Source organism: Armigeres subalbatus, unplaced genomic scaffold (assembly GCF_024139115.2).
Source record: "Armigeres subalbatus isolate Guangzhou_Male unplaced genomic scaffold, GZ_Asu_2 Contig120, whole genome shotgun sequence".
Lineage (NCBI taxonomy): Eukaryota > Metazoa > Arthropoda > Insecta > Diptera > Culicidae > Armigeres > Armigeres subalbatus.
Window position 1 is genome coordinate 89,896 of NW_026941957.1, and position 111,866 is coordinate 201,761.

Below are 111,866 nucleotides of genomic sequence, written 5' to 3' on the forward strand. Positions count from 1 at the left end.
AATCAAATTGAATTCAGTGGCTGTATAAAACTTATTAAACAGATTTAAAAAATCTGAATAAGCGCCATTAAAGCGAATGGTTTAATAAAGATTGAGAAAAAAATGTGTAACATGCTGTAAAGTAGTTGTGCAGGCACGTCAAAAACAGCTGAATAGATTCGCCAGATTTGCTGGTAAAAGCATTGAATAGAAGTTCTTGATCATAAGTATAGCACACATATTCAGCTTGAAGCCGTATAGACGAGTTGAAATAACATTTACATTGACAATAAATGTTAGTTGGGCTTACTTACTTTACTTATGGATCCTGTTCACCTCTGGTGGATCCCACAAGGGATGCCAGAGGGAGTGTTAGGTCGAATGACTCGAGTAGTATGTGTCAGCGCGAACTGAATGAAAGAGGTGAGCAGTCTCACATGGTACGATAAAGGTGGGCATACAAGTTAGTCCCACATGGCATGAGAAGGGTGGGCACACAAGTCAGACCCATAGGAGCGTTAGCGTGTGTGCAAGCATGGAGTGCATGAGCATGAATCAAGGGTTTGGGTGGGCATACAAGTTGGACCCACATGGCATGAGAAGGGTGGGCACACAAGTTAGACCCACACGGCATGACAGAGGTGCAACAGAGTATGTAGGGTGTGTTTGAGGGTGCGATAGAGCGAGCACCCAAGTCAGTCTCGCATGGGACGGGTGCCTGTGTGAGCGAGAATGAGCGAGTACGTTTAGTACTGCCATCCCCCAGAAGTAGTACTGGGAGGTAGTTCCTGGGGGAAACGATGGTGGAGCCCAAGGGAGTTTAGTCGGTATTACCGGTATGGTCGAGTCCGACACTCCAGTACACTTCCGTGTGGTAGTTTGGCAACTACAATGCACGTGGACTGGGTTAGTGTGTAAATGCATTCTCCCTTGTAAAAAAAAAAACACCGGTGGTGCAAAGGGCCGACTTGAAAGATCTCCATCCTGTGCGTTGCCCGGCTATCGCTTTAACCTGTTGCCAGGTTAGATTTCGGTCGACTTCTTTTATTTCTTTATAGAGGCTTCGCTGCCATGAGCCTCTGGGTCTGCCTCTGCTGCGATGTCCCGCTGGGTTCTAGTCTAATGTTTGTTTACAGATTTCGTTTCCGTTCTTACGTAGAGTGTGGCCGACCCAGCCCCACTTCCGATCCCGAATTTCTGTTGCTATCGGCCTCTGGTGACAATGACGATGGAGCTCGTTGTTTGAGATCCAGTTGTGTGGCCACCAGGCCCGAATTATATACCGCAGGCATCTGTTAATGAACACCTGCAGCCGTTGAGTGTTCTCCACTGATACACACCATGTTTCGCTAGCGTATAACAGCACAGATTTCACGTTAGAGTTGAAAATTTGTATTTTGGTGCGTTCACTTATCTGCCTGTTTTTCCAGATATTTCTTAAACTAGCAAAGGCCGCCCTTGCTTTCTTGATTCGTGCGTCTATGTCGATCTTGGTACCGCCGTCTGACGCCATTTGGCTACCAAGATATTGGAAGCTTTCAACATTCTCCACTGGTTGCCCGGCTACTGTGAAACTAGAAGGAGTCACCGTGTTTAGATCCAACGATTTGGTTTTGTTGACGTTGATGACTAAACCTGCCGAGGAGGAGCGCTCGGCAAGGTCGTTGAGCTTACTCTGCATATCAGAGCGTCGTTGCGCGAGGAGTGCAACGTCATCAGCCAATTCGAAGTCGTTTAAGTGCTCCATGGTTATAGGCTGCCATAACAGCCCGCGGTTTGGTTCACGGTCAATCGCATCTACCAGAATCTCATCGATTACGATGAGGAACAGTAACGGTGATAGAATACATCCTTGCCTCACACCAGCTACGACCCGAATAGGGTCTGACGGCACTCCATTGTGCAGCACTCTACACGAAAAAGCCTCGTACTGTGCTTCGATGAGTCCGATGATTTTCTCAGGAACCCCCTTGCGTCTCAGAGCGCCCCACATATTCTCGTGATTGAGACGGTCGAAAGCTTTTCCTAGTCAATGAATACCAAGTAAAGGGACTCTTGGAATTCGTTGACCTGCTCCAGAATGATGCGGAGCGTGACAATATGGTCCACACAGGATCTTCCGGCACGGAATCCGGCTTGCTGCCGCCGGAGAGTCGCATCGATCTTCTTCTGAATCCGGGCTAGGATAATTTTGCACAGAACTTTGAGAACGGTACACAGCAACATAATGCCTCGCCAGTTATCGCATACAGTCAGGTCACCCTTTTTGGGCACCTTCACTAAGATACCTTGCATCCAGTCGACCGGGAAAGTTGCGGTGTCCCAGATATTTCGAAATAAACGATGCAGTAGTTGAGCGGATGTCATGGGGTCAGCTTTGAGCATCTCGGCTGATATGCGGTCGACCCCTGGGGCTTTATTCGATTTCATGCTTTGGATGGCTGTTTGAATCTCTAGCAGTGATGGAGCTTCGGTATTGACGCGTGTTATACGTCGGATCCTAGGCAGATCATGCCGAGGTGGTGATGGCCTGGCTGGCACTTGAAAAAGTTGTTCGAAGTGCTCGCACCAGCGTTTCAGCTGGTCAGTTGGGTCGGTCAATAACTGATCATTCTCGTCCTTCACAGGCATCGTTGCATTCATCTTCGCCCCGCTTAAGCGTCGTGAGGTATCGTAGAGGAGGCGAATGTCCCCGGTTGCGGTGGCTCTCTCTCCTTCGTCGGCCAGAGAGTCTGCCCAAGCTCGCTTGTCCCGTCGACATGAGCGTTTTGCTTCCTTCTCAAGAGCCGCGTATCGTTGACGGGCTAAGACTTTGGCTCCTCTGGTTTTCGATCGATCTATCGCGGCTTTGGCTTCTCTTCGCTCCTCTATCTTCCTCCAGGTCTCATCGGTGATCCATTGTTTTCTCTGGGTGCGCAGTTCGCCCAGATTGTTCTCGCTGGTGGCGATGAAGGCATTCTTGATGGCGGTCCATTGGTCTTCCACGCAACCACCTTCCGGAATATCTGCAGCACGCGTATCCAGTTCTTCAACGAAGGACCGTTTCACCGTGGCATCTTCCAGTCGGCGTGTGTCGTCCAACTCTTTTCTCCTGCCGACGAATCCGCGCAATGCGCAGGTGTATTTCGCCGATGAGGAGGTGATGATCATACGCGATATCGGCACTACGTTTATTCCGTCTTCAAGAAGGCTCCGTTTCCATTTTCGGCTGATGCAGATGTGGTCGATTTGATTTTCTGTAAAGCCGTCACGGGAGACCCACGTGACCTTGTGAACCGGTCGATGAGAGAAGAGCGATCCCCCGATCACCATGTCGTTATTAACACAAAATTCTGCGACCATCTCTCTGTTTTCGCTCATTTCTCCGAGACCATGGCGTCCCATAATGCGCTCATGGTTCGAGTTGTCGGATCCGATCTTCGCATTGAAGCCCAAACAGATCTTGATATCACCCTTCGGAATTCTATCTACGACGGCATTGAGTTGACTGTAGAAGTTCGCTTTGTCTTGCAGATCGGCAGCATCGGTTGGCGCATAACATTGGATTATAGTAAGGTTTCGGAGCCGTGTTCTAAATCTGGCAACGATTATCCTTTCACTTATAGGTTCCCACTTCATTAGCGCAGAGTGTGCCTGAGCGCTTAGTAGGAAGCCAACTCCGCGATGCCGGGGAGCGTGTTCACCTCGTAAACCAGAGTATAGCAGAACTTGTCCCGACGGCATACTGTGTTCTCCAAAGTTTGGCCAACGGACTTCACTCAGTCCCAGGATCTCATGCTTCATGCGGCGTGCCTCATTGGCAAGTTGTGCCAATTTACCCTGCTGGGCTAGGGTTAAAACGTTCCATGTTCCTATTCGTGTCCATTGATGTTTCGGGGACAGTAGGTTGTTGGTCCAAGGTTCCCTATCCACCGGGATGGGGCTGCCATCTTAGGTATAGCTTCCGGGGAATAGCATTTCATACTCAGCCGCTGGATGCCAGAACAGACGCTGTTGGAGCCGCACCTCCTTGGTGGAAAGGCGCTCGATCAGTCGAGTCAAATTTGTTTAAAGTCCCACCCAACACCAGGACTAGGCTAGTGCGGTTTGAGCGGCACACGGCCGCTTTGATAGGGTCTGGTTGGGGACACATGCAGCTTTTCATAGAAGTTCAACAGAGCCCACTGTCGAACCCCACCACATCGTAGGCAGACCCCACAGGACGCACCCTCTCACTCTAGCTGAGGTCAGAAGGACAACAGTGCCCAGGCTGCACTACCAGCTAAGTACGCAACCCTTAGCTGGCGGTCAATTGTCATCGGAAGACCCGTGGGAGCGTGAGTATTGGAACTTGTGAGGACCAGAGCTATGTTAGGCGCCCCTTCCCGGATGTCAACTCACCATTTCGCAGCCCGGCGTAGACCACTGCAATTGGAAACTCGGTTCGTGGAACTGCAAATCTCTCAACTTCATCGGGAGCACACGCATACTCGCAGATGTGCTCAAGGACTGTGGATTCGGCATCGTAGCGCTGCAGGAGGTTTGTTGGAAGGGATCAATGGTGCGAAACGGTTAGAGGTAATCATACCATCTACCAGAGCTGCGGCAACACACACGAGCTGGGAACAGCTTTCATCTTGGCATTATCACTAAAATAAAAGTGCAATACAAATAGACAAAACACAATACATAAACTAGATTACTTCTACTCGCGAAAGTAAAACAAATTGTTTATTCGATGAAACTTTTCTTAAAATCTATCTCAATACCTCTCAACCTCGTCCGACGGTTCTCAATGCTCGATTGGCTTACAATGGCCGCTTTCGCATATCTCTCATTAAAGGATCCCTACTGGAGACTATAGTCCTGGTAAAAAACTTCGCTTATATTGCGCTTTTTGCACTTTATAAGAGTTCTGCGAGATTTTTTTTCTCACAGTCATCTTTTTCTCACACTCAATACACTCAAAAAAGTTTGATTTTCCGTGTATAATATTTGTGTGTGAGTGCTCAATCTGAAAACAAATAGACGTCAAATCATGGCGGGAATCGATTTAGTGTACACGCTTACATATGACTAACGAGTAATGGGTTATAAATGGGTAAATTTCAGTAACAAAAATCGATCAACCCGAAATGAGAGTGGGTGTGAGAAAAAGAAGCGGGCAAATCACAATCTACACATAACTCTTCAAATTGGTGAAATCGGCAATAAGTCTTGGTGAAAGATCTCTGTGAATTGTCAATCTAAACGTTATCATGCACTATGGTCAATGGGAAAACGAAAATTTCCGTGTAGGTCTATTTCAAAATTGGGTGAAAAGAACTAACTTTTGAGCACTTTGTTTCTTCCGTGTACACCTCTCAAAAAAGATAACGGCCTATTTCGTAACACGTCTCTGCAAGAAAATTCCAACAACTAGCGGCACCGATCAAGATTCGCACATCAGACGTCCATCTTGGATGGCGGCTTGGAAACAGTGATGGCAAATATTTTCCAGTGAAATTATTTAGGTCGTATTAAAAATATTAAATTGAAATTTATCAACTCCTAATAGTTTTGCCATTTTTTACATCATTTTCTTATTAATTAAACTCGTAAACAAATAATAGTTGATCTGCAAAGTAGTTGAGATAATTATTCTTTTTAGTAAGGGCTATAAGAATATTAGAGTAGGAACTTATTATGCCTATGAAAAGGTAACGCTTCCATCGCTTTTCACCGTTTCGAGCTGTCGATTTTTTGCCAAACGTCCGCTCTTGGCAACGCTGGCTCGCGTGCATTAAAAAGTACAGCGACTCGATCGGGCTCGGCGAAACGGAAATTGGTCGTGTTTTTCGCGTATAATCAGCCTCAAACTGGTGGAAAACTGTAGAATCGTTCGTTACGCGTTCGATGAAAGTGAAAAGTGCCCATTCAAAGCGGAATTTGTAGGTGAAAAGTGTGCGGGAAAGTTTTCGCGATCACAACTTCGACGACGACGAAGAAGAGGAGCTGCTGCTGGACATCTTTCTCTTTTGTTGGTTGGGATTTGCTGCTTTCGGGTGAGACGGTGGAGTGGGTGAAGTAAAGCGGTGGAGGAAGAGTGTGGCAACGGAGAAGGCATCAAAAGCAACGCACTGTGTTGGCCAGCGAGTGTATAAAGTGGAAACGGGACGAACGGCCACCGGGAGTAAGTGAGACGGCAACACGCGGCGGCAGCGGCATTACACGGAGGAAAGTAGCAAAGGGAAGGCGAAAAGTTGTGTAGAGCGTTTTAGCGGAGAAAAATGGAAGCGGAATCAAACCTGGCGGAGGTCGCTGTCTCCAATAATGGTGAGTACCGATAGGAAGAGCTTCAGTACTTGGGTGCATTTGATTGAGTTTTTTATTTGGGCTGCAAACTCGGATGTAAATCTTTTCGAAAGTCCAGTTTGGATAAGGATGAAATCGGGTTGTGGGTGAAGTGGGGGTCAACAGGTAATATTTTTTCAGCAAACACCTTTTCTACATCGGTGAGCATTTTTCTTGTTCTTCGATGTAGCAGAGCAAGAGTCAGCTTCTGCAGAAATCATGACAGATGAGTTTGTGTGCGGTTTGGCATTCTCTACTCATCTTGGCGACTTGGGATGTTCTTTTCTATGAAATAAGTTTTGTATTATAATGCAAATATTAAGTGAACACAATTTTTTGACACTACATACATGAGAGTGTAAACTGGAATCAGTTTGTAGTCGGTTTTTTATGCGTGAATTTTGGGTCGTTTTTTACGTGATGTTTTATGTTAATTTTGTAACTAAGTCTTGGCATGTTTTTGTCTACGCGGCACCGCAAAAATCTTTGACTCGGTAAATTTACATTTAGGGTTTGTAAAATTTGTTCTAGTGATATTTAAATCGGAACAAATGCAAGATTCTTATTTTGGTAAAATAATAAAATCATCAGATTTTTTTAATCAAGGGTTCAGTACCATACACGACCCCATATAAGTTGGACAAAGTACCGTTCCGGATGGTTTATACTCGGAAATTTACCAATCAACTGATTGATAATTTCCTATCTAAATGCTGCTGTTTTTAACTCCAATGTTGATGATCATTTATAGGAAATTGTTGCCTACCTCACGGCTTAAGAACCAAAGATTTCCGCTAGTTTTGCCAATTTTAATTTTTAATAGTTAGACATTATTTATCAATAGTTTCAAATAATCATAATAATGCTGGATAGGTTTTGAATCGATTGCTATTAAAATCTAAAATATCCATCGTAGAATGTAAGTTCTACTAACTTTCAAAATCTTAGATAATTTCGTAACGCTTTTTAGAATACTAAATAGGGTAAAAAGCCCAATAATGGACTCTTCCAGCAATATCTCCCCTTTTTGATACATAATGGCCATCTGGCATAAAGGCCATTTAACATGATTTGTATAAGGTATTTTATGAGACGTTTCGCGGCGGCCCGATTATTTACATTCAATGTTTTGTTTTGGTATGATTCTGCGTGAACATTCCGTTAGGCCCAAACACAAAATAAATTTCTAACGTTTCACTTTTAATTCATGTTTTCTTCAGCATTTTATGCTTAGAATGCTAGTGTATGAATTGCCCTGTCCATGGATAAGGGGCTTGACGTTGATATTTCAAGTGTCTTAAAAAGATTTTTATTTTATTTTTATTTTTGTTGTTTAATAGAGTGCTTTTTTCAAACAAATGTTAAGTTCAACACTAAATTAAAAAATTAGGATATTTTTCCATTTTTTATATCTCTTTCACAAGAATATCGTTATTTTAATGGTAATGGTTTGAAAATAAGCTCCGTAGAGAAACTTTTATCACATCTTACTTAAATAAGGTCAACAGTTATACCAAACACTTGAGGTACCATGCCTCCAAGTTAACTAATGGTTAGTGTCGCACGATCTAACAACAACTGCCTATTGGTAAATTTGGAGGTGCCAGCAGGGCTCAGTAGGGGTCTAACTAACATAACTCTAATACTAACAAGACCCTGAAACAAACGCTTATCCAAATAGCATACATCTATTTATACTTATAGTAGTAGCTAACAATAATTCATTTTGTACCCGTATAGCTGAAGTAGAATTTTAGTAGTGAAAAGTAGAATTTGTAGATTTACTAATTTGGCATTGGAGATAGTGAATGTATCTATTATATCTTCTCGATAATCTTTTTATTTTAGTCTCTCTAGCTGCATGGATCAACGCAAAAAAAAACTGTTTCTCTCTTCCTTCTATTAGGTTAGTTAGAAAAATTAGCGGATATATAGGGGACATGACTTAGTGTTTCGTTTCTCGTATTAAGACAAATTCGCTGACCTTTACCTTATAATAAAATAAATGACCGATAGTAAAATAAATGACTGAAATTTAAAGATATCAAATAAAAAATAAAAAACGAAAATAAATACATGACCATCGGTGGACAGAAAGACAAGAGACAGAGTTCTGTTTAGAATAGTTAAATGCGACCATTGCACTCACGAGAGAGAGAATAACTAGTACCACTATTAATGCTGCAAGACTAATAACTTGACCACTTACGGAAATGAGGATAGACCATATGATACGTTGAATATTGTATACCCTGAATCTGAATAACTGAATTTTAGACCTCATTTTTTTAATAAATAATAAAGGTTTGAATATTAGAAAAGGGAATAGAACTTGACCAAAAAAAGCAATTACGGAACAACTGGACAGAAATTTTGTATAATGATCACTATTAGACTACTGAAACTTTAACATATGACATAACTGTGACTGATAGGATACAATTAACTCGACGACGTATTGACAAACATCCGATGCTCAACCGTGTTAAAGTAAGGGAAGCTCTTCAATGTGTCCATTTATTACAATAGTACTTAAATTAATCTATTTTGAAACTACCCTACCAGAATGATATCATTACATCTTTATTCGAAATTGTTACTTGGGAATGGCAACAGTACCACCCGTTGTCAACATAGACTACTATTAGGTATTGAATGTCGGCTCCAAGTAACTAATAATTAAATTTACATGTTAACTACTTATTCAGAAAACATCTATGTACATGTTGAGCTTCCATTATTTGTTCGGTTTATAATTGACAGACTGTAGATAGAAAGAATAATGTATCGGTATGATCACAATACAAACCCAGGCCGCAGTGACCTAGTGAGCAACATAGCTTGAGTCGTCTGCTAGTATTGTGTATCACATGGAGAGCCCAGCCGAGATACCAGTCTATTAAGACTACACCGGGCAAACTTCCAAAAAAAAAAAAAAAAAAAAGAATGCTAGTGTATGAATTAACCAGCAACACGTATTGGAAATCGTATGAAAAGCTTGGTTCTCAAGCTCTAGAAACCGAAAAGTAGAATAGATAGAATTGATGACCCAGACCCATTGAAATGTTCAGCGCGAAATAACCAAACAAACGGGCTCCCACTAATTGTCAAAGTAGATAAACACGAGAAAAACAGCTGTTTTGATCTGTCTCATAAAATGCCTTATACGGTATCAAATTGAAGGCCGTTTGGCCCTGTCCATGGATAAGGGGCTTGACGTTGATATTTCAAGTGTCTTAAAAAGATTTTTATTTTATTTTTATTTTTGTTGTTTAATAGAGTGCTTTTTTCAAACAAAGGTTAAGTTCAAAACTAAATTTAAAAAAATAGGATATTTTTCCATTTTTTATATCTCTTTCACAAGAATATCGTTATTTAAATGGTAATGGTTTGAAAATAAGCTCCGTAGAGAAACTTTTATCACATCTTACTTAAATAAGGTCAACAGTTATACCAAACACTTGAGGTACCATGCCTCCAAGTTAACTAATGGTTAGTGTCGCACGATCTAACAACAACTGCCTATTGGTAAATTTGGAGGTGCCGGCAGGGCTCAGTAGGGGTCTAACTAACATAACTCTAATACTAACAAGACCCTGAAACAAACGCTTATCCAAATAGCATCCATCTATTTATACTTGTAGTAGTAGCTAACAATAATTCATGTTGTACCCGTATAGCTGAAGTAGAATTTTAGTAGTGAAAAGTAGAATTTGTAGATTTACTAATTTGGCATTGGAGATAGTGAATGTATCTATTATATCTTCTCGATAATCTTTTTATTTTAGTCTCTCTAGCTGCATGGATCAACGCAAAAAAAACTGTTTCTCTCTTCCTTCTATTAGGTTAGTTAGAAAAATTAGCGGATATATAGGGGACATGACATAGTGTTTCTCGTATTAAGACAAATTCGCTGACCTTTACCTTATAATAAAATAAATGACCGATAGTAAAATTAATGACTGAAATTTAATGATATCAAATAAATAGCAGAGACAGAGTTCTGTTTAGAATAGTTAATTGAGACCATTGCACTCACAAGATAGAGAATAACTAGTACCACTATTATTGCTACAAGACTAATAACTTGACCACTTACGGAAATGAGGATAGACCATATGATGCGTTGAATATTGTATACCCTGAATCTGAATAACTGAATTTTAGACCTCATTATTTTAATAAATAATAAAGGTTTGAATATTAGAAAGGGAATAGAACTTGACCAAAAAAACAATTACGGAACAACTGGACAGAAATTTTTGTATAATGATCACTATTAGACTACTGAAACTTTAACATATGACATTGCTGTGACTGATAGGATACAATTAACTCGACGACGTATTGACAAACATCCGATACTCAACCATTTATTACAATAGTACTTAAATTAATCTATTTTGAAACTACCCTACCAGAATGATATCATTACATCTTTATTCGAAATTGTTACTTGGAAATGGCAACAGTACCACCGTTGTCAACATAGACTGCTGTTAGGTATTGGATGTCGGCTCCAAGTAACTAATAATTAAATTTACATGTTAACTACTTAATCAGAAAACATCTATGTACATGTTGAGCTTCCATTATTTGTTCGGTTTATAATTGACAGACTGTAGATAGAAAGAATAATGTATCAGTATGATCACAATACAAACCCAGGCCGCAGTGACCTAGTGAGCAACATAGCTTGAGTCGTCTGCTAGTATTGGGTATCACATGGAGAGCCCAGCCGAGATACCAGTCTATTAAGACTACAGCTGGTCAACTTTCGAAAAAAAAAAAAAAAAAAATTGAAGGCCGTTTGGCACAATTATGACCTTTTGGCATTAATAGTATGCGGTGTCAAATTGAGGGCTGTTTAACATAAGGGCCATTTGGCATCATATAAGTTGATCAATTAATAGCCATTTGGCACAATTCACATCATATTTGAATTGCTGTATTACGGTAAAGCGCCCATAATAAAGATTGTACAACAATTTGCGGCATTGGTGTACTACATCGCAATCAGTATAATTGCGCAGTATTCCATTCATTTGTATCATTTGGCGGTACCGTGACCTGCCCTAATTCCGCGCATCGCCTAATACCGTGGTTTTCATAAAAAATCAGAACCTGGTTATCATGGACATCGTTTTATTTGGTGAAATGTTCAAACATATTATGTTTGAACATTTCACCAAATGTGATGTCCATGATAGCCAGGTTATGATTTTTTATGAAAACCACGGTATTAGGCGATGCGCGGAATTAGGGCAGGTCACGGTATATAGGAGAACGTTTCGCCACTTCATCTCATAGCTCCTATTTCCATCCCATCAAAAACGAAGAAATGGAAAGGAATTTAGTTTGTTTCTTATTTTTGTGATTTTTTTCAGCAGTGAGCACGCATGTTGATGAAAAGCAGCGACGAATTTGATGCTATATTTCTTTGTTTAGCGATGAGATGGATATGATACAGTGATATTGAGATCGGAACATTTCCCCTACCATTCCGCAGTTAGTATTGTAGGCTGCTGACAATGTGATACACCGCTCGCCTGTTGTAATGTTTCCAAAAGCGCATTTGCACAAAATTCCACGCGGCGTTCCATATTCGAAAGAAACAAACGCACCTTAGCAAACGCCGCAATGTTATCTCCCCATAAGAATCGACTATACTGGTAGTAAAAAAGGCGGTGCGTCGTTTCCATGGGGACAGCCGCGTGTAATTTTTGGCAATTGCGTGAATACGCGGTTAACCGTTTTGCGGCCAATACCCGAGCAAATGCGAGTATTCAAAGAAGGCAAAATTTGGCCTTATACCGGGCAAATGCAAGCAATAAAAGAAAGGAAAATAATACATTTTTGCCTTATATCAGACTCTACTGCAAAACCGTACATAGAGCAATATTGTGAATATATCCTGCTGAAAACGTATTTCTTCCAATTCACTTTATCATCTTTTCGTTTTCGTTCATTTCATTTAGGGTAAGACGGTATAATGCGCCCCACCTGGCCAAAACGCCCCCCTTTGATTTCTAGAAAACTATAACTGATTAAGGGTCAAAACCAGTTGGTACCTATAAGTATTTGTAAACCCATCATACTATGTGAATGTGGAAGTATTTTTGTATTACACAATGAAAATAATAGCAAAATACAAAAAGTTACAGTTTGATGTAACTTTTCATGTTTGTTTGCTCAACATTCTGGAGCGACTCTGGCATACTGTCCGCAAAACTTGCACTGGAACACTCAAATGGGCAACAAAATTACTTTTCTCAGTGATTAATATGATATAAAATTGCTTCCATCTTCAAAAATGTAACGATTTTCGAAAACATGTTTCACTGGCCAAAACGCCCCAGTGTAGGCAGGACGATATGCCCTTACCAACTGGACACAAGCGCAGCGAGCCTACAGTAGTTGCTTCCAAATTGTATGGAAAATATTGAAATGTAATTCACACCTACTTGAACGGACCTATGTTGGTTTTTTAATGTCAAACGCATAAGGATTTGTAGCCTTTTTATTATGGGATTGATAAAATACCAATGAAGGGCTATTAAACGTCTTTGGTTGAGGTGGGGCGTATTGCCCAGGCACTTTTTAAAATTCATTTTTTCACGACTTTTCAAAAAAGCTTTATTACGTGTTATCTGTAATATTTTTATATGACTACTCACGGGCAATGCATTTGCGACTTCCTGGACTACCAAACAGATAACACTGAACCAACAATTTGACGCCACAATGCACGGTTCGAGGCCGCATCTCTCCATCCTCGGATACGCCCCACGCTCGCCAAGTCGTTTTGCACCTGGTCTGCCCATCTCGCTCGCTGCGCCCCACGCCGTCTCGTACCTGCCGGATCGGAAGCGAACACCATCTTTGCAGGGTTGCTGTCCGGCATTCTTGCAACATGTCCTGCCCATCGTACCCTTCCGGCTTTAGCTACCTTCTGGATACTGGGTTCGCCGTAGAGTTGGGCGAGCTCATGGTTCATTCTTCGCCGCCACACACCGTCTTCTTGCACACCGCCAAAGATGGTCCTAAGCACCCGTCTCTCGAATACTCCGAGTGCTTGCAAGTCCTCCTCGAGCATTGTCCATGTTTCATGTCCGTAGAGGACAACCGGTCTTATAAGCGTCTTGTACATGACACATTTGGTGCGGTGGCGAATCTTTTTCGACCGCAGTTTCTTCTGGAGCCCGACTTCCACAGATGATGCGCCTTCGTATTTCACGACTTCGTTTTCACTACCTATAATTTGCCCTTCTTTGAAACGCGAGCAATGGATTTTCGAACCGACTATTTGTTGATAGCAAAGCTTTTATTATTTTTCATGTAATTTATTCTTTTTTATTGCATGTGCAGTTCTTTGACTTTCAGCTTTTTATTTAATCATCAACCTTGATGCAAAATGTCTTGTTTTCAAGATTAGATTAACGACTTTGAATTTGATATTGCAAATGAATTATGCCAAACGGCCTCCAATTTGACATCGCATACAAATTATGCCAAGTGGCCTTTATGCCAAACGGCCTTCAATTTGACATCGCATATAAATTATGCCAAACGGCTGTCAATTTAACACCGCATACAAATTATGCCAATCGGCCCTTGTAGTAGCTGGAATTAGCCTTCCAATGTTTGTTTACAAAATAAGTTACGCCCAAATCGCGAATTGACCTTCCAAAACAGTTGCTACGTTCAATTTGGGTTGACAAGCCAGGCTTATTGTACCTATGCATTCCGCGCGCACAATTAGGAACTGTGAAACTGAAAGCCGATTTTCATCATATTAAAGCAACAAATGATCTGCTTTTGCACTTCGCTTCAAAAAAATGAGTCCAAATCTTTTTTTTTTTTTTGCTCAAATTCGAGAAAAAATTGTTTATGTGCGTTTTAGTGCTGCTGCTAATGGAGGCCATTTTTTTTTGACATTTTCAATTTTACCGATTTTGTTTTTCTTCATATTGTCGTTATCAACGCTAATTTATTGCTTCATTATGTGCCCACGACAACAATAAATTCCCAACTTTTTGATGAAATGTAAGTAAATATAATAATAAGAGCAAAGAAAATTTTAAAAAATGTTTTAGTGTCAAAGTGCGCAGAATTACAAGCCGCGCAGAATAAGGTACGCTCACGGTATAGAGCCATTGAAGAAGAAGTTCAGACTACGACTGGAGATGTCTCTACAGTACAGCTCGTCTCCTTTCAGCTCGGTTCATGGCTGCACGTCATCAATCACGAAGTCTACGATGGATCCGCAAATCATCTTCCACCTGGTTCCACCTTGCTCGCTACGAATTAAACCTTTTTGTGCCCGTCGCATAGCTATCGAGACCCCTTTTCAGCTGGTTATCGTCCGACATTCCGGATACGTGCCGGCCCACCGTATTAGTCGGATTTTCGTGGTGTGAACGAAGGATGATTCTTCCAGCAGCTGATACAACTCGTGATTCATTCGCCTCCTCCGGTCAAATAAACGTTTCGTAGATAGTACGGAGACGAACCGTTTTCAATCGGAGCGTCTTGTGGGGACCAGTATTTTGCGCTCAATAATGGCGGTCTAGTGAGTTCCAAAGTACTTTTTGTCATTTAAGATGTAGAAAATATTTACATATTTTGATTAATGGTCGGCATATAGTCTAAGTCACTAGCCCTTTAACCAGCGGCATGATGACAGTCAGCCGCGAACAGAAGAAGAAGAAGAAGAAGATCAATGTAGACTTTGATCTTTAAAAAATATTGGCACTCATCATAATTCCTAAAAACAAACGTCTAACATTTTTAATGAGAATTTATTATTTTCTTATTTCATCTGTTCCGTTCTTCTGAATATTTCAATTGTTTTCTAGGTGAAAACCTCGGTAAAAACCCACGTCATATCAACCTTGTTGCAGTGGACTGTATAAAAGCTTTTGATCGGTGCTCGTGAGTGTATAGAAATAGAGTAGGGGGCAACCCGGGGCAAGATGGTCACCTTAAGCGTTTTGGACAATTACATGGTTGAAAAACAACTAAATCAAACGTTTATCGTACGCAAGATGTAATATAGATTGCCTTCAACAAAACTACATCGATATTGATATGAATTATATGATGAAAGTGCCCTTCCCTCGGATATGTGATCTTACGCCATTAGCACTGATATGGCAACCAAAGACATATCCTGTCGTGGTGGTATCACATGTTGACAATTTTTGTTTGGTGCCGCGTTACATATCTGGCATTGACGCACTAATTTACGGCATTTGCATGGGATCCAACGGATCTCGTGTATTGGAGCCTTGAATGGTAGTGCAGTCAGGCAGAGGCTTTTTTCATCAGTGATAATGATGTGAGTTCTCTTCTTTTCGGCAATACCCTGTCCATGGATAAGGGGCTTGACGTTGATATTTCAAGTGTCTGTATTTTATTTTAATTTTTGTTGTTTATTAGAGTTATATAGAGTGCTTTTTTCAAACAAAGGTTAAGTTCAACACTAAATTAAAAAATTAAGATATTTTTCCATTTTTTATATCTCCTTCACAAGAATATCGTTATTTTAATGGTAATGATTTGAAAATAAGCTCCGTAGAGAAACTTTTATCACATCTTACTTAAATAAGGTCAACAGTTATACCAAACACTTGAGGTACCATGCCTCCAAGTTAACTAATGGTTAGTGTCGCACGATCTAACAACAACTGCCTATTGGTAAATTTGGAGGTGCCGGCAGGGCTCAGTAGGGGTCTAACTAACATAACTCTAATACTAACAAGACCCTGAAACAAACGCTTATCCAAATAGCATACATCTATTTATACTTGTAGTAGTAGCTAACAATAATTCATTTTGGACCCGTATACTGCCGTCATACGTATGTTTGTCCCATGTTTGCTGGGATTCCCTAAATACATGGGACAGTTATGCGTATAACGGCAGTATAGCTGAAGTAGAATTTTAGTAGTGAAAAGTAGAATTTGTAGATTTACTAATTTGGCATTGGAGATAGTGAATGTATCTATTATATCTTCTCGATAATCTTTTTATTTTAGTCTCTCTAGCTGCATGGATCAACGCAAAAAAACTGTTTCTCTCTTCCTTCTATTAGGTAAATTAGCGGATATATAGGGGACATGACTTAGTGTTTCTCGTATTAAGACAAATTCGCTGACCTTTACCTTATAATAAAATAAATGACCGATAGTAAAATAAATGACTGAAATTTAATGATATCAAATAAATAATAAAAAACGAAAATAAATACATGACCATCGGTGGACAGAAAGACAAGAGACAGAGTTCTGTTTAGAATAGTTAATTGAGACCATTGCACTCACAAGATAGAGAATAACTAGTACCACTATTATTGCTACAAGACTAATAACTTGACCACTTACGGAAATGAGGATAGACCATATGATGCGTTCATCCACTATTATATTGAATATTGTATACCCTGAATCTGAGGGAATAGGGAATAGAACTTGACCAAAAAAAGCAATTACGGAACAACTGGACAGAAATTTTGTATAATGATCACTATTAGACTACTGAAACTTTAACATATGACATTACTGTGACTGATAGGATACAATTAACTCGACGACGTATTGACAAACATCCGATACTCAACCGTGTTAAAATAAGGGAAGCTCTTCAATGTGTCCATTTATTACAATAGTACTTAAATTAATCTATTTTGAAACTACCCTACCAGAATGATATCATTACATCTTTATTCGAAATTGTTACTTGGAAATGGCAACAGTACCACCCGTTGTCAACATAGACTGCTGTTAGGTATTGGATGTCGGCTCCAAGTAACTAATAATTAAATTTACATGTTAACTACTTATTCAGAAAACATCTATGTACATGTTGAGCTTCCATTATTTGTTCGGTTTATAATTGACAGACTGTAGATAGAAAGAATAATGTATCGGTATGATCACAATACAAACCCAGGCCGCAGTGACCTAGTGAGCAACATAGCTTGAGTCGTCTGCTAGTATTGTGTATCACATGGAGAGCCCAGCCGAGATACCAGTCTATTAAGACTACAACTGGTCAACTCTCGAAAAAAAAAAAAAAAAAAAAAAAAAGAGTTCTCTTCTTTTCGGCAATACTTTTCTGGGTCCTTCCAGAAACCACGTGGTCATTTATGAGGGGAGGGGGGGTGGAAAATGACCACGATGAGCCGCATGGGGGGAGGGGGGTGATGCTCTTTTTTTACATGAAAAGCTTTTGGTGAATAACAATAGCGGTGTAAAAAATACAAATCATTAAATCATTAAACGCAAAGCGCATCTTAGGGCCGATGCCCACGTAGCGTCTTTTGAACTCAGCGTTAAAAAGGTGTGCATCGAGAAAAACCGGTAACGCAGCGTCGGTCGCAACGGCGATTTATATCTGCGTTATTTGACCATCTTAGCCTTAGATCCTATTTCCATAAAAAATTAACAAAAAAAAACAGGTTGCGATTCAGTCTCAATTTCCACTCACCGATGTTTGATGTTTGTTTTTAACTTTTAGCTGCTTTTTAAATGGGCTGTACTGTCGTGAATCGCATATCTGTCCCATCTTTGCTGGGTTTCCTATTCATATGGGACAAATATGCGATTCACGACAGTGTAGCCCAATTAGTGAACGGTTGCTGTAATTATTTATCTTTTTCAAACGACTGTTCTCGTATTAATGCAGTAATGTGTAATTGGGAAAAGCCCACTTGAACCAGTGTCATTTTGCTGAGTTCGAGAAAAAAAAACCAAGACAAATTAGCTTAGAAAATTAGGTAAAATCTAAAACTTGATTCAAAACTACTCATATAACAACATCAAATAGGAAGCCAGTGACATTCAAAGAGACTGGCTGCTAAACTCAAACTAAGCACATCATGCGATCTATCGTTGCCTTGACCAACCATGTCAATGAGTTTATCCGGAAATCCATATAGTACTATCACTGGGTTCGATTCCCGGTCCGATCTAGGAAATTTTCGGGTTGGAAATTGGGCATGAAAGTATCACCGTGTTAACCCCATGAAATACAAATACAAAAATTACAATATGGCTTAGAAACCTCATAGCACAAAACAGATAAGTATCATAGAACAAACTGAAAATTTCAAAGTATAGGCTCTTTGTACATCAACAATAGTGCAGGGCTGGTAGCGAGTCACTTTTTAGTGACTTGGTCACTATTTTGAGCCTAGTCACTAAAAAGTCACTATTTGCATCCAAAAGTCACTAAAGTCACTATTTTTCGTAAAATGGTCACTAAAGTCACTATTTTCGCCGTTTGTAAAAAAAGTTCAAAATAAAAATCATTTGTACCTACCATTATCATCAATTAAATCAAATGTAAATCTGTTAGCAAAATATATAAAGTTTGAGAAATTACACCAAAAAAGCTTCAAGTGAATTGTGGAAATCGCCAGGTTGCTTGCAATTCATGTAAACTATAATCTTCTTCTCCATGAATAAAGATTGTTAAAATACGAAGTGTTGAGAACAAAAGTCCTGGAACCAGGGTTTTTAATTAAAAAACGACTGTGCGTAAATACCCTAAGGTGACTGAAATTCAGGATCCAATAATAGTCTCGTAAACGAAAATTGAAAAGCAAGATATGTCAGAAGTAATTGTGCACTGAGGAAACTGGACGTACGAATTTCAATCAAACGCTTTATGGAAGTTTGCAACAAGAAATCAAAAGACTGTCTTATGAAAGATGATTTAAATTAAAAAAAAGCAATGTGCGGCAGCGTGGGATCGTCGGGATCGAGAGGCCTGTGCAGACCACATAGCGAAGTTTGTACAATATAAAGCGCAGGATTGTTACGACTACGCAGAATTCGCAGTTTTTTTCAATTTCTTTTAAAAAATCCTAGAAATTTCCACAAGGTTTTCCACAGAAATTCAACTTCTGTTGAAATTTCTGAAAAAAAATCTTCAGAATGGATGGAACACCATGGATCACATTTTACGAAACTTAAACAACGTTGTAAGATTCTGAATTATTTCTCTCTGGATATAAATCCAAATAATTTTCATATTTTTATATGAATTCAACTAATTTGTATACAGAAGTTTTGTTCGAAAAACAAATTAACATTATTTTATTACCTAATTTTTACGTAAGTAAGCTTATGAACAACAATTACAACAAAGCTGCAACCATCATTTTCTCTATGAAACGTTGGTTATAGAAATAATTTTGACTGCTTCATTCTTGTTTGCTTAGTTAGAACGTTGGTGAACAGGACCATCCAGAATAGATGTGATACTAATGGATATTTTCTTTGTTCTTTTTCAATGTGGTAAAATCATGTAGAAAATCAGTCATATTATATGAAACGTACTGAAAGAGAACACGTTCTGTAAATTGTGGTAACAAAAATGATATTTCGCGCATAGTTGGCGCGAATTGAATTTCATGTCGCGGGGAATTGTCGCGTATTTGATTTTAGTTGGCGCGGATTTTGCGCCGGTCGAAACTTAGGTATGGTAAAATTCATGTTATATCTGAGTTCTGGTTAAATTTTTAGTCAAATAGGTTCACGCGCAACCGAGACCAGAAGCTCAAAAAATGACAAATGGGCACTGTATGCATTTTAATTTCTTATTATTAAAAATGTTATTAATAATTATTAAAAATTGTATTTAAAAAATGTCTTCATAATTTTGAATTCTTAAAGTTTTTTGAAACAATTTGTGCTGATAAAGACTAATAAACTTTGTGATTCCAAATAATTCTTTGTCTAGTAATGAATTAGATCATTTTATTGCTTTTTTATCGAAGAACCGCTAATTTTGCAACGTGCCAACACAAATGTTCACACGTCTAACTGCATAGAAATTAGCGAAAGCACAATCAAATGAGTTTGTTTATTGTCTTTATTAAGCAGATTTTCAGCCCTAGGCTGGCTCGTCTCCAGAGACAATCAAATACATCGTTCTTGCACTCTTTCACACTTTTTTGCAGCTCATCCAATTATCCATAAATGGTCAAACTGGTGGGAATATATTCTAGTGAGACAATATTTTTAAACGGTAGTAAAAGACTGCGCAAAATTTGCTATACATAGGGGAGCAGACGGCTTTGGCAGGTTTTGTTCTATTATTGGCAGGGGGGTTTTTGTCGACCGAATTTTATAAAATTTGGACACAATATTCTTTGATATGCAAATAACGTTTGGGCCAAATTTGAGCATAATCAGTCATAAAAAACCCCCTGCCAATAATAGAACAAAACCTGCCAAAGCCGTCATTACCCCTATATCATTCTGCCGTTTTCATACACAAGCTGCAGTTCCACGGAAAAATCTTCAAAATCGTTGTTGAAATTTTAAACTTGGTTTAGTATGCTCCCGCGACGCTGGGTAAATACCATTAAGTGGTGTGTCACGGAATAAGGTTTACCATGGTCATATTGCTAGCCTCTAGTTAACCCAATAGATACCTTCCTAAATATCCAACTTTGTGATACTATGAGGGTGTTGCCAAGTCGGTTGCCTCTTGCTAAGCTCCATCCTCTCCCTAGTTACGGTGAAGATGGGCACGGCCAGCAGTAGTAATGCTCATGCTTTTGTAATTTTTGTCTTTTCTTGATTTCTGATAGCATTCTAGATAAGCATTTCAAAAGAAAAACATGATATCACTAGTTTACAATGTACTACGAGTTACACAGTTACAATGCAAATGCAACTCAGCTCACTACCTAGTTAATACTTCATACAAAAGTCACTATTTGGTCACTTTTTCTGCATCTGGAAGTCACTATTTGGTCACTTTTTTCGTCATCGTTGGTCACTAAGTCACTATTTTAAACGGCATTTATCGCTACCAGCCCTGATAGTGCTGTCCAATGAGCTGCTAGTTCTCGTCCTGCTTGTTCTTTTTTGTCAACAAATGGGCATGAGCAGGACAGGGAGAAACTTCGAGCTACTTCAAGCTCTCATTGGACAGCACTAATAATAGACGAACGGCGATCCCGTATATCCAAGGTGGAAGACATGAGCTCCTGCTCTGTCTTATGCTCGTTGTTTAATAAAGCTTGCCTTCCACCGCTATGTTCGCTTTCAAAATCATGGAAGGATCACATTCCACGTCAAAGATGCCTATATGTTATGTGCTCGTAATTTAGAACTGTGAAAGTGCTTAGAGAACACTAAGCTGCGAGGCGGTAATGTCCCAGTGGACGATGTATTCCCAATAAGAAGACATCTCCAATGATCCACCTTATTTTCAATAAATATTTGTGTGAAAAGTTTTCTGAAATATTCTGGCAGAAAAAATGGGAATTTGAAAATCAATTGTGTCACATAGAACCGTTTTTTCAGATACCTAATTAGGAAATAGAGACTGTGTTTAAGACGCCTTTTCTTACAAATGTTACAAATGTTGATAGCATCAACTTGGTACTACCAGTGATTATATTCCATTTGTTAGAATTTCCTGCTTAACACTGATACTTGTCGGAGCATAAATAACTTTTTTGTTTTTCATTTTCAACAGGTGCAACTTCCGGAGAACCACAAGATCCAACTGTTCTGAAAGAGAAATTGGCGGACGAATTGAAATCGGCCGCTTCTCTCAAAGGAGGCGGAGATGGGCCAGCATTGGATGTTCCGCTGGAAAAGGATGATCTGTTGGAACGATTGGAGAAGATTGAAACCGATTCTAGCGAAGCAGTAAATAAACCAGCCGGTGGCGGAACTGCCGCATCAGTAAACGATGCCGACATGGAAAACGATGACCTCATCCAGAGGTTGGAGGCCATAGAAAAAGGCGAGGAAGAAGCTGCCAGTGATGCCACTGTCGAACAGAAGAAGCAAGAAGCAGCTGCCGGTGCAACTGAGGCTTCTGGTACAAATCACCAAAATGGCTTGGATAAAGATAATGAGGAGCAATTGCTGCAGGACGACGACTCGCGAGAAAAAGAGGGTGAAACAATGGAGGTGGATTCCGTTGACGACAAGAAAGATGAAGTTTCTTCGACGGCACCTACATCGAATGGTGCTTCGAGCTTAGAGCAAACAGAATCCCCTACAAGCTCGATAAAGCGTCGTCACTCGCAGGATGAAGAATCACAGACCACCGAACCATCTTCAAAGAAGGTTCATGTTGACGAGGAAGTTGATTCTGCTAAACAGTTGGATGCCAACGAAGAGAAATCGGACGAAAAGGCTGTTGAACCATCAGCAACGGAAACAAAAGAAGAAGTAGTCAAAGATGCAGTCGACAAGGTGGAAGAATCTACTAAACCTGAGGAAGTGGTTGAAGAGTCGACTGCGGTTCAAAAAGAAACAAAACAACCAGAAATTGTCGAGTCTGTAGATGACATAGAAAAAGAATCGGAACAAACAGTCACCGATGATACCACTTTACCTGATGAAAAGCATTTGGAGGAAAAGAGTTCACCCGAAGTAAAGTCGAACGAAAAGGAAGATGTAGTAAAGGCAGCAGAAGTTTCGAAAAGTGGCAAAGACACCGAGCCAGACACAAAAGAAGTAGAGAATACTACAGCTGCTGAGAAAAAGGAAAGTGGTGAATCTTCTGCCACACCACTGGCAGAGTGTTCCGAGGCAACGGTCGAATCAGAGAAACCCTTGGAACCGGAAACTAAATCCGATGCAGACAAGAAACAGGAAGAAACTAACGCTAAGGAAATAGTAGAAAGCGTGTCAGAGGAAAAATCTGCTGAGTCAAAGCTGAGTGGTGGATCGGTTACGGCGGTTGTCGGCGAAGAGCAGGAAAAAAATGAAGATGCCAAGTAAGTTTCCAGCAATCATCGGTTAATGCCTAGGCTAGAATAAAGCCTGTTCACGTTATATCTCGGACACCCATCTTCTAACGCAAATTTTGAAAAAATCACAAACCACTGACACGATCCATTTTCATAACAGATGAATCTCTACACTTTGTGTGATGCTTTCAGCATGCTTCAGCTCTCATCCAAATTGATGAAATGGCGACAATTTACTTGGACATTATCTAAGTGTCCGAAATTTAACGTGGACAGGCCTTAAATACTATTCTTATTTTTTCTAAACCCATATCCTAATATAGTTGTAGTATTATCTGATCTATGACTGATTCCGGATCGGACGTTGTTGCTATCCTTCTTTCTATTCTACTGGAAAATCAATTTTATTGTCGTTTGTTCCATTCCATTTGTTCCAACAATTTTATTGTTGCTGAGATTCTCTCTAACAGGTTCCTAGTTTCAGTTTGAAAAATAACTGGGAAAGATATTTTGATTACCATGAAATATTCTGCCTTGGTTGGAACACTATTCCTATTTGTAAGAATTCGAGGCCTAAAAATTAGCATTCATATCATCGGTTTTACTAACTTATTTAACTTATTTAAATCTATTTTCCCACAGGGAAACAGTTGTTAAGTTAGCAGAAGAACCTACTACATCGGATCCGGTAACGGAAAATCCTAAATCATCTGAGGAATCACAATCAGTTCCAGAATCATTGACTGAACAGCCAACAAAAGAAGCTGAATCCAAAGGTGAAACCGATCCTGATACTGAGCCGAACACCGAATCACCACTAGAAGAACAACCGACAAGTTCTTCTCCAGCTGTTGTCGAAGAAAGATCCGATGAAGCCATAAGTTCATCATCTGAACAAAAAGAAGAACAGGTAGTTCCGTCTTCTACTGAAGTTGATTCAGCGGTTCCCGAACAAATCGCCCAAAAACCTAGCGAAATTGAGACTGTCACAAGTTCAGACGAAAAACCTCCAGCAGAGCCCACTATATCGCAGGCCGTTGATTCAACACCGGAGGTTGATGCTACCTCCGCTGAAGCGAGCAAACCTGCCGAAGACGATGAACCAATGGAAGTTGATAGTGAACCTGTTGTCGGAGAATCATCACAAGTTGATGCTTCAGAGCCACCATGCACCAAGAAAGAAGCATATGAATGCACCGACAAAGTGAAAAGAATCTCCTGAGGCCAAACCACAAGAGCCAACAGTAGAACTAGCTTCCGAGTCAACTTCTGCCCCAGTTCCAGAAAAAGAATCAAGTCAGAAACTTCCCGAACAGGAAGTTGAAAAAATGGACGTTGATTCTGCTGCTCCTAGTCAGAGTAAAGCCGATCTGGATGTCACAGAAAGTCTGAACACCACCAGCGAAGAGTTAATCGAATCCTTGGCTAAGGATGACACATCCACGGCCGCCGACAGTCAGAGCGACACCGCAGCCACTGTATCTGAGCACAATAAGAACATGGATGCAGGTGAAGCTACTGCCGAAGACTCTAAAGTGGATGCATCCAAAACATTGGACGACAGTATTGAATGTTCTTTGCCGACTTCCAGTTCGGACAAAATGGCAGATCGGTTAAAGCAGCGACTAGATCTCATTTCTAATGGAAGTAGTACGCCTAATGCAGCAGTCAGCTCCAGCAATGTTTACAACTCGACTCCCATTCAAAAACAGTTTGAAATCAGCTCGGAAAATGTCAGCAAAATTTCTCGACACTCGGACAGCCATCAGACTGAAGAGGACCACAGCGCTATTACAGTGGGTGATCAATCCATTGCAGACGAGAAAGAAGCAGCTGTTGCCTCGACTTCAGGAGTTTCAAAACCTCCAGCGGTAATCACAAAGCAATCGACCGATACAAGTGACGATACAAGCGTTACTGTAAAAGATGAAAGCAGCTCCAAAACGGAATCATCGGAAGTCGATTCTTGTACAGGTAAGATGCTAATAACCAAAAAATGTGACTTTTTTTTTCAATATATAACGTGTTTTTGTGTTTGTTTCAGCTTCTTCTGCTCTCAACACTGCTGATGAGATCAACATGTATGCAGCTAATGCGCGAAAGTTCAACGGAATTTCTTCTACTTCCGGTTCCGAGCTGGAAGAAAAAGCCACTGTCACGCAAACCAACGTCTCCACAACGGATACCCCCTCCACGGTGGTCCACAAATTAGATCTTACAACTGCCGTAACATCGGAGGAGACATTGTATGAAGTTAGTGTTTGGTTTGATGGTTCAGAATTGCAATTTCTATCCGTTGAAAAGTTGGACAACAAATCTCCGGCATCGATTGTCACCGCGGGTTCCACTCAAGACCTCACCGGAATTGATTCCTCTAAACAGTCCTCCAATGGCAGCGTCGGTAGCCTAGGACCTTTCTCGCTTCCTCCGGCACGCCCGACTACAGATTCTGCCATGTCGCATTCAACCGCCACCGAGTCATCCTCCGGAAACAGTCAAATAAAAACGTCGCTACCGAAAATGAAACACACTGTGCGAGGTGCGAAGGCGTTGGCAACTCTAATGATCGATGAGTTCACCAAGATCAAGAGGGCACTTAGCAAGGAAGATGATGTTTCCGATGCCGAACCTGCGACGCCGATGAAAACGCCTAGGGGACGACCGCCTGCTTCTGCTAAAAAAGCCACCACTGCAACACCTGCTTCCGCAAGAGGTCAAAAGCGATCACGCACTGATTCAGAAACCACAGAGGAAGAACCACCGAAATCTAAACAACCCGCAAAACAAGCAAAGAAGGGGGCAAAAACAGAAGCTGAAGTACCCGAAACAGCTGAACCACCTGTCAAAAAAGAAGACGAACAATGCTGTCTTGCTCGATGGTCCGATCGAAAGTACTACGCGGTAAGGTTGCCGGATTCAAGGGAGACAACAAGTACATGATTATTTTCGAGGATGGCGCTTCCAAGGCTCTATCGAAGGATGTTATAGTCTTTGGCGAAAAGGACACCTTGCCAATAGTGGGCCATCCAGTCCATGCCCTCACTGGGGACGATACTTACGAAACGGGCATTGTCCAGGAATTCAAGCGAAATGATTCAAACGAAGTGGTCTACAGTGTGAAGGTGGAGAGCGATGTAGTCGAGGTAACGGCCTGATTTATATCTAACAGAGGAGCAGGCCAGAATCATCAACAAGGCATGTAAAGCGGCCGAGAGCGCCGCCGACGAGAAGAACACCTCAATGCAGTCTCCTCAGACCACTGGCAGGCGGGGCGCCAACACACCAGTCATGCAAACACCGGAGGAAGCGACCGCGACAAGCGCCGAAAAAGGGTCCAGGTCGTCGCGCAGACGGGGCGCGGACAAACCACAGACACCTGTCACACCGGAGGCTGGCTACTCGGGCGGTGTTGGCAAAAAAGGAGGACGCCGGGGTCGAAGGTAAGTTAATTGGTGGAAGGAAGCGTATTGCTTCAAGCGTTCTCTGGAAATGCTTAAATACTGTAGAAACATCATTGTCATTGGCATTTATTTGTTTAATGATCCTGGTCTTTTTAGTACCTAGATATCAATTCATGAGGTATAACGAACCTATGGCGCTCAAATGTGCTTACAACTTTGTCGAACAAAGAAATATGTAATCTGAGGCGTTTAGAGCAATGTACTGCCGTGAATCGCATATTTGTCCCATATGAATAGGAAACCCAGCAAAGATGGGACAGATATGCGATTCACGGCAGTGTAGTTGTCCACAAAAATGTAGGACTGCTCAAGCGTCATCAGTACCTAACCTACATAAAAAAAATTATAAGTGAATTGGGCTTCTAGGAAAAGTTTTGATCAAATTAGTCAAATGACACGCACATGACGTTTTACAACATTTGTAGGGAAAATGTGATGTCCTACAAAAGGCTGAAACGCAGCACCTGAATATTCCTAAGACTGTAATGTATCAAAAAGCTGTAATGTAACGAAAGGCTGAAATGATTCACCAGATGGAGTGGTCAAATGAATATAGAATAAAAAAAATTGTTTTAGTAAGAATTTGTAACCAAGAACCTATATATATATATATATATATATATATATATATATATATATATATATATATATATATATATATATATATATATATATATATATATATATATATATATATATATATATATATATATATATATATATATTGATGAAACAGAGCTTTGTTTTCGGTAATTTAGCAGAAATGGGTCGATGGCAGCATCTTTCTTCGAAATAGATGGTAAAAATGAAATCCTACAATGATGCATGTCTCTTTATTAGAGAAATCGACCATGAAAGGCTTCAGACCGCATCGTGCTTTCGTGCTGTGCGGTTCTTTCTCTCTTTGCGGAAGGAAGTTTTTAATACTACCCGAAGCTATTTTAATTTCAACGGTGCTTCTTAGCGCTATTTGTACCCACTGATCCCGTTACGATCTTTGCAAGGACCCGTGCCTTCGTTTTACGTTGGACCCGTTTGCGGAAGTAAAATTCCGGCAAGCGGTGGTAATCCTGCAGGGACACCGTTCTAGGAAAAAACCTCTTAGAAGGTCACGTCTCCACGCTCAGCCATGAGCATTAATAAAAACAAGAGGAAGGTGGAGTCTCTGAATTCTCCACTTCCTTCAAAGAAACAAGGTTTCAAGACCGTCCTGCCAAAGCGCGGAAAACATAGAAGGAAGCTGGAGAATTCAGATATTCCTTCTAACTCTAATATCGGAAATAATTCTTCTCCAATCGAACTGAGCAATCAGTTCGATTTGATTGATGATGAAATTGAGCAAATCGAATATACCTCTAGCCCAGGTGATTCGATTCATGCGAAAAAGCAAAGGATTCCGCCAATTGTGGTATCTGTTGCCGAGTTTTCTGGCTTCCGGAATGAGATTTTGAGTAACCTTCAGGGGATCAAGGTTTCATTTCAGATTGCTAGGAAGGGTGACTGCCGCGTTTTGCCGGGATCCTTTGACGATCGCAAACGTCTTCTTCACTATTTAACTGAGAAGCGCCATAAATTCTTCACATACGACGACAAAACTGAGCGATTGTTCAAAGTCGTCTTGAAAGGTCTCCGTGATGATAAATCACTGGATGAGATTAAAATTGAAATTTCTCAATTACTTGGATTTTCACCAGTCCAAGTAATTAAGATGAAAAAGAAATCCCATTCTGGAACTTCCCAGAGGGCATTTAAGAATTTTATTTAGTTCATTTTAACAAAAGTGAACTAAATAATATGAAAGTTTGGAAAAGGCCTGTATTATGTCTCATGTCCGTGTTACATGGGAACATTTCCGCAGGCCTGGGGAAACTTCCAAAACCCTACCCAGTGCCGTAAGTGCCAAAAGTGGGGTCATGGAACCAAACATTGTCACATGGATGCTAAATGCATGATTTGTGGTGGAACCTCTCACGCCAAGGACGCATGTCCTGTGAGAGAAGATTCAATAAATTTAAGTGCGCAAACTGTGGGGCAATCATAAATCCAATTTCTGGGAATGCCCTTCACGCAAAAGTTTTGAATTCCCGTGCAAAATTGATGACGGGAAATTCCAATGGGATCCCAGATGCGACGGGTAGAAATTTTTCAAACGCTAAAATTTCGAAACCGGTTACCGGTCGAGCAATTCGTACCCACCACAATTCACAAACAAATTTTGCCGCTCGTCAACGGGTAGCAAGCACTTCAGTAAATTCCAATTTTTCCAATGTACCTACGTATGCAAACATCGCTGCTGGTAGACAAAATTTCTCTTCTCAAAATGAGGTTTATACCCATGTCCCAACGGAAAATAATGGTCATGTTGCCGATTCAGGTAGCATGACTGCTTCCGATTTTGATTTTTAACTGAACAATTGCATCACATGATTGATGCAATGTTCAAAGCAAATACCATTCCTGAAGCTGTTCAGGTTGGTATAAAGTACACACAAAAAATTGTTATCGGACTCTGTTTCAATGGATCCAAATAATTGTGTGAAAGTTCTAAATTGGAATGCCCGCTCTCTAAAGGGTAAGGAAGATGAATTATTCAACTTCCTTTCAGTTCATAATGTGCATATTGCCATTATAACTGAAACGTATTTAAAACCAGGACTCTCCATTAAAAGAGATCCAAACTATTTTATCTACAGAAATGATCGTCTTGACAGCGCCTGTCATTAATAGACGTATCAAACATAAATTATTTTCTTCGTTTGAAACCAAAGTTTTTGAAACCTTGGGAGTTTCTGTTGAAACAAATTTTGGACAATTTTCCTTCATTGCAGCCTACTTGCCTTTTCAATGCATTGGGCAGCAAAAGAATTTGTTGAAAGCTGATCTTCAAATTCTGACTCGCAACAAATCAAAATTCTTCGTAATTGGTGACTTCAATGCCAAACACCGTTCATGGAATAATGCTCAAAGCAATTCCAATGGTAAAATTTTATTTGAAGATTGTTCTGCGGGATATTATACTATTCAATATCCCAATGGACCAACTTGTTTTTCTTCCAGTCGAAATCCTTCTACAATTGATTTAGTTTTAACGGATTCAAGTCAGCTGTGTGGCCGATTGGTAACTCATGCTGACTTTGACTCTGATCACCTTCCTGTGACATTTGAAATCTCACAAGAAGCCATTTATAATCCAATCAGCTCTACTTTTAATTATCATAGAGCTGATTGGGATTTATATAAAACGTATATCGATAGGAATTTTGATGTTGATATTCCTCTCGATACCAAGTGATATTGATAATGCTCTCGTATCTTTGACAAATTTAATTGTCGAAGCCAGAGGCACTGCAATTCCGAAATGTGAAGTTAAATTCAACTCCATTATTATTGACGACGATCTTCAGCTACTGATCCGTCTTAAAAATGTGAGAAGAAGGCAATACCAAAGAACTCGCGATCCCGCGTTGAAAGTTATTTGGCGAGATTTGCAAAATGAAATTAAAAAACGTTTCGCTATTCTGAGAAATACCAACTTTGAGAATAATGTCTCGAAGTTGGATCCCAGTTCGAAACCCTTTTGGAAATTAACAAAAATTCTTAAAAAACCTCAAAATAAAATAAAAATAAAAAATAAAATTTTATTAACAAATGGCGAAAAGGCTCAAAAACTTGCTCAGCAGTTCGAGAGTGCCCATAATTTTAGTCTAGGTCTCACTAGTCCAATTGAGGATCAGGTTACACGGAGCTTCGAAGACATTCTCAATCAAGAGAATGTTTTCGACCCTTCGTTGGGAACTAATTTGGATGAAGTGAGATCTATTACTAGAAAATTTAAAAATATGAAAGCCCTGGGTGATGATGGTATTTTCTACATACTTATCAAAAAACTTCCTGAGAGCTCTTTATCCTTTTTAGTTAATTTATTTAACAAATGTTTTCAATTAGCATACTTCCCAGATAAATGGAAAAACGCCAAAGTTGTTCCTATTTTGAAGCCGGACAAAAATCCAGCTGAGGCTTCTAGTTATCGCCCAATCAGTTTGCTTTCTTCAATAAGCAAACTGTTTGAAAAGATTATTTTAAATAGAATGATGGTTCATGACAATTCTATTTTTGCTGATGAGCAATTTGGTTTTCGCCATGGGCATTCAACCACTCATCAGTTATTAAGAGTAACGAACTTAATTCGGCTCAACAAATCTGAAGGATATTCGACTGGAGTTGCTCTTCTTGATATAGAGAAAGCATTTGACAGTGTTTGGCATGAAGGTTTGATTGTAAAATTGATGAATTTTAATTTTCCTCTGTACATCATTAAACTGATCCAAAATTATTTATCAGATCGCTCACTGCAGGTAGACTATCAGAATTTTAAATCTGATAGATTACCTGTAAGGGCTGGTGTCCCCCAAGGCAGCATACTGGGGCCCATATTGTATTATATTACTTCTGACTTACCTGATTTACCACCAGGGTGTCAAAAATCCTTGTTCGCAGATGACACAGGTCTCTCAGCCAAAGGGCGAAGCCTTCGTGTCATTTGTAGTAGATTGCAAAAAAGTTTAGATATTTTCTCCACTTATTTGCAAAAATGGAAAATTTCCCCGAATGCTTCCAAAAACTCAGCTTATTATTTTCCCACATAAGCCGAGAGCTTCTTATTTGAAACCTTCTAGCAGACATATTGTCACTATGAATGGGGTTCCAATTAATTGGTCTAGCGAAGCTAAATATTTAGGACTTCTGCTAGATCAAAATTAACTTTAAAAATCACATTGAAGGCCTTCAAGCCAAATGTAACAAATATATTAAGTGTCTATATCCACTTATAAACAGAAAATCAAAACTGTGTCTTAAGAACAAACTTTGATTTACAAACAAATTACCTGCCATGTTGTATGCTGTGCCAATATGGACTAGTTGCTGCAATACCAGAAAGAAGGCACTTCAAAGGATTCAAAATAAAATTCTGAAAATGATTCTGAAGTTGCCTCCGTGGTATAGTACCAATGAACTTCATAGAATTTCTAATATTGAGACATTACAACAAATGTCCAACAAAATAATTTCCAATTTTAGACAAAAATCGTTGCAATCTTCTATTGCAACGATTAACTCCTTGTACCCTTAGTATAAAATAGGTTAAGTTTAGTTTAAGTTGAAAACATTGTAATTCCTACATGGTTCAATTCAACCAGAGGAAAAATTCTAACTGCCAGAGGCAATTGAAATGTATTAATAGTAACTAAAAAGTAACATAGCAAATAAGGATGATAGTGTTAAGAAAACACGGAACACCTAGTCTAAGAGATGAATGCATGTATTGGATAATTAGCAAATAAAATCAGTAAAAAAAAAAAAAAAAAAAAAAAAAGATCATGAAAGGCTTCTTACCGTAGTCGAACGATTTTGAAGAAAAAAAATAATGGCCATCCCAAAGACAAATGAGGAAGTAGAAGCAAGCTTACAGCAAAATATGACTGAAGAAATTTTAAAGAAACAGAGAAAAAAAAGTCGGGCAGAATTGCAATATTGAATGACAACAATATCTTCTTCTTCTTCAATGGCTCTACATTCTAACTGGAACTTGGCCAGCTGTTCAATCAAAGAATCGAGAATCAAACTCGCCATCTCCGGATTGGCAATCCTACGCCTTTGCTCGCAATGCTACCGGAGACAACAATATATGTGAGCCTAATTCTGCCAAGTAGTGTTGTAAAATTTCATCTGCATATCATTTGACTAATTTGTTCTCAACTTTTTTTGCAGCCAAATTAAGTTCATAATTTTTGTTGTACTCTTAACGCTTGAGTAGCCCTATATTTTTGTCCAAAGGTACTACATTGGCTAGAGAGGCTAGAGAATGACATAATGTCACTTGAATGACATTTTGCCTCCCACGCAGAGTCTTGTCAGAGTTGTAGGCTCATTTAAGCGCTATAAATTTGTCATACTTCATGAAGGATATCTTGGTCCTGAAAAAAGTTCTGGGAAAATTATACAAACGAATGCCAATCACATTTTACACCACTGCTGCCAATAAACGAGGAAGTGGCACAAAAGCCTCGGCAAGCCCTATTTTATATGGCCTCAAAAATATAATAGCCTAAATTTCGATGAGATCTACTACGCATAAGCGTCCCATGTCGATTTTGATTTTATTTCAGATATAAGCTTAAAATTGCCTCCTGTTTATGAATAACTAATCGAATAATAAGCTTCGTACAAGAAATTTGAATTTCTAACGATTTTTCAGCTTCTCGAGTTTTCAGCCGTTTGCTTGATTTTCATATTTTCTTCCTTATTGTTTGAAGTCCTTGAAGTCCTGGAAAATGTGATGGAGAAATGATATCATTTTTTTTTTTAAATTACGAGTTGACTTAATACCTGGCATTAATGTGAAATAATCCCATAAATGATAAGTTTTGTTATTCCCCGTTTCCTCGAAACGCTTTGGGCCCCCATGTCCGATTCCACCGCGCGCAGCCAGCATGTTCGTCGCCTTCCAATCCGGTTCTCTTTTGAATATTGTTTTTGCTATTCTTTCTTCAACATTCATACTAAGTGAACAGTCACTGAAGTCTGCCGTATTTTATATGATTCAATATATTTTTTCTTCATACAATTGATACAGCTCGTGATTCATGCCTCTGCGCCACAGACCATTTTCTAGTTTTCCACCCAGTATTGTACGTAACACTTTTCGTTCAAAAACTTCAAAAGCTTTCCCGTCGTGTCTATAAAGGGCCACTGGGTCACTCTCATTGTGATTCCACAGTTTAATACATATCAAATTTTGTTTCCGTCATTGTCAAATATCACAAGCAAGATCTTCAACAACTTAAAACATCCTCATCAAGCTCAGTATCAATGCCACTAACTTTTATCTTTATCCGCAAGCTTGTACTTTGTCTTTGGTAGAGTTAACAAGGTAGATCCAAGGGGCTCGTGACGATGTAGCCTCAATAAAGAATTAGACAGGAGTCTGGTCAAGGTTAAATCGAGCAGCCGCCCAGAATGGAGATCTCTAAGGTTGGACCTTTTGGGGTGCTCAGGACACATGAATGAGAGTTGTTCATCCATCTATCTGAAGAAACGTGGACCAATTGATGCAGTTGCGCACTTCCAAGTTTGGGAAGCTCGACCGGGATTTATCAATCCATTTAAGGCTTCCTTAATCTTATTCAGCGTTGATGGTTCCACAGCTACTGTCATTGCTTGCGTGAAATACAAATAATAATAGTGCTGTCCAATGAGCAGCTCGAAGTAGCTCGAAGTTGTTCCTGTCACGCTCATGCCCGTTTGTTGACAAAAAAGAACGAGCAGGACGGGAACAACTTCGAGCTACTTCGAGCTGCTCATTGGACAGCATTAATATGTGTTGTTCTACGAGAGGCTCGTTTTTCTTTGGCCCGAATAGAGCACAAAATGGTGTTATGTTACATTCGGCGATAATTTCATGATAAGTCGTTATTTCATAAAGGTGAAAGTCGCCGCCGTAAAAAATGCCTCTTCTGACAAATTTCTAAACTACAACTCTCTCAGCTGGGGTCTCCAGTAGCCTTGCGAGCAAAGGCGTAGGATTGCCAATCCGGAGATGGCGAGCTCGATTCTCGGTCCGGTCTAGGATGTTTTCGGGTTGGAAACATTCTCGACTCCCTGGGCATAGTTCTTGCCCATACTTGCCACACAAGATACATATTCATGCATTGGCGGGCATAGAAAAGCTTTCAATTAATAACTGTGGAAAAGCAGGCCAAGTTCCAGTTGGAATGTAGAGCTTCGCGTCTTCCTTCGATTGGAAGTGAATAATACCGCTAGCAGCTCGTTATCTTTCGAAATCGAAGTCTACTTTTCTGTCCTTACTACACTGTATCACAGACAAAACTGTACCGTTCGTTGTAGGGTACCAGCCACTCTGACTGCTGGTTGCATTTTTCTCGTCCGTCATTTAGTTGACGGCGCATTACAGTTTCTTACACTTCTTGCACTGTCTTCTCTCACACATTGTTGACATCTACGGCACTATTGAACTTGTTAACTGTTAAACATTGGATATTGAAAAACGTATCGTCCTGTTATTTTGTGAATTCCTGACGCTAGATAATCGCACCCGAATTTCTACAAGGTAGTGGTTCGAGTCTGGGGCCCTCCTTAGCCGTGCGGTAAGACGAGCGGCTACAAAGCAAGACCATGCTGAGGGTGGCTGGGTTCGAATCCCGGTGCCGGTCTAGGCAATTTTCGGATTGGAAATTGTCTCGACTTCCCTGGGGATAAAAGTATCATCGTGTTAGCCTCATGATATACGAATGCAAAAATGGTAACTTGGCTTAGAAACCTCGCAGTTAATAACTGTGGAAGTGCTTAATGAACACTAAGCTGCGAGGCGGCTCTGTCCCAGTGTGGGGATGTAATGCCAATAAGAAGAAGAAGAAGTGGTTCGAGTCAATGTTCGGGCCTCTGAAGGATTTGACATCTATAACGTTCAAGAAATACAAATGAGGCAAAAGTCATAAGTCGCAGACCAAACCGTAGGTGGCTTTCCGTAACAAAACTTTCTTTCCTGATAGCATAGCATAGCATATGTGATTGTACAAATCGTGGGTGGCTATACAATGCTCAATTCAAGCTGCATCCGGAATAAGGGCGAATGTCGCAAGAGAAGACTCTCCCCGTCGACCCCCTCTCCCTTAAACAAAAGTGACAAGCAGCAGATCTCTCTCTCTGGTTTATCACTTCAGAACGAAAGAAAACAATGCGAACTTGCATTCTGAGGTGATAAACTGCAAAGAAACTCCCTGCCTGTCACTTTCATTCAAATGAGGGTAAGTCGACGAAGAGAACCCTCTCCCGCGACACCCGCCCCCTTACCAGACAGAGCTTGAATTGAGCAATCTACTGTATATTGTCGCAAATTGGTACTTGGGATTAGTACCTTTTCCTATACAGTAGCAGTTGTATACCTGGCCACGTCCTTACAATCACGGAAGGAAGGGAAGGAATGTTAGTTCAACATCTACTAGTGAAGATGCAGGGAACCCATACTACCTTCATAGATGTCACGGGAAGGAAAATTTGTGTTAGTGGGAAAGGTGAATAATAGGGAGCTCTATTCGACAATATAGAGCGTTTGTCAATAACAGTATATGCTGTAAAAGTAATAAAATATATTCATCAATTTACTTACGTCCTAAGGGAAAAACAAAACAAAACACAAAATTTCGGCAAATCGCGCGATCGTTCTGCCGTCCGAAACAAGAGCCAACACGCACTGAACTAATTAACTTTATTACCGGCCGCGCAATGCAAAACACGAAATTACGGCAAATCGCGCGATCGTTCTGCCATCCGAAACAAGAGCCAACACGCACTGAACTAATTAACTTTATTACCGGCCGCGCAATGCAAAACACGAAATTTCGGCAAATCGCGCGATCGTTCTGCCATCCGAAACAAGAGCCAACACGCACTGAACTAATTAACTTTATTACCGGCCGCGCAATGCAAAACACGAAATTTCGGCAAATCGCGCGATCGTTCTGCCATCCGAAACAAGAGCCAACACGCACTGAACTAATTAACTTTAATACCGGCCGCGCAATGCAAAACACAAAATTTCGGCAAATCGCGCGGTCGTTCTGCCGTCCGAAACAAGAGCCAACACGCACTGAACTAATTAACTTTATTACCGGCCGCGCAATGCAAAACACGAAATTACGGCAAATCGCGCGATCGTTCTGCCGTCCGAAACAAGAGCCAACACGCACTCACAAAGAAACTTTCTTTCCTGATCTGCACATATACTTCATCTTCATTGGCATTACATCCCCCCTGGGACATTGCCGCCTCACAGGTAGTGTTCATTCAGCACTTCCACAGTTATTAACTGCAGGATTTCTAAGCCAAGTTACCATTTTGGCATTCGTATGTATATCACGTGAGTAGCACGATGATAATTCATGTCCAGCAAAGACAAGAACACGAAAATTTCCTAGACCGGACCGGGAATCGAACCCAGCCACTCACAGTATGGTCTTGCTATGCAGCTGCGCATCTTACCGCACGACTAAGGAAGGCCACCGATGAAAATGTTCACATCATCTGTTGGACAATTTCAATATGCCTTATCATGTCTGTCATAGAACGCATCCGTCACGTCGTCAGTCTTATCTCTTATCAATCATAAGGGCCAAGATGTTGATCAGACTGTAGTTGAAGAATGTACCCTTAATTTTCAACGTCCATACACGGTCGCTTGTCATCATGAAGCAAACCTACGTTCCGCTGTCAACACTGCTATTATAGTAGATGTGGTACTTGAACAAAGTGATTGCGGAGAAGTCCACCGCTCGAAATTCACGTCATCCGGTTTTTGGCTCACCGATACCACACTCATGCCGATCTTCTCCCAACACATGCGGGTTTATTTAGAATTCTCCCGTTCCAAGATGCGACATTTGCTGTAGAATTCTCGATTTGCTTTATTTCTCCCATTCTTGACATACAGTATTACGGATTGTATGTCATACCCCAGAAACCCATTGCCCAGAAAGTGATTCCCCAGAAATTAATTCCCCTGAATGCACTACTCCCCAGAAAACCATTTCCCAAAATACCACAATCCCCAGAAAGACATTCCCCAGAATGCCCCTATCCTCGAAAAATGCCTCCATCCCCCGAAAGACATTCCCCAGAATGTCCTAATCCCCAGAATGCACCATTTCCTAGCTTAGTCTAAATACTTCGTAATTGCTTCATCCCGGGCAAATGCGTATTTTTAAAGAATGAGTCATGTACTCTTTTGCCTTATTCCGGGCAAATGCATACTTTTAAAGAATGAGTCATCTACTCTTTTGCTTCATCCCGGACAAATGCGTACTTTTAAAGAAGGAGTCATTTACTATTCTGCCTTTTTTTCTGGCAAATGCGTACGTTTGAAGAAGTAGTTATCTACTCGTTTGCCTTTTTCCGGGCAAACGCATACTTTTAAAGAAGAAGTCATCTGATATTTTGCATTATCCCGGGCAAATGCGTACTTAAAAAAAAATGAGTGATTTACTCTTTTACCTTTTCCGAGCAAATGCATACTTTTGAAGAAGTATCCGAGCAAAGAGCAAATCGAAAACTGATATTGATATTGGTTTTAGATAACGAAATAAGTAATCAGTTTAATATCAGTTCATATTATTCAGAAATCAACATCAAATTGATACCTAAGTAAGTTATCAATCATGAATATCAAAGTTTATGTTTATGATGTGTTGTTTATGTTTATGTTTATGATATGATGTTTATGTTTATGATTAAGTTTGTGATTTCAATTTGATGTCGTTATCAAAATATGTTTTCTTTTTGCTCTCATTATGATGTCAGGCTTTGCTCGGGTAGTTATCTACTCGTTTGCCTTTTTCCGGGCAAACGCATACTTTTAAAAAAGGAGTCATCTACTCTTTTGTCTTATTCCAGGTAAATACATACTTCTAAAAATGGAAATCATATATTCTTACGACCCATTGCATTTCATACTCTTTTCAACGATTATGCCAAATGGTCATTATGCCAAACGGCTTTATGCCATATGGGCTTCCCCCAATATGAACAACGAGTATAATGGATTATATGCTCCTTCGTATTATATGTGAGCCCTAACGAACATATCAAATGGGCTCCATTCCGGGCAAATGCGTGCTTTAAAATAAGGCAGCATATGTCGTTTTGCCTTATTCCGGGCAAATGCGTACTTCAATATAAGTATTTTTGCATAGAAATATAGTATCTAGTATTTTTAATTTATAGAAATGACAGCGTAAAACATAGTTTCTTATCATTCTGGAGAATTGGTCGTTCTGGGAAATGGAATTCTGGGAAATACCATTCTGGGGAACTGATTCTGGGGATTGGTATTCTGGGCATTGACATACAACCGTATTACGACCTATATTTGATACATTTTTATTGAAATTTCCTTAGGTTTAAGCTTTTAGTGTCTGTTTCATTAGACATATTCAAAATTTATGACTAACCTCCAACTAATATGTTTTCTGTATATTTTTAGGCTCTCGTAAACTTATTTCGACATACATCCTGCGTTTTTAAAAACAGAGCAAGTAGTTGATAAACGCTATAAATAAACATTATGCAGATATAACAGTAACAGCAAACAACAGCAGTACACTTTATAGTCAATAGGGCAAAATAACTTTTAGCTATATTCCAATCATAATCAGAGTCGAGAGGCGACGAAAAAGAGAATATGTGGACAAAACAAAAGGAACCATGATGTGTCGACATCACCTGCCTGGAAGTCACCGCAACCAATCGAATATTTAGTATTACCGAGTCAAAAAGAAAATGTTCAAAATTCAGTACGTGACGTAACTATCCATGGTAGCCGAGACGTTGAAGTAGTATCAAAAGCAAATGCATGAAACGTTCCAGCTTACTATCACTCCATGCATTTCTAATGTTGCATTTGCGATAAGTGGTTCAGAAAAAAAACGATGTTTGACCGCCTAGAATCACGCGAAATGAATTTGGTCAAAATTTTTGGCATTCCTTCAAATCAACAAATTATAACTGCTAAAAACTAGGAACTCCCAGACTTATTGAGATAGTTTCTTGCTAACTCTTATTTTACAGTATAGATTATAGTTTTATTCAATTAATGGATAGTTTCTTTCGGGCTGCTAGGAAGTTTGAAGTGTTCTCGTATTTATCATTGACGGAAGAAAACATACCGTCTTCTAAATGTGTACCATTTATAGTGCTAGGTTTGACGACAGGTAACGAGAGTATTAGATTTTAGAAATCTAGAATTGTTTAGTAAGAACAAAATTATGCTTATTACTCTGTGTTTTCGAGAATAAACTACAATACGGAAGCGAGCGTCTAGGTTGTACCTACATTAAATCTCTTCATTTCTTCCGCATTGCCAACGTAAATTTTAGACCTTCAAGGCGATTGTGTTAGAGCAAATCGGTAAGATGTGGCAAACGTCACAAGTGTCCCACAATCGATTATCGCGAACCGACCGATCATCGTCTGAGCAACTCAGTATCGTCTAAACTATCAAAAGGTGCACGGATAGGTAACGTTGAATATCTCCAATTGTCAGAGCTACAATCTCAACACAACTTATCCATCGTATAATGCAATTTAATTGTGTATTAGCATTTAAAACATAAAAAAGATTCAATTAATGCACTCGTTCGAATAGCAGGACGAGCAGAGATCCACCCGAACACAGAATTGTAATTATGCTACACAAAGGGGTGAACAAAATTCATTATAAATGTTTTAAACTGGTGTGTGTTCCATAGCGATAACTGAAATTCTGGCTGGAACCGAAAACAATAATCGTATCCCTGTTCTCTGTAAAAGTACATTTAGAAAAAAAATAATTGGCACTCTCTCTACATTGAAACATGTTAAGTTGAAGCGTCCAGGTGGTGCAAATCATCAATCGCTCGGTATTATGAAATGTTAGAAAAGGGTGGAACATAAAATCTCATTCAACTAGTAATACCGGTATTAAGCACACACAAATACATATATAAAAGGGAATAGATAAAAACAAAAATAGAATATTCAGCAGCAGCAACTACAAGCGAAATGGTTTGTGCTCGAATGGAGCGCCATCAGCTGAGAATGAATAAACCTATACTGGAAATAGTAATTTTAAAAATTGAAGGATACAAAAATAAAATCGTAATTATTCTTAACAAATCACAATACAAAAGTGTTTGTTTTGTTTTGCATGTCTATTTATAACTAGAGAAAAGTCCCTTGCAGGTGTGAGCAGAAAAGTTAGTATAGAGAATGATCGGACGAAAGGAAAAGAGAATATAGGCAAACATATTGTACTGTTTGGGAATGCCAAATCTGTTTGACCATTTCGTTTATTTACATTACTTAGATTATTGGTTTGGCAAAACAAACCACTTCCAAATACGGCACAACATCTTTCATTGTTCTGTAACTTTATTCTCTTTTCCCGAACCTTTCTCTAAGTGACGAGCTGCCTCTATTTATTTAGTCTTACGGTTATCATATTGATTGGTCTTTCGATGGTTGAGTATATAGGGGACATGTTCCGATCTCCATTTCACTGAACATATATTCATCATACATATTCTATTGCTACTGGAAAAACACGTGGTTTCCAAGATGTACGATTTAACATAGGTCTGAAACGGAACTGTACTTTTATCTAAGTACTACTCACAATTTTGAGTAGTTCCGCTTCCAACGGAAATTGAGTAAAATTTCCGTGGGTTAAAAAGAGACCGCAATTCAATTTAACTCAGTCACTGGGTAGATGAATGTTAGCGTGTATACGACGTCGCGTAGACGTGTATACTCTGGCAGACCGCTAATACTATGTTCGCACCAGGGCCTTGTAACATGTTATTCGGCTTTTTTTGTCGGTAATTTGAATAACATGTTATTCAAGCCGTATTGCGAACATAGTATAAGATTACTAATGTCGATCTATCAGGCAAAGAAAGTCTTAAACTAATGAGGTGGACAAAACAAAACATTATCTACAACAGGACACACAAAAAAGGGGTCCCGTAGCGTAGTTGACTACACGTTTGCCTTACAAGCGGATGGTGATGGGTTCGATTCTCCAAACCCTCGCCAGTCGCCGGATCCGCAGCCCATACGGATTACGGTGGCGTTTTGGGATGCGCGCCCTACCTTCACGGGCTGCCTGATGACGACTGTCAACTTGTTCTGCCCGGAGGCATTCTTCCAACGTACCCAGATAAATGGCAATCGAACAATGCAACGATCATATGCTAGGAGAAATGTCAAAAAAGAAAAAGTAGTATCACAAAAAAAATCCCCTGAGAGATATGTCATGGAATTCTCTAAATAATTTTAGAAATTTCAAAATGTTATGTATTTGAAAATAATTTAAAGCATCGGGTTAAACTTTTGATTATCTACATTGTACATATATTTATTTGATTGTTCATGATAATAAATATTTTTCTCGAATTGATCTCAGAAAAGGTACTGTTTTTGATGTTTATTCATTTTCTAATCTCGTGCAATAAACCATTATCAAAAAAAAATCTGCTCGTAATTTTGAAAATTATTTTGAATTCCGTTGGCTGTACCTTGACATGGTAAATTTTTGTGATTGTACTTTTTCTCTGATGACAGCATTCATCCGGTTCTCCTAGCCCATTGGATGGACGACATGGACAAACGGAGATGGACTGCGGCAACAGTAAGGGTAATCGAAATCTAAAAATCGATTCTGTGCGTGCATTCTGTACAACAGGACATCACAATTCGAGAAGACACCATCCTCAAAAATGTTCGAAATAGAGGAGAAATAAGCAGAATCGGAAGTGGCGTGGAACCAAACGCAAATATAATTTATTTGCAAAGGACCTTTTTTTTGAGAAAATCTGTACAATTATTAATCCACCTAAAGGTGAGATAAAAATTTTGCTTAACCATCGAAACCAGATATGAGCCTAGTGTCTTCAGGAAAGTTGTAGCGGATGGTATTTCAAGCCCCTTTGCCAAAGAGATCCCATACCTATGCCTATATAGTACGAGATATGTGACATTTTCTGTGGAAGGTCCCTTAAATCACTTTTAGGTGGATTAATCATTTTACAGATTTTCTTTTTGAAAAAAGGCCTTTTTCATATCTAACGTCTTCTCCAAACAAACTACAGTGAAAAAATGAACAGAAACGATGCTATTAAAAAAGCGCACGAAATCGGCCAAAAGCAACACTGTGTACTGGTGGCGTGGGATCGCTACGGACGCCACCAACAATGCGATGGTTTTCCGTGGAAACCTCTACCAGAGCCTTCGTGCTGCTGAGTCCGCTCCGCTCTGCGTGAAATCCTGTTAGACCGCTCTTTAAAGAATCCCGATCAAAATTGATCGCTCGTCGGGAAGCAACTTTCTTGTATACAATAAAGTAGCCCCGCCCCTTTGTGATCTGATATGGGTGTAAATATGATGTGCACTTATAACGATTAACACAGAGGCGGAGCTAATGGAATTAATTCATTAGTTATACAACTGTTTTCCGGCACGCGCGAGCTATTTTGATTGGGATTCTACAAAGAGCGGTACCGGAGCATGGGAGAGACTGGAAATTTAAAGCATCCTGTGAAATATTCTCGCAATACAGTGATGACCCGATTTTGTCACTCCCCGATTTTGTCTACCCCCGATTTTGTCTACCCCCGATTTTATCACGTTTTCGACCCGATTTTATCACGTCCCGATTTTGTCACGTTTTCGACCCGATTTTGTCACCCCAAAAAAATTTGTCATTCTTTTTATTTTCGTAAATAATACCAAAAACTAAATTGATTTTCATGAAATAACTTTCACCGCCTGTAGTTTATTACGTAGTCGTTCGTAATGAGTACCTGGGAAATATTCTGTAAGCAATTTCGACAAGAAATAACGGGTACCGTTCACGCATTTGGCCTTTCCAAGGCATAAAATGATTTATATTTGTGGAATGAATTAAAAAAAATGAAAATATTTTTTTTCCAATTTTGTCACATACCCTGTTTTATCACCCCAAAATTTACCAGGGGGATGATAAAATCGGGATATTACTGTATTCTGAATTTGTTGTAGAATTGGTTGTGAGCTGTGAATCACCATACGTTTTGTTGAAAAGAGTAACAAAATAAATTTAACCCAAAACGAAATTTGGCGTCTGTCTGTCTGAGCGACGTTCGCCCACCGGTGGATGGTTGCTGTAGAAATTTTCCTCTAAAGTAGCATCTTTATCGATTTGGCAAGATTTTTTGGTTTTGTTTCTGTTAGTCATTGGAAATGAAATCGATTTTCCCGATCCACCATTTTATACAAAAGAAGTGTAAAACTTAATCGTTTGGCGACGACAGAAAGTTGGCCTTCGGTAGCAAAATCACAGGCGCGCAGCTGAGAGAAATGAGGCAATGAATTTGTTCGAATGTGAAATCACCAACAGCAACCCAGCTACCAGGGCGATGCCACCGAAACAGGTCATTTTTGTAATCAACACTGAGGATACTGGCCGTAAGATTTTCATACGACCAAACTTATGAGAATGTTTCATACGAATTGAACTATGAAAATCGTATAGGATCTTTTTTCGATCAATCCCACCTCTTTATTGGGTATCCAACGAGACAGATTCTCGAAGCGTCGGTGGGCGTGTGGTGTGAACGCACGCCTCCTAATCACGACGTCCATCATGGCTCGAAACTGGGTTACACTTTTTTTGAACGAACTGAACATATTTCATAAGATTGTCGTATGAAATGCATTCCATTAGAGAATCGTATGAAAATCAATACATTTTCTTGTGGCGAAATTTCAAAAGAGAATCGTATGATGTCCTTACGACCAGTATCCTCAGTGAACCTTTTCTGTCCAGAAAATTTGAATTTTTGGATCTAGAGCTTTTGCATGACCTGACCAGTAACTGAAAGAAAATATATGTCAAATGTGTTTAAGTTGAGCTGATTGGCTAAGCGCAGAACGGTAATCGGCTTTGGGATCGAACCCGTTGGAAGATCATCGTGGCTCGTTTTCCGTGTGGAGTTAAAGCAGAAGCCAGTAGAGAAGCACCGTTGGTTGTGCAATACTGCAGTGAATCGGAAAGTCAGTCCCATCTAAAAAGACACCAGAGAAATTGAACAGGTAAACCGAGTAAACCAGCATAAAGATACCAATGATGACCAATCGAATGAAAACGATGATGATAAGTCAAACGAAACCGATGATGAGATAGAGGCGCTAACAGCACCGGTGCTCCCACCCGAATCAGAACACCACGAGTCTGCGGTCCCATTATCTACAGATGTACCCGTAAGGTTCGGTCAAATTACTCGCCGAGATGACAGAGACGATTGGATACATGCTGTGGCAAGCGAGCTGGAGTCGCTGAAGAAAAACGATGGCTAACAAATGGTGACTTGTCTCAAAGATGCGAAACACCTGAAATTCATGTTCGATCTAAAGTAAGATGAAAACGGCAAACAGGTTCGCTTCGAAGCCCGTCTAGCATCTAAAGGAATACCTCCAAATGCAAGGATACGACTATGAAGAGATATAATGCGTCAATAGCTCGACTAGCTAGTATACCAATCGTCCCAGCTCGACGAACCTAGTTGATGTCAGTCTGTATGTGTGTATGTTTGTATGTATGTGCGCAAAAAAATCACTCATTTTTAGGTACTTACCATTGGCCGATTTGCTCGCAACAAGTTGCATTCCACGTGGAATCCGGTCCTATTGTTTCTTATTGAAAATTGGTCAGATCGGCCATTGCGTTTCTGAGTTATTTCCAAATGATTGTTTTTCCCCAAGGGCCCCTTGTAAAAAACCAATTTCGTTTGGAGAAAAAATGTTTAGAAATGGATGCAAACAAATGGAAATTGTTGAAACTTATGGCATCTATCGCCCTAAAGTGTTATTTTTACCTATCTTATGTACTTTTCTTAATACATTTTATGGTGCACGAGAAAGGCACCATCGCCGCTAGGGGGATTAATTTTTTTTTCATTTTATTGAAAGTAACGGAAATCTGCAATCATACACCTGGGGAGGCGAATCCTGGTAGTATGGGGTTGGAACACTGCACTACTTCCGTCCTACTAAAACCAACTCCTTTTCCAGTTAGGTCTCTCGGCCCGCAATTGAGCAATATTTCCGAGGGTGGCGATTGAGCATTGTAAAGAAATGTAATCTAAGTAGCTTTAAGCAATCGCAATATTCCTAGGTACGCCCCTTAGTTATTAGCAGTTTGCTATTTTTCCAATTAAGGCCAATGGTCCAATAGTGGAGGTAGCATAGTTGGCTACACGATCGCTTTACAAGCGGATGGTCATGTGTTCGATTCCCAGCCCCTCCACCAAACCTTTCCAATCGCCAGATGAGCAAGTCCATAGGGTGGCGTTAATTTGGGGAACGCGCCTCGCCGTCACGATGAAGACTGATAAACTGTTCTTCTCGGAGGCATTCCTCCAACGTACCTGGATAAATGGCAACATTGGCAAACAAACAATACAACGATCATGCATTACATGGACAAACGGGCAGAATGGACTTACGATAAGATGGGACTGGCAACGAGAACAATTATGATCAATGGAAATCTAAGTATAGATTATGTACAGCAGAACACCACAGTAGATCTCGGCACAATAGCGGTTAAATAACACACATAACACTAATTATTGGTACAATAATTTTTAATTTGTATTCTATTCGAAACGCCTTACTTCATGCTAAACGTAGTATGTATAAGCACAAGTTGGTTTTAAAAAATATGATTTCATTACGACTTTATAAAAAAAAATTATAATAAAAATTATAACTTCAGAATGTGTAAACCAATCGGGCCAACAACTATTTAGGGGTGAATCGTTTTCCAGGAACACGGTAACTGGTAGTGAAAAAAATAATCATGATCTTCTTTTCAGCAAAGTTCAACAGTTATTACTGCAAACTTCAGTCATCTCTGAGTCTAGCGACGTTTCAGACATCGTTGAAGATGATATTCCCATTCCTCCAAGTCCCGAGACCGGACTTGAACTTGTCAATGGGGTTCACCCAGAGTTACAGCGAACTGAAAAGGAATCAGAAATCAGAAGTATATATTTAAACTTAGTTATTTATTACGAACAAGGCTACGATAATTTGGTATGTTACAGAAATGTACCTCGTCGCCGAATACTTGGGGCATGAAAGAGAACTAGCTGAACTACTGGGGCCGCTACCTGGAAGTAAAACATTATTCAGAAATAAGCACTTCATTCTCACCTGTACCATCGCACCGAGGACATTTTGCAATACGGCAGTATGACGTGCCCAAAAAAATCCATTTCACTTTAATGAAGTCAAGGTCACTTTCAGGATAAGAACGACATGCAAAATAAGTATCGTAGGTTTAGCGAAGTACCCTTCGTGAAAGGACACTTGCAGCAACAAATTGAAGCCGGAGGCGGAAAAGTGTACCAACACTTCGAAGACATTCCGAAAACCAAGTACAAACAGTGTAAGTTGATTGCACCACATCCTTCGGCAACGGCCAAGTACGTGCAGTGTTTGGCAGTAGACATTCCGGTAAGTATTCGACTGCAAACAAAATCATGATTACAGCGTTTATATACTGATTCATTATTACAGGCCGTCTCGCATGAGTGGATAATCAGGTGTTGTCAAACGATCACATGTGTGGACTTTAAATCATACGCTCTCCCGTCCGGGTGGTCTCTGATAGAAGATCGTTACATACGTTGGAACTGTGGTCGAGGAGCTGACCAGCGATCGACAGTGAATCCTTTCATTGGTCACTGTGTGAACATCGCCAGCATGGACAACGATTTCATACAATTTTGGAGCCGTGTGTGTAAGCTGGCCGGAGGTACCGTTCGTTTAATCAAATCAGAAATGGACCTTACGGAAAACCTGTCTGGTTACATGCTAACGGATCAAGAATTCCCCGAAGATGTAAAACTCTGGGCTACCCAGTACGGATTAATAATCGTTTCTACGGTGTGGGTTGTGCAGAGTCTGATCCTAGGACGCCTCTGCGTGCCTGACAGTCACGAGAAATTGACCCAAATTTACCAAGACGACGATTATTAGCAGAAAACTATATACAAGTTAGATTCTTCCAATACAATATTTTTATAGCAATTTAGGTAGGTCTTTTGAAACATTCAATGTTCTGTAGAAACTCTATGTCTTAAACCATATTTCAAATTATATTTATGATTGTTGCTTTACCTGATTATTAGTTACATTTTGTATGCTAGAATATGTGAAATTTCAAATAAACTGTATGCTCTTAGTACCATGTTAATAAAACAGATTGTTATAGCTCTTCATAACAGAAGAACTACTGCTTTGTCGGTTTATTAGACCTATTACTTATTAATAGCAAATAGTAGTCTTTCACAAGACTTCTAGTACTTCAATTTGGCATAGACATTATTAAGTCAAATCATATGATTCATAGGAATCATAGGATATCCTGCTGCCAACTGTCAAAGTGGTTGACAAAGCACATACTACACCCAGTTCTTTTTTTTACACGGGTGGCTTTTAGTCGATTATGACCTTTCGCATTGATGAAACTATGAGTTAACCCCATGAAAAAATTCACAAAAAATCAAAGAAAATTCAGGTGGTATTTAAAAAGCTGTGAAAAATCAGTTAAACCGGGAAATTAAAGAATACCAACCGAGTAAAAAAAATATTGGGTGTATCTATGATAATAAATAGAAAAAAAATCTGCAAAGCATGTAACTCTCTTGAATTAGCAACATTGTTTAATGGATAGATATCACACAAAGATTCTCTACACAAGACACTAGTCTTCCATTCATATTGCCACGAAAAAAGCCTGTGAGTAACATTTCAACATACTTTTTTTTTATAAAAGGCTCGGCGAATCAGCGTAATAGCCATTTGATTTTGTTAGCATCTGTATAGAGTATACATCCTAGGAAGATTAACAACCCTCGGGGAGGGGTCGTCAATCATATGGACATTAGACCTCTCCATGTTTTCAAAAAGTATCAGAAATTCAACTGGCCAACTCAGAAACACAATTTATTTTGCTAAAATTACGCAATACATGACTAGCCCACTGTAATCTGCCGTATTTTATCGGTCTGCCTATGTCTGCATTTATGTGCACTTGAGTAGAGACTTCATGTAGGCTACTTATCAACACATGTATTTTCAATCAGAATAATTCAACTTTCGTGTTGTTATTCTAAAAGTAAATCAAATTTCTAACACGAAAATTTTTGATTATTTTCGGCTAAAATGTGTTTTAACGTTTTAAGAAATATTTTAAAATTGACGTCCTATATTTGCCATGCCGGGTGAAATATAAAAGCAGCAAACCAGCCCCCATTTTGTTTTCGCGTTGCTGTCAGGGCCAATAATGGTTTATTACCTCTATTCATGTATTAGCGAACTGATCTGAATGAAAACGACTTCAATGTAAAAGCCGCACTCCGGCCTAGGTCTGAATAAATAGCAAATTAACTGTAATGGACAATATCCAATAGAAAATCTATGAAACCCCGAATAATTCTTGAAGAAACACTCAACAATTATTAACTCGTAAACAAATAATTATTTATAGATATTGTGTGTAAATGTAATTTTGGGAATGTTTTTGCTATTTAAATATGTTTTATAGCGATTTTAATTTAAATTTTTGGGGTGATTAGAATATTAACGACATGAAGTCGCCAGACTATAGCAAATTTACTACATTTGTGACACCCCTGCGAAATGTACACGTTGGAAGAAAATCCTTTCGGCTTCCGAACCCGAAGTTGATTTGAACTGTCATTCATGTTGAAATCGTGAGTCAGTCAGTGAAGTGAGTTTGCTCTCATTGATCCCTTTTTAGATCGGCGTATTCGTTGAGAAAACCAATCGAAAGTTGTTTTTCCAAGTGTTTCGTACGATTGTAATTGCCTTCCGCGTTCGGTAAAAAATCAAGTTCCCTGGTTCGACGGTTGGAAGTTGGATTTATTGCTTCGCAGATTTCGGCAAAAAGTGCTACGCCTTTTGTGGGTGAAAATCATCGGGATACCAACACAGCGAAAGTTGCATCATTTTCGTGTTTGCGGGGTGCGTTTAGTGCCTGAGCGCCAATTCTCAGAAAGACGTGTTTGTAAACAGTGTGTACGAGTCGAAGAAAATTGTTTTGTGTTGTTTAGTTTGATTCAACGGCCAGAATTCAAGAGTGTTACCTAAATCAAACGTGCATTTTCTGGATACTTTATCAGATGATAAATTGGAAATAACATGGATATGGAAGAAGCGGTTGATTTTTTGGTAAGTACATTACAGCATACGAAAGCCATAGATGAATATGTTTTATTCCCAATGTTTATATATTTAAAAAAATGATAAAATATTGAAAAACAATTAAAAATATTTTTCTTGACCTGCTTAAAAGTTTTGTAATTGACAAGGTTACAATATATTATAATATATATACATATGTATACAATCACAAAAATTTCCATCTCTACTAATTTAAGTTTTTAAATTAGTAGTATGATAAGTAGTAATTAAGATACGATAGAATAGTTATTAATACATTGAACGTTGCAGTTCCCTGTTTAGTAAAATGTTTTGAATTGCCCTTTTCTATTATAATCACGACTAAGCTCGGTTACTGACGTGTCTTTTTGGACTGTTTGCAACGGATTGCATCATGTATAATACTTTCAGGTAGTTCACCTGTATCGCATATTATTTCGTTGTTGCGCATTGTTACATGATGGTGCTCTTAAATGTTTGCATTTCTCGTAGGTGCACTAGGAGTTAAACCAGTAGTGTTTCATATTGTTCAGGAGCATTAATTTTGAGAATATGAAACATGAATTTCCCATCAGCTATTCTAGATCCATTTTTATCATAGACGAGATTCAAAATTTAAAGCCGTTCAGATCTATTTTCTGCAGATTTAAACCACGTATGAATCACTTCATATCTTTTGCAATCGCTTCAGTATGAATGTGTCATTTTGTCTACGGATCCATCCACTTTTTAATTATGGGGCTTATCTTCTTAGCTGCAACATTATTATTTTGTTTGAAAACATTTCAAACTTGAATAGAACACTGCTGGGAAAAACAGTGAGTTTAAGTTCTATTTTACTTTAGATTCAAACTAGGATAGTGTTGAATCACTGAATCACTACTGATTTTACTCACAGTGTGTGTAAAGGATATGTGTTTATTCCAATATCGAACATTGTTGGCGCTTATCATTTTTACTAATTTACTCGCAACAAGCTACATTCAACGTGATAAGGGGGCATCCATAAATTACGTAACGCTTAGAGGGGGAGGGGGTTGTTAGAAGTGTGACAATCCATACAAAATTTTATCATGGGGGGTGAATTTTTGCGTTACGTAATTAATGGATCTTCCCTAATTGGTTCCATAGTTTTCTATCACTATTGTGTAGATCGGCTGTTTCGCTGCATTGCGTTGGAGGCTTTGGGATTGACGCGGTTTTGCTTTTACGCGGTACGCATCCCCAATGAGCTAGACTAGATGGGTCACATCAGTTTTAAATGCGTCAGAAAGTGATAAAAACCTTGTTGTTTTGTATAAGAGATGATTGTAAAATGTGGCTGGTTTTATAAATTTTGCACGTCGAAATGGTTCGATACTCTTGTTTAGGGGAACGGTTCGGCACTTCATCCCATAGCTCCTATTTCCATCCCATCAAAATCAAAGCAATGAAAAGGAATTTGGTTCGTTTCTGATCTTTGTGATTTTTTTTACCAGTGAGCACGCGTTTAAGCAAAAAGAAGCATCGAGATTGGTGCTGTATTTCTTTTTTTTGCTATGAGATGAATATATGTTCAATGAGATGAATAACGGATCATTTTGGGGTGCATTTTAGACCGTTCTCCACTGTTTTATTTGTGAAGGGCAAATTCGGAACATTAGTTGACATAAATTAAATAAAAGTGCTGTCGGTCATAAAGTATTTTCAGTGTCAAATATATGTAACGAAAAAATAAAAAAATGATTTCTTTGCTCGCCTGTTCTGCCGTAAGCAGATGAAGTAGGTTAAGGCGGGGCAAGATGGGTCACGTGGTAAGATGAGTCAGAGGGGTTTTTGACCATCGTGTACATTTTAATGTGGAGATTATGACTTGGTAGGAGGAATAATTTGGTTCTACTTTACTGTTACGCGATTTGACGATAAAATTTTATTTTGGTAGGGTATGGCAAGGTAAAATATTTTTCAGCATTGTTTCTTATGCGAAACACATTTTCTATAAAAGGTGTAATCTCATCGAGCAATGTACAAGCCTGGTAGCGAGTCACTTTTTAGTGACTTGGTCACTATTTTTAGTCTAGTCACTAAAAAGTCACTATTTACATCCAAAAGTCACTAAAGTCACTATTTTTCGGAAAATGGTCACTAAAGTCACTATTTTTGCATTGCCTGTGGTAGAAAAGTTCAAAACAAAAAATCATTTGTACTTTGTATTTGTATTATTATCAACCAAACCAAATGTGAATCTGGTAGCAATATATTAAATTTGGGAAATATGCACCAAAGAAGTTCCAAGTGTCTTGTGAAAATCGTGAGGCTTTTTTCGATTTATATCAACTATGATATTTTTTTTCACGAATGGAATTTGTTAAAATGTGAAAAGCTAATCCCAAGTAAAGGGTACAGAATTCAGGTGTATTGGAACCAGAACCACGTCTGTTGGTGAGCTTCAATACCCTCCAGTGACAAAGATAGGCTTTAGTTTTGTCACATGACAATGATGTTTGATGTTTCTCAACGTCAGGGAGAATAATGAGCGAAAAGTGCGTCGTAACAGTAAGTACAATATGATTGTTAAATTCATTTATGATTGTTAAATCCGTCTTGCGACTCTCTGAGATAAGCCGCGTAAAAAAATTGTAGACCAAGTTATGCCAAAAGTAATTCTGGCACAAGCAACTAAATTCAAAAATTTTTGATTGAAATTATTTCAGAAATATGTACATATCACATTTTTATAAATAGATTCTGCCATTTAGAAATTAATGTTTATTAGAATTTCTGGATTTCATAAACTCAAATCTCAAAAACTTCATTTAAATTTGTTATTAAAACATAGTTCAATAACAAGTAAAATATTTTTTAAAATTTCTTCATTATTTTAATTACACAGGATTCTTTTTTTTCGATTTTCGCTCGTATTTTTGATCGTGTGATTTTAATTTACCAACATGTTTCAAAAATCCTGAACAAATCAAAGAAAAGGATGAGTGCAAAATTTGGAAAATGTAAATCGTGTAAAAACAGAATCCAGTGTATTTTATATTTTTCAAACAAATTTCCAAATCTTGATTCCAAATAGTTCACCGGCTAGGAGTCAATAAGATCATTTTATATCATTCTTTTGCTATTATATTAAAAAAAATTTGTTGTAATTATCAACATAATTTTGTTACACAACTTGTAACTCACTACTCGTTCCCGTGACGGCTCATGAATACCTTCTCGTGGTGTGTTACTTAATATGAGGTACCATGGTAACATTGCTAGCTTCCAATAAATACCATCCTCAATATTCAACTCTGTGTTACTTATGAAAGTGTCGCAGTCACTGGCCTCTTGCATGCATCTTCCCCCTTCGTATAATAAAGATGGGCGTAGGCAATAGTAAGTAATCCTCATGCTTTTGTTGTTTTGTCTTTCCTGGATTTCTGATAGCATTCTAGATAAGGATAAAATAAAACACAAGTTTGCAATCTACGAATTATACCGTAACAATGCTAATGCAGCAGCACTGCAAATGCTTCGAAACTTTTACATAGCATCATATCAGCATCGATAATGCTGCATGCTCAAATGTTTATAAGCATTGAATAGGCATTACTTTAGCATTATATGCATATTAATAGCAGTGGTCGATGCTATCAAATATTATGAACGATTGACCACGTGTTCAGCGTTTGTATGTAGTGGTGGAAGAATTCCCGCGAATGGGAGCATCACCAACACAGCTAAGCATATCCTAAAATATAAAGATAATAGTTTAAATATGCCCTCCTTAGCCGTGCGGTAAGACGCGCGTCTACAAAGCAAGACCATGCTGAGGGTGGCTTTCCCGGTTTCCCGGTGCCGGTCTAGGCAATTTTCGGATTGGAAATTGTCTCGACTTCCCTGGGCATAAAAGTATCATCGTGCTAGCCTCATGATATACGAATGCAAAAATGGTAACTTGGCTTAGAAACCTCGCAGTTAATAACTGTGGAAGTGCTTGATGAACACTAAGCTGCGAGGCGGCTCTGTCCCAGTGTGGGGATGTAATGCCAATAAGAAGAAGTTTAAATATGCATTTCGGCAGCAAGATAATGCATATGATTCGTGGCCGAAACAGCAAAGGAGGACAACTTTGCGATCGCTGTGCTATGCTTCCAGGATCGAGACCCATATGAGAACATTCCTACCATCAACTTCCAGGAAAATTTTCAAAACATTACCATCTGTTGAATAAACATAATATACAAATTGAATAGCTAAGAAATATTAAAAAGGTGGATAAAAACAAAATTTTGTTTTGCTCGAATTTTTCGAAACAACGGGCGAAAACAATTTGACATTTTTCTCATAGCCCTATATTGGCATCACTAATGCAGTAATGGAGCTATTATCTCTGCATTTTAATAGCATGATAATTCGCCTTTTCCGGCATTATATTAGCATTATATCTGCACCAAAAGCTGGTAAGCATTTTATGGATAGCATTACGTGCAGCTACGGTTACTTGGGTATACCCGGTTTAAAGCTTCAATAAAAAAGTCACTATTTGGTCACTTTTTCTGCAAACGAAAGTCACTATTTGGTCACTTTTTCGTCATCGCTGGTCACTAAAGTCACTATTTTGAACGGCATTCATCGCTACCAGCCCTGAATGTAAAATATAACCATTTTTAGTAACATAGTGAAAGTATTATAAGCAATGTAGGTGATGTTGTACTAGCTGCGTTGAAATAAATAAATTTGATCGAAAATTAGACATTCCAACATGAACTTACAAATAGGGCAAGATGGGTCAGCACTGAAGGGAATAGTTTGTATTCAAAACATTTTTTACATTGCTGATTTAATTTTTTTTAAGGTTACTTTTGACATAAAGATGTTAATTTGTTTATTGAAAATGTCTATTTTTTGTCTTTAAGAAAGTAAAACTCAGACGGCTTGTTTTCATAAGAAATTGCAGACATTTTTAAATGTAGAGCCATTTTTTCATCCACAGCCTAAAAATTCTTTTTATTCAACAAAATCATTGGCAATAAAGCTTTATACCTGTGTGTAATTCAATATTGGGAATACAAACAATATTAATTCCAGATTTTAAAGGTGACCCATCTTGCCCTGCTGTTTGACCCATCTTACCCCGTCATTTTTTGATTGACAGAAAAATAGACTTCTACTTTAATGACTCAAAATGAAATAAAAAGTGGAGTTTTTGTTATTTCATACCCCTGGCTTACAGATTATGAGCTATTTTTATAGATCTACGTTGAAAAGTTGAATTAAAATGTTTCTGTTTTGAGACATTCAGGCTCTGTCTCATTTCCCGAATTAAATTTAATTTTACTTAAAACTGACAGTTCGAAAATTTAAAAATCACCCGGCCATAAGAATGGCTGCGTGCTACCCAGCAATTCCAATAAGACATCGATCAAGAATGATTCGATATCTGTCAAAAGTAATCCTGCTCATCCAGCAGGGTTATTCGATAATTATTGAACTGTCACTTTTGAGTTTAATTTTAGTTTAATTATCCAATTGAGACAGACCCTCAGGGTTTGCCTTTGGCGACCCATCTTGCCCTATCCTACCCTACCTATAAGCCTTTTTGCCTTTCTCGTATAACTAAGTATACGTAAAGGCTATATGATCACTCCAAAACCAAACTTTTAATAGAAGGCTCGGACACCTATAGTGTTATATACCAATCGACTCAGCTCGACGAATTGAGGTGATGTATGTATTTGTGTATGTACACAAAATTTTGCAGACACACTTTTTGGAACTTAGCATTAACTTGCAACAAGTTCCATTGGACTCAGAATCCTGTCCCATTGTTTGCTATTGAAAATTGGCCAGATTGGACTATGGGATCGGTAGTTATGGCCAAAATACTATTTTCTATGCGCAAAACACGCTAAAAATCACTCACTCATATTTTTTTTGTTTTTTTTTTTTGCCGAGAAAGGCACCAACACCGCTAGGTTGATTAATCAGGGTTTTTTGAAAATTAAAAATAATTTCAGCTAATAGTACTTTAATAGAAAAATTAAAAAAAACTTGTAAAATAAACTATGTATGTACGTCAGTTCGGCAGGTTATGGCAGTTACTGTTAGTATCGAGTACACAGTACTCGATAGCAACAAGCTTCTCGACTCGATAGAATGTGGAAAATAAAAATTATGTCGATTTATAATCAAAAAACAGATCAGTACGTAATATTTATGACACACTGGTGATATTCGTACCACGGTACAAGTACCACAAGTGTTTCATCTTGTATCATGCTGGCACAACGTGTTATACCCTGGTCCAATATGTACTAGGTATAATGACCGTGGTATACTACAAGTGTGTCTTTAGTAGGGTAAGATGGGGCAAGATGGGTCGCCTAAGGCGAACTCTCAATGTCTAAAAACATATAAATTTCAATTTAACTTTTCAACATGGATGCATAAAAATAGCTCAGTAAGCCAAAGATATGAAATAACGAAGAAGAGTTACGTCTGTTTGTCTGTGGTTTTACAGTTCGAAAATGTCCGGAAAAAAATTATTTCTGTTTATTTGTATTGCTTTCTTAAAGACAAAAGTATACAATAAACAAATTGACATCATTATTCTAAAAAATACCCTCAAAATGATTATTATCAGCACTGAAAAATATTTTATTGGATACTAAGTTTGCCGTTCTGTATGTGCTGACGCATTTGCAAGTTCTTATTAGAATGTCTAATTTTCATACAAATTCATTTATTTCAGAGCAGTTAGTACAACATCACCTACATTACATATGATCAGTTATGTAAAAGGTGGTGATCGTCATAAGACAAAGAGCAAATCGCCTTTTCCTATTTCAGGCGACCAAATTAAAAAAATAGGGGTTCTTTGATCAATTTCGCATGAAAGGCAGTTAATAAAATAATGTTGTGCTTTATTTTAAAATTAAAATTCATAAACTATTTTAATAGATCTATGCATATTCCTTTAATTCACCGAGTTAAAAGTGATAATAAACACAAAATAAAGCAGATATTGCACACTTTCATGCCCTGTCACGGGACAATTTTTTTTTGAGATTTTCGTAGCATGCCATACATCCTTCGTGTTTCTATAGATATTGAAAGGGGCAGATATGTAAACATCGCGTGACATCTCTCATTGAAAATGAAAAATTCCAGTACTATGTATGATACTTTCACTGTATTACTAAAAATGTTCAAATTTCACATTGCTCGACGAGATAACACAGATAATAAGAAACAGCTGAAAAAAAAAATTTCCTTGCCATACTCTACCAAAATGAAATTTCATCCTCCAATCGAGTGGCAATAAAGTAGAACCAAATTATTCTTCTATCCGTTAAAATGTATATGCTGCCCAAGAACGGCACTTACCCATCTTACCCCGTGACCCATCGACGATGATGATTGATTCAAAGTTATTTAGCATATCTGCTTCCAGAGATGAGTAACTTGCCGATTACTGGGATATAGTGATGTATGTTTATTTAATAAATTAGCAATATACCATCAGCGAAATGTGTTTTGATGCGCAGTTTAAGGCGATACATATTTTTACAAGTGGCTTTCTTTTTTACGGTTATAAGGTCCAGATACATCGATTATACTTTGTCTTATTCTTAAAACTGGTGACGCTCTTAAAACAGTAAAAAACAATTTTATCAGGGAATAAAAAACAGAATTTTGTTTAAATTTTATTTAACAGAAAATAAAAAACAAAAATCGTCAATAGAATATATTCAGCCAGTTCAAGGACAATCATATTTTACCTGATTTAGCAAAACATGATGCAGTTGCATCTAAGTTAATACTCGTGTTCCATGGGCTGTGTTCGTTCCAAGCTTCAGTTGATAAGTCCAGCTAATGACGTTTGGTTGGAGGTGAAATGACTGTTCGTGTTATCAGTGGTAAGTGAATTCCTACTAAATGTATATATGCACAGTTACAACAAAACTGTGAGAGCTTATTAATTGATAAGAAATCCCCATAGATGGCAAAACCTGGGTGTTTTTTTCTTTCTCATGCCAAAAAAGTAACTGAAAGGTTATGCTTTCCCTCCATTTTTATGGGCAAATTTTGCGCTTTTAATTCTCATAGGTTCCATGTTAAATCTACCCAATGCAAAGGGAAACAAACAAATGCTGAGATAATGAAAATAGAAAAACAGTTTTTAAAGGCATGGTCAATTGAAAGAACTTTTTAAGTAATGTTTGGTGGTGTATTGCATTAGCTACATACAGGGGTTAGACAAAAAGGTTGAGATAGGTAAAAATAAGTCGAAATTCAAATCAGCATAACTTTGCGTATAATAATCCGATTTTGATAAAACCAGGACCATCAGAAGCGGACAATCTTCTAGTCCCCCTACAAAACCTAATATTGGTCCTTGGCCACCGGAAATGTTCCGGGTTTTCCGACGATATGTTCAAGATGCATTTTTTCCACTGCTTGTCATTTTATGTGACGTTAACTTGCATCATGTTTTATGCTTTTTCCGAAAACTAGAACTAATATGCCGGCCAATGGTGGCTGTAGATCGAGAATCCATCAAAACTACGCAGAGATATAGCCATTTCCGTAAAAACGGTCCCGGGAACATGACGAAATGAAATTCCAATTATTATTGATGGCTAAAGAATAGAAAAAAAATATATAAAGAAGGTAATTTTGCATTATTCGGTGGATTTGGCATTATTTTGTGATGAAGGGATTTGCGGTATAATTAATTTTCATAAAAGGGATTATTCAACATATTAGACAATTTTCAGAAAGATGGATACTATTTATCAAAAAAAAACATATTTGTCTAATAACAAACAAACTGTTTACGAATGGATATCATATTTCTTCGTTTCATTCCACACGCAGACTTCATTTCAAAATTAAATCATATATCTACAATAGGTGTGAAGACGAGATCCCTCGTTGCACAGCTCTAATCGTCACAGCGCTGTACCAACCGATACGAGTGACAACCGTTGACATGACAGCGATGACATCGTAGGGAATGAAAGATGTGAAAATGAAAAAATGCTTTGTCATATAGCAAGTGCGAATTAGTTTGTTTACTAGTCTAAAATCTAAATCTAAATTTAAAGTTCCTTAATCAGTATATACGTATCATCATATTCATCTACACGATACAGAAGATATTTCTAGTAGCCGTAGAGCAGTGTAGATTGTAAGTTACCTACTTTATACGATACAGAAAACCTAATATTGAATTGTTATACATCTAGGACAGTTGAACTCATTGATCGTTCTAAGAGACCCACGTTGAAACCTATTTGCCTTTGTAACTAACGGTCACCAAATTTGTGAGTATTCATACATATATCAAATAGTCGTGATTTGTATGGAACTAATAAACATACATTACAGCTTAAAGCTAACATCCTACAAAAACGGAGATTGCTATCCAGAGTTGGTGTCCCTTAACCCCACAATCTTTAAGAAATTTGCGGTATTTATGGCAAGAATGGAAACCCGTGTCGCAATCGCATTAGAACGCAACTGCCAGTCCTGCGATAGGCCGGATTCGGCCGAAGATGAAATGGTACAGTGTTGTATATGTCAGCTGTGGGAGCATTTCGGATGCGCCGGCGTCGATATTACCATAAAACTACCCAGTACCATGTACGTTTGCAGATCTTGTGCTGCCAAACAAGGAACGTCTACCAATGGTAAGTTGGAGGTACCTGTCACCGACAAACGTCTGTCGAAAAGTTCTAAGGGTGGTTCGAAAGCAAGCTCCAAACCCGCTACCCGCAAGCAAAAAAAAGGCCAAGAACCGACTGGAAGTGTTACATCCAGTATGCGTGCTGCTATGTTAGAAGAGCAACTGAAACTTGTCGAAGAAGAGCAGAAGCTAGCCGAACAAGAACTGCTTGAACAAGAGGATGTCAAAAGGCGACAGATGGAAGCAGAAGAACGTCAATTGGATGAAAAACGGAAGCTGGCAGAGGAGGCTAACCAACTCCGCGAACGCAGATTCAAAGAGGAACTCGAGGCGAAGAGGAAACAACAGCAAGTCAGAAGAGCTTCATTAGAAAAACGCCAAGACATCATTCGACAGCTTGCGGAAGTGAGCATTAGAAGCGGATCAGGGAAGAGTACGTTTGTAGATTCCAAACAAAAGGTGGAAAGCTGGTTAGCCGCACAAGATGGTGGATTACATGAACGACAAGGTTTGCAGAGAGCTGCCTCTCCAGATTTGCCTCTTTTCAACGGTAATCCGGAAGAATGGCCTATCTTCTTCAGCAACTTCGAGCAGTCATCAGCCACGTGCGGCTATTCAGATGCAGAGAATCTGGTTCGTCTGCAAAGATGCTTAAAGGGTCACGCCTTGGAATCGGTAAGGAGCCGCCTGCTTCTTCCAGCGAGTGTACCGCACGTCATCCAGACTCTGCGTACCCTCTATGGCAGACCAGAGCTCATCATACGCTCGTTAATGAGCAAAATCCAGGACGTTCCAGCACCGAGACACGACCGATTGGAAACGATAATCGAATTCGGCCTCTCTGTGCAAAACTTCGTAGACCACCTGAAAGCAGCCAATCAGCATAACCATCTAGCCAATCCGGCTTTGATGCAGGAACTTGTTGAGAAACTTCCTGGATCCATGCGACTAGATTGGGCCGTTTTCAAAAACAGACACCATTCAGCGACACTAGAAACATTCGGAGAGTATATGTCCGGATTGGTGATGGCAGCGAGCGAAGTGTCATTTGATCTCCCAAGCTCGGGAGGGAATGCGAGGGGTGATAAGCGGAAGTCGAAAGAGAGTGGAATTGTTTATGCACACTCAGCAGATCACACCTTTTCTACGGCAAACATTAATAGTGTCAAGACAGCGAAGCCCTGTGTAGCATGCGGCCGAACTGGTCATCGATTGGCGGAATGCCATCAACTCAAGGGTGCAACTGTAGATGAACGATGGAAACTTGTGCAACAGTACGGCTTGTGTCGAACATGCTTGAATAACCACGGTCGGTGGCCGTGTCGTTCATGGAATGGGTGTGGTGTCGAAGGATGCCGACAAAAACACAACACTCTTCTACACAATTTTTCGCCTGATAACACAGGTATGTCAGCTAGCCATGTGTTGTCCGAGCATTTGAAATGGCCACTTTTCCGCATTGTACCTGTCGTTATCTACAACGGCAGTCGCGCCCAAACAACATTTGCATTTATTGATGAGGGATCGTCGTATACCTTGCTGGAAGAATCCGTGGCGAAACAGTTGGATGTCAGTGGCCAGGTTGAACCACTAACGCTGCAATGGACAGGAAACGTAAAAGGAAAGAATCGAGTTCACAACGTGTGCAGGTTTCCATCTCTGGCAAAGGTTGCGCCACTCGCCACAAACTGATCGATGCTCGAACGGTCGGCAGCCTGGTCCTACCGTCGCAGTCGCTCAACTATGGTGAATTAGCGAATCGATTTCCTCACTTGCGTGGTCTACCTTTGGAGGACTACGAACTCGTCCAGCCCAAACTGTTGATAGGTCTGGACAACTTGAGGTTATGTGTCCCCTTGAAGCTGCGGGAAGGTGGTCCGAGCGATCCAATAGGAGCGAAATGTAGACTAGGATGGAGCATCTATGGTTGCATTCCAAATTCTTCAACGCAAACAGCAGTTGTTAGTTTCCATATCGGAAAAATTAGCGATGCTGATCGGGAAATGAATGAGCAACTACGCGACTACTTTACGTTGGAGAATGTAGGCATTACCGGTACACCAATTACTCCGGAATCGGAGGAAGACAAAAGAGCCAGGCAACTTCTGGTAGACACAACACGGCGTGTAACCTCTGGCTCAGGGTTTGAAACAGGACTGTTGTGGAAAACGGATTACCCATTGGAAAGAAAACTTCAGAAAAATCCGAAGTTAGAGCGACGAGTACGGGAGCAGATCTCGGAGTACAAGCGAAAAGGATACGCTCACAAAGCAAGTTTGAGGGAATTAACCTCAGTAGAAGCAGGACGGGTATGGTATCTTCCCCTGGGAGTTGTAACCAATCCCAAAAAACCCGAGAAAGTACGACTGATCTGGGACGCTGCGGCCAAAGTCAATGGCATTTCCTTCAACTCTAAGCTGCTCAAGGGACCTGATGTTTTATCACCACTTCCAAAGGTCCTCTGTTGTTTCCGTCAGTTCCCCGTCGCCATTTGCGGGGACATCATGGAAATGTTCCATCAAATTAAAATACGAATTCCGGATCGACAGTCTCAACGGTTCTTGTTTCGCGATAATCCATCGCATCATCCGGAGGTGTATGTCATGGATGTTGCCACATTTGGATCTACGTGTTCTCCAGCATCAGCACAGTACATCAAGAACCTCAACGCAGAAGAATATTTCGATAAGTATCCTCGAGCTGCAAGTGCAATCAAGAACAAGCACTATGTGGATGATTACCTGGATAGCTTTCAGACAACCCAGGAAGCTATAGCAGTTTTGAGAGAAGTAAAATTAGTACACTCGTTAGGTGGATTCACGCTACGGAACTTCCTGTCTAATGAGGCCGAAGTTTTGGATGGAATAGGAGCATCATCTCCAGTGGAAACGAAAAGCATGGATCTGGAACGGGGAGAGAAGTCGGAATCGGTTCTAGGCATGAAATGGATTCCGGAAGAGGATGTATTCGTATACACGCTTGGTCTAAGAGAAGATCTACAGTACATACTTGCAGAGGGCCACATTCCCACCAAACGAGAGATAGCTAGAGTCGTGATGAGCTTGTTCGACCCTCTGGGGTTCATTGCCTTTTTCCTCGTGCACGGTAAAATTCTGCTACAGGACATTTGGGCAAAAGGAACAGAATGGGATCAGCAGATACCGCCCGAAATCAATGAACGATGGCAGCAATGGTCTAATCACTTTGGGAAGTTGCAACAGCTTCGTATACCCCGATGCTATTTCCACGCGCCGTTTCCAGAGAATATTAATGACATTCAAATTCACCTTTTCGTCGATGCAAGCGAGTTAGGATACGCCTGTGCGGTGTATTTCCGATTGCAGTCCGACCGTGGCGTACGAGTAGCTTTGGTTGGAGCTAAAACCAAAGTAGCCCCAATGAAAACGCTCTCAATTCCTAGGCTGGAGCTCAAAGCAGCTATTCTCGGCGTACGTTTTATGGAAACCATCCAAACTTTCCATGAGTTTCCAATCTCTCGTCGCTACTGTTGGACCGATTCCGGAACAGTACTTGCATGGATACGGTCGCATGATCACAGGCGCTTCCACAAGTTTGTAGCAGTGCGCGTCGGTGAAATTTTGACTTCCACGGAGGTGAACGAATGGAAGTGGGTGCCGACCAAACTCAATGTAGCAGATTTAGCCACTAAATGGGACGCGAATCTACAGTTTACCAACAACAGCACCTGGTTCCAGGGGCCAAACTTCATCCATTGTCCAGAAGAAAGTTGGCCACAACAACAGCCAAACATCTCAACGGAGGTAGAAATACGTCCAGTCAATTTTCACTGCGCTACTTTTGAACCGATAATGGATTATGCTAGATTCAGCCGTTGGAATCGACTGCATCGGTCTACGGCATACGTATTGCGTTTCATCGATAACATCCACCGGAAGAAGCAAGGTCAGGAAATAGAGCTCAGGGCACTCAAAGTCAACAGTGATGAACTATGCATAGCTGAAGAAGTCCTGTGGAAGTCAGCCCAAATGGATGTCTACCCCGTCAAGTCGCAAGGACCACCTGAACGCCGACACAATACAGTGGAGAAGTCCAGCAATATCTACATCAAGTGGCCTTTCCTCGACAACAGAGGAATCTTGCGGTCCCGTGGCCGCATCGAAGCAGCTCCATACACAGCAATGGAGGCTAAATTTCCTGTTATTCTTCCCAAACATCACGCAATAACTTCTCTTATCGTAGACTGGTATCATCGTCACTTCCGCCACGCGAATCGTGAGACAGTCGTTAACGAAGTTCGTCAACGTTTTGACATCCCGATGTTAAGAAGATTGGTGGACAAAATTGCAAAAGAATGTATCCAGTGCCGCATTTTGAAAGCTGCTCCAAGACCGCCGGTGATGGCTCCACTTCCGAAGCAGCGTTTGACGGCATTCGTGCAACCATTTACGTTCACAGGGCTGGATTACTTCGGTCCAATACTTGTCAAGGTTGGTAGAAGCAATGCCAAACGTTGGGTGGCTCTCTTCACCTGCTTCACTACCAGAGCAATCCACTTGGAAGTGGCACATTCTCTGAATACAGAATCATGTATAATGGCTGTACAACGCTTCGTATCTCGCCGTGGACTTCCTAAGGAATTCTGGACTGACAATGCAACCTGTTTCCATGGCACGAATAACGAACTAAAGACACTCTCAGAAGCAACGAAAAGGGCCATGGCGGAAAAGTTTACCACAGCACAGACATCCTGGAAGTTTATCCCACCAGCTACACCACACATGGGCGGGGTATGGGAGCGACTCGTCCGCTCGGTCAAGACAGCCATCGGAGTAATAACAGAAGGACCACGCCGCCCGGATGACGAAACGTTGGAAACAATTCTGCTCGATGCAGAGCGAATGATTAATTCAAGACCTCTCACCTACGTCCCAATAGAATCGGCAGATCAAGAAGCTCTGACGCCGAACCATTTTTTGTTGGGACACTCATCCGGTTCAAAATTTATGCCCAACGAGGTCATGGACATCCGATCTACACTTCGGAGTAACTGGAAGATGGCCAGTTTCATCACCCATGAAATTTGGAAACGGTGGCTGAAGGAGTATCTTCCGATAATTACGCGCAGATGCAAATGGTTTCAGGATGTCGCCGACTTGGCAGTTGGAGATTTGGTCTTAGTGGTGGACGGAAAGGCTAGAAACCAGTGGCTTCGTGGGAGAATTGAGGAAGTGATCCCTGGTCGGGATGGGAGAGTAAGACAGGCGTTAGTGCGAACGTCAACAGGGCTCATCCGAAGAGCAGCCGTTAAGTTAGCTGTCTTGGACGTCTTGGAGAATAGTAAACCGACTCACTGATATCCGGACTCACCGGGGCTTAGTAAGGTTTACGGGTGGGGGTATGTGAAGACGAGATCCTCGTTGCACAGCTCTAATCGTCACAGCCCTGTACCAACCGATACGAGTGACAACCGTTGACATGACAGCGATGACATCGTAGGGAATGAAAGATGTGAAAATGAAATATGCTTTGTCATATAGTAAGTGCGAATTAGTTTGCTTACAAGTCTAAAATCTAAATCTAAATTTAAAGTTCCTTAATCAGTATATACGTTTCATCATATTCATCTACACGATACAGAAGATATTTCTAGTAGCCGTAGAGCAGTGTAGATTGTAAGTTACCTACTTTATACGATACAGAAAACCTAATATTGAATTGTTATACATCTAGGACAGTTGAACTCATTGATCGTTCTAAGAGACCCACGTTGAAACCTATTTGCCTTTGTAACTAACGGTCACCAAATTTGTGAGTATTCATACATATATCAAATAGTCGTGATTTGTATGGAACTAATAAACATACATTACAGCTTAAAGCTAACATCCTACAAAAACGGAGATTGCTATCCAGAGTTGGTGTCCCTTAACCCCACAATTGGATAATATCATTTTAAGTATGATTTAAAAGACGCCATTTGCTTTAATTGAATAAGTTATATCTACATGTCTATGCAAAATGTCTATTTCTAAAGAAGGAATTATATCCACAATTCCATATTCATATAACATCTTCTTCTTCATTGGCATTACATCCCCACTGGGACATAGCCGCCTCACTGCTTAGTGTTCATTTAGTACTTCCACAGTTATTAACCGTGAAGTTTCTAAGTCAAGTTACCATTTTTGCATTCGTATATCATGAGGTTGGTATTTTTATGCCCAGGGGAGTCCAGACAAATCCAAACCGAAAATTGCCTAGACCGGCACCGGGAATCGAACCCAGTCACCCTCAGCATGGTCTTGCTTTATAGCCGAGCATCTTATCGCTAGGCTAAGGGGACACCGAGATAACATCTATCCTTGCCTTAATCGGAGCAAGCACTTTTTTTTAAGAAATGGGTCATAACCACCATTGCTTTATTTCTGACAAACGCCTTTTGCTTTAATTTGGACAAGCGCCTACTTTTAAAGAAGGAATCACATCCACCATTGCTTCGTTTGAGGCAAACGCCTACTTTTAAAGAAGGGACCACATCCACCATTGCCTTAATCCGAGCAAACGCCTTCTTTTAAAGAATGAATTATATGCACAATTACCCTCATCCGGAAAAGCGCCTTCTTTTTAAGAAGGGATCATATCGACCATTGCCTTAATCCTGGCAAACACCTATTTTTAAAAAAGGGTTCACATCAACCATTGCCTTAATGGGGGCAAGCACCTAATTTCAAAGAAGGTATCACATTAACCATTGCCTTAATTCGGATAAGCGCCTTCTTTTGAAGAAGGGATCATATCCACCATTGTTTTAATTTTGGCAATCGCCTAATTTTAAAGAAGGGTTCACATCCACCGTTGCCTTAATCGCGGAAAGCGCCTGCTTTTAAAGAAGAGATCACATCCATCATTGCCATAATCCGGGCAAGCGCCTACTTTTAACGAAGGAAATTCATCAACCATTGCGTTGATCCGGGCAAACTCCTATTTTTAAAGAAGGAGTCACATCTACCATTATTTTAATACGGGTAAACACCTATTTTGGAAGAAGGGATCACACCCACCATTGACTTAATCCGGACAAACACCTATTTGAAAGAAAGGATCACATCCGCCATTTTTTGCCTTAATCCAGGTAAGCTGCTATACTCGGTTTATGTATGCATACGTCTTATGTACAGATTAGTTATTTTCAATTCTATTATCGACCGGTGCGGTGTTTTATTCCTCAGTAGAAAATAACTATACAACTATACAACAACAACAAAGCAAAATAATGTCCCTTATGCCAAATGACCCTCTCTTTTAACGCTGTTCATAGTTGTGCCTATTCATGGCGTTAAGAATTATTGCGCATACTGGGCAAACGCGCGCATGGCAAATTAGTGACGACCAATCTGGGGAATGCTGCATTCTGGGGAATGGTACATTCTGGCGAATGGCTTTCTGGGGAATGGTGCATTCTGGCAAACGACATTCTGGGGAATGGTCCATTCTGGCAAAAGGCCTTCTGGCAAATGACTTTCTGGCGAATGTCATACAACCTTTTTATCTACTGTATTTCCAAAAGAGTTTTCTATAGGAATTTTCAAAGGAACTAAAAAAACAATTACTTAAGAAGTTTTCTAAAGTTCCTCTGAAGAAATTACCGAATTAAAATCCAAAGGAATTTAAAATGAAATTTACGAAAGAATTTCTCCAAAGTATTGCACGAAGGATTTTCTCAACAAATATTCGGAGGAGCCCCTATAGGAATTTCTGAAGAAATTTTCAAAGAAATTGCCTAAGGAATTTCCGGAACACTTCCTTGACTTTTTGTAATTACAAACATCCGAATGAAATCTTGGAGGAAGTTCCGAAAAAAAAAATCCTGAGGGAAATGTCGAAGCAATTCTTAGAAGTCCCTCTCTGAAGGAATTTCTGAATTCATGTCCGGAGGAAGGAATCCCTGGAGGAATTTTCGAAGAAATACCAGGAGGATTTTCTGATTGAATTCCAGAAGGAATTTTTGATGAAATTCCTAAAGATATTTCCTAATACTTACTTGTTTGAATTGATTATTTAGCTGCTGAAATCAATTCATTACAGGTTTGTTTTCACCTGGAAATAAATGTAAAGTACCTGGGAAAAACCTGAGAATTTTGTTCTGAGTAGACACCCTGTTTCAGTGTTTTTTTTTTCAAGTTATCAATTTGATGTTGAGCTTTGCTCACAACCTGCTAAAGCCATCATTTCTTTTAATTATAATTATATTAGTTCAGAATGCAATGAATATCAAAACAAGACGGCCTTACCAGTGTGCGTAATACACCGAATGTGTGAAAGCTTCTCTTCGATTTTAAAATGAATCCAAAAGAAATCTGGTGATAAATATGTATATGAAAACGCCAAGTGCGTAATAGAAGCAACAAGTTGAAGGCAACCATTCACAGTTATGTCCGAAGAAAGAGAAAGAGCCAATGGTATAGGTAGGGTAACGGTACCAATAGTGGAGGTATTAGTAGATCCACAGAAGAGAATATTTTTTAAAAATTGATAATTATGGGAAATTTACTGCTTTAATGTCTTAGTCAATAGATAAACTAATAAATTTGCTAACAAAAATGAAATAGATGTCATTTAACATCAAAAATTACCAAATATTGCTTGCACCACTATGGGTACACTGTTCCTTTAGTGGCGGTAAAAATTAATTTTGGTTCCTTTAGTGGTGCTATCCATTTGTTTCTTATGAGACTCGCCACTATTGGTACAATTGTACCACTATAGGTGCAAGGGAGTTAATTTTGTTAAGGAAAATCATTATTATCAATAGTTTTTCAAGCGAAATCTTAAGATAAGTTGCATTTCACAGGATATTTAAAGCACGACGCATCAACTGAAACCATCGTAAACTGTATAAATATGATAAATCTCATTAAAACCCCACTACCTCCACTATTGGTGCTACCTCCACTAAGGGTACGGTTACCCTAATAGCCTTCCTAACTTGTATCAGCGGGCTTCTTGATAGGCGCGTGCATTGTAGAGAGGAAATAAAGCAAAAGGCTTGAGCACCGGCGACTGTGCCTTGAGCGTGGCTCACGCCAACGCCGTAGAAGCAGCGTAATGCCTGAATATTTTGAAACTCCGCGTCTTGAAAAAGTCATGTGCCTTCCCTAGGAGCGATGCGATGGTCAATGACTGAAATTGGATAGAATTTCTTCCATTCCTTCATTCTCCCGCACTACAAGCCAACCAGTGACCAAATCAGTTCCACTGTCGAACTGAGAAAAGAGGAATCCTATGACTGGATATTCGGCTCTGCTGGTGCCTATAGCAATTTATGTCCGTTGTTGATACCTTTTTCAGAACTTTATAGGTTGGAGCAAAGTGTTTCAACCTCAATTTCATGGCTTCGGTCAGTTCCATTCGGTGAGTGTAACAAGTGTGACGCAAGTGTGCATGTTTTGCTATTCAACAACTGAACAAACTATTCTTGTGACCCCATATTTACTGGTTCGCGCTTTGGTTAAACCGCAGAGGTGGTACCTACCTACCCAGTTTCGATTTGGTAGATGATAAAGTAGGCCAATGTTACACACTTAAATATGTGATGTGATTCTATGCCTACAAGCTTTTCGACTGATAACGAAATGGATCTCGATACGTATGTTACAGAGCTGAAACAGCACTAGCGTGGGGCAAATAAAGCAAAATGGAACCTGTAAGTATGGCAAGTGATAATACTTCCATTCTGTTGAGAATAATTTTGATTGTTGTAGATGTTTCGTTTTGATAATACCTGTTTGCGTCAATTTTGGGGTGTCGATGTTAAAAATAAAGCCATTGTTATTGGAAGTCTATGGGTTTAGTTTCTCAAACAAGGTTTCCCTACAAACATATTTTGGTAAATATGCATTCCGTTGTACAATTGTATCTATTTATTCCTACGATACGACAATAGTTATGCTATGCTTATCAATGGTTTTCTTTTTGTCTTTATCGTATAGTTCGATAGTTGTAGAAAATGGCGTAACATCTGACTGCGTTCATATTGAATGCATTCCAGATACATATTTTAAGTTATTAGCTCATACTTCCTGACCACTTTTCGTGACGGTCTCAAATTTGGTTCTGCAGAAGGACCCCCCCCCCCCCTATATTCTCCTGCAAGACTATAATGAAATAAATTACGAGACGAGTTACTCCGACGAAAATGCATTTATTTCCACTTCAATATCACTATAAGAGTTCAGTACAATGTTACTGGAAATTTGCTTCGTTTTGGTTTAATTTATAAACGAACTTTATTGTAAGTAATCTATTTGTACAGCGATAAACTTCTTCTCATTGGCATTACACCCCTCACTGAGATATTGCCGCCTCGCAACTTCCACAGTTATTAACTGCGAGGTTTCTAGGCCAAATTACCACTTTTGCATTCGTATATCATGAGGCTAACACGATGATACTTTTATGCCCAGCGAAGTCAAGAAAATTTCCAACCCGAAAAATTTTGTAGACTAGGCTAGGAATAGAACCCAGCCATCTTATCGCACCGCTAAACAAGGCCTACATTTGCAATACAAATTTGATGTTTGTGTTGATCTTATTATTTCATTCACAAAAAGCGACTTAAGGTATAATCTATATGCTCGTTCCATAAGCATATCTACCCATCCTCGTAATGAATGACTGTGAAAGGAACCTTATTCAAAAATAAACAATGAGGCTACCTCAATATCCTGATTTCATTCATGAACAGAGAAAGATACCTCAACGCAATTACGATTGAAACAACTCGTTTGTGTCAATGAATACCAACAACGAAGGTAAATTTGAAAATCATAAATTCCAAACCTAATCCGCCTTGGCTTCCAATGTCCTCACTGACGTCCTTCTTTTTCCTGACGGCAAGTCGGTTACCTGTTACTTACATCATTTGCCTTTCCCATTCATACCACGGTGAAAGGGAGGCACCGCTCGAAAGGTTTGCCGTGGTTTGACTGCAGCATATTTGTTTTTCGTGCTGCTCCACTCTAAACAAGCGTGTCTTCTATGCTATGTTACCTTGGCCGGGGCGGTGACGTTGAGAACGTCCCACCGCCGCCGTATTGCTTTGTAGTAATTATTTTGGCTAGACTTTCCGACTTTCAAGCTTGAAAAAAAAACCAGAATTGGCTATGTGGTTTTAGTAGAGGCTGCTACAAGCGTCACCAACAGACAAAACCCCAATGTTGCTTTTCTCGTATTATACTAAGTACATATACAACGTAAAAGCCATAGGATCACTCCAAAACCGCACTATTGATAAAAGACTCGGAGACCCATAGTGTTGCGTTCGCAACAGGTTGCATCCGCAACAAGTTGCATTCATCGCTGAATACGGTCTAAAAATTCCATTTACTTCCACTATATTGGGTTAAGGCAGGCATTTTCGTCTCTTCGTCATAGTCTAGAAAACGAATAAAAGAGACACTTTTTTGCCAAACTCATCGGTATCAAATCGTATGCTCAGGTGAAACGTTCGGCGTTCGGCTATAGTGGAGTTCTGGCAAATGGGCGTTGCTGTAGTTGGTTTTAGCCTCTACGACGATGGACGGAAATACCTGCCGTGTCCCTCCTACCTAAAAGTTATAGTGGAAGTAAATGGAATAGTGCAGTGTTTTAACTTTGTAACATTTCCCCTAAGGCGCTCAATAATAATTAATCTCGGTCTAATGGTTACTTATTGAAATGAAAAATAAAATGATTTTTTTAGTTGCTGCAATGCATTCAAATTTACGTGAAATAGATGTGAATTGATGAAAATAATAAAATCTGATCCAGTACAGTGCTATTTTGACCTTTCCAATCAACTCATGTTTTTTTTTTGAGTTTTTAGGAAATGAGTTTAGTGCGTTTCAACGTATTTTAAACATAGGATAACTCGATGCGTATATGAGATTACATTTCAGAATTTGGAAAAATAAGATTACAAATGTTAGGGTTTTGAAACTAATGAGTCGATCATTTCTCAACGGATTTCCATGATTTTGTCTTCAATCGATTGCAAATCTATCTAAGACTAAACAAACCTATCCGATCTCGCTCGGGTGTTTTTTTTTCTCGGTCTAACTCGGACTAACAATCGTTGGCCTCGCACTATAAATCGAACTCATGAAAATGTTGCAATCTGACCATTTTTCGACTTTCCGCGTCAAATTTGCCAACTTTTTTTGTAAATATAAATATAGCTGACCTCAAGACAGATCTATTAGAAGAGAACATTTTGTAAATCGGTACATGCGTTCGCGAATTTTATTGCCTCAAAGGAAATTTAAACTATATTTAGAGATCAAAAATCACATTCGAAATCTTATAATTTTTAATAGTAAACTTTTTGTGCTGTATTCTCAAACACTATTTGCTCCCTCAATCATTGCATATAATTTCACTCCCCTCTATCGGTATCACCGATCCAATCGGTTTATTTATGACGTAGGTGCAATCATAGGTGGCATTACGAAACTGATTGGTGGGTAGATGGGGGGCTATGGAGGGTGATAATGGTGTCTAACGCATTTGCAGGGATAAATGGCTCAGCACATACAATCTGCCAAAAAATCGTTTCAAATAATTTTATTAACGAATATTTGAACGCTAAGAAAATCAACAAATGGCTGCTTTGGCAAAATTTTGCAATTTTAATACGTTATAAAGTCAGAAAGGGCTAGTTATTTCGAGTAGAAGATTAATATGATATTCATTCATTCATTTATTTAGCATACATCTAAACAGATAACACGGAATCAACAATTTGACGCCACAATACACGGTTCGAGACCGCACTCCAACTAACGTTTAATGTCAATGTAAATGTTATTGCAACTCGTCTATACGGCTTCAAGCTGAATATGTGTGCTATACATATGATCAAGAACTTCTATTCAATTCTTTTACCAGCAAATCTGGCGAACCTATTCAGCTGTTTTTGACGTGCCTGCACAACTACTTTACAGCATGTTACACAATTTTTTCTCAATCTTTACTAAACCATTTAGTAATATAATTCGCTTCAATGGCGCTTATTCAGATTTTTTGAATCTGTTGAATAAGTTTTATACAGCCACTGAATTTGATTGAATATTATTTAAGAGGAGAGTAAATTGCGAAGTTTATTTTGATTTTATTTTGTGAAAACTGAAATATCAATTTAGTTGCTACCTAGATTCGAACTCCTGATCTCCTGATTCAATGGCTGCTGCTCTGTCATCACCGTCACTTGGACATATGTAAATAACAATGAAAATTATGGATGTGCTTCTTTGCATTGTTTTACTAACGCTATTTTCAGTTTCATGCTGTTTAAACGTTAGAAAGAGGCCTATATGCTGCTTTTAACACATAAGCTTAAAAATTATGCTTTAAACATTATTTCAACTATTATTCAAAAATCTATCAGCATATTCTGTTGACAAACTTTTATGCATCATCATTCGCTGAAATTGTTTTTAGGCAGCATTTTCTCGACGTACATACAGTAGCATCTGCTGCTAATCGTTTAAGGCTTCATGACATGTCATTCAGAATGGCTGCCTTGCGGCTTACCAACACAGTCAAACAATCGACCACCCCACCTACCCCGATATGCACAGATAAATTTAATTCATATATTGACTGCATACCTGACCATCTTCTCACTAAAAAGTAAATCTGGACTTAGTTCGAAGTTCAATCTACGCGGCGGTATGATGATATTATCACATAGCGCTAATGTAGGGAAGATATATAAGCAAGTGAACAAAGTGAAAAAATTCCCCCCAGTAACGCACCATGCTAACGACGTCGCCGGTTTCAACACTCTGCACGTCGTCGGTAGCGTCGTATGCAAGCAATCATTGATCAGCAGCAGACAGTGATGTCGATATGAACTATTGTGAAATCATAGCGGAAACATGTAAAATATCGATAAAATTAATCAATCTTTTCCTAACGCATTATGTATTGATGCAATAATAATATCTTATTGATTCTGTTTTGGGGTGCATTGTAAAAGTTGAAAAATCGGAGCAAAAAATGATCTTGTTATTGGTGCGTTTGAGCAGCTGGCAACAACGGTTTAAGATGTAAACATAAACAGCCAGCATCGTGAAAACATAATTCATAAATATTCACCTAAAATGAAGGAAAACTGATGCCTTTCTGACGAATTCCATCAGTTAATCCCATTCTTAGACTGTATTGATTGATACTGCGTCTAAATAGGGCTGAACTTTTCCGAATGCGTGCAATGTTTACTGTTGTCGGATGTTAACAAAAAATTAATCACACGTGCATGCTTACTGAATTGGTATAGGAAGTTTTCACCACTACAAATCCATGGTTGATGATTTTTATGACACGATTACATAGAAATTTGAGTGTCACAACGCTTCACCTTCAGTAACCGTCAACAAAAATATTGCTTCTAAATGGCTTGTTTAATTACACTATTAATGACAGCGCTTTGTCAGTAGCTATAACAGCAGGTGAACACCTTTGTAGCTGCATTACAGAAATCAATAGTTCATACACGGCTCCGACAACAAAAATCAAATGTAAACATTGCGGTTTTTTATGTTTTTTATTACTACCGGCGTCGGGGGTGACAATGGGTCAAATGGGGGTGAGAATGGGTCACTGTCTCAACTACTTAGAATGCTTGTAGAATGGATTGAATGTATCTGAGGGCAAGAAGACTAAAATACAAGAGTCCTTTTTGAACGATTTTGCTCTACGACCTTCAGGCTGGCGGTGAGAGCGATGACCCATTCTCACCCCCAGACCCATTGTCACCCCCAATGGCGGTATATGGAAGCTGCATAAACGATAAAAGATGAAATACATTCGGCACAAACTGACTAGCTGATAGATAGTTGGATAATAGTCGAGTTGTAGTTTAAGGGATTATTTGCGGAGGCTTTTCTTTTATTCAGCATTGACTGCTTTTATTCAAATATTATACAGCCTATGGCTAGAAGTTGAAGCTTTTAGCACCAAAATTGTTAGTTGGGATCTCTCCATCCTTGAATGCGCCCCACGCTCGCCAAGTGTTTCTGTACCTTGTCCACCTCGCTCGCTGCACTCCACGTCGTCTTGTATATCTTGTAGTATATCAAATATAGGAATGGGATGAGATAAATAATTAATAATAAATAAAACAAATGAGACAAATAGGCCAAATAAGATAACTACGACATATAAGACAAATGGGAAAAATAAGACAAATATACAATGTTGTGAAAACTCATATGTGACACATTATGTGGAAGATATTGATTTGAAAAATGTATTGGAGATAACCACTTTCTCTTCGATGGGACTCGAACCCACGCACCTCAAATTCTTTGATTGAACCAAGACAACTTCTTCTTCTTCTTCTTATTGGCATTACATCCCCACACTGGGACAGAGCCGCCTCGCAGCTTAGTGTTCATTAAGCACTTCCACAGTTATTAACTGCGAGGTTTCTAAGCCAAGTTACCATTTTTGCATTCGTATATCATGAGGCTAACACGATGATACTTTTATGCCCAGGGAAGTCGAGACAATTTCCAATACGAAAATTGCCTAGACCGGCCCGGGAATCGAACCCAGCCACCCTCAGCATGGTCTTGCTTTGTAGACGCGCGTCTTACCGCACGGCTAAGGAGGGCCCCTAACCAAGACAAATAAGATAAATAATTGTCTTATTTGACTTATTTGTCTTATTTACCCAAATCCTTTTCAAAGCTTATGTGGAATACTTGTACATGAGCTGTTGCTTAATTTTCCAAAACCAGCTGGAGTTTGTTTATTTTCATCTCCTCATTGCGTGATTGTTCGGCGCTGCTGATGTTCTCTCGCCGAACCACTGCATGAGTGATCAATTTCTTCCCCATTGCTGCCAATTCCTTTTGTTCTCCGTTTACGGGAAATTCTAAAGCCATTGTAAACTGCATAATGATGAAATAATTTTGGCGACACTGACAGCGTCATTCTGGTGGGCTGAATTGGGCAATTTTCTCTCAGAGAGTGCTACCACGTCCTTTTTTAACGGAAAGCCCTTCCCTCAGACCTTAATATATTTTACTATTTTTCGTTTCAGAGAGCGAACAATGCATTAAAAGCTTAGGTTTGATCGCCATTGCAATAGCGCCTAAACCTAGGCTAATTAGTCAGGACAAGCTTAACAGCTTCGCCGTATCCCAAGAAAATCAACAATGGAGTGACATAAACTTCTTAGCATTGTCACTCCCATCGTTTGTTTAAACTCATAATATCATTTGCTTATGATGATATTTCTAAACTTTATTCCCTCCCGACCAGTAGATAGTAACAGATTTATATCAGGCCTTGTTATTCTGTTACAGTAGTTTTTCATACCAGCGGTTGTTATAAAACATGTACCATTAATAGTTAAAATAACATAAATTGTAACAAAATGTCTTCTATTTTTAACAAAAACATTACTAAATATGTTATTTATTGAACAAAAATATAACTCGTGTTACATAAAAAGTGGTGAAAATAGCTTGTACTATAACAAATTATGTTATTGAAAAGATTATGATTATTCATAATGTAGGCAATTAACTTTGTCCAGCTGGCTCAACTTTGAATGTAGGTTCGAGTTATACTGTAGGTGGTACCTTCGTTTTTTTCTAATTCCTATCTACCAAAAATGTACGCAATTTTTTTCGGTAGAAATAAACATAACACATTATGTTATAATCATGTTATGACGATCATGAAACTTTTTTTCCTCCATCTTTGGCAGAGAATTTATAACAAAATTATTGCAAGTTTTGTTATTTGTAACACATATTGATATAATTGTGATAAAATTTTGTTATGACTAACTGGTCGGGCTACCAACCATCTAACTCCTTGACATCTATGAGGGCGTGGGTGAGTCGCTGGCCTTTCGTTAATTAGATGTCATATCATCATTTCCTTCCCTTCCCTAGTAACGGAGAAGATGGGCGTGGCCGGCAATGATAGCCTTCATGGTTTGTCATTTTGGACCCCCAATTGGGTTGCTATTAAATCCCAAATAGTAATCCATAAGCAATTGGGGTGAGGAAGTTTAGGACACTCCTCACGGAATCCAAATTTCAAAGTGGTGTGCCCTTGAAAACGCGAGTACTTTGAAATTTGGATTCCGTGAGGAGCGTCCTTACAGAACATACAAGATGGCTTTCAGTATGCAATCTACGAAATACTCCGTTTACAACGCAACGCTACGTTTTCTTAGTTTTTTTTTGTGTGAAGGTTACTGGGTTTGATTCTCGGATTAGAAACTTCTTCGACTTCCCAGAGGTCAAGGCCATTAACTGAAATAAAATTGAGTATTCGAATATGGGCAATTATGTTCAATTCAAGACGACAACTCAACAATCTCTACTCATTATTTCCTAACATCTAGAATATATCACATGGAAACGCTGTACTGGAGAAGTGTTTTAGATTAATGATAAAACACTGGGTCGTAAACCAGCATAAGGATTAAGGAAAGACTGGCATAAATAATAAAGTACGATGCCATAATAAGATCAGGATGTGTAACAAAAGTAGATATAAACAAATCAATAATATAAGAAATTGACAATGTTCTGAAAACTCATATGTGCTTATGTACATTATGTGGAAGATTTTGATTTGAAAAATGTATTGGAGGTAACCACTTTTCTTTCGATGGGACTCGAACCCAATGGACTGAATATAAGAAAATTATGTTGAGCCATTAGTTTAGCCAGACTGTTGAGGTCGAAATACTTTCTGTCAAATGTGGAATCAAATGGAATTGTACGAACTCGTCTTATGACAAGTAAAGACGTTCCACTAAAAGCTCAAAATAATTTTCTTTTCAATTTTATGAAATTGATCTGATTGTGTTTAGAACTTACACTTCGTTTCCAATATTATTTACAGTGGTTTCTATAAATTTTGTAGTAAAAATCGCGGATAATTATAACGTTTTGGGGGTACGACTCTTTTGCTCTCCAAGGGTGTTAACATTCGGATCAAATGCACTAGTCGCTGATCATTTTAACTCAACGCCCATCAAAGATTGGTTAATTGTTTTTTCGGTTAATTACGTTTCTGCCATTCTTGACACACGCGACTCTCGTATAACTTCGGTGGGAGCCAGTCAGCATCGTCACACTCATCCGTTTCTTAAAAGTGGAGGGTTCATATACAAACAAATGTAACCCAAATGGAAATGGCCTTAGGAACAGTTCCCGCAACACGAGGCACTCGGGCATTCCTAGGTTTTCCCAAGGTTGTAAGCCTCAACCCCCAGTGACTAGGCAGACCAGAGACCTTAACCCGAGTCCTACGTCCCTCTCAACAGTACCTATGAACTTCAACAAGGTAAGCTGGGAGGACGGGGCTCGCCTAACTTACTTTGTCTTATTTTTTTCCAATCAATTGAAAATGCTGCTTTCCAACAATGCAGTGACTACTATCAGATTTATCCAAACAGTCTCAGAATTCACTTCCGTTCGGATGACCAAAGAGAGTATCAGGTTAGTTTGCGACTTCTGGGGTAAATTCCATGCTTCATGTTATCGTATATTATCAGGACCCGTGTCTTGGGCACCATAGGATATCCGCATTTCATCGTACTATGTTTCCTAGAATCGGGGCCCTCCTTAGCCGTGCGGTAAGACGCGCGGCTACAAAGCAAGACCATGCTTAGGGTGGCTGGGATCGATTTCCGGTGCCGGTCTAGGCAATTTTCGGATTGGAAATTGTCTCGACTTCCCTGGGCATAAAAGTATCATCGTGCTAGCCTCATGATATACGAATGCAAAAATGGTAACCTGGCTTAGAAACCTCGCAGTTAATAACTGTGGAAGTGCTTAATGAACACTAAGCTGCGAGGCGGCTCTGTCCCAGTGTGGGGATGTAATGGCAATAAGAAGAAGAAGAAGATGTTTACTGGAATCAATGTTGCCTGTCACAGTTTTCATACGTCAATCATTTATTTATTTATTATCAGACTAAGGCCGGAGTGGCCTGTGCTGCACATAAAAGTCTTCTCCATTCAGCTCGGTCCATGGCTGCACTTCGCCAACCACGCAGTCTGCGGAGGGTCAGCAAATCGTCCTCCACCTGATCGATCCACCTTGCCCGCTGTGCACCTCGCCTTCTTGTTCCCGTCGGATCATTGTCGAGAACCATTTTCACCGGATTACTGTCCGACATTCTGGCTACGTGCCCGGCCCACCGCAGTCTTCCGATTTTCGCGGTGTGAACGATGGATGGTTCTCCCAACAGCTGATGCAACTCGTGGTTCATTCGCCTCCTCCACGTACCGTCCGCCATCTGCACCCCACCATAGATGGTACGCAACACTTTCCTTTCAAAAACTCCCAGTGCGCGTTGGTCCTCCACGAGCATCGTCCAGGTCTCATGTCCGTAGAGAACTACCGGTCTTATAAGCGTCTGACTATCTACAGTTTGGTACGGCGGCGAACTCTATTCGATCGGAGCGTCTTGCGGAGTCCAAAGTACGTACGATTTCCAGCCACTATGCGCCTCCGAATTTCTCTGCTGGTATCGTTATCGGCGGTCACCAGTGAGCCCAAGTACACGAATTCTTCAACCACCTCGATTTCGTCACCACCGATAGAAACTCGTGGTGGGTGGCTTACATTGACCTCTCTTGAGCCTCTTCCTATCATGTACTTCGTCTTCGACGTGTTGATGACTAGTCCAATCCGATTAGCTTCGCTTTTCAGTCTGATGTACGCTTCCTCCATCCTTTCAAAGTTACGTGCCTTATATCAATGTCGTCGGCGAAACCAAATAACTGGACGACTTCGTGAAAATCGTACCACTCGTGTCAATCCCTGCCCTTCGTATTACTCCCTCCAAAGCGATGTTGAATAGCAGACACGAAAGACCATCACCTTGCCGTAACCCTCTACGCGTTTCGAAGGGACTCGAGAATGCCCCTGAAACTCGAACTACGCACATCACCCGATCCATCGTCGCCTTGATCAAGCGTATCAGTTTATCCGGAAATCCGTTTTCGTGCATTAGCTGCCATAGCTGGTCCCGATCGATTGTATCATATGCGGTTTTGAAGTCGATAAATAGATGATGTGTGGGCACGTTGTATTCGCGGCATTTCTGCAATACCTGACGTATGGCGAACACCTGGTCTGTGGTAGAGCGTTCACCCATAAATCCCGCCTGGTACTGCCCCACGAACTGTCTTGCAATTGGTGTTAGTCGGCGGCATAAAATTTGGGAGAGTACCTTGTAGGCGGCGTTCAGCAATGTGATTGCGCGGTAGTTGCTACAATCCAGCTTATCGCCCTTTTTGTAGATGGGACACACGACACCTTCCATCCACTCCTGCGGCAGAACCTCATCCTCCCAAACCTTGGTAATCACCCAGTGCAGCGCTCTAGCCAGTGCCTCACCACCAACGTCAATCAATGTTAATTCGTCAATCAGTTTTACCCATAAACTACTATTACTCAAATTGTTAACAGTCTAAGCTAAGCTAAGCTAAGCTAAACTGCTATTACTCAAATTTTTAAGTAATAGTATTAAGTTGTAAAATGTTATTATTAAGTTTAATTTAAAATTTTGCCAATGGAACGTCCCACGGTTGGATCTGAGGTTGCCTCCTCTCATCGCCAAGTACTTCTGGCCTAGAGACGAGCAAGTATCTGTAACGAAGACAAAAAATACTTATAACCTCTAAAAATCGTTTTGTTGACGAGTCGAGTGAAGAACTTTTAAACTCTAAAAATCACGCTAATAAAGAAAGATAAAGAAAATTTTTACCATTTCGCGATTTCTTTTTTTTTCGCTTGCTTATACCTGAGCACATAACAGAAATTGAGATTTCATGGGATATCAAGGTTTATTGCAAATCCGACGATTCCCTAGGGCAGCAGCTGCTCACGATAGATGGGTGGTCAATAGACGTTGCAATCCCTCCGACTTAGTACTTGTTTGTTCATTGGGAGTAGAATCGCGCACCTCCTGCATACCCTTCTGTTCCAATATGCGCAGTATGATTAAAATTAGTAAGTAAAATTTTAGGACCTCTCTTTAAAATCAGCTTAGAAAAGTCGAGTTCTTAAAGAATCTGGTCCTCTGAACTGCTAACATGGAGTATAATCTACCCAGTCAACATTTTGGTACCTATATCTCTTGATATAGGTTATTATATAAGAACCAACTTAATCGTATATAATGCACAGATTGGCTATATACGTACCAAAGTGGAGGCAATATAGGTACATACGAGTTTTATTTTACGATTTTTCCCGACATCAAAAGAACATTATTACGATTAAACATTAAAATATAGAAAATAAAAAAAAAATTATCAGCACCAAGTCTCGAACATGCGATCTTTAGATTTGCAGGCGGTTACTCTACCACAGCACTATACTGCACATCTTGAAGTGAGATGGATTTTTATTCAACATAAACTACACAATTTATATCTTTACAACTGCTTGAAACGTCTACAAGCCATTTGGACTGAAGTGGTTTCGATTATATTACGATTCACGTAGACATTCATTCGCACTGATATAGGATATTGCAAGGAATATAAGTCATTACGAGTTTTTATTTACACAATTACGATTGATTTTCACTACGGTAAAAATTATCGTATACGATGCATTCAATACAACATTGTTTGACAATAATCTGACAAAGTTTGATATGGAATGCGATTTAGATTTTTGATGAACGCAAATGCGACTTTATTTGTTGTTTGTTATACGATATGTGGTTTACTGGGTACTCAGACTATGAGTTTTATCATTTGATAAAATAATGTATCCTTGATATGAATCCTCATATAATTTATTCCTAGTAAAATAAAGATCTGTGAACCTGCACATCAACAAACAAATTTACAAATACAATCATTTTTCAAGTTCTGAAGCCTGTAGTTGACTAGGCTGATAGAAATGCAAGGATCCATTTATTTATAAACCATGAAATTAGTTCTGCTTTTCCATGCAATACATGGTTGCGACAGTAACGTAGAAAACGAAATTTCAAGTTACTTTTTTACTCCGGGCGTTATTTTATATCGAAATGTTTTTCAAGATACTAAGACCATTATTTTTGTTAGCCGCGGTTTTGTTTTGCAGTCGCGGATTTCATTTTGTGAGTCGCATATTTCGCGGAATTTGGAATTTGTTCATTTTGCCCACGTTTTTATTTTTGAATTTCAAAATTATTTCGGGAAATTTTTCAAAAACTATCAGAACAAATGCGGGAACTTTAAAAACTAAGTTAAGTTGGCACCCGCACAAGAAGCCCAACATACAACACATTTTGAAATTTAGCATTTGGAATGAGTTATTGTCAAACTACTAAATGATCGAAACCAAAATACTAAATGATCGTAAATATCCTTGATGATATCATAGCTTTTACATACAAGGACCTAATATTCATTACGATACAGATTTGTTAAGCCCTAAACAAACTGACCTTCTTTCCTCCTTCTTACTAATTAGTTTACAGTCTCTTACGAGAAAGGGAAACACCTTTGGCAACCCTGGTGTGTGTACGACATAATCATTCATATAGTCTTCACGTAGCAGCAATCCAAAAGTAATCAACTACGAACACTCTCCACTACCGTAACAATTCATTATTGATATCATGAAGTACAGTTTGTCAGTAGAGTCCGAGAGTTTGCGTTTGTGGCAATTTCTGTTTCCACTTGAACCATATCTCTGGGTCGGCGCTGGCTACACTGCGCTCTCTTTCCCCTCATTCATATACCAGGCAGCAGCAATGCCCCGTCGTCGGCGCTCCATCAACTACCAGACCCGTCTATCCGCCAGCATAGCAGTCAGTGTCTGATTTTGTCCGGGTAGCAGTTTCGAGCACGTTATTGGTAGAGCGCGAGAGCAGTACGCTAAACCACCGAGCGTGCCGCGGGTGTTCAGTGCTTTCGAGAGTTTCGCCAGTGAAAGGTGACTTAGTTTCCTAGCGAATGCCGAGCTGCCAAGTGGTGGAGATTCTAGCTCTGAGCTGAACGCCGGTCGGTCGTTAACGGTATTGTGTCTGGTCAAGTGCCTTTCCCAGTTTTGAGCACATGGCTTACGATTTTCTGTGAAAAATAGCCAATGAGATAGATTTATCACGAGTCAGTCACGATTTGAGGTGACGGGATCAGGCAACCTTAGGAAAACCCCCACCGGATTAGTAATACCGTGAGCTACGTGTGCCTTTGGTGAGCAAAGTTCAGGTCGCAAAAAATAGTTTCAATGACAGAGAATTGAGATTTGTGGAATGCAGTTCAATTGAATACGCTACAGTTCGAATGGAACTGACATCATCGTAGATCGTGCGTGTGTGTCTTTCATCAAAGTTGAGTGTTCCACCCGAATTAAGTCGTGTGTTGCACCGTATGCTGCAAGTTCATGCAATCTTCGTCAACGCTGGTGGTGAAGGCAAGAAGAGAAATATAATAATTGCCACGTTAAATAATTTTCGAGCGCAACGACCGAAACGAGTAAGCTAGAAAATAAAGTGTGCGATTTTATGTTTGTGTGCTGGTGAAGTTTTACGTTTTGTGTTTTCGGTGGATTCCAGCGACGCTCCAGGGAGTGTCGAATTTTTGACTGCCTGCGCTACCGTTGGTCAGGTGAAAATGTGCCTTCGCAGCGTGGCCGATCGAAACCAGCTGATATTGGTCAATTGCGGTTGCAGTGTCGGCGGCGGTGCAGTCGAGTAATAGTGTCTCTAGTTTCAAATCACACTCTCTCGCGGTAACCATCTGTGTGTTGAAAAGGGAAGGAAAAAATACCGCGAGGGAAAACCAGCAGCAGCGAGCGTGATTATTAGAAGCGATTGCTTCACAACTCCGCCAAGAAGAGGAAGTAGCGGCCCACAACAATCTGTTCAAACATTTACACAACCAGTTGAGCGAGCGAGCGTCAAACAGATCTTAGCGAAGGATTGCTTGTCTGGAGTTAAGTTGGAAAAGCAAGACGGCTACGGCGAAATTCGGAAGAGAAATTACGATCTATAACTGCGCAACAATGGATAGCGTTATGAACGACCTGCTCTTCAATGTACGTATACTGATGAATTTGTTTTGCAATATAGTAATGAACTATGTAGCCTAACGTATGGTGTTATGGGTGCAAATCGATAAGATTAAACTATTTATTGCTTCGGCACGTGGAAGGTGGAAGGCACCTGAATACACTTGTCGCCTAATTGAAAATTTTATGATATTTACGAACATGTGTCAACGTGCACTTAGAGGAAAATTTATTTTTTCTATGCCTTAAAATTTTCAATTGAAAGTCATAGTTGCTTATCTAATATTCTACGTCGTTATGTTCTTGAGCGACATTCAAGTATCATAGGCAGAACACGAAATATTCACCTTCACTAAGCAACGTCAGCCCGAATATTGACAAACGTCGCATGATTATTCAAAACATAGAATGACTTATTCAATTTTCTTCCCAACGGTGTTGAACTTAATTTAAAATTAAAAAAAAAACCACAAAAAAGTTAAAATAAAATACTCAGTTTTCTTCTTCATATATTCATTTATATTATGGGTACTGAGATTGGTCACTGCGCTTGAAAAATAAAATAGCCTTGATTATATTCACGGTGTCTCTATGTGGGAATATTATTTCAAAAAATCAGTATCTCTGGAACACCCGCCACCCGAAAGTGTATAGTCTCCTCTTTCATGGATGCTCCCTTAACTAAAATGTTCTATCGGAGGATCTAGAACAATTATTATTTTTTTCGGTATTTTTAGTGCAAACTCCATATAAATCTTATTCACCACCAAACTCACCTCCACCAAAAATGTATGGAAAAATGACTCCCGATAGAACATTTTTATACTTGCACTTACGCGAAAGATGAAAGCCTTTACTATCGTGTAGTGGCTGTTTCAGAGATTCAGATTTATTGAAAATAAGTCTCTTTGGACAAAGACACCGTGATTAACTTGTTTGTGGGAATGGCGGATTTGTACAGAACAGCAAAGGAGATACTCACATCACGAGTACAAACATTACACTCTCCCATATACCTTCCAAAAACATCTTATGTGTGTTTTTCTGACAGTTTCTTTGTCCGTGAGAAGATATGTGGCAGAGCAAACACAAAAAGTATGGCTGAGTTTTAAAGTGAATCGTGGTTGTGAGTTTTTGTGGCCCCTTCTACCAAAGTCGAATAAGAGACATCATTTAACAAATATTTTTTTAGACAAATATCTTGGGCCAGCAAAATTATTTTTTAGAATTGATTGCAATCACAGATTACAGAACAATAACACTTTAATCGTTTTCAAATATCCCCTTCATTTCTATTAGAGACATAGGGGAGACTAGGGAAATGTGATCCTCTTTTACTATGTTGATTGGAAGTGGTTCCCTCAAATGCGCCTCAGGGCTCAGAATTTCTATACTGGTATCTGCGCTAATCGTTGCGTACTTGTTTGAACTAAGGGTATGCGATAACACACTTTTTCTTAACGAAACGAAACGAAACGAAATTTAAAATGTCTATGTTGATTCGGATCGAAACGAAACGAAATATAGATTAACTTTCGAGACTTCGAAACGATACGAAATCAAGGTTCTTTTAATTCGAAATTTTTCGAAACGAAACGAAATTTTAACTTTTTTCCGCGGAATTTTTATTAAATTGGTTTTACATTATGTACGCAGTTCTGATTTCACTTTTTCGAAGTCAAATAACTGTTTTGCGACCAATAGAGTTATAATAACAGAAGAGGCAGTTTGTGATAATTCACCGCATTCTCGCCGCATATACCATTGGCGATAAGGCAATACCCCAGCATTTGTGCCGCTTTCAAAGGAATTCATCGTGGAGCGTGTGCTCCCGAATATGATCAATTTTATATCAGTTTTATATCAGTAAGTATAAAAAAATATAGAAATTGTGGGATTTTCCATAAACGGATTCAAATTTCGTTTAAAACCTTAGTTCACTTAAGAATAATGTTATTATGCTGAAGCATACTTCATATTGTCTTGTCAGCGTGGGTTTATAGTATTGAGCTCAAAATTAGAAAACGAATGCTTAAATTTATTTTTTTATTTAGTGTGATACTCAATTATGTATCCACATCTACCAGGCGCATACACAAAAAGAAAATTGATATTTGAAAAGGGCGTAAAAGCCAAAACTTATGCCTGAAAGCTGAAAGCAATCATAAGTAAAGAACTTTCAGCAATTTTAATGATCTTTCAACCCGTTCTGGATTTTTTTTTGCAAATTCCATGCGAAGATCTAGAAATGCCCAAAAATCTTTTTGAGTTTCTTTGAGTTTGAGTCATGAGTTTCCAATTCATGACCAATAACGATGCTGGTCACGTCCTTACAGTCAATTTATGATGAGGAGAGGAAAATTAGTTTATCACTCATTGTTATAAAAGACCGAGGAATACTCTGCATCTCCGTGAGCACTACGGGAAAGGAATCGTTGGTTAGTAGAAAAGGTAAGCGACTAAATATCTATTGTAAACGAAGTTAGGCCGATACAAATATTTAAAAACTATTTTGTCTCCCCCCCTCGGATTTTTTTGAGGATTTTCAAAACATTTTTTAACAAATCCGTGGAGTTTTTTGATTTTTTTTTATTTTAATATTTATTTTTCATTTTCCCCCGCCCCCCTTGACCTTTCGGAGACCAGTAGGACAAAATGTTAATTGAATATTTGTAACGGCCTTATTTTGAAAACAAGAAGACGAAAACTGTGTTTCAAATCAATCCAACGCAAGATCAATGTGCTTCGTTTAATGAGCTTCTACAATACGATCGATTCCGCACTAAATAATTTTGTGCTCTTCGATGCAGACATTAGTTTTATCACTTCGCATTCTCCCACACTAGCTGGCGTGATCAGATCGATTGTGCACTGGTTAAACACTTCGCGTTCTCCCGGACTAGATGCCGTCCCATGACCAGCTGCAACACGATCGATTCCGCATTCATTTTGTACAAATAGTAAAAAATATCACAAAATATAAATTTGAATCTTGGAAACACTGAAGACGTTTTATAGAAGAAAACTACTGACGTATTTGTAGACTAAAATGGGGGTTATGTAACAAGCGTTAATAGAAAAAAATGTATAGACTAAAATTTGAAAACAACTTAACGATTTTGTTCAGCGGCACAACCAAAAATTTTGAAAATATAAGGAATAGTTTAAGTTTAAATTTGTTTCGAAATTTCGCGGAATTCCGTTAAATTTCGTTAGAAGCTAGTTTTTTCTAGCGAAATTATTGTAATTTTACGAAACGAAACGAAATCAAGAAATGAGATTTCGCCATGCTCAAATTCCGCGAAATTCCGCGGAATTTCGTTTCGAACCACCGGAAACGAAATTTTTCGAAATACCGCATATGCTTAGTTTGAACTCATCAACCATTTCAAATTTGTCATCAGTGATACACCACACACCACTCCACACCCGTATGCATCCATCTAAAATTGTCTTCTCTTGAGCTTCTTCTTATCATGTACTATGTCTTCGACGTATTGACTTAGTCCGATCGCTTAGCTTCCCTCTTCAGTTTGATGGCAGATCTTGGGCTGGAAATGTATGTACCACGAGATCTAAAGCTTAAAAATAGTATAGAACTGTATGTCCAAGTTCGTCATCATACCGCTCACTATTTCTGCCACTTCATCTTTCAGGTGCTCTTCTCAGTGTTCTAGTGCAATAATTCGCCACCTCATTCTCGTGAGAAGATTTCCGTTTGTTTTGCACTTATAATACGTTATGGGTATTTTTTGTATTTATAAACCATGTGCAATTTTATTTACAAAGCTATTACATTTTTCATAACATCTACACTTGCTTAATACTTGATGGAATGCAGCTCCTCCTTGATATGCCTACACCGAATAAAGTATCCTGCTCCACTGGACTCGAACCTCAACCAATCTCTTCCATCTCTTCTGCAAAAAGTCACAGTGTACGCGACCTACCACGAAGCCTCCGGTCTCTTCCGGGTTCTCTATTGAATATTATCTTGACCTGGCGCTCTTCCGAAATACGAACAACGTGTCAAGCCCATCATAGTCTGCCGTGCAGAATATGCTTAATAATATCCATCCTTTACCGTGAATGGTTTGATAAACCATTGATTTGTAAAAATTACCATGATGCCCCACTCTCATGCTTAACAATGTCCATCCCTTTCCATTTCGTTCTCGTGTTTGCCGCCGAGTATCCGCAGGACCTTACGCTCGAATAGTCCGAATGCTTTCCGATTGCCGTGGGGCATTGAAATCCGTGCACTTAAGCACATCAGTATGTGAAAAAGGATCTGGAAGATTTGAAATGTATGCTAATGAAATGTTCATCGTTGATACAGGAGCACGAAGGCTTCTATTTTCAAAGTGTTGCGCATTCACGCATTAGAAATAACAAAAAATATGTTAAAATTATTAATAAAAGCCACAACTCTTGAACCGAAATTCATCCACCGTGGACGGATTTCGAATCAAAGGATCAAAATTCGTTATTTATTTATTACCAGACTAAGGCCGGAGTGGCCTGTGCAATACATAAAACTCTTCTTCATTCAGATAGGTCCATGGCTGCACTTCGCCAACCACGCAGTCTGCGGAGGATCCGCAAATCGTCTTCCACCTGATCCCACCTTTCCCGCTGTGCACCCCGCCTTCTTGTTCCCGTCGGATCGTTGTCGAGAACCATTTTCACCGGATTAGTGTCCGACATTCTGGCTACGTGCGCGGCCCATCGCAGTTTTCCGATTTCCGCGGTGTGAACGATGGATGGTTCTCCCAACAGCTGATGCAACTCGTGGTTCATTTGCCTTCTCCACGTTTCGTCCACCATCTGCACCCCACCATAGGTAGTACGCAGCACTTTCCTTTCGAAAACTCCCAGTACGTGTTGGTCCTTCACAAGCATCGTCCAGGTCTCGTGTCCGTAGAGAACTACCGATCTAATAAGCGTTTTGTAGATAGTCTGTTTGGTACGGCGGCGAACTCTATTCGATTGGAACGTTTTGTGGAGTCCAAAGTACGTACGATTTCCTGCCATGATGCGTCACCGAATTTCTCTGCTAGTATCGTTATCGGAGGTCACCAGTGAGCCCAAGTGCACGAATTCTTCAACCACCTCGATTTCGTCACCACCGATGCAAACTCGCGGTTGGTGGCTCATATTGTCTTCCCTTGAACCTCTTCCTATCATGTACTTCGTCTGCGACGTGTTGATGACTAGTCCGATCTGCTTAGATTCCCTCTTCAGTCCGATGTAGGCTTCCTCCATCTTCATCACGTCCTCCATCTTAGCACGTAACATAATCTATGTCGTCGTCGAAACCAAATAACTGGACGGATTTCGTGAAAATCGTACCATTCGTGTCAATGTTGAATAGGAGACACGAAAGACTATCACCTTGCCGTAACCCTCTGCGCATTTCGAAGGGACTCAGGAATGCCCTGAAACTCGAACTACGCACATCACCCGATCCATCGTCGCCTTGAGCAACCGTATCAGTTTATCCGGAAATCCGTTTTCGTGCATTATAGCTGCCATAGCTGGTCCGGATCGATTGTATCATATGCGGCTTTGAAGTCGATGAATAGATGATGCGTGGGCACGTTGTATTCGCGACATTTCTGCAGTATTTGGTGAATGGCGAACACCTGGTCCGTGGTGGAACGTTCGCCCATAAAACCCGCCTGGTACTGCCCCACGAACTCTCTTGTAATTGGTGCTAGTTGACGGCACGAAGTTTAAGAGAGTACCTTATAGGCGGCATTCAGCAATGTGATTGCGCGGTAGTTGCTACTATCCAGCTTATCGCCCTTTTTGTAGATGAAACACACGACACCTTCCATCCACTCCTGCGGCAAAACTTCCTCCTCCCAAATCTTGGTAATAACCCAGTGCAGCGCTCTAGCAAGTGCCTCACCACCGTGTTTAAATAGATCTCCTCTCCCAGGGGCTTTGTTGTTCTTTAGCCGGCCAATCTCCTCTTGGATTTCCTGGAGATCCCAAGCCGGTTCAATTATGTCCTGCGCACGTTCTCCCAGGTCCACCACCATACCGCCATCTTCGTCTGCTACATCGCCATTCAGGTGTTCTTCGTAGTGCTGCCGCCACCTTTGGATCACCTCACGCTCGTTCGTAAGAAGGTTCCCGTTAATGTCCTTACACATATCAGGCTCTGGTACGTGGCCCTTACGTGTACGGCTTAACTTCTCACAGAACTTTCGTGTGTTATTATCGGGGTACAGTTGCTCCGTCTCTTAACGGTCTCGATCTTCCTGCTGGCGCTTTTTCCTCCGGAAAATCGAGTTTTGTCTGTTCCGGGCCCGTTTATATCGTGCCTCGTTCGCCCTCGTGTGGTGTTGCAGCAATCTCGCCCATGCTGCATTCTTCTCTTCCACTAACTGCTCACATTCGCCGTCATACCAGTCGTTTCTCTGAACCGGAGGCACCGTACCAAGTGCAGCGGTTGCAGTTCTACCAATGGCGGATCGAATATCTCTCCAGCCATCCTCAAGAGACGCTTCGCCTAGCTGCTCTTCAGTTGAGAGTGCCACTTCCAGCTGCTGCGCGTATTCTTGGTCTAGGCTACCGTCTTGTAGCTGCCCAATGTTAAGCCGCGGCGTCCGACTTCGACGCATGTTGTTCACCGTCGAGAGTTTTGAGCGCAGGCATACTGCAACGAGGTAGTGGTCGGATTCAATATTCGCATTGCGGTGAGTGCGGACGTTCGTGATGTCAGAGAAGAATTTACCGTCGATTAGAACGTGGTCGATTCACGTTTTCCGTTTCTTGTTTAGGTGATCTCCATGTGGTCTTGTGGATATGTTTGCGGGGAAAGAAGATGCATCGGACCACCATTCCGCGAGAGGCTGCGAAGTTTATGCATCGTTGGCCGTTATCATTCGATACGGTGCGCAGACTATCCCATCCGATGACCGGACTATACATTTCCTGCCTTCCTACCTGTGCGTTCATGTCGCAGATGACCGAGAACGCTTCTTTCCCGTCGTCGGGTTTCCCTTCTTGTGGGCAGTGTACGATGATGATGCTATAGTTGAAGGAACGGACTTTTATCCTCAGCTTGCACATCCTTGCGTTGATTGTCAGCCACCCAATCACGCGAGTTCGAGATGTCGGAATAGAGCCATGTTTCTGTGAATACGATGACATCAAAGTCCAAGGGCGTAGCCAGAGCGGAACAATCCGCAGGGATTTCATCTGGGAATTTCTGCATTAATTCCTCCTGGTATTTTTCTAGGAATTCCTTCAGATATTTTTCGGAAATTCCTTTAGGAACTTCTATAAGAATTATTTAAGGACTTCCATGTGAGAATTCCTCCGGAAGCGCTAGTGGGAGTTCCTCCGGGAGTTCTTCCAGGAGTTTTTCCAAGAAATTTTCCGGTAATACCTACAGGAACTTCACAGGGAATTCCTGGACGATATTTGGCAGGAATTTCACGGGAATGTGATTTCGGAAGTTCCTTCAGAAATATTTTTTCTCTTCCTCTAGGGTATTCCACCGGATGTTCCTCTGAAGTTCCACCAGTAGTTCCTTCGGGAATTCAATCAGGCTTTCTTCCAGGAATTCATTTAGCATTTCTTTAGGCATTTATCTACAAATTCCTCCAGAAGTTCCTCGGAGAATTTCTCTGGGAGTTCTTACGGGAATTCCTCCGGGAGGTTCTTTTAAGAATTCTTCCAGGAGTTCCTCCTGGAGTCCATACGGAAGTTCCTTTGGGAGTTCATTCTAGAATTCTTACGAGAGTTTCCTCCTGAAATTCTTCCTGAAGTTCTTCAATAAATTCCTCCAGAAGTTCCACCGGCAGTTCCTCCGAGAATTCCTCTGATAGTTTCTCCGTAAATTCCTATTCAGTTTGAGAAACGCTGTTTCGATTGAAAGAAGCTGAACTTGATCGCTCTTAGATTCGAGTAGTTTTTCTTGTAATTACGTCGTGAAAATACATCTTACTTAGTAAACAGCAGTCGTGAATGTACGCAGGAGGAGTTATCAGTGGAATTCGCCGCTAAAATCCTTTGGCAGACACATTTTGGCCTCTTTATTGCTGTGTAATTACTCCGCCGCTAAACAATATCACTCGAAGTAAACATCAGCAAGCCAGGAGCTTGGTTATAAGACGTCTAGCATTAGCAAGCTTGCGTATAATCTTGCACACAAGCCTTGCATTGGGTGCTGCTCGTTGCAGAGTGTAAAATAATCGATTTTTTTTTGTGAAGACCACCTTTCTTCACTTGTCAACTCACTTCCAGGCACATTCATTTTCGGCTCTGGACTGTCAATATTCAGTTGAATATTAGCAATTGAATATTTATACACATTCTACAAATTGATAAATTATCTTAAATCTGAACACGTTTTTATTGAGTAAAGTAATTTATCACACACAACTGAATCCGATTTGCATCCGCGAGGCCCTTTTAACGGTAAACATCAATATAAACAATGCTAATTTTGTTTTTTTCTGCATATAGTAAGCACACTCAGTGACAGTCGAATGAATGAGTTGGTGCAGCAGTCGTTTGACTATGTCATTCTATGTTTTGAATAATCATGCGATGTTTGTCAAAATTCGGACTGAAGTTGCTTCATGAAGATGAATATTTTATGCTCTGGCTCGTTGCTAGGCACAATCGATAAGCTCTGCTGCTCGACCAGATCCACCTCTGTGGAAAGCAACATTTGAAATCGAGCTGCAGCAGAGAACTTTTCACGTGTAGTGAAAAGTCCCTTTCACGGCTGGACCTTCGAACGCTTGGTCGTGATAGGAAAGGAGAAAGCGTAGTCGTCAACCACTACGGGCAAATCAGGAATACCAGGTAAAAGGGTAGTCGTCACTTGCCTAGGCAAGGACGTGAAGGTAGAATTGTGGTTTCAAGCAAATAACATTACCTCTTAGCAGACTCGAATGAAACTCGCACTTTGCTGTTGGCTAGAATGGCCACAGCAAGATATCAATCCCCGGGTCCCTCTTTGCTTGAAGAAGGGCACTCTGGATTGTTCAATGCAAGTCACAATGATCGAACAATGCCCGAATGGATGGATCGATCAGGTAACCATGGACAAAGAATAGTTCTATCGTCACAGTCGATTGGAGATAGACCCTTGCCGAATCCATGCATTATCGGTAGGTCCATTGAGCGTTTTTGCGGAAACGGAAAATTTGAATCTGGGGAAACCGAAGGCAGAGGCACCAAATACATCCTCAAGACAAGGAACGCACAACAGGCCAAGAAGTTATTGCAAATGGAAGAACTGATTGACGGCGTAAAAAAAAAAGTGATCTCACACCTTTCCTTAAACTCATGTCGGTGCGTAGTAAGTTGCCGCGAGGCAGTTTCCGTGACCGAAGCGGAGCTCCTGGAGGAATTGTCACCACAAGGAATTAGCGGCGTTAAGAGGATTATTCGTACAGAAGGCAAAGACAAGATCAACACTCCCACATTAATCCTGACGGTATGCGGAACTGTGGCACCGAAACGCATTTTTTTCGGACCGCTGAGAGTTCCAACCACACCGTTTTACCCACGACCTATGATATGTTTCTCCTGTTGCGAATACGGGCACACTAAGTTCAAGTGTCAAAAAGCAGCAGTATGCAAGCAATGCTCTGGAAACGCTCATACCGAGGACGAGAACTGCAACCTGGAACCACACTGTAAAAACTGACGAGGAGCACACCCTGCGGAAAGCCGTAAGTGTCCGTGGTACATAAAAGAAGAAAAAATCATCAAAATTAAAGTTGAGTCCGGAGTATCCTTCAGTGAAGCTCGGGGGGAATACGAAAAGCTGCACGGGAATGAATCCTACGCTAATCCTACGCTAATCCTACGGAATCCGTCAGCAGCGGTAGTGCTCAGAATAGATTAGAGATTATTCGGCGGGATAACGAGAAAGACGAGGAAATTCGTATGTTGAGAGAAGAAATAGTCAAGTTAAAGCAAGCCAATAGCAAGGAAATCGATAACGACAAAGACAAGGAGATCGCTAGCCTCCGTAAGGAAGTTGCAGAGTTGAGGAATATGATAGATAGGCTCAGTCAGTGCAAAGTAGTTCTGGAAAAGAAAATAGATCTGGAGATTTCAGAAACAGATGAAGCAATGTCCGAGAGCGAAGCTCAGAACGAGAATGCAGGAAGCATTGAAAAAACCGGTGTCTCGGAATCGCAAGCCGTGAATCGACAACGTAATAGAAGGAAAAGAGGGAAAGATGCTGAAGGTTCAGGAACTGACTCTAGCAAAACGAGCGATAAGACGTCAAAGGGAACCGGTAAAGTACCGATGTCAACCAAGTCTAAGCGAGGGAGATTTCCTAAATGTCAGAAATGACTCAAGAAAATAAAAATCACAGAACTGTCGTCGTTAGCAATGACCCCTGAAATGAAAATGGACACGATATTCTAACATGTATAGAACTACGAAATCACTTCGAATCAAATGATGAAAACACACGCAATAGTAATAACTCAACTAATATAGCAGGTACTACGGCGGTCTGTTCGGGGATAGGTGAAGAGAAAGTACCCACCCCACTCACCCACGGGGGAGAGAACTATCCGAGAGACGAGAGCGAGGACGTCACACACCCACCAGTACTCTGTCAGCCTGCCTGACGTTCTGCCAGCTATTCCGTACCACAAGAGAGGGAAACTCTACCTAGCTCAACAACACAACTTCCGAATTTCTCCGCTCCATCGTTAGTATCCTGGAATATCCAAGGCTTGAGAACAGGTCGACCAGAACTCAAAATTATTAGCAATGAAAAACAACCATTAGTTTACTGCCTGCAAGAAACTAGGGTTTCTTACCCCATTCCCGGCCTAACATGCATACGACTGCATTATTTAATTGATATTTATGACAGGAAGCAACTTTTCCTAAATTTCGTGGGCCGTGCAGTACCGCAATGGGGTTCACTTATGCTTAAAAATAGCTTTTCTTGGTAAACATCGTTTAAAAAAGCTTTTATTTGATTTAAATTAACGAGATCCAGCACTCATTTCAGTCATAGCGATTTCGTTTCCGGCCCACTTCCAAACCAGTTCCCGGCCTAAGCAAAATTTCGCTCAATCTCTCAACATCTTACTCTCAATCTCTCTCGGGGCGGTAGAAAATGCGACGTAAACAACAATATGCACGTTCAACGCCGACATGTTGCCAGATGGTATTATTTATGATAATTTTTATTTGGTTGAAAAGATATATTCACTCATCCAAATTACTTCCAAACGCTTAAAAACTATATTTTTTTCACTTTTTGAAATCGAGAGAATAATAAATAACATGATAGCGTCAACTAATTAAATAGTTTTCCTATGAACGATGAAGGATTTTTTTCATACTAAAAAATACTCCTGGCCTTCTGGCAGCACGGTGCGGCTAGAAGTTCTTAGGCCGAGGTGAATTTTTGTTCGGTTTGAGGATACATTTTTAAATGTATTCTAATACGTTTATATTAGTTCTAGTGAAACGAACAAATAGAAAAGATTAAAGTGCGCGAGTTTAGAATTATTGTGTGGTGATTAACAGATTGAAGCAATGATTGTATCGAGAGCTGTGACGATTTTCAGGTAGGTGTTTATATGAAAATACCGTTTTGTAAAAGTGGAAAGATTCACTTCGGCTCAGTGGTATACCAACGGAGAGCGAATGTTCGGAATCTACATTTTTATTTTCTATAATTGGACCAATTAGGAGTGGAATAAATAGTTGGAAAATATTGAGTATTGTGATAAATAAATGGGAGACTTTTTAAAAATTATCAAATCTAAACCTACGGCTTCCAAAAAGTATGAATCCTTAGTTTTATGTCCAGTGAGCCGGGAATCGGGTCCATAGGCCCAAGTAGTGATTTACCCTATGTGTTCAACAGATGAACAATCCATGATCAGAGGGTTCACGACATTTCATCGAATACGAACTGGAAGTAGGAGAGCATCCGGATGAGTACTGACAGCTGTGAAAGTAGGATTGGATTGTAAAGAAATCAGCATAATAAGTGATATAGAGGCAGTAGCGATCCAGGTTGGGTACCCGCTGAACACTACTATTCTCAACGTTTACCTAGTAAATTGAAGAAGCGCAAATTATTGATCTCATTAGCCAAGTCCCTTCCCCTGTATTATTGGTGGGCGACGTCAACTCTGGGCTGCGAAATGGTGAGTTGACATCCGGGAAGGGGCGCCTAACATAGCTCTGGTCCTCACAAGTTCCAATACTCACGCTTCCACGGGTCTTCCGATGACAATTGACCGCCAGCTAAGGGTTGCGTACTTAGCTGGTAGTGCAGCCTGGGCACTGTTGTCCTTCTGACATCAGCTAGAGTGAGAGGGTGCGTACTGTGGGGTCTGCCTAGGATGTGGTGGGGTTCGACAGTGGGCTCTGTTGAACTTCTATAAAAAGCTGCATGTGTCCATAAGCAGGCTCTATTAAAGCGACCGGTTGCCGATCAAAGCGCACTAGCCTAGTCCTGGTGTTTGGTGGGATTTTAAACAAATTTGACCTGACTGATCGAGCGTCTGTCCACCAAGGAGGTGCGGCTCCAACAGCGCAGCGTCTGTTCTGGCATCCAGCGGCTGAGTATGAAATGCTATTCCCCGGAAGCTATACCTAAGATGGCAGCCCCATCCCGGTGGATAGGGAACCTTGGGCCAACAACCTACTGTTCCCGAAACATCAATTTGTTCGAGAATCCGATAATGAAAGAATACGGACTGATTTTTTACGGCGACGACTCTTAGCGCGAAACAACGGACACGAATAGGAACATGGAACGTTTTAACCCTAGCCCAGCAGGGTAAATTGGCACAACTTGCCAATGAGGCACGCCGCATGAAGCTTGAGATCCTGGGACTGAGTGAAGTCCGTTGGCCAAACTTTGGAGAACACAGAACGCCGTCGGGACAAGTTCTGCTATACTCTGGTTTACGAGGTGAACACGCTCCCTGGCATCGCGGAGTTGGCTTCCTACTAAGCGCTCAGGCACACTCTGCGCTTATGAAGTGGGAACCTATAAGTGAAAGGATAATCGTTGCCAGATTTAGAACACGGGTCCGAAACCTTACTATAATCCAATGTTATGCGCCAACCTATACTGCTGATCTGCAAGACAAAGAGAACTTCTACAGTCAACTCAATGCCGTCGTAGATAGAATTCCGAAGGGTGATATCAAGATCTGTTTGGGCGACTTCAATGCGAAGATCGGATCCGACAACTCGAACCATGAGCGCATTATGGGACGCCATGGTCTCGGAGAAATGAGCGAAAACGGAGAGCTGTTCGCAGAATTTTGTGGTAATAACGACATGGTGATCGGGGGTTCGCTCTTCCCTCATCGACTGGTTCACAAGGTCACGTGGGTCTCCCGTGACGGCTTTACAGAAAATCAAATCGACCACATCTGCATCAGCCGAAAATGGAAACGGAGCCTTCTTGATGTACGGAATAAACGTAGTGCCGATATCGCGTCTGATCATCACCTCCTCATCGGCGAAATACGCCTGCGCATTGCGCGGATTCGTCGGCAGGAGGAAAGAGTTGGACGACGATTCAACACACGTCGACTGGAAGATGCCACGGTGAAACGGTCCTTCGTTGAAGAACTGGAGACGTGTGCTGCAGATATTCCGGAAGGTGGCAGCGTGGAAGACCAATGGACCGCCATCAAGAATGCCTTCATCGCCACCAGCGAGAACAATCTGGGCGAACTACGCACCCAGAGAAAACAATGGATCACCGATGAGACCTGGAGGAAGATAGAGGAGCGAAGAGAAGCCAAAGCCGCGATAGAGCGATCGAAAACCAGAGGAGCCAAAGTCTTAGCCCGTCAACGATACGCGGCTCTTGAGAAGGAAGTAAAACGCTCATGTCGACGGGACAAGCGAGCGTGGGCAGACTCTCTGGCCGACGAAGGAGAGAGGGCCGCTGCGACCGGGGACAGTCGCCTCCTCTACGATATCCCACGTCTCCTAAGCGGGGCGAAGATTAATGCAACGATGCCTGTGAAAGACGCGAATGATCAGTTATTGACTGACCCAACTGACCAGCTGAAACGCTGGTTCGAGCACTTCGAACAACTTTTTCAAGTGCCAACCAGGCCATCACCACCTCGGCATGATCTGCCTAGGATCCGACGTATAACACGTGTCAATACCGAAGCTCCATCACTGCTAGAGATTCAAACAGCCATCCAAAGCATGAAATCGAATAAAGCCCCAGGGGTCGACCGCATATCAGCCGAGATGCTCAAAGCTGACCCCATGACATCCGCTCAACTACTGCATCGTTTATTTCGTAATATCTGGGACACCGCAACTTTCCCGGTCGACTGGATGCAAGGTATCTTAGTGAAGGTGCCCAAAAGGGTGACCTGACTGTATGCGATAACTGGCGAGGCATTATGTTGCTGTGTACCGTTCTCAAAGTTCTGTGCAAATTATCCTAGTCCGGATTCAGGAGAAGATCGATGCGACTCTCCGGCGGCAGCAAGCCGGATTCCGTGCCGGAAGATCCTGTGTGGACCATATTGTCACGCTCCGCATCATTTTGGAGCAGGTCAACGAATTCCAAGAGTCCCTTTACTTGGTATTCATTGACTACGAAAAAGCTTTCGACCGTCTCAATCACGAGAATATGTGGGGCGCCCTAAGACGCAAGGGGGTTCCTGAGAAAATCATCGGCCTCATCGAGGCACAGTACGAGGCCTTTTCGTGTAGAGTGCTGCACAATGGGGTCCTGTCCGACCCTATCCGGGTTGTAGCTGGTGTGAGGCAAGGATGTATTCTATCACCGTTACTGTTCCTCATCGTAATCGATGAGATTCTGGTAGATGCGATTGACCGTGAACCAAACCGCGGGCTGTTATGGCAGCCTATAACCATGGAGCACCTAAACGACTTCGAATTGGCGGATGACGTTGCACTACTCGCGCAACGGCGCTCTGATATGCAGAGTAAGCTCAACGACCTTGCCGATCGCTCCTCCTCGGCAGGTTTAGTCATCAACGTCAACAAAACCAAATCGTTGGATGTAAACACGGTGACTCCTTCCAGTTTCACAGCAGCCGGGCAACCAGTGGAGAATGTTGAAAGCTTCCAATATCTTGGTAGCCAAATGGCGTCAGACGGCGGTACCAAGATCGACATAGGCGCACGGATCAAGAAAGCAAGGGCTGCCTTTGCGAGTTTAAGAAATATCTGGAAAAACAGGCAGATAAGTGAACGCACCAAAATACGAATTTTCAACTCTAACGTGAAATCTGTGCTGTTATACGCTAGCGAAACATGGTGTGTATCAGTGGAGAACACTCAACGGCTGCAGGTGTTCATTAACAGATGCCTGCGGTATATAATTCGGGCCTGGTGGCCTCACAACTGGATCTCAAATAACGAGCTCCATCGTCGTTGTCACCAGAGGCCGATAACAACAGAAATTCGGGATCGGAAGTGGGGCTGGGTCGGCCACACTCTACGTAGGGGCGGAAACGAAATCTGTAAGCAAGCATTAGACTGGAACCCAGCGGGACATCGCAGCAGAGGCAGACCCAGAGGCTCATGGCGGCGAAGCCTCAATAAAGAAATAAAAGAAGTCGACCGAAATCTAACCTGGCAACAGGTTAAAGCGATAGCCGGGCATCGCTCAGGATGGAGATCTTTCAAGTCGGCCCTTTGCACCACCGGAGGTGTACAGGATCCATAAGTAAAAAAGTAAGTAAGACGTCAACGCTCATCATCCACTGTGGGATTCCACATCGTCTAATGTCCGAGGAAGAATTGTCGAAGCAGCAATCAATGAATGCAGTTTATCGATAATAAATAACGGAGATCCAACTCATGTCCATCATACGAACGGGAGCATGTCCTGTATCGACATAGCTTGCTGTTCGAGCTCCCTGTCAGGATCCGTGTATTTTGAAGTTCTTGGTTACACATATGGAAGTGATCACTTCCCCTTACTCTTCACGTTCCCAGAGATGCAACAACTCCACCAACACAAACAAAAGTGGAAAATCAACGAAGCTGACTGGCAGCTTTACCAGGAAACAATACAGTTAAAAACTACTGAGAACGCTGAAGACCAAATCATAGAAATCACTAAGGAACAGTGAAGGTGGTGGAACAGTGAAGTAGCTGAAGCCATAAAAAACCGAAGAAAAGCGCTACGAAAACTTAAGTCACATGGAGCAAACGCCAGCAATAAGGATGAGCTCGCCCAAAATTTTCGAAATGCTTGCTCGATATCCAGCAAAGTTGTATCTAGTGCCCAGCAGAAGTCTTGGAATGGCTTTGTAAATACTCCAACTTTCGGCGTGTTCAAGGAAAGCGAATCAATTCCAGAATCTTTTCAATGAAAAAGAATGACGAAACAATTACGGGAGATGTCGACATCGCGGAAGCCTTGGCTCAGGCTTTCCACAAAGTATCCAGCATTGACAGCTACCCAAGGGAGTTCCAAAGCTATAAAGAAAGATCAGAACAGCACCCACTAGACTATACCGAGGAAAATAATAACGATTATAACAAGCCTTTTTCTGCATACGAATTGGAGCAAGCCTTGGAGGGAGTCTCCGGATCAGCACCTGGAGAAGACCAGATACACTATAAAATGATTTCCATGCTTCCAACGGACTGTAAAACTACTCTTTTGCAAGCTTATAATCAGTTGTGGTTAGTTTCCAAATATCCCGATAGCTGGCGCAAGTCAATAGTAATGCCGATTTATAAAGGGAAAGGTGATCGATCTAATCCGGACAACTATCGCCCAATCTTTCTCAACAGTTGCCTCGGAAAAGTGATGGAAAGATTGATCAATAACCGTCTCGTTCACGTTCTCGAGTCAAGAAAACTTCTAAGCAGTCATCAATATGCTTTTCGAAAAGGGAAGACGACCGTAGATCATTTAGCAGAAATGGAAAAAATCATAAGGGAAGCTTTTGCAAAAAAGGAGTATGCGTAACAAAGTAACAAAAGCATATGACACCACATGGCGAAGGATTATCCTGAATAGATTGTGCGAATGGAAATTAGGTGGAAAATTACTTCTTTTTTTGGAGGACATGCTAAAAAGTAGGAGTTCGAAAGTTTCGGGCAACGGGAGACTGTCTTCAGAAAATTAAATGCAAATTGGGCTTTGTCAAAGATCGGTGCTTAGTGTTACTTTGTTTCTCATAGCGATAGACACTATCACGTTGAACCTTATTCGATTATTGTTATATGCAGATGACGTAGTATTACTTGCAACTGGAAACAAATCAGTGGAAATCCTAGAGCTACTCCAAGATGCCCTTAATAAAATTCAAGGGTTGCAAGTAAAAACAGGTTTCAAAATATCTCCGGAAAAAAGTGCGCTTGTTAATTTCAGAAAAGCTCGATCAAGAAAGTCCAAAACGAACGTCACTTTGTAGCTAAATAACCTCGTTATTCCCCCAGAAGAAATTCCACAAATGTCTAGGTGTTGTCTTCGATGAGACAATGAAGTTCGAAGAACACGTCGAACAAATAAAAGCTGCCTGTCAACAACGACTCCATATTCTACGTGCAGTAGCCGGAAGATCGTGGGGTGCTGATCGCCCTACTCTCATTAAACTTTATCGTGCAACGATATTAGAGAAGCTATTATATGCTGCACCAATAATCTCTGCATCTAGCTGCACCATCTTGAAAAGATTAGAAACTGTGCACAACTGTGGTTTAAGAATAATCTGCGGAGCTTTCAGGACCAGCCCTGTTTCCAGTTTACAAGTTGAGACGGGACTACCCAGCCTAGAACTACTTATGGAACAGCGTACAGCTTTACATGCAGCTAAGAAAGCAGGTGAGAGTATATTTGACTTTGAAACTTCAAACACAGACGTACTATCTAGCGACGCAAGCACCAGCGGATTAAGCTCCGGCGAACTATGGGGTAATCAAACTGTCGAGACTCAGGAACCAGCCGATGTCAGAGGAAATCGAATAATGGACGAGCAACAAGTTGATTTGCCTCCCGTAGATCTTTTCAATATCTCAAGCATTCCCCCATGGGACATGGTCAAGATTCCCCTAGAAAAAAGCATGCTGCATGCTTCTCGAGAAGGAGTACCTCAAGCGGCTCTCAGAAGTCTTTTCACCAGCATTCGCTATAGAGAAGAACTATAGAGAAGTCTATAGAGAAGAACTATAGAGGTGGAATTCCTAGAGAAATTCTTTGAAATTTTCACAAGAAACTATTCGAAACAATTCACGGAAAATTTTATGGAATTTACTCAAGAAATTCGAAGATTTTTCGTGAAATTCTCAGGAATGTTTACTGGCAATTCTGCGGAATTTCCACGGAATATTCTTATTCTTAAAAAATATGGGAAATAGCACGAAATTATTTGAATTATTGAATGGAATTCTGCAGAACTTATACAGAAGTTCGTGAAGATTTTCTTGGAGTAAATAATGGTGGAATTTTCGGATCAATTCCCGGCAAAATTTATGGTAGAATTCCTGAAGACACTGCCGAAGAAGTTGCTGGAGGCATTCCTAAAGAATCCCTGATAGAATTTCGGATAGAATGCCAGGAGCAATTGTCGAAGGAATTCTGCCTATTTTATAATAAATATTATTTCAGAGAGGATTTGTTTAGAAATTCAGATTTATGGTTCTAGTTTTCTTAAACTTATGGTAGAATGCAGGCTTTTTATAATAATTGTTATAGCCGATTTTATATTCTTTCTGAATACTAAGTAATTATTTTTCTAACTTTATTAAAAAATATCTGATGAGCAATAAATCACGCATTTTTAAATCCATTATTGTTTTAATCATTATTGTTTCGATTTGGTTTGGATTTTGTTTCATGTGTTAATATTCATGTGTTTTTATAATTAAACTACTATAAAACTACGATTTAGAAGACCAAAAAAGTTGCCCCCCCCCCCTTCTCGAAATCCTGGCTACGCCCATGTCAAAGTCACAGGACAGCAGTGAATTGAGTAGAGTGCTTGTTTTTGTCATCAATCCACGGACGTTTTGGTGGTAGATGGTGAGCGGATAACAAGTGGTAGCGGAATGAGGAAGAATAGATATGACAGTAGGAGAGATTTCACGAACGGAGTTAGCTTCTAAATGCTGATAACAGAGCAAGTATCCATATTCTGGGCTGGTTTCCAAAATGTTTGAGTGCGGGTATTATCGTCAATGAACCCGTGGAATTCTATCCCTTGGTGCCATGACAGAGGATCCATAGCTTTCGATTCCGATGCTGGACTGACTCCTACCTTGAAAGAGACGCATCTTATTGTAACATTCTGGATTGCTAATCATGAAGGCCCCTCTAAACACGGCTCTTGCATCCCGAAATACCGCCTTGCGTTCCTATTTCTCCCTCGGGTTCAGTCCCCTCTCGCTGTCCCTGCCTCCGTGTTCTGGGACAAGCAGTACGTAACCCCCTGAGTAGGGTTTGAATCCAAAGGAGAATGAGGAGAATGAATCTGTATATACTCTCGATAGGTACACGCTTAAAATCAATAACACAGAGATGTGTTTGCATCACACAAAACGGACCTAATGTGGAACATCCCCTAGATAAGCGACAGTTACACAGGCACAAAAATGCCTCGTACGGTCGTGATAACGGTCCTTTTCAACATGTAAACGTTTGTACAGATTCCTTGTTTCATGAGGAACCAAATACTGTTGAAAATATTGAAATCCAAGCTTCAATAAAACCACACGAGCTATTTTTGTGCCTGTGTAACTATCGCTCATCTAGGTGATGTACTGGTTTAGGTCCGTTTTGTGTGAAGCAAACACATCTCTGTGTTATTGATTTTAAGCGTGTAGCATACCGTGAGAGAAGTTTTTTCGGTAGCTGTTACGATAATGAACTGATTCGGGGGGCTACAATCCATGATAAATTTCTTTTAATAAGCCCCAATTGCGGGGGGCAATGATGATGCATTTCAACTTGTTCTACACCACTGAGCGAAAAAAATGTCCCCAACTGTAAACGAGCGAGAACGGTGGGAGCCGCCTATCCGATTCAGTTTTTTTCCAACTGGTATACAAGTGCGATAGTTTTGTTTTCATGGCTTGTTATGATACGAAGAGTTTTTTGGCCTTTTTTATCGTCGAGAGCGATTTCTGCAAACCCTGCCCCTGAGCATACCGTTCCACCAGTCAGATGGACGCCCATTGCTTCTCGGCTCCAGGGCCATAAGCCGTTACCATCTTTTTTTTTGGCAACGTTCTTGATTCTGCTATCTAGTCAAAGTGCATGTCTGTCATCTGTCTGGACCTTTACAAGCCCATGTCCGATGTCCAAGACCCAAACACTTGAAGCATCTCTCCGCTTATTTGTTCACTCGCGTGGCGGCACTCAATTCAATCGGCATTTCGATCATCCAACCTTCAATTGGCGTACCTACCTTAAAGACATTTCTCACGGAATTCAAACTCAAAAGTACTCGCGTTTTCAAGGGCAAACCACTCAATACGGAAGCAACGCATAACTGTCATTTTTTTTATTTCGCGCATGCTGCGACATAGTCTTTATTGTTAAGGTTCAACTCCCGCTATTCAAAGATTTCGTAATAGGCACCTACATAAACGAGCTATTAACTACAGGGTTCAACATTATTTTTATACTCTGCAGATTAGGACAAAGACATTATCCCTAGTCTCATTATCTGTTGCTTGTGTTTTGCATTTTTCTCCTTGAATAATTAAATAATATTTTAATTTACCATTATTTCTTAATAGATAAGCAACTTCAGCTAGAAGTTACGTATTGCTGAGATAAAGATCCAATAATATCTGAATTTAGCCCATCCATCTTCGATCTATGAAGCGTCGACACTACCTGATATTCCAACACTCCTCCTTAGTGTGACGCCTCGCAACTCTCCTGGTCTTTCTAACACCGAGCCTCCGTCCAGAGCTGCCTCGCCGAACAATTCCTCTCCTGGCCCAATCCGCCCTCCTAAATGGCCTCTATCCGACGTTTGCCAGCACCCTCTGTTGACCAGCTCCTGAATGTTCCGACGCTCTCCTGAGTTCTGCTGACCAGCCAGCATCCTACCGAACGTTCCAATCCTCCTGATGAATTCCGTCCGGCGCCCAAGACTTGGCTGATCCATGATCCCACTGCGCCACACGACTTATGCGGCGATCCATGACCCACTCGATAACGTCGACGGCATAACATCCCATAAGATGGAGAAGAATCGTTCCGGGCCCAAACCTGTGGCCGGAGAAGGGAAACCCCCTCACAAGAATAACAACAGAGTTCCTTCTACACCACGGCAGGCAACCTGATACTTCTGCCAGCAGCTGCAGTTCTCTTTATTCAACAGGTATATATAATACATCCATAAAAATTCCTTAATCTACCCAAGAGCAACTAACCAACTGGCGCCCGCTCTCTATCCATCTTCGATCTACAGCGAAGCGTCGCACACTACCTGATATTCCAAATTTTGGATCTGTTTCTGCAAACTAGAGCTGCCAGGTCCTCGTCGTCTCGTCAACAATTTGAATCTAAAAGCAAGAATGCAAATTAAACATAGAAAGAGATCATTATAATGAATGTGATAATACTTTCAAAGCATGATGCATGCTTAAGTGTACTCTTGACATTATATCAAATTTTCCTCTGGCACGTAACAAGCGGATGTGGCACTATGCGAGGCACTGTAGCAGTTCAAGTTGATGCTCGCGTATTCGGAAAATACTACCGCTCCGCCTCACATTCCATATTTCTAAGCTTTGTTTTCTTTGAATAAATGCTCGCATTCCTCATTTTAATTCCAATCCGTCTTCTGCTCTGTTTTTCAGTGTTTGGAAGGAACGAAAACATCAGAAGGTCGATTTCCTGACGGTGACGTTATTTATTTCTAAAATTGCACAGAATATTTAAAGTTTATTTTGCGTAATCGCTTGATTTAAACTTACCTATGTTAATGCACTTAATTTTAGACCAAAATTAACAATTTTAAATTTATATTTAACAATATTTTGATATACAAAATATATCTGTTTGAAGCTGACCGTGGTTAAATATGGCGGCAAGTAAATTTTCATCCAAAACCAAGTTAAGTTTCAACACTTCATTTTGGATACTTTCATATAAACAATATAACTCAGAGGCAGGAACTAAAAACCGGGACGTGAGTGTCCCGAAGAACCGATTAAAAATTCATGCAACCCAGAAGAGCTGACGAGACCAGCACACGCCAGAGGCGCTAGTATTTTACCACATTTCGGTAATTTTATTTGAAAGTGTTTTGGTAAGTGTATAGACTTATTTGCTGTGAGTTTTGACAGAATCAACCACAACCCGAAATGGGTTTTATTTACGTTTTCTCTGTTTTCAGTCCATTAAAATATTCCGATAAAGACTCTTATATTAATTTCTTTTGCCTTCAAATTGTGTGCAGTTGTTTAGTGGATTTTAAAGCAAAAATGTGCAGACGGTTGCTGCGTATTTCAGCACAAGAAAGCGTGTTGCGGCGGAGAGTTCAGTGCAGAATTACTCGAACAAGAATGCCACGTGATGAATCGGGTTCCGCTGAACCCGGATATGGAGATGACCCGAGTTTCCGGTCTATCAAATGGATCGTCAAAGTTGATGTAAAGACCAACCAAAGTAAGTTTAATTTTTGAAGATGGGAAACAAGCAGGCGTGCGAAACCCGATCATGCAAGTCCACACCAGCAAAGAAGAAGGCAAGCATCGTCGTCAGCATTCAGCAAACTAATTTTAGACGAAACCGAAAGCAAGCTGGAGCAGGAGCGCACCACTAGCTACAAGACGTCCCTTGCTGCAGAATTGGTTCCACAAGTTGGACCACCTTGAGAAGGTTCGAAGAGGACAATTTTAGGCCACCGGTAACCCCGAGTCCGATCACCACTGGCCGTAATTTGAGAGTGTTGAAACGATTCAAAGTGGATGTTCCAGTGAGCCCTGAAAGTTTCGCCTCACCAACCAAAAACTTCATCGCACCGTTGCTGCTTGACTACCGTAATATGTAATAAATTACCGTAATATACAAATACATATTTTAAGATCACTTAAAACGAACTTTTGTTGGGAGGCCCGAAGATCCATATTGTTACACATCAATCGACTCAGCCTGACAAATTAATCATTGGTTTATTGCCCAATTGTTGCTGTTGCTTGATTGATTGATTGGGGTAGGCGTTGAAGGTTGAATGATTGGTTGACTGGTTGCTTGATTTGTTAGGCGGTTAGTTGGTTAATGAATTGCTTAAGATTTGGTTATTTGATTAGTTGTTGGTGCTTTGCTGATGGGTTGTTTATTTGGTTGAGTTGTACAGTTGATTGGTGGTCGGTGGTTAATGATAGTTGTTTGTTGATTGGTTAATTAGTTGGTTGGTTGCTAGATTGGTGATTAGTTGCTTGATTGCTTGGGATTATTTGGTTGCTACTTGATTTGCTAGTTGGTAAGGGTTGATTGGTTGGTTGCTTGACAGGTTGATTGATTGGTTAGTCGGCTTAGGATTGGTTGTTTTGTTCGTTGCTTGGAAATAATGATTGATAGCTTGTTGATTGATTAATGCTTATTGTGTTAGTTGATTGTTGGTTATTTAGTTCATTGGTTGTTTGATTGGTTATTGGTTGGTTGCTTGATTGGTTGGTTACATTGGTTGATTAGTTGGTTGCTTGTTTGCTTGGTTGATTGGTAGCTTGCTTGAATGATTGGTCGTTTGACGGTTGTTGATTATTTGGTTGATTGCCGATTTGTCAGTTGGTAGTATGGTTGATTGGTTGGTTGCTTGTGTTGGTTAGTTACTTTTACTCATTGTTGGTTGGTTGCTTGATTGGTTAGTCGGCTAGTTGGTTGATTGTTTTTTATTGTTGCTTAATAAGTTTATTGGAAGCTTGCTTTGAATAATTGGTTGCTTTGATTAGTTAGTTGATTAATTGGTTGGTTGGTTGCTTGACTGGTTGAGTGATTGGTTGGTTGGCTGATTATTTGATAAACTGTTTTGTTGATTGCGTGATTAGTTGATTAGTTGAATAATTGTTGGTTGATTGATGATTGCTTAATTGGTTAGTTGATTGATTGGTTAATTATTTGTGACTGTTTGATTGGTTGCTTCTTGATTTGTTAGTTGGAGAATGGTTGATTGGTTGATTGCATCGCCAATCGAACCAACCATTATGGTTGTTTGGCTAATTGTTTGCTTGACTGGTTGATTGATTGTGCTTGATTGGTTGGTCGGCTAGTTGGTTCATGTTGTTTGTTGGTTGCTTGATTGGTTGATTAGTTGGTTGTTGATTATTTGTTCGCTTTGATTGGTTGGCCGCCTGGTTAGTTGATATTGTTTTGATGGTTGCTTCAATGGTTGCTTGATTGCTTGGTTGATTGGAACTTGCTTGAATGGTGATTGCTGGATTAGTTGTTGGTAGTCAATTGGTTGATTATTGGTTGCTTACTGGTTGATTGAATGGTTGGTCGGCTGATTAGTTGATTAGTTGTTTGTTGGTTGCTTGAATGGTTGGTTGATTAGTTGATGATTGGTTGGTTGCTGCTTGATTTGTTGTGGAGAACTGTTGATTGATTGGTTGGTGCTTGATTGGTTGATTAGCTGGTTGGTTGCCTGATTATTAGTTGGTTGCTTGTTTGGTTGACTAGTTGGTTGGTTGATAGGTAGCTTGCTTGGTTTAGTTGATTGTGGTTGGTTGCTTTATGGTTGGTCGACTGGTTAGTTGAGCAGTTGTTTTGTTGGTTGCTTTATTGGTTGATTAGTTTTTTGTTTGCATGATTATTGGTTGGTTGCTTGATTTGTTAGTTGATAGAATGGTTAGTTGGTTGGTTATTTGGTTGGTTGCGCTTGATTTGTTAGTTGGCAGAACAGGATTGATTGGTTGGATTAGTTGGTTGGTTGATAGGTAGCTTGCTTGAGTTGGTCAGTTGATTGGTTGGTTATTTAGTTGATTGGTTGGTTGGTTGTTGATTGGTTGGTTAGAGATTGTGGTTATTTAGTTGATTGGTTGGTTGGTTGTTGATTGGTTAGTTATTTAGTTGATTGCTGTTTGACTGGTTTATTTATGGGTTTCTTGATTGGTTGATTGGCTGGATAGTTGTTGTGTTGCTTTGTTGGTTGCTTGATTGACTGATTGGTAGCTTGGTTGTTAGTTGGCAGAACCGTTGATTGATTGGTTGATTAGTTGGTTGGTTGAAGGTAGTTTGCTTGATTGGTTGGTTATTTAGTTGATTGGTTGGTTGGTTGCTTGATTGGTGGTTATTTAGTTGATTGGTTGCTTGACCGGTTTATTGATGGGTTTCTTGATTGGTTGATCGGCTGGATAGTTGTTATGTTGCTTTGTTGGTTGCTTGATTGACTGATTGGTAGTTGGTTGATAAGTTACTTGGTTGCTTGATTATTGATTGGTAGGTTGACTGATTGATTAATTGTGCTTGATTAGTTAGGCTGAATGGTTAGTTGAGCAGTTGTTTTGTTGGTTTCTTTATTGTGATTAGTTTTTTGTTTGCATGATTATTGGTTGGTTCCTCGATTTGTTAGTTGATAGAATGGTTAATTGGTTGGTTATTTGGTTGATTTTGTGGTTGGTTGCTGCTTGATTTGTTAGTTGGTAGAACTGTTGAAAACTGTTGCGCTCATCTATGGTGGAGTGCAGATGGCGGACCGTACGTGGAGAGGCGAATGAACACGAGTTGCAGCTGTTGGGAGAACCATCCATCGAGGAGGCGAATGAACCACGAGTTGCATCATGTTGGGAGAACCATCCATCGTTCACACAGCGAAAATCGGAAGACTGGGTGGGCTGGGCACGTAGCCAGAATGTCTGACAGTAATCCATGTCGACGATTCGTATACTTTTCCTGTATATTACCCAGTGGAAAAATAATGAAATAATTAAATTCATTTTAGCTCAACCCTTATTGCAAGATAAGAAAACGCACTCTTACCCACCGGTGGGGTAAGAGTACGCACTTTCAAGTCATATGTTTTATGTATATATTAACACAAATAAGATCTAATAAAAATGTGAAAAAACATAGAAATGAACTTTCATACGAAAAAACATTGTTTTTTAAATACCAAAACTAAGGAGGCAAAATATACCAGGTTTGCGTATCGTAAAGGAATTTTTCTAAAGAAAGTCCACTAATTACGTAACGCAAAATTTAACCAGCTCATCTCCCTCCCCTTCCCTATCTTATAATTTTGGATCGTCATACATCTCGTGTATGTCTTCAAATGACTGTGCAAATCAAATTACACCCAAATTTGTTAAAATTTAGGAGGATTTATTAAATGGCAAATGCAATCGTTTAACCATCGGGGCAAAAAGTCGAAATTTGAATCACTTAGTCCGCATAAAAATGATTTGTTCAAGCAAAGGCGGAACGACATCGCAATAAACGACACGGGATAACTATGCTCCATAAGACAGTGCGCCGAGTCGGGACCTCCTAATAAACTGTTCAATACAACGCAGAGTTTTTACCTTCTCTTGCATTATGCTATGCTGAAAATAAGCTCCTAATCATTTGATGGCAAAAAAATAAAACAAAATAAAACAATCAAACAACATTAAAATATCTCCAAAATTTACTATTTTGGTCGAGCATTGGTCAGCCGTCTGACACGCGTTGAAAAATGTTACATGCGTGCCCCACATAACGTGTGCTAATCACTAATGATGATAAATACTATATAAAGGATTTAAATGGAATTGGTATTGTTCCCGCATATCATTTTAGCACGCCATGGAAACTTGGCGACCACTGCACTTTTCTTTTCTTTCCACACAATTACCATCATTTGTGATATTTCAACGAAACCTTATTGGGATCTCTGAAACACAATCAAAATTTAGATTGCCAGAAAAATTAAAGAAGCATTCCCCAATAATGAAATAAACACTTTCTAGTTCACATCACATAATGAAATAAACACTTTACTTAAATTCAATCAATAGAAAAAATTAAATTCATAATGGGTTAAAATAAATAATTACCATTTATTCTTAAGACAAAAGGTTTAACAGACAGTTTAACTCCAGCCTAGGGCTAACAGTCTCTCAAATGAAGACAAAAAACTATGAACAAACTGTTCCTGCAGCCTTATCCCGGCTAATTCACCCTTCAGAACCGTTGCTACCACGGCACTAAATTCCACTTTTGACTCGGAAGCCGAGTCCATCGAAAGCGAACGCCCAGCTCGAGCAGGCGCCGTCCTGACTCTATCGATCAGAACCGTTCTAATCGGACGTTCATCAACCGGTTGAGCGTTTCTGCTGGCAGCATCATCCGCGGAAGTCCGTAATCCGACCTGTGCATCCGCTGGTCCAATTTCTGATGGATGAAAACGGTCGGCCGCAGCTCTCCACGTTGCAGACGTATTTCCGGACTCCTTCGTGACTTGATTTGACATGTGCCCAGGGCTCGATGGGGCTGTAGTCGTAAAGTTTGGGACTCATACGGGCATTGATCTGTTCTCGTTGGCTTCGCCTTTGTCACCTGGATGTGTGCTTTAGGTTTCTTTTCAGAAAAGCGCACTGATACATGGTCATCTGCTGCAGCTTCCGGTGAGCGCCAAACCGTCTAACGCGACGTACACGAAACACACTCGGGAACAGACGTTGCTTAATTAGAGGCAAAATCGCTCGCCGCATTCGTTGCAAGTCCATCTCACTTTATAATTTTAACAGAACTTTTATGATCAGAGACAGAAAACAAAAAACAAAACATCGATGCTGTAGTTATGCGTGCACGGAAAAATAATCATGCGGAAAATGATGACTGACAGCATCTGGTTAGTGTCTTTTCAGTTGTATACCTAGGACTCCTACACCGATTGAAACTTGAACGCAACACGGGAAAATCCGAGTGTCTGGTCCGTTATTAGTTCCTTGTAGGTGAGTTTTGAGGAAAACCTCTAAATAAAGTAAAAATAATCCATCTACCAAAACAAAATATATCCAAAATGGGAGTGTTGAAGTACTCAAATTTGAGCAGTTTCACACTTGATTTTGGATAGTTTTGAATCTCAGTGTATAGTTTAAAATATTTCTGAGTGCATGTATGGGGTTGTTCAAAATTACGTCCATTTTGAGGGGGAGGGGTCTAGAATTTTGACAGGATAGGGGAGAGGGGGATCTGCTTGTGTTACGTCCAACAAGAAAAGTATCAAATCACATTTTAAAAACAATTTGATAAGCCAAGAAAATTTTAATTTGCTATTAAGGAGTTAATTCTTTAAGTTTCTTGTAAAAATAGTGTACGAAGAAGATGAACCTTTATTATAAATTACAGTAGTACGTACAGGGGAGGGAGGATCAATGATTTGTGACAGCTTGTGACAACAGGGGAGGGGGGTTGAAAATGCTGAAAACGATGGACGTAATTTTGAACGATCCCTATACCGATTTCAATATACGATTTTTATCAAAATATAATCTCCACCCTGGTGTGCAAGTGCGGTTTGTTGTTTTCACTTTGCCATCAATTCGACCGCTTTGACGCTGTAGCTTTACTCTGTTTTACTAATTTCAACATTTTGGGATTTTGTAATACAATTTACAATTTGTGCATCACATTTACCAACATTTCAGTGTGGCTTTCAGTGCAATTCGAAAACAATGACGATATCGGCGTTTTCAGTATGACAAATTCTACTGTTTGGTTGCAATGGATCGGAAGCATTCTATAGGTGAGTAATGGAATCAATGTTTACAGAAAATTATGAAATCTCGCTTTATCTTCGGTACAAGTTTTATATTTTAACTAAGGTCAGTTGTACTACAAAACAAAAATTGATAATTTTTGTAGAGCCGAAATCCTATACATTTTATTTTTGAGGTTAGAATCATCCATGTGCCCGTTTGTT

At 40.2% G+C, this 111,866-nt stretch overlaps 2 protein-coding genes and 1 pseudogene across 2 annotated transcripts; all 3 read left to right on the forward strand.

Annotated features, from left to right (window-relative positions):
* The first annotated feature begins 5,703 nt into the window (after positions 1-5,703).
* On the forward strand, positions 5,704-47,368 carry LOC134202372 (TP53-binding protein 1-like). The gene is given in 11 exon segments (XM_062677383.1): positions 5,704-6,273; positions 21,793-23,050; positions 23,666-24,229; positions 24,231-24,997; positions 25,068-25,919; positions 25,922-26,174; positions 26,176-26,463; positions 45,948-46,117; positions 46,179-46,324; positions 46,381-46,590; positions 46,654-47,368. Coding segments are annotated over 11 exon segments (5,016 nt in total). The 5' UTR covers positions 5,704-6,227; the 3' UTR covers positions 47,116-47,368.
* An 11,418-nt stretch (positions 47,369-58,786) lies between these two features.
* LOC134202389 (uncharacterized) lies at positions 58,787-93,629 on the forward strand. The gene is made up of 5 exons (XM_062677396.1): positions 58,787-60,568; positions 60,637-64,221; positions 64,571-64,641; positions 92,865-93,202; positions 93,499-93,629. The coding sequence occupies exons 1-5, from the start codon at positions 58,787-58,789 to the stop codon at positions 93,627-93,629; spliced, it is 5,907 nt and encodes a 1,968-aa protein (XP_062533380.1).
* Positions 93,630-105,525: 11,896 nt separating this feature from the next.
* The window catches only part of LOC134202390 (eukaryotic translation initiation factor 6-like), a 13,298-nt pseudogene continuing 6,957 nt past the window's right edge, over positions 105,526-111,866 (forward strand).

What these genes read in the sequence shown, in the direction of transcription:
- LOC134202389 (XM_062677396.1), top strand. Translation starts at nt 58,787, where the DNA reads ATGGAAACCCGTGTCGCAATCGCATTAGAACGCAACTGCCAGTCCTGC. An exon ending in AGTTGGATGTCAGTGGCCAG is followed by an intron (nt 60,569 to 60,636) that starts GTTGAACCACTA and finishes CAACGTGTGCAG; the next exon opens with GTTTCCATCTCTGGCAAAGG. An exon ending in GCCGTAGAGCAGTGTAGATT is followed by an intron (nt 64,642 to 92,864) that starts GTAAGTTACCTA and finishes ATCCGTCAGCAG; the next exon opens with CGGTAGTGCTCAGAATAGAT.